The 144,179-nt window shown below is 40.7% G+C and overlaps 2 protein-coding genes and 1 pseudogene across 2 annotated transcripts; 2 read left to right on the forward strand and 1 right to left on the reverse strand.

Moving 5' to 3' along the window:
* Positions 1-18,639: 18,639 nt before the first annotated feature.
* LOC117445009 (uncharacterized) lies at positions 18,640-36,720 on the reverse strand (annotated as a pseudogene).
* Positions 36,721-46,789: 10,069 nt separating this feature from the next.
* On the forward strand, positions 46,790-107,039 carry rgs8 (regulator of G protein signaling 8). Its single transcript, XM_034080919.2, has 5 exons — positions 46,790-46,984; positions 85,563-85,673; positions 88,317-88,378; positions 102,548-102,714; positions 102,875-107,039. Exons 2-5 carry the CDS (start codon positions 85,573-85,575, stop codon positions 103,067-103,069), a joined length of 525 nt encoding a protein of 174 aa, XP_033936810.1. The 5' UTR covers positions 46,790-46,984; positions 85,563-85,572; the 3' UTR covers positions 103,070-107,039.
* Positions 107,040-127,061: 20,022 nt separating this feature from the next.
* LOC117445332 (regulator of G-protein signaling 5-like) lies at positions 127,062-128,843 on the forward strand. Its single transcript, XM_034080916.2, has 5 exons — positions 127,062-127,245; positions 127,483-127,566; positions 127,676-127,737; positions 127,861-128,027; positions 128,152-128,843. Exons 1-5 carry the CDS (start codon positions 127,202-127,204, stop codon positions 128,347-128,349), a joined length of 555 nt encoding a protein of 184 aa, XP_033936807.1. The 5' UTR covers positions 127,062-127,201; the 3' UTR covers positions 128,350-128,843.
* The last annotated feature ends 15,336 nt before the right edge of the window (positions 128,844-144,179 follow it).

The raw sequence follows: 144,179 nt of genomic DNA on the forward strand, positions 1-144,179 counted from the left end.
CACCTTTCCCCCTCCATTGCATCCTTTGCCCTGCTTCTAACAATCGCCCCCCTGCATTTGTCCCTCTCTATACCCTCTAGCTCATCTTTGATCCTCGTGTATCTCCCTAAATGTCTCCCTGTCTATCTTTGCTGCCTCTTTAGCCAACTCTCCCCTCACCCTTTCCTCCCTTCTTCTATCAAGCACATTTTCCCCCTTACTGTGTTTTATGCTTATTCTCTTGATCTCCTCTTTTAACTCCCCCCACCACACTAATATATTATTGTCCCTTGTATCACCCCCCTTCCTTATACATTCTCTCACCCTTTTTCTATACACCTCATCATTCAGTAGTTTCGCATTCAAGCACCACATACCCCCGCCTCTCCCATTCACCTTCAGCCCCATCCTGAGACTAAGAACCATATGATCACTTAACGCTGTGGTCCTATATTCAATCTTTCCAATCTTTTCATTCACGGCTTCCGAGCACAGAGCTAAATCAATCCTGCTCTGCCTAAGTTTATCTTTCACCACTCGTCTCCAAGAAGATTCTCTAACATCCGGATTTCTTTCTCTCCACACATCTATCAACCCATTCTCATTCATTATCTTTTTGAGTGCCACCCTCGAGGAGTCGTTAATAAAACGAGCACCCGCAGGCGCATCGAACCTTCCACACCGCACATTGAAGTCTCCCACAATCAAACAGTTCCCCCCACATTTTCCCTCCAACCCCTCAAAAAAAAACCTTTTCTCCCTCTTTATATTAGGTGCATACACATTTATCAACTTATACGTGTCTCCCATGTATTCATACTGCACCCCAATCATCCTCCCTTCCCCATCATCCTCAACCTTCCTTGCATTCTTCACATCCCCCGACTTGATAAGTATCGCCACCCCTCTAGCATGCTCACCCCCATTATTTGCAAACACTTCGCCCATCCACTCCTTTTTAACCTCATCCACACTCTCCCCATCCCAATGTGTTTCCTGCAGACATATGATGCTGGCCTCACATAGTCTTAGCGCCCGGCTTCTTCTGATCTTACTTTTGAGACCATTACCGTTTAGGGATGAGATAGTTGCCATCAACAGGGATGTTATTATGATGAACGTCCTTTGCATCATTACCTTTAACTGGTTGCTTTCTCCCTCTGTTGAACCCGCTCTCCTTTTCTCCACCTCCCTGTCCTTGTCCGATTTGCGTTAGCCCGGCGTTCTCCGCTGAGGTCGTCTTCTTCTCCTCCTCGCGCCTGTTTCTCCTCGTGCCTCGGCCCCTCTGCTCATCATTAGGGCTCCCGAAGACCATGGCGCCCCCAGGGTCCTCCGACAGCTCTCCCTCCTCCATTCCGGAAGCCTCCGAGATGTCTTCCACCCCCTCAGGACTCCGACACTTCTTTCCCCCGCCGCTGCTCCCGTCGCCACCTCTGCTGCTCCCGTCGGCGCCTCCGCCGCCCTGCCTGGCACTTTTCTTGCTCTTCCCCACGTTTGGTGCTTTCTCTTCCATCACCGAAGCCCCCGAGATGTCCTCCACCACTGGACCTTCATCTTCGCTGCTGATCTCATCATGGGGCTTTTCTTTGCCCCCTCCGCCTCGTCGCCTTCCCCCCCTCATCGTCTTCCTCCTCGTCTTCCTCCTTGTCGTCTTCCTCCTCTCTCTCTTTCTCTCTCCTCTCTCTCTCAGCTCCATACTTGCACTCCATGGCATAGTGCCCTTGCTCATAACACCTGTGGCACTTAAAGTCTGGGCATTCTCTAAAGATGTGACCCGGCTTTATACATAACCTGAACACTGGAACCTGGCCATTGTGCAGGACCCGGAAGTACTCCGCCCCCTTCACCGTGTCGAACTTCGTGGAATACGGTAGGGAGCGGACCTTATTGTTGAATCTCACTCTCAGGAATCTGGTGCTGTCTGCAATGTCCGAGTCTGGCCACACTCTTTTTTTAATGTCCGAGATGGGCTTAACTCCCCACTCCTCAAGCCTATTTAGTATCGTTGTATCCAGCAAATAGACAGGCAGATGCAGGAACGAGACGGTCACATCGGTGCTCATAATGTTTTTTGCATGTACCGCGGCCCCGTTTACTCTCAACCCGTCCATTAGTTTCATTTTCCCCAGGATGGTCCTCATCGTCACTTCATACTGTTCTCCCGTCACTCTGCATCCATCCACTGTCCCACACTGTTTCTGTATTCCTTTAAGCAGGTCCATCATAGACAGTGCACCTTCCACAACTACTTCCACAGTTAATTCCACACTGTACCTCGTTCTCTCCTTCTTCCCCTCTTTTCCTTCCTCTCCCGCTTTCTTGCCTTGTTCTTGCTCTTCTTCTTTGTCTTTGTCCTTCCTTTCGTCCGCCTTGTCACTTGCCCTTCCGCCTTCCATGTTCGGCACCTCCGCAGTCCTGTCCACTCCAGCCGCTGTTGCCATCAAAACACTCGCTGCACCAGATCCCAGCACCAGGGGGGGGGAGCCCGACCGGCAAGGCCGTTTGGGGAGGCCGTGCTTCGGGCCGTACCCCGTTGTTGTGCCTTCAGTTGAAGCCCCTCCGCGGACTGAAGCCAATCCTATGTTCACTCGTTCTCACTCACTCTTCCTGTTAAAGTTGCACTGAACCGTATGGAGATAACTGTGAGCGTGCAGCCTGTTGCTGCTTGTGCGTTGACACCGACGAACTTAGTTATCACACAAGACAACCCGACAAAGAGAGACAGAAAACCCAGAACTTAAATACACCCAGGACTAATCACATAAACACGAGACAGGTGAGGAGGGAGGAGAAAACACATAGGTACCAGGTGAACACAATTGGGTAATCAGAGAGGGAAACAGACAGAAAGCAAACAGGCAGGAAACGGGGGTGAACACTTTACAAAATAAAACAGGAAACCCAAAGATAGAAAAGGACAAGAAACATACCAACACAGACAAATCCTAACACAGAGATTATTCTAGGTGTCTTCCCTGGACCATTAGTCTGCTGGCTGTCGGTGTTCCTTCTATGAGCCCACTCATCACGTTATCACGTCATCACGCAATCACGTCGAGATCACTATTTTGTTGGAGCACCACCCAATGGCGGTGGTGGAAGGTTCACCTCTGCTCCGCGCCGTCCCTTGATGACTGATGAGCTGGTCAAATTTACAAAAGAATGAACTCAAAGCACCAGAATAAAAGTTAAACAATAATCTGTTTTAATGGTAGAAAATAACAATACACAATATAGAGCACTCTGCAATAGTACCAAATACAGAGCGCTCCAGGCTCAATTCCTACCACGTGATATACGTACCACGACAGCCAGTCAGGAAAAGAGCGCCAAATCTAAGAATGTTACAGCGTAAATACAAATTCTGTGGGAGAAGTTGTGTCGGTTGCTCCTCCCTAGCTATTTGTTATTGGCGATTTCACTTCTGGGCGAGCTAGCCAGTGAGTTGGCAGTTCTCCATTGGCCGGTTTCACTTCTGGGCGGGACCCTAGGCAATGAGTCAGCAGTTGTTGATTCCATCTGTTGCTCCATCTCCTGTGTGTGTGTGTGTGTGTGTGTGTGTGTGTGTGTGTGTGTGTGTGTGTGTCTCTGTCTCTGTCTCTGTCTCTGTCTCTGTCTCTGTCTCTGTCTCTGTCTCTGCCCTCAGGCAGATCCCCCAATCAATGCTTTGGAGTCATGACAGAACGCACACTCATTCCCCTAAACATCTTCAACACACACACATGTGTTCAAACCAACTACTCCAAAATGTGGTGGCAATTTAGTACTCATAACATGAAAGAATAAAACAGATAAAAATCAATAAAACACAAACACAGATATAGTTGAGCAGTAATTATAGCCATGTCCAAATAGTAGAACTCTACCAGCATGTTTAACGCACACTCATGTCATCATCCAGCCCCCCACACAAATGTCACATGTTTTTTCCCACTGAAAGCTATACTTGTTATATATTTAAACGTCATCATCTCATGACATCCATAGGATTAGTTAACTAACAAAGGTTAATTGTTCTTATAACCTCAGGCCTTCTTTGAACTTCCTTCCACCCTGAAGTCAGCTCACTTAATCATGAATACATCTATTGATAAATCAGAAGGACCATTGTCTCTCTAACTGTGTGACTCACATCATCCCATGGCTTCTTCAAATATCTGGAAACTGTAATTAAAGTATGTTATATTTGAGAAGGTCCAATACTTGACATAATATTTTCTCCTCTTATTAATGTAAGCTTCCAGATCATACAGACAACTATTACAGACAACCTACTGAGTTCTGCCCTCGAAAGCCCAAAATGACGGGTATTTATTTAACTCAAGGCAGAAATCACAGGTTGTACTGCACCTTACCTACTCGCAAATAGCCAGAAAACCACCTTCTGATTATTAACAAGTCAAGTGGAAGAAAAGACCATTTGCGCTAATCTACAACTTTCTGCTATAACATGTTGCTTTAATACTTCACAATGAATATCTTAAGTGCTTTGACAAAAAATCCATAAAAAAATGTCATCTGTGGAAGCCGTAGTACTGTAAAAAGCACGACCTATCATTTTAGCCGTCCTGCGAAAATAACTGGATGACCTACCTGCCTGTCAGCCTTCCATCTGTGCACATACTTATCTCGTGCCCTCATTGGTAATGTGCGCGTTCGTGTGTGTTGGAGGAGGGGCTCTGTAAGGAAGTGGCAGATTTTTTTACGGCTGTTTATTTTCAAATTCTAGCGCACTCGAGCTGGTTTCTCCAAAATTACCTACCCCACCTTTAATCGAAATATTCTGTTATTTTCAAAAGCTTTTTTAGTCTGATGTTTCGATTCCTTCTAAACAGACCGTTCCAAAAAAGCATACCCAAAATCTAAATATTGGATTGTTCTTTCTTAGTAAGATCCCATTTTCGGACTTCCGGTTATGGCGCGGTGTTGATCAGACGTAGTTCAGTCGTCGCTCTGCCCTAATATTGTAAATTAACTATTTTGAATGCGGGAGGTAAAAGGAAAACGCATTTTACACAATCATAACGGTGTTACTAATGCCTCCACGCAAGAAAACAACTAAAAAGGACAACGTTTTTGAAACTTTATCCGAAGAAGATTGGCCACCGTTGTCTCAACCTGGCCTTACTCCCGGGATGGAACACGAGGCGGGAGAAGAGCTGTCGCAGGATAAATCCTCAGGTGAAATTCTGAGTGCAATCAACAATTTAAAGATAGACCTGAAGGAAGACTTTGCATAAAAATGTAATACGGTGATACACTCAATACAATCTATCAAAGGCAAACTAAAACAATACTCTGGCCGATTAACGGAGGCTGAGGAGCGGCTTGGAGCGGTGGAAGACGATACCTCAGCGCTGAATAAAACAACGAAACATCTGAGACAACAGGTGGAAAGCTTGGAGGCGAAAATGGAAGATCTGGAAAATCGTAGCCGCAGATCTAATGTGCGCCTGATAGGCTTGCCCGAAAACGCTGAAGGGAAGGATGCATGCACCTTTCTGGAAAAATGGATCCCTGAAATTCTGGGTGCCGGTTCGTTTGCAGCACCGCTCGCTATTGAAAGAGCGCACAGAGTTCCATCTGGCAGACCGAAGCCAAACGCACCGCCTCGAGCACTTCTGATTTAAGTTCTTAAACTACAAGGACAAAACCAAAGTGATGTCGGCTGCATATGAAAAGGGTAAAATCCACTTTGACAAACATCATATCATGTTTTTCCATGACGTCGCTAAGGAGACGGATAAAAAGCGCAGGGCCTACGATGGAGTTAAAACGAGGTGCAGAGACATGGGTCTACGGTATGGAATACAATATCCATCCTCTTTCCGAGTGACACATGACGGCAACTCTCACCTCTTCCCCTCTCCTACGGATGTACACACGTTCCTGGAAAAGATCAAGGAGAGGCCCAGAGATTGAACAGTTCTGTGAAAGCACCTGGTGAGATTACCATAAAGAATGGCCTGCAGTATATTACTTGTTACTGTAAAATGACTAAATCTACTATATACACTGTCAAAGTAAAGTTTTGTCTTTGCAGTATTTAGCAGTAATAATATGTATGTAGGCTATACACTGGTATAGCTGTTGAAGAAGTGTGTTTTCTGTTATTGATACTGTTAAGAATTGAAGAAGTGCTGTCCTTGAACGGTTAAATCTAAGTTATGCCTTTACACTCCCAAATTCACATTTTATATAATTTTCATTAGATATAAAACAAATTCATAATCCACATTTTAGATCCTATAACAATGGCAGCTAAACTCGGTGTTTACTTATGAATACATTTTATCTTAAGAGCTTTAAACTTGCTGCCTAGTGAATGAAAACATCGACAAAAAGTGAAATATTTTATAGAAGTGTTTTGTTTTATTCATTCCCTTTGTTAACATTTCTATAATTTGTATGGAAATTAGGGCGGAGCGACACTTTAGGGACTAGTTTGTGGACATTTATTCTGTTCCTCAGTTTGGTGGACCAGATAGCTCCATGATTAGAGTCTTTAGGAGGAAAAGGGATGCTCATCGTTTGAGCAAAGGGAGGGGTGAGGTTCGTTTGGGGAATTTCACATGGGGTGTTTTGTTTTATTTGTTTTATGTCATGGTGTGTTTATTTTCTGTTCATATTGCGGTCAGCAAATGGGGTCATGTTAAGCAGTCTGAAAGGCAGTTTTATTTCAGTCAGGTGTTTATGGAATGTTGTTATTTTCTGTTTCTTCTAAATACTGTTGTATTTTTGTTTAGATAACAGAATATGACTTCCAATACAGAATTTAAGATAACTTCATGGAATGTACGTGGGCTCAATAATTTATCGAAACTCAAGCAAGTGTTAAATAGAGCTAAGAGGTTGAATTCCAAAATACTGCTTTTACAGGAATTGCATTTGCCACAATGTGATATTCATAAGATCCAGAAAAGATGGAATGGTCAGGTCATCGCAGCCTCCTATTCTTCCCATGCTAGAGGGGTGTTAACTCTTATACATAAATCCATTCCTTTTAACATAATTAGGACTATCTCTGACCCAAGAGGCAGATATTCCATCATTCACGGCACCCTTCTTACAGAAACCTTGAATATTGTCAATATATACGGCCCTAATGAGGATGTTCCCTTATTCTTCAAAAACATTTTTCTAACTTTATCCTCCCTCCCAGGCCATTATATCATAGGGGGAGACTTCAATTGTGCACTAGAGCCCAATGTAGACAGATCAAGGGGGACAGACCTGTCTCACATCCAAACAAGGAAAACCCTTAAACAACTGATCCAGGATTTTAATTTGTATGAAGTTTGGAGGTCATTTAAACCAGCTTCCAGAGAATATTCTTGTTTTTCTGCCACTCACCAAACACACTCACATATAGACTATTTCCTGGTTTCTATGGGTCTTATGTCAAGGATTACAAAATGTTGGTATGACAGTAGGGTCCTCTCTGACCATTCACCAATTTTATTATTGTTTAATAACTCTGATCTTGTTATGAATCCACCTAGGTGGCGTTTTCAATCCAGATGGCTACAGGATAGAACATTTGTTGAATTTGTAGGAATACATATTGACCTCTATTTTAGCATGAATACTAACGAAACCTCTCCAACTGTACGCTGGGAAGCGTTTAAGGCAGGGGTGTCAAACTCAAGGCCCGGGGGCCAAATCCGGCCCGCGACTTCATTTGATGCGGCCCGCAAGAGCTTCCAAAGAATATAATACGTTATTATACGGTTACATGCCACTTTACAGACGACATGTCCCACAATGCATTGCGCACTGTGACATGCGCACTGAAGAGAGAATTATTTGCCCTGGACTTCTGCTTTCAGACGTAGTTAATTAATTATTAGTAAGTTATTACCCTATCCGATAATAATCCAATTCAGAGGCAATAATGTAATATAATATATTATTTTGTATAATTATATATATGTATATTTATATAGTTACAACCGGCCCTTTGAGTGCAACCATAATGCTAATGTGGCCCGTGATGAATTTCAGTTTGACACCCCTGGTTTAAGGCATACATTAGGGGCATGATTATTAGCTATTCTAGCTCGCAGAACAAAGCCTTTAAATCCAAATTAAATTCACTGGAGGGTTGTATTAAAGATTTGGAGTATAGGATTGTTACCCAAGATTCCCCAGAACTGCAAGCTAAACTTTTGGTCCTAAGGACTCAATATAGTGAATTATCGAGTAACCAGACAGCTGCTATCTTACTAAGATTAAAACAAAGCTACTACGATCAGGGAGAAAAGGCGGGCAAAATATTGGCTTGGCGTATTAAAAAATTGCAATCTGAAAGGGCTATCAACAGCATTAAAACAAATGGTAAATTAACAAATGACCCTGCAGAAATAAATAGTGCTTTTAAAATGTTTTATGAAAAACTTTATACATCCGAACATGAAGATTCAGGCCAACAGGAACATTTTCTAAGTTCATTAGTTTTCCCCACTATTTCAACTGATTCAAAAGGAAAACTAGACCATATCATAGGAACTGACGAGCTTTCAGAAGCCATAACCAGCATGACGGGGGGAAAGGCGACTGGTCCAGATGGTCTTCCTATAGAAATCTATAAACAATTTAAAGATAAGCTACTACAACCTCTTTTGGATATGCTGTTGGAGTCAAACGAAAAGGAGGACCTACCACCATCTCTTAGAGGGGCACTAATCACTCTGATGCTAAAACCAGGAAAGGACCCCACTGACTGTGCATCGTACAGACCAATCTCACTGCTTAATACAGATAGCAAAATGTTATGCAAGACGTTGTCGAGACGCCTAAACAAACTACTGCCTTCCATGATTAAAGATGATCAAAATGGTTTTATTCAGGGAAGGCAAGCTTTTCATAATGTTAGAAGGGTACTAAATATTCTTTATGAAAAAAGAGGGTCACCTAACATGGCACTGCTGTCCTTAGACGCAGAGAAGGCCTTCGACCGAATTGAGTGGAAGTATTTATTTGAAGTGTTGGAGAGGTTTGGAATAGGCGAAGGCTTTCTCAAATGGATCAGGACGATATATAAGAACCCAACAGCTGAAGTGGTGACAAATAATATTACTTCTACATCCTTCTCATTGTACAGATCTACACGTCAGGGCTGCCCCCTCTCCCCATTGCTGTTTGTGTTAGCAATGGAGCCATTTGCCATGGCTATTAGAGACTCTCCATCTATATCTGGGATCTCAGTAGGTGACTTGGACCATCGAATATCACTTTATGCGGACGATGTTGTTCTTTTTTTATCAAATCTTGAGTATTCTATACCATCTCTGTTAGAACTAATTACGACCTTTGGGGAATTCTCAGGCTACAAAATAAATATGCATAAATCCTCAATACTTTATCTAAATGAACAAGAGAGGCAGCAACCTAGAATACAATCTCCCTTCTTAGCTCATAGAGAAGGATTCACCTATTTAGGAATAAAAATCACACCTGAAATGAATGATCTGGTTCCAGCCAACTATAACCCTGTTGTAGACTCTGTGGTAGAATCGCTTAACAGATGGACCTTAATGCCAATCTCTCTAATCGGTCGTGTTAACATCTTAAAAATGAATACATTACCCAAATTGCTCTATTTGTTTCAATCAATCCCCTTACCCCCATCTGAGTCATTATTTCAAAAATTTAAGAAAATATTTACCAACTTTATCTGGAATAATAGATGCTCTAGGCTCCGTTTTACCCTACTTTACTTGCCTTATGACAGAGGGGGTCTAAAACTGCCCAACCTACGCTGGTAATATTGGGCAGCACAACTGAGAGCAGCCATGTGCTACTTCTCCCCAGAGGAAGCTCCAGCGTGGGTCAAGATTGAAGCATGCTCAGCTCAAGGGTTATCGCTTAGTAGCTATCTTTATTCTTCTGAGCAAAAGAAGCTAGGGAAAAACACAAACAAACTCTTTCTAAGAAATACCATACACATCTGGCATGAGGTCCAAAGATATATAGGGGACACCCCCCCACTGTCAGGTTTCACCCCCATATGGGGCAATAGTCAATTTATACATGGTAGAGAAGATGCTGGTTTTAAGACTTGGGCGAACAAGGGATTAAGCAGGATTACCGATTTGTACAATGATGGAAAATGAATGTCATTTACTGAAATACAAGAAAAGTATGATATTCCTTCTAAGCACTTTAAGTTTTTACAAATAAGACATTTTATCTCTGCATCTCAAAACCGCTCACTTACTCAGCCACCTCTCTCAATGTTGGAAGACATTACAGTTAAACACGTGGTTGGTAGAGGCCAGCTATCGCTGCTCTATAAAATCTTTGTAGACAATCACCTGAATCTTCAGAAGATAAACTTAAAAGCTGGAGGCTTGATTTAAAAGAGGAAGTCTCTGAAAAAGAATGGTCTGAAGTGTGCCTGAAGGCTCAAACACAAACAATCAACACACGGTTTAAGTTGATACAATACAATTGGATTTTAAGAACATATATAACGCCATCAAAACTACATCACTTTAATCTCAATACCCCAGACACCTGCTTTAAATGTAACTATGCTAAAGGATCACTCTTTCACTGTTTATGGGAATGTAATGTGGTCAATAGTTTTTGGAAGGAGGTTCTTAACATAATTAACCAGATAACAAAACTGAAAATCCCTTGTCAGCCAAAGTTGTGCATCCTGGGTATTTATCCAAAATACTTTGTTTCTAAGAAGAGTGAGCGTGCACTTATAGACTTGTGTCTTTTACAAGCTAAGAGGGCAATAGCTATAGAATGGAAAAATGTGAACAAACCTAGTATGAATACATATTTTAAGGATCTGTCAGCATGTGTCGCTTTAGAAAAACTAACATACATTACTAAAGGAAAGCTGGCAGTTTTCGAAAATATCTGGGGGAGCTTCATGGACTTTCTTACAAATAATGTTTGTTATGATTAATAACACCAAAGACCGGGGCGGGAAAGAGGGCAACGGGAATACGATTCTACAGTGTAGTAGCCCACGTCATATTCTTTCAGATTTTTGTTCTGTATCATCTGTATACTGACCTGTGTTTATTTACATGCCTATTCATTTGATTGTATACTGTATCTGCCACCTAGACTGACCATGTATGTGTAATGTTCGTTATTTTATTTTATGTATGTGTAACGTTCATATTTGAAAACTTCATTAAAAATATTGTTAAAAAAAAAAAAGATCCCATTTTCATTACAATTGTGGTCTTACCTTGACTTGAGGATGAAGTCCATTCTATCCTTCTGGACAACAATGTCTATTACTTTTTCGTAAAAGTCCTCCTTATCTTCCTCTAGTTTCAAAAGTGTAGCTCAGGGGTGGGCAACCTTTTTGATATGAATCAATCAATCAATCAATCAATGTTTATTTATATAGCCCAATATCACAAATGTTGCATTTGTCTCAGTGTACTTCACAGTTTGTACAGAATATCAGTATGACAATATGACACCCTCTGTCCTTAGACCCTCACATCGTACAAGGAAAAACTTCCAGAGACAACCCACAGTTTAAAGGGGAAAATGGGAGAAACCTCAGGGAGAGCAACAGAGGAGGGATCCCTCTCCCAGGACGGACAGACGTGCAATAGATGCCGTGTGTAAATTGAAAAGATAATACATTTGCAACATAGGTAGTCCAAATGTTTGGACTAACTGATGACTTATAGAATGTTAACTATGGACTATCAAAATAAAGTGTTACCAAATATTTTGCACACGTATTCCTAGTGTGCCACTGGTTACGGTCCCATGTGCCAGTGGTGGCACGCGTGCCAGGGGTTGCCGACCCCTGGTCTAACTTGTTGTTTGCGTCTACCGTCTCTGCGTAGAATAACAGTAGCAATAAGAACCTGTGGGCTCACGTGCGCCCCCTTCAGTGCTGCAGAGGTTATGGGTGCCTCCCCTGGTGCTTTCTCATTGTCGTTGTATGATGAGACCAGTGAGGCTAAATATCATACGTGAAATAAGTTATTTAGAGACTATGGATGGCGAGGACACATGTAATAAAGGAATCTACAAACATTACATTTGTGACCTACAGTGAGATTGTAACAGGCATGCGCTTAGTGCCCACGCTCCAGCCAATTTCTGTGGGGTGATGCATCTGAGGTGAGGCAGATCTCATCTGGGCCTCACCTTACCCCACAGTAACTGGCTGGAGCGCGCTCACAAAATAAGTGCTCGCGCTAAATTAGTGCCCATGTTCTAGCCAGTTACTGTAGGATTACGTGAGGCAGAGCTCGTCCCTGCCTCACTTCTCATCGCTTCAATGTAGTTTTAGCGGAGCTCGGCAAATGTGTCAATTTTGACTATAAAAAGCGATTGGAATCATACAGAAATCACATTTACAACACAGATCAGTGGAGACATTTTATTATTATTATTTAGTTTTTCTTTAGTTTTTTTCCGTTACATTGGAGTATGACAGGTGAGGCTCTGCCTCCCCTGACTGCACGTCGCTGCCACAAACGTACATTGGAATCTCTAAAGCAGAAATCTGAATCAGATTTATAAAATATATTAATTGACTTCAACTACTATAAAGTACACTTTGTACACTTTGAGTGTACAATATTTTCCGATATAGCATAATAGGTCCACTTTGTTTATTATCATATGAATATATATATATATATATATATATATGAATATATATATATATATATATATATACATATATATATGTATATATACAAATACATATATATATATTAACGCAAAAAAAAATTAACGCCACTAATTATTTTAACGCGATTAACGCATGTGTATTTTTTTTCCTCAGCCGCCCCGTAGTTTCAGAGCGCATCGAGTTTAAAGTACCATCTACAAGCTGATGCTGACAGCTCCGCTCCTGCCGCCCGCTTGTGGCAGACCCTTTATATATACAGTCTATGGGCAGACCACACTTCCACGCTCACCGGCAGGCACCGACTGGCCATCGGGAGGACCGGGAGGGTGTGTGTATGTGTGGCGCGAGTGAGCAAGAGAGAGACCTTACGTGCACTGTTGTTGTTAGCATCGGGTGCTAGCTAGCTGCGCTAACGGATATAAGGAGCTGTTTAAATGAAAACAGAGGAGCGCTCTATCCACACAACTGCGACGAGCACTTGACTTGATGCAGGAAGCAGACAGCGGGACATTGTAGGAGAAGTCAGCACACTCATGATTGCAGCAACATGATTGCAGCGTCCAGGCAGCTCCCGTTCGAGCATATGCCTTGAGTTGCACATAGCTCCAACGATCCAGCACACACGCACACCATTTGTATTGTATGAGAGAGGTTCCAGGTTGAATTGAGGCGAATATCTGTAATGTTCAGAGGTTGTTGTGTTTAATATTCATGAGAATATTTGTCATTGTTCAAATGATAATAAACATTAGCATAACGCATATGTGTCCACTCATATGTTGATAAGAGTATTAAAAACTTGAAAAATATTCCTCTAAGGTACATTTAGAACAGATAAAAAATGTGCGATTAATTTGCGATTAATCGCGATTAACTATGGACAATCATGCGATTAATCGCGATTAAATATTTTAATCGACTGACGGCCCTAATATATATATATATATACATACACATGCGTGATCTTCATGGTTCTATATTTAGTGTGAACGCTGTTTACAGCATTCCACTATAGTACTTCAAAACTTTATTCTTCCCCTTATTATTTCAGCCAATACTTTGGCTCTCCATAACTTCAGCTTATTTTCAGCTACAGAAACCATTCAAATATTAAACTATTCAGCCTGTTCAGGAATCGATGGTAAACCTTCAACCTTTTCAAAATATTTCATACTTTTTGAAATATTCAGTTTTTTAAACTCTTTTTTTTTACATTGAAGTCAATGGGAAGAGCCTTCAAATCAGCCAATACTTTAGCTCTCCATAACTTCAGCTTACTTTCAGCTACAGAAACCATTCAAATATTAAACTATTCAGTCTTTTCAGAAATTGATAAGAAACCTTCAACTTCTTCAAAAATATTTCATACTTTTTGAAATATTCAGCTTTTTAAACTATTTTTTTAACATTGAAGTCAATGGGAGATGCCTTAAAATCCTGTTTTTCTACACTTTGCGCCAAATGCATCTCCTTCCACATAATTTCAGCCAGACCCTTCATTCCAACTTTCAAATGACCACAAGACCTTCAGCTATTCAAACTTGACTTTTACTTTTGATATCTTTTAAACATTCTGAGATATTGAATTTAGTTTGGAGCTTGGTAGAGAGGCATTTTTCAGATTTTTACATTAGAGTGGATGGGAGCAGCTCGTTAACTCTAGAGTGCTTTGATCTCAAAACAGAGTGCAGGACAGCTCAAAATTCTCCCCCAAAAATGTTTTAAACTTGCCATACTTCCCAAACCCTACACTCCTCAGACATATTTTTTCATGGAAAACATAGGAAAACCTCTTCTAGGTTGGAAAATAAAAAAAGATTAAGAAAAAATATTAGACAAAATGCCTCTTCAGGGTATGAAGTGACAAAAAGTCCAGCTAGCTCCCAATTGATTCCCTTGTTAAATTGTTCCAGATCTTTCTTCAGAGCAGGGAGAAGTACACTTTAGACCAGGGGTGTCAAACTCAAGGCCCGGGGGCCAAATCCGGCTCGCGACTTCATTTCATGTGGCCCCTCAAGAGATTGCAAAGAATATAATATGTTTATTATACGGTTACATGCCGATTTACAGAAGCTCGTTGCCCATAAACTACATTTCCCACAATGCATCTCAAATTTGACTTTTTTCTCAGAATTTGACTTTTTTTCTCAGAACAAGTTTTTTTCTCAGAATTTGACTTATTTTCTTCAAAATATTAATTTTCTCTTAGAATTTGCCTTTTTCTCAGAATTAGATTTTTTTTTAAATCATTTTGTAACATTCTCACTGAAGAGACTTGCAATGATTTGCCCTAGACTTCTGCTTTTAGACGTAGTTAATTATGAAGTTATTACCCTATCCACACACACTCCCTCTCACTCACACACACACACACACACACACACACACACACACACACACACACACACACACACACACACACACACACACACACACACACACACACACACACACACACACACACACACACACACACACACACACACACACACACACACACACACACACTCTCTCACACACACTCTATCTCTCTCACACACAGACATTCTCTCTCTCTCTCTCTCTCTCTCCACATAGTGTTTGAACAGGTGGCAAAATGGTCAGATATATAACTCAATGCATGCTTATGGGACGCAGTGCTGCAGTTGGTTGTCTCTGATCTCTGGACACACACACAGGTGTTATGATTGGGTGTTATGAGTAGGTGCTCAGGAACAGAAACAAACACTGACAGACTGGACTTTAACAGACTGTCTCAGCCTATTATTTTCTGTCTGATGGAGACTTCATACTGACTTCAACAGGTTACACATATTTTATACATTATTGGTGACGTATGGTTTTAGTCGAAAAGTTTGCAGTCAAAATATTCTGCTGCTTTCCCAAGCCTTTTTACTTTCTTTTCTCATCTTAATACAAATTCATTCACTACTACTTACATCTGATATTTAACTCCTTCAGCCTATTTTCAGCTGCAGAACCCATTCAACTATTACATTATTCAGGACATCAAGGCTATACATGTTGTTGTTTATACCTTTGTTAAACATTTTCCTTTAAATATTAAGCTTTTTCTGCATTTTTTTAGCTAAAAGCAGCTACCATTCAGCTAATAACATATTCAGATTTTTCTGCATTTTCAGCTAAATTCAGCCATAAATGTTCACAGTTTACAGCATTCGCACGCATTTTCTGCAGGAAATGCATTTTCTAGGTGTTGCTTGTGCTTGTGGTTAACAACATGTTGTTACCAGGTAACAGCCCCATTTGTTTTCGAGGCTAAGGGCTTTGTTCTAAAAGGTCTGATATAACTGTGCTGTGGCTGCTGATGTGTTTTTGGTTTTATAACGGATTTCATTATTATTATTAATATAATATGCTTGCATTTATGTTAATTTCCAGGAACAAAAGCTAAAGAAGTAGGCCTAAACATGTGCTGCATTCTTTGTCCTCCTTGGATAGGCGACCTTGTTATAATGAATTCAGTGCTGTGATTCTCAGCAGGTGGTGTGTAAACCTGATGCTCTAGTTCTGCATGCTTCTGAAATAAGCTTATAAGCAATGTCTGTCCTCATTTATTACCGCTATCCAGCAGTCAGGCAGACAGAAAATAAAATAAAGAGTATCCTTTATAAGTGGTGAAATAATGCGTTTGTCTGATCTAAAATGTATAATACATAATGTAATGAAGGTTCCCAGATGGATAACAGGGGCAGCTAAGAGCTAAGAGCTGGCATACTGTATAATTTGCACATGCTAATGTATTACATCTTGATCATAGCATGACCCTTGGTTTTGTCTGGTGTTTTCTTTAGGTGTCTTATGTAATGAATACTAAAGAGCTTATTTACCACTCAATAGAAGGGCTGGAACTTAAAACTATGTCATTGAAACATTCTCAGTTTAACCTAAGTGTTAATTACCAACCAGTTAATATCAATAAACTACAACAAATTTGTTTTCCTGCTTGTGTTATTGCAGATCATATTGTATGCTCGTTAAATGGAAGGGAAAATATCTGAGTGACAGAAGGGTCCATTTGTTTTAGGGCAAAATTATATTGAGGCTGCATTTATAAGCACACATGTTTGCTGGATGCAATACATTAGTTTTCAGGCAAAACATGCACTTTATATTGTATCTATTATTTGTTTCAATGTGTATTTCTTTTTGTGGACAACAGTGACTGTTCACACACCTATTTTTCTGTGACGTCATGGGTTATATTTTGTGCAATGCTAGTTCGATCAGAAGAGACAGTTTTGATGTAAGAGTACATATTTATTGCCAGCAATACACATGAATGTAAAGGAGTTTTGGCGATTAGGCCCCGTTGCGCAGGAATATCATTCGGGAAGGGAGAACCGATCCGATGAAATCCCAAAAATAATTAAATATAATGAAATGAGATGTACTGGGTTTCTTACCTTACGAGCTAGCTGCGGTGATCTATGGATATAATGAGAGAATTATACGGGGACAGAGAAGACATGTTATTGACTAGCGTAGGACTGACCCCTAGTTTCCACCGGGTCCGTCTGCGGCGCATTACGGGCACGTTGCGGCTGCGCCGCGGCGTCCGCGAGGATCGCGGCCACTCTAGTCAATGGGTGCTATTCTACCAGACGCGCCGCGTTACGGCTCAGAAGCGTCTCGCCGCTGGGCTCCGCTCGAAATAGGATTGAAGTCTATTTTTCTACGCAACGTAGCCGTAAGGTAATGTCGGGCAGGAAGTGTAACTGTGACAGCATCCGGCCCACCCCCCAAATAAACTAATTTGCAGACCCCCCTTCACATCACTACATCGTCTCCACAACGACACGCACAACAAAGTTTTTATATTGGAAGTGGAAAAACACTTGATTTTATATGACACAACGCATCTTTTTTACAAGGACAACACCAGAAAGGACAAGTCCTGGTTTTTAATCGCTGGAATTTGTGGAGTGGAAGGTGAAAACTACTAATTAGCCAACACATTAATGTTAATGAATACTTGTAGGTACAGTACGGAGCCATTCAGTAGTTTCAAATCTTGTGAAAGTCATTTAATAGCTTTTCAGTAAACTTGCATTTCACAAGAAAGTAAGATCTTATTTCCTATATCAACATATGCCTATGTTTATATATATATATATATATATATATATATATTTTCATATATCTATGAACTGTATACATATATCTATGAACTGTATACATATATGTATATATATATATACATATATGTGTACATATGTATACACTTATATACATATATATATATATATATACATATATATATTTTCATATATCTATGAACTGTATACATATATGTATATATATATATATATATACATATATGTGTACATATGTATACACTTATATGTACACATATATGTGTTTACATATATTATATTATTTTTTATTTAATATATATTGTTTTTTTAACTATACTTTAGCTTGTTAATTTCACCTAGGGATCAATACAGTTTTGTGTTAACCTATTATAATGATAATACATTTTTTTATTATAATTGTTTTTTATTCATCTTAATCTGCAAAGTATAGCTGTCCGAAACATTTAAAATTAAGAAAATAATGTTTCCCTCTGGAGGTGTATTGTAGTAGAAATAAAACAGGAAATGGTATTTCTCAAGTATGCACAAGTGCCATTGTACAATAATTAATCTACTACACTTTAATTGAGATTTTTTTTACATAATTGAAAGAAGTTCACTTAGCTATGTGAGTATAGTGCTATAACAACTACACAAAGTACTGTCAATAATGTTTAAATACAGTATGCTGTGGTGGTCCTTTCATTTCTAGTCTGAAGATACATTGTGAGGACAGGCAAGAGTCATTTGTCAGACAAAACAATTTATTTGAAAATAAATAACATAGCATATTAAAAATAAAAAACGCTTTTTTACAAATGCAAATGGTAGTACAATAACTTTTTTGCTTTTTATAATTTTCTGGAATGAAAAAATACCACATTTTTCAATCGATTTGGCGGTTTAATAACTATTGTGTTCCAGTAATCACACCATCCTGTCCTGCCAAGTCACACTGCCCTCAGGAGAGTTGAAGAAGGTGCAAAAAGCCTCCCTCACATTACAGGAATCTCTTGATGGCCCGTTTCCTCCCATGTTTCTCACTGGTGCCATGTGTCTACCCTGCTGCATCTAGCAACCTCTGGTTTTCACTAGGGGCAAGCAGGAAGTTGTGAAGGATGCATCCTGCCACCACTAGCGTGTCTACGTTTTTCGGTAGCAGGTTGATACGGCGATGGAATATTCTCCACCTGAAGACCAGAATGCCGAAAGCATTTTCCACCACCATCCTTGCTCTTGACAGTCTGTAGTTGAAAATCCTCTTTTGATGAGTGAGGTTCTTTCCGGGGTATGGTCTCATGAGGTATGGCTTGAGTGGGAAAGCTGCGTCACCCACCATGACGAATGGCATCTCACCCAGGTGAGCAGCATCAGGTAGAGAGGTGCTGGTTGGAACATGAAGAGTTTTGGTCTCCATTCCTTTCCCCAAATCAGATCCGGCATACGTCCCACCATCACTTGTTCTTCCGAAGTCCCCCACTTGAATGACTCGGAACCTGTAGTCAGCATCAACAAGTGCCATAAGCACTATGGAAAACGTCTTCTTGTAGTTGAAGTACTGACTCCCAGACAGTGGTGGTGCTTGGATGACGATATGCTTTCCGTCTATTGCTCCCAGGCAATTTGGGAAATTCCATTTTTCCCAGAAGCATTGTGTGACCTCCTTCCATGTGTCTTCTGTTGGCCTGGGTAGGAACCTCTCCATCATTATCTTCTCAATGGCTGCATACACCATATGGACAGAGTTTGTCACAGTAGAGCATCCCAGGCGATAGCTGAATGCTAGGCTGATCAGTGAGTCCCGGAAGCCAAGTATCTGTGAAGGGAAAAACAAGCAAAGAAAAATGTGTGAAATCATTGTATTCATCTGAATCTATTCTTTATTTCAGTTGACGTTTGCATGGTGAGGTGGAAGTCACTGAGGGACGCCTTTGTCAAAAACAAACTCTCCCAAGTGGATCTGCGGGTGGAACACATAGGGAATGGAAGTACACAGAGATCATGTCCTTCCTTTTGCCCTATATACAGCCAAGGAGGTATGTATGCAAATATTTTAATTTCTATAATTTTGCATGAAATTAATGAAGTCTTTCACAATAACAACTTTGTAATTTGTCATGATGTATTGCAAAGGGTATGAAAGAGTTTATATTAAACTACATAAATATGTTCCTATTGCATAAATTAATCCCAAGAAAAAAGCTTAAAATGTTTTCCATGCTGTTGTTTCTTTTCATATAGGTCAAAAAGCAGCTTGGGGAATCCTTCTCCAGTTGACATGGAGATATCATTTACACCAGATTCGAGAATTACATCTGCATCTCCAGCACCACTTCATCCAACCCCACCACCTCAAACCCCACCACCTCTGGTACCCACAACCTCTGGGGAGAGGCAAAGGCCCTCTAGGTCCCGTAGCCCCAGGGATCCCATTTCCGCAGCAGCGGCCCAGCGTTCCACACGGGACCAAAGGAGGAGGCCACAGAGCACAGACCTGGGAGAGCAACTGTTGTCTCTATTACAGGAACCTCCAGCCAAAGCACACATGCCAGATTCAGAACTGGAGGAGTCCTACCACTTCGCTCTGAGTCTTGTGCCCATTTTACAAAGACTGGACAAAGACAGGCGACATCAGGCCAAACTTAGTATTTTAAACACCCTCCATAACCTGGAAAACACACAGCACCTACATTGGCAGCCTATTGTTCATCCCCCCATGTCACAGCATTCAATTCACACCTCCAGGCCGGTAGCCTTTCAGCCAAGTGTACCACAACCCCCACAAGGCCCATCAACACCTATAGGGCCACTAACACAAATGCTGTCCTCCCCAGGTTGGCAGGACAGCCAACCTGGGGGCTCATATTATGAAGAGTTGTAGTACTCAAATGGTGTTTGTTGTAAATAGTTTGTTTGTTGAGTTAAGTTACCAATGTTTTTTGGGTGTAATTGTTATAATTAAAACGTTTATTAAACTTGTGGTCAGTGATTTATTGTCTGTGAAATGTGCATCTTACCTCAGTGCAACAGCCAGTCTCTGCTTGGCTTCGATGGCAGATCTGTAATTTGTCGATTGTCTGGTCAGTTCAGGGCCGAGGAGGGACAGAAGTTCATCCATCTGCTCTGCACTCATCCTAAAATATCGATGATGTCGTTGGCTGTCCAGCCTCAGCTCAGCCACAAGGTGATGGGAATCACCTTGTTGTCTCCTTTGCTGGTTGAGGGGGTGCACCCAAAACCGGTTCCTTCTCCTCCCCCCATCCCTCCTCTGTAGTCTTTCCAGTAGGAGAATAAAGGCCAGCGTTCTCCTTCGGTTTACAGGCACTGTGTGTAAATTATATAGAATAAATATGATGATGAATGCATTTTTTTTACCACTAAAATATAGTAACCCATCTTTGATTCATGTTGTTTTTAACTGGACTTACAATTATTATTAATTATGTCTGTAGTCTACAACACAACAAAATAGGAAATAACAACAATACACACGATTTAAACAGACACAAAAATAAACCATTTAACTACTTAGCCTACTTACTTTCTTGTAGAAGTACAAATATCCAGGAAATGTGCCTAAATCAACAAGAACTGCGAGCCGGCATGCACGACGCTCCGCTACCGTAATGCTTCTGAAACGCGCCCGGTAGGGTATGACGCCGGAGGAGGCCGGACCAAAACCGCGGCGCAGCCGTAACGCGCCGCAGCCGTAATGCGCCGCAGCCGTAACGCGCCGCAGGCGGACCCGGTGGAAACTAGGGGTGAGAGTGGGATAATGCATGGATGGACACGTCCTGGCTCACAGGAGCCTCAGACCCTTCCGGTCTAACATGAAAATAAAATGCGTGGATGTCACATCCTGGCTCACAAGCCTGAGACCCTTCCAGTCAAACATGAAAATAAAATGCGTGGATGTCACATCCTGGCTCACAAGCCTGAGACCCTTCCGGTCAAACATGAAAATAAAATGCGTGGATGTCACATCCTGGCTCACACGAGCCTGAGACCCTTCCGGTCAAACACGAAATAAAAATGCGTGGATGATCACGACCTGGCTCACGCGAGCTGGAGACCCTCCGGTCAGAAGATGGTTGACATGGAAGTGGAACGTGACCTGAAATGAAACATGTGACACGACATGACCTGCAAGAGTAAACGTGCCTGTGATCTTTAGATTGAATGATACAATTAGAATTCAGATAAAAACATGAGAATGATATGTGAGCTGATATGCTAATGACACCACCACCAGTTATATGCATATTTACCATGGTTAAACTTGAGAGATCGTGGATTGCCGCACAAGCCGATGCCCGGGCGAAGAGGGAGATGTAGGCAATGTAATGCACGTGAGCTGTTGGCTTGAGTACAGTGATGCATGGATATCATAACCCGGCTTATCGGCAAGCCATGTGAGCATGAATGAATGAAGTGCGGGATGCACAGCATAAAATGACATACGCTTAGGTAAATGCTGAAACGTGATCCATGAACAGGTCTAGCTTAATTAGCAGTTCAGTTACCCCAAGATGAGTCATAGATGCTGATATGCTTGATTACTTGATTGAGTGATTAAGACTGTTTTCTATCATCTGAAAAGAGAACGATGGAGGGACGCTAGTGTTAGATCCAAGGAGCCGTGACTGTGTGACCCTAAAAGTGAAGCACACTAAAGGGAATTCAGTCATTGTTAATTGCATTACTCACACTTTTGCCTTTCCTGCTGTGAAAGGTCAAAATGTATTCTGTGAGAACAGCCATTTGGGATAATGTGTCTCCCTATACGAGTAAAGGGACATTTTAAAAACAGCTTTTCTGACAATACTGTCACACAGGGGTCTGAACGAGAATTGGTAAATGTTGAATTTGTAGTCTAAAAGGTGTATCGATAATTATTTCAGGTAACAGCTCATTTCAAAGAACTATGGTTATTCATGAGAATTCAGGCTTCACATAAACCTTCAAAAGGGTGTGTAGAGTTTATTAAGCTATTAAGAATAAACAAGGAAACAGGTTCATAAAATCAACATCCTAATGTCACACTGTTAAGCAAATAAGCAGCAGTTACACACAGGTCATACACTTATCATTCACTAACCGCTAAGAGCATAAAACACTCTTCAGTTCTCTTGGGTGGATTTGAAGCACTAATGATTTATCTATAATGTATGACCTTCGTCATCATACTTTGAATGACACACTAGTTGACACACACACTTGTACATATTAAACTCCTCAGGGAAATGTTTAATGCTTTTAAGACCAGCAGTAGTAGCTGTGATAGCAGTCATAAGCATTCCTCTAATTAAGTAAGTTTCCCTTTATGGCCTTCACTAAGCTTCATGCCAATCATCAGCTGTTTATTATTGCTGGGATATTTTTGCCTTTTCAACCTAACCAACACCAATCAGGGTTAGTTTGGAGACGTTGTTAGAAGCTCAACAACTTTTAACAAACAAAAAATTATAAATATGTAATGCAAATCTTTGAAAAAACAATGTATGCGGCTAACAAGCTAAACAGTAGCCTACACACATTGTTGGTGAACAGCATCTTGTCAAAACAGGGCTCCAGCACAACCCTAAGTATAAATGTATTTTAGTTTAAAATTGAATTTGTAGGCTGTTGCACCTCTAACTTCCTCTAATTCTCTAATCTATCTTTTCTAATTTTTTCTTAACATCTGTTTGATTACAAAAGTGAACATGCCAGAAGGAACAGAGTAAGGTAAAATTATCAAACTGCAACATATATATAGCTATGGAAAAAGCTTTATTCCATTTTTCACTTTACCTTTACCATATACATTTTCCTTTAAATGCTTATAGTTAAAACGTAAAAAGTGAAAATTGGCGTTGTTTGCTACTCTGGAAACTGGTTTTGTATAGCTGCACATTTTTTTGAGAGAGATTTAATCTAGCGTCTGAGATGTACCTGTGTTCCTGTGTAGAGTGTAGATCCCACTCGCCCAACATATACTATCAGATATAATATTACTTTATTTTGCAGTCTCAACACATTTTGTAGCTAAGACCCAAAGAATTAGAGATTCTCTCTACTTTTGGAATCGATTTGTCAGTTTCCCTGTATATGCATTCAAGGTTCACCATTGAGCTGGAATTGTTATATGAATAAAATGTTACTGTGTCAATGATTTATATCTGTACACAGTTTGCTTTGATCTTAATTCATTAACAACCCGGAAATAGTATCAACTAAGGCTGCGGCCACACGAGGACGAATTCGGTCGTTTGCGTTACTGTTTAGTGTCATATAGACCGTTCGGCCACACGAGGACGACCGAATACGGCACTAAACGACTGAGGAAACGATAACGGGTCCCAAGGTGGATAGAAAGGCATACTCAACTCTCTGGGGGGTCAAACGGCTCCGTGTGTGCGCCCTATCCGAACATTTTCAGATCACTGATAGTGATTGCGCAATAGCCCCGCCTCTCCCCACCTCTTCTGCTCACCTCTGCTTACCCCGCGCCATTGCTGAAGTGTTTCGCCACCAACAACAACAACAATGGCGGATCGCAGAGTTGCTATCGTGCTCCGGACGCTATTGACCATGCTACAGTTGTTTGTGCAACATCTACAGCAATAATGATGAGGCAATAGCCCCGCCTCTCCCCACCTCTGCTGCTCACCCCCGCGTCAAAGTAAACTGCACCCTGAATTTAGATTATTTATCTTTCTCTCGATATGGACCTAAACGCGAGTGAAGTGTAATCTGACAGGACGGAGACACGCAGCTCTGCTCACCTGCAGCTCCTCCCGCTGCAGCAAAACACACACTTCAAGTCAGATCATCACCCTTAGCTATTTTAATTACCTCTCAAACTCCCTAAACTAGTTATAAATATGTTTATTTTTACTGTCGGCCGGGTCACTCATTACTGGATCAGATGCTGCATGAGACAGACACTGACGCTGTCCGAAGAGAGGGAGGAAAAAGAGAGGCTCCGTGTATTTTATTATTATATAATATAGAGTCGTTATTCATTTGTTTTAAAGCTCAATAAATAACAAAGAAGACCTTTGACCGGCACTTTTATAATTTTGTCTGGAAGATTTAAACTTTAATACATGTTGACTGGCGAAAAACTCTGCCCGGTTCCCTCGGCCCCCACCGCGGAGAATAAACAGAAGGGCAACCATGACAACCTTCTTCTTCGCTGCTTTTGTGGAGGAAATTACAGCGCCACGTACAGGCTCCTGCATATGTACTGCAGCTTCTCCAGCGGTTGGAGCTAAACGGAGCGGTCTCGTGTGGACAGACACTATCCGGATAATTATTGCGTGTGGACGGAAGCTTGTTTGCGATTGCGTTTGTGTTAATCCTATGCGTTTAGCCGTTTTCGTCCTCGTGTGGCCTCAGCCTTAAATGCTGATGACCTGCTGGGGTCGTAGGGGGAATCCTCCACTCTTCACACCCCTTTTAAGGAAATAGTGATCAAACACTGTGTGGGCATGCCAGAGATGTTCACAAGTCTTTTTTTGCAAGTCCAAGTCAAGTCTCAAGTCTTTTGTCACGAGTCCAAGTCAAGTCTCAAGTCTTTGTGGGGTGAGACTTGATCAAGTCTCAAGTCTTTGGTCACGAGTCCAAGTCAAGTCTCAAGTCTCTAAAAAAATAAAAGCCTCATGTCTCTTCTGGTTGTAATAAGCCTTCTATTGTCTGCTGCTATCCAGTCTGTTAAGAATACTGCACAGCTATATCTAAGAAATTCAAAGCATTTACTGTGTTATTATCACTCCTATATCTATTAGCATACAGTATCAGTACTGATTAGTTGTTTGTTATATGATCACTTTAAACAGGCTATTGCAATGCAATATGAGGAAAAACATCACACTTTAGCTAAATGCAAACAACTTATAAGCAAAACACTTCAGAATCAGAAATCAGTATCACAAATACTTTATTAATCCCCCGCAGAGAAACTGTTAAAAGTACTTAAAAGCGGGTAATGATTAACGTTACCAACCTTTTTTATGTCATGTCAAGAGTTGGATCTCAACGCCACTCAACTCAAACAAGTGTGACAAGCAATTCACTAATCTTTTCAAATATTCAGTTACAAAGCTAGTAGCAAGCTAAGTTAACATTACATAGCTGATGCTGAGCTAAACATGTTTGCTAACCGTCCATATGCGTTAATGTGACTGACCTCTCCGGGTGAGTTTTCAAGTGCCTGATGAAATTCGACGTTGTTGCGCCAGCATCCTTGATTTTGATATTGCAGACTTTGCAGTGTGCGCTCCTTTTGTTGGTGCCGCCGGCGTTTTGTTCGAAGTTGTTGTAGTTTAACCTAATTACAAGCGGTACAGCCGCCGGTCGCTATTGTGTTACTACGAGGTAGTAACAGAGGCGCGCACGTCTGCGTAATGAGCCCGGCTAAAATAACTGGATGGCTTACCTGCCTGTCAGCCTTCCATCTGGGCACAAACTTATCTCGTGCCCTCATTGGTCATGTGCGCGTTCATGTGTGTTGGAGGAGGGGCTCTGTAAGGAAGTAGCAGCCTCTAGGAGATTATCTCCGGTTGTGTATTTTCAAATTCTAGCGATCTCGAGCCGGTTTCTCTCAAATGTACCTACCCCACCTTTAATACGCCAAAAATAGAAAACACAATGATTGTTCACGAGTCCCAACACACGAGTCCAAGTCGAGTCTGAAGTCTTTTGGTCACGAGTCCAAGTCAAGTCTGAAGTCTCTGTGTATGCGACTTAAGTGCGACTCGAGTCCGAGTCGCAGACTCGAGTCCCCATCTCTGGGGCATGCTCACTTCTGTTACTCAAGTATTGAATCAGGCACCAATTTGACACGTGGGTTTTCAATCTTCACAATATATTACGTCACCACTTTGTGGCCCTACCTAAACAGAATGCAGATTGAAGATCCCACTCGCCAAACATAAAACATCACATATAATATAATATATGCAGTCTCAGCAAAAGTGGTACCCATAGTCTTTAGCCAAGACCCAAATAATTGGTGATCCTCTCTCCTTTGGAATCGATACGTCAGTTTTCTTTCAATGCATACAAGGTTCACTATTGAGCTGGCATTTTGAAGTCAACTAGTGCCCATTCAATGTGAAACCTTTGATTTTGAATGGTATCACCAAGTAAAAACGTATCCAATGTGTTATCTTCAGAGTAACTCTTGTGTCAAGACAACGATACATTACATAAACCATGACGTTATTTCTGTAGTATTTATAAAATTAGCCATGGGCGAGCAGTGTCTACTTTCGAAAAATATAAGATTTGTAATCTTGTGATTACAGGTTATTTGGAGTTCATATAATTGTTCCTACCACACAAACCTGCTATAACGCCAGCATGTTTTGCTGCCGCAGTACCTCTTTTTCACACTTGTTAGATGCCAGTTGGATTATTAAATTTGATTGAACTATTTACTACTTGGCTCTAAAGGCTCAAACAATAGTTTACTCAATATTGATCACTAAAGGAGCACTCTTTAAGTTCATGCAGCTACAGTACCTTTTCTATCTATTTAAAGTTACATGCGTGGTCAGCAGTAGTGGGCCGTTAGGGCCAGCAGGGCATTCTCTCCTGGCCCTGTAACCAATAAAATAAAGTGTGTGTGTATGTTTTTCATGAATATTTAGTTATTTCCAAAACGCCTCACAGTTATTTTAGTTGGCGGGGCCAGCACAACAGATACTGCTAGCCTTTTGTTGAATGACAACCTACAGTATTTGATTGGTAATAAGCATTAGTGACAGATTCATCAACCAATCAGATTTTGATGTTCAATGGCAGTATGCTCCCTGGGCCTAGCAGCATGTCCTGAGCTATCCTAAACTTCTGTCATGAACTTCCTTCGTAGCATGGACTTTATTTACAAATGACAGGTGAGTACATTACTATTTGCATAATTTTAGAGCGACGTGAGAGTGCACAATGACACAAGTTTAATAATAGATTACTTCACTGATCAATGTTGGGACATTTCGTCTGCATTTAACCCACCCTTAGCTTACTGTTGTGATTGTTGATCAGCTGTCGTATTGTTGGGAGACTGTTTGGCATAATGTGTGCGTGCATTATTTGATTATGGCTGCGTTGGCTGGAACAGAGAGGTGTAAAGTGTGTGTACTATGTGCTTTTCAATTGTTTACTGAAGGCCCTGTCTAAAGCCCCACGGTACACCACTGGTGGTCAGTAATGACAGCCAGGGCATTTCCCATGAGAGGGATATGAGTCAACACTACCATGACTCTACAGGTGCGGCCCCTATTATTTATGATTTTTTTTGCTGAGGAAGCTTGTGCATGTTATTCTCACTAAGCACCCTGGGAAGATAACATTTCATATCAACCTCATAACTGGCTTTCAACTTGGTCAAACATACATTTCTTTGATGGATCAGTGTAAACATTTGTAATATTGTTTCTGACCTTTTTTATTTCATATCTGAACGTATGAAATGACATAACATGTCACACATCGATTCCATATTATTACTGGCAGTAGATTTTGGGATTAAGTTAATGGATTGTTTCAGTAGCATAACTTTGTTGCCTCATTCGCACACGCATACACACACACAGACACACACACACACACACACACACACACACACACACACACACACACACACACACACACACACACACACACACACACACACACACACACACACACACACACATACACACACACACACAAAAGGCAGCAAACTACCATGCAAGGCACTCATCTAACCATCATCAGGGTTCACAAACCAAAATGTCAAACTTCTTATTAACACTAGAACCGCCAACATTCCATTACTCCTAGAACCGCTGAGTGGGGTCAACCTGCTGAAGAGTCATGCTAAAGAACTCCTCAGTCTTTCCCTTTTCTCATGGCCCTTGATAAGATCAAGCCATTAAACCTCAACTCTGCTTTTATTATCAACAGTTCCCAATCTATAATGTCCTGAAATAGATACCTTTGCTGAGAGTGAAGAAGCTCTGATGACGCCCTGCACGTCTTCCACAGTCACTCCTTATTATTTTCATGTAAAAAGGCTGCCTGGGATGGAGAAACGTATGCTCGATGATACACCTTGAGCGTGACGCAATTAGCACGTAATGGTTCGACAAATCAGGATCCAGGAAGAAAATGTCACTGTGTCCTTAATGATTTCTATTTCTAAACAGTTTGGATGATTTGATCTTTATTCACTCAACAACCCGGAAATAGTATCAACTAATATGCTGATGACCTGCTGGTGTCGTAGGGGGAATCCTGCAGTCTTTACACCCCTTTTAAGGAAATGGTGATCAAACACTGTGTGGGCATGCTCACTTCCGTTACTCAAGTATCGATTTAGGCACCAATTTGGCATGTCGGTTTTCAATCTTCACAATATTTAACGTCACCACTAGATATTGTGGCCTACATAAACAGAAGGCCCTTAGAAATTAACCTTCCATGACAGGTCAGACTAATTGGGGAGGTTATATGTGAATATGACATGTTGTTATCATGTGGTGTTAGCAGAAGTGATTCACTGGTATGTGAGAGAAGCAAGTGGAAGTGAGCTGTAGCACTTTTGTTTCTGTTAATCATCAGAGCTAGTCCTCCATCTAAAGCAGGCATGGGCAAACTAAGGCCCGCGGGCCATATACGGCCCATTGGGCTTTTGAATCCGGCCCGCCGAATATTGGTACAAAATTGTCCAAATGATAGTAAAGACCGCATTCATTTAGCCTTTTTCCTGCAATACCCGGCATTTCAGTTGATCCCACTAGATGGCGCACTCTAGACACAATTGACCTTTTCTGAAGTCTGGTCTATTCTCTGGCCCCACTCGGCAACCCGGCAAGATCAAAGAACCAAATATTTCACGCTTACATTGGAGGGAGCGAGATTAAGCTGAGCAATAACAGTTCATGGCGAGTATGGCGAATACAAGTTTTAACAAGCAGTAGCGCTGAGCAAAGTGACTAGAACGCGACCACACACACTTATAAAAAACACTTATATAAAGTCAGGCAACACTAACCAGGCTTAGTGTGATTCTGTTTATTTGACCTTACTTTAATAACCATCCGTTCACTGTTTTTGACCATTGTGAAGAGGTAGACGTTTTCCTGTTGTTTTGTATTATTGCAGCTATCGGAATGAATCAATACATGGGCTACATGTGGCCATCACAAGTAAAATCATAACGAAAACTACGCCGGTAAAATATGTGTTTAGAAAATGGCTTATGCCACAATATGATAGCAACAAGTAGTCAAGATAGTCTGATTAGCTAACATCGCAGTAGAATGCCAGAGAAACGTTCATAATTTATGGGGATGGGGGGTATTTATCAGCTGCTTGTGACGCGAGTTAACGGGAGAATAAACTCCTGTTGGACGAGCAGCACTGCAGCGGGCAGTAATGCAGCTGAACCACATTAATAAACAATGCACCACGGCACTCTGGAGAAAGGTATAAGGTTGGAGAAGTAGTTATTTAATTTAATCTGGCTTCGTATAATTAAAGACTGAGGTTACGTACTGTAACCCAGCTTCTATGAGTATAGGCACAGCCCTCTAAGGCTATCGCTATTGGGTAATCCCACTGCACATGTGCAACACTGACAGATTTAATCCACGCCCATCTATGACGTGGGCCCCACCCAGGACCGGACTGGGCCACTACTAGTTTTTTGTGCCATTTTGCTGGATTTATTTGTCAATTTGTACAGCGTTGCTGCCCATAGTGATAGCCGTCTAAATCTACTACCCAAAAATAAACATATGGACATGAGTTACTATTTAAAAACATTTGCAAATCTATTTAGGAACCTATATGAACATATTTTAAGTGGAGGTGGACCTCAAATCCTATAGGGGGGTCCGGGGGCATGCTCCCCCGGTAAGATTTGTTTTAAATGTTGGACTTAAATGCATCAATCTGGTGCATTTTGAGGAGGAAATAAAGAGACTACACCCATATGAAACAGAACTGTATACATTTAAATAATCATAAAATCATGGCCATAATCAATAACATACCATATCCAATATGAAAAAACATTGAAACTTGTTTATTTATTTGTTTTTGGTTCATTTATAGTTGCGAGTGTGTCTGTGCTCCTGAACCAGCCTCACCTGTCTCCCTCCTCTCCCTCCTGCTCCTCTTTGAGGCAGCAGCAAAGACTAGTTTTAGCTCTCAACAAGTTTATCTTACCTTTGTTCACCTAGTTAACATTTTATTTTGTATTATTCATGCATATTTTACTAATCACTCCCCCCTCAAATGGAAATATGTGTTTACATAAATGGTGACCAAACCCTTTGAGACCCACAGAGATAACTTAGACTAAGTTAACTATCTAAACACTCAGAGAGTCCTTTACCTCACCTGAGCTGTAGTTATCAGTCTCTCAGTCTGACAGGAGAGGACTCTCCTCCACCTTGTTGTTGAAAAAGATGCTTATATCCGTTAGCGCAGCTAGCTAGCACCAGATGCTAACAACAACAATACACGTAACTGGTGCCCGCGCTTTATCTCACTTGCTCGCGCCACTTACACACGCTTGAATGACACACAGAGACCAATCGAGGGCATTAGTGTATGTATGATCTGTATGAAAGTGGCCATGTCGGCAGGCCACATCATGTAGACAGCCAGTCACCCTCTGTGAGGCAGAGTCAGACCCACATTTGCGCAGCGTTGCGTTCACAATACATACATAAAAAAAGAGAAATTCCTCAGGCCAGCAGGCCACTTAGCAGGCCAGGCCATCGGGAAACCTCCCGGTCCTCCCGATGGCCAGTCCGGGCCTGACCCCACCTCCGGGCTCACTTCCGTATAAATAGGAAGTAGGCCCTACAATCTGCTCCCACACAAACAGCTTTTCTTCAGCTATTCGCGGAGCCAGTGGGGCCCGAACCTTAGAGGGCTCATAGAAGCTGGGTTACAGTACGTAACCCCAGTCCTATATCGTATAAGGCTTCACCCTCTAAGGCTATCGCTATTGGGTTAAGGGCGAAGCAGGATGTAGTCTACGCCCCACTGGTCCGTCCGTTACCAGAAGCACAAAACACACACCTACTCAGTTAATAACCCATGTCCATTTCGCCATGCGTAATGGAGCATCACATTCCCAGGGAATATAGCATTAAAAAATGAATATTCTCCATCAGGGAACGAAGGTAGGCTAAATAGGCTACCTGTCGTTTAAAAAAGTAGAGACCAACATCTCACTTGATTAAAAACTATCAAAGAGGGGGAAAAAAGGGCAGCTCTCTATGTGCCGACAGGCAGGAGAGCAGTAGCGTGGCGTGGGAAAAAAATTAGGGGAAGCCAATAATACGTCCTTTCTTTTGGGTCGGGGGTGTGGTGGTCAATGTAATAACGTAACCAGATGAGTGATTACAGCATCCGGTATCATTTTACACACATTTGTATCATACAGATGCAGGACTGTTAGCCTGTTATCTAACCGACATGTCCGTACGCACTCTCCAGCCGAAACTAGCATTCATTCACAAACTAAATCCAGTTTGGGCATTAGCCTGTCATCAGATTGTATTTGTTGTTGCTGCTGTAGCGGAAGTTTAGTACAATTATTGTTGATTAAATACTCCAAATCTCCACCCTCCAAGCCAGCCGCCTCTGGCTTCCCTTGGCATGGCCCTGACCAATCACAGATTGACGTGAGCCTCATCTGATTGGTCAATCCTTCAATTTTTGTTCACCAAGGGAAGCCCATTTCGGCTGGCCTCCTCTCGCAACAGAGAGTGCAATCTACTGTTTCACCATAACATCTAGAGGGGCGCTGTTTCACTCTTTGTAAAATACTCAATGAGAATGGGGGAGAGACGGGCCGGCAGCAACACACAACAAAGAATTTCCTAAACTAAACTAAGTGTTTTTATTTATTTATTACAATTATAACTACAATCCGAAAAAACAGGGGAAGCCTGGCTTCCCTTGGCCTCCAGGAGAAAACGCCACTGCAGGAGAGAGACCCCGACATTACTTAATCTGGCAGAATATTCAGTACTGAATGTGTCAGAGAGGAATGGGAGACATCCCTCAAATAAAAACGAATAAAAGAACAGGGGGAAGACCAAGATGCAGCATTGCAAATGTCTTCCACTGACATTCCTCCGTGCAACGCCGTAGAGATTGAAATTCCTCTGGTGGAGTGCGCTTTGATGTTCCCCGGGGGATCCAACCCAGAGAAGAGATACGCCTGTGCCACAGCCTCACACAGCCAGTGTGACAGGCGCTGTGCAGATAGAGGCTGCCCTACTGAGCGCTCTCTACAATGCACAAACTGACGCTGGGACCTGCGTAAAGCCGCCGTGCGTGCAATATAGCATGACAGCACGCGCACGGGACAGAGGAGATGAGATGTGGCTTCTTCCTCTGATGTGTGAGGAGGAGGAAAGAAGCCATCCAAAGTTATCACTCTCGATCTAAAAGAGCGTGTGATCACCTTTGGCATAAAAGCCGGGTTAGGGCGCAAAACAGCTGAGCTGCCATCTCCTTGGATCTGGAGACATGATGGAGCCACCCTTTTAGCTGATGTCAGAGCCAAGAGCAGAGCTAGTTTGGCTGACAAAAACTTCAGGGGAATCTGGTCCAAAGGTTCAAAAGGAGCTTTACTCAGTGCGTGCAGCACTACAGCCAAATCCCATTGAGGCACCAACACGCATGACACAGGTCTGAGTCTCTGTACTCCCTGTAGAAAATGTTTTGTCAGAGGGTGACTAAACACCGAGCTGATCCCAAAACCTACTTGGCAAGATGAAATGGCAGCAGCATATGTTTTGACCGTGCTATAGGCTAATTTCCTGTCCAGCAACAGCTGGAGGAATGACAGCACTTGAGGCAGGGGGCACCTAATGGGGTCCAGGCTTTTCCCTACACACCAACGCTGGAACGCTGTCCATTTGGCTGTGGTAGACGCGGCCCTTGATCCCTGAATGGTACTCACAACATCTTGAGAGAGGCCCAGCCCCTCTAAGTGTTCCCCTTCAGGGGCCATGCCCACACACGTTGGCCTAACACTGGGTGACCGCTGATCAGTGGTGGTTCTACGGGGTGGCAGCTGTCACCTCAGAAAAAGGCCTTGCCACCCCAGCTGCCACCCCATTTGGCAGCTTTGTTTTGAAAGAAAAGTTGTGGCTCATCGGAGATTTATGAGAGAAAATCTCTAATGTCCGAGTGCAAGTGAATGCAGCACAAGACGCGAGCCTTGTAACCCCTCCCCCGGCCCTGGCTCGAGCGTGGAAATATGATTGGCGGCGATTTCATTTGAACGGTGGACAGCTCAAAACGAGAAGCATTTCAGATCCAAGTAGACGGAAGGAATGAGGTATTTGCGGTCAGGTATGGCTGGGGTAGGCTACAGCCATACCAAGTTCATCAACTTTGTTATGAGCTGTTTATGAGCTGCTCATGAATATGGTTCACTGATATTCCATGAACTTTTCATGACAAGTTCATGAACGGTTCACTATCATCTCACTGGGGCGTATCTGGCCGTGCAACACTCACAGTGTCAAATACTGTATGCAGAAGTATTATTTTAAGCAACACATTAAGTTGACGAAACACTCGAGACAAATGTAATTAAAGTCAGATCCACTCGTGTTTTAGACGGGGCAGTGATATCATAAACCTGTTAATGTACGCATTCAAACACTTTTTCTTTTACCAGCTGTATTCACCTTGCAGGTGCAGCTATGTGGCTTTTATCCTGGATAAAGTGTTTAAGTCATGGATGTTTAAAGTTTAACTTCTTCATATGTCTAATATTATAGTTGACTTTTCATTCAGGAAGTATGACGCTGCGCTGTCAGCAGTGTTGGGAAAGTTCACTTTCTACATGAACTAGTTCAGTTCACAGTTCACACATTTTAAAATGAACTAGTTCAGTTCATAGTTCATAATTCAAAATGTTGAACTAAAGTTCATGGTTTCAAAAATGAACTAATTTATAGTTCATAGTTCTTTTTTCAATACGTTGCTGCGAGCTATTATTTGTCTCCTGTACGATGTTAATGGGCCATTTCAATGTTTACAATATCCTCAGAGGGCCGTACAAGTTATTGACCTCTGCTTAAAAAAACTAAAATCACAGCCCATTCATTTCATGCTGTGCAAAGAAAAAGCAACCTCTTAATCCAGATATCTCACCATTACTCGCGTATGCATGCACGTGCAGGGTGTGGCGTGACCACCAAAACAGAAAGATATGGACACAAGATGTGTGCAAATGTATTTAGTTTCCTATCCATGTGAACATGATTTAAGTGGGGGGGGGACCTAACCTCCTCTAGGGGGGTCCGGAGGGCATGCTCCCCTGGGAAGATTTTTTTTTAAATGTTGAAGTTAAAAGCATCAATCTGGTGCACTTTGAGAGCAACATTAGGAGATCTATGGACACATCTCTCAACACCCAAACACAACTGTAAACAGATTTTCTTTTAATTTATGGATATTTGACAAATCACTCCCCTTTCAAACTGTATTCTTCTTTATTAATAACTGTCATATAGTATTTTATACCTGTTTACTTTATTCTCTTATTTTTTTGATAACTATAATGATCATATAAAGATGTGCCTTTACCTCACTGGTTGTAGACAAAGCTTCTTATATTCGTTAGCATAGCTAGCTAACCAGATGCTAATGATAACAACACAGTTATTGACTGTCTGATCAGTATGACAGATGAGCAGATCGCAACTGGGCTTTCAACTAAAGACACAGACACGCAGAAACTGCGGCATGTGTATGGACTTATCGGTACTGCAATTTCTGAAGTGCTGGAGTGGCGTTCTGGTGCTCTCCGTCAGAACTGCACCCCTGTCAGTCGAGACATATACCACGTGATGACACGTTAGGCTCGTGTTGTGTTCAAGGACCCTAACCTTGGCCAGGAAAAACAGGCACTCGCTTGTTTAATTTTTTTGCGGTCTAGATTTCTTTCATTTTTTATTTTTTTGCGTGTGTTTATAAATTACCTCGAGAGCCGTACCAAATTGTCTCGCGGGCCGTATACGGCCCGGAGGCTGGAGGTTCCCCACCCCTGCCGTAGAGTCTCACTCTGAGCGAGTGCTGCTGCAGCTGCTCTCGGCTTCGTCCATACTTCATTCAATGCTCGCCGGTTCCGCGGTTCCACATTGTTTCTTGTGAGGAGTCTGATATATTTAGTATATTTATATTTTAGTGCGACAGCCAGGTGTGACAGGCGCGTACGCGTCACAGGCAGCTTGCTGTTGCCAGATTGGGTGGTTTTCCGCATTATTTTGAAGCCTGTTTACGGTGTGTTTTAACTGGGTTTTCGGCTGAAAGGCATATGAAATCTGGCACACTTTTGAACGCCGTTATAATACAGTGCTGAGAATGAACGCACTTTTGAACGCCGTTATACAGTGCTGATAATGAACGCGTTCTCAATTACGTTCATCTAGCGGAAATACAGTACGTTCAGTTCACGTTCGCCCAAAATATGAACGCGTTCATGAACGATCGTTCATTGAACGCGTTCAGGTACATCACTGGCTGTCAGTATGCTTCTCCATGTTTGTGATTGGTCGAATGCTCCAAATACCACCCCTTTCATGTGAACGTGCACCTAACTAGATAGGACATGGCTGGCTTGAGCGATCCACTTGATAACCCGCGTCGTAGTACCGTTTAGCGAGAGCGCGTATGTTTTGGATTAGGCCAACCGGTTAACTCAAACATATCCAGATTAGGTTGAACCAGCTTCGTAGTACAGGCCCCAGGAACCGAGGGATCAGAGGGACTGGTGGCGTATAATAACACCCTGGGCCAAGGTTTGTGTGTGAACGCGTCCACCCCCAGGGGGGGGTGATCCTGCATTCTCAGGGAGAACCAGAGAGCACATTGCACTTTCCCGCGTGCAGCGAACAGATCCACCTCCGCTCTCCCGAACCTGCTCCACACCTGGGAGACCAGCTCGGGGTGGAGGCTCCAGTCCCCTTGTCGAGGACCTCCTCTGGACATGAGGTCTGCCCCTCTGTTCAACTCGCCGTGAATATACACCGCTCTGACAGAGAGTACGTGTGTGCGTGCCCAGCACAAGAGTCGCCTGGCTGTGTTCAGCAGCTGCGCTGATCGTACACCTCCCTGACGATTTATGTAGGCTGCCGCTGCCTTGTTGTCTGTTCGAATCAACACATGATGATTCCACAGCAACGGGGCGAAGTGCTGGATTACTGCTGCCGCTGAGGACGTTTTTCTTGAAGCCAGCTAGCGTGACGCCTTATGTCGTCTGCCTGTTCTGCCGCAGACTTCATAGCCTCCACCATGGTGTGAAACTGGGGACCGAAGAGTCCGTCCGGACTGATTGGAGCCTCTAGTAAATCCTTTCCTGCACCTTCCGGTATAGCCCCCTGCTGTAGCCAGAGGTACCGGTGGACTTGCGTCGCCCACGCCGCAATCCGCGCCTGCGAGACTGCGACTGACGCGCACAGGGTAAGTGCAGTACTAGCCGCCTTACCTATCTCCTCAGCCTCCACTGAGGACATGGTCTTCGACTGCCCGGACATTTTCCACCATAGAGTTGGACAGCAGTTGTTTTCCGCCGCTGACGCCTGGAACGCAAACTGGTGTATGCGGTCGGTCTGCCGGGCGACAAACCGATCTTTGGGGGCAGCCAACATAGGTTGCCGTCCGGTAACCGTGCTGGCCTGCTTAGCCCCAAAGAACGCCGTGAGGTTCGGCTCTAGAGGAGGCACGGTCGGAAACCCCACATCCGTGAACCCCTCCATTCTCGTGAGGGGAACGTATGTTCCTACCGGAGCCTTCATTGTCCCCGGGTCCGCCGCCGCCCCCTCTTGGTACTTCCTTATGGCCGGGAAGTGTGGCCAAATCTGGTCACTCCTGACCCTGTGCACCCGGGAGAACACCCCGGACATATCATCCGGAGGCGAGCTCTCCTGAGCTAGGGGAACGGAGAGATGTCTCACCTTATAGATAATCTCCGGGAGTTCCATGAGAATCCCGCTAATCGATGGCAGAGCCGTGGTGGCGGAGATAGAGATCACTGGATCATACGCCGGACCTACACCGGGCCCCATATCTGTCCCCTCCGTCCGGAGGGGAGAGATGATGGGGGAATCACCAGGTGATCCCTGAATGGAGGGGACGTAGTCGTCCGACTCGTGCCCGTCATTCGGATCCGGGAAATCAACGGATTTGTCCACGGAGTACACCTCCTGGACGGGCCAATCATCCTCGGCAGTAGTCTGAGGGCCAGAGGGAGACTGGCACAATGTGAGCATGATACCCCGGGAGTGAGAGCAGCGTTCGCATGCTCTATTCCCAGGCAGGACTCACACTGTGAGTGCCTGTCAAAACTCATAATGTAGCCCGACCCGCATGCAAGGTTATCCCTGACGGAACCTTGATTTTCCTGCCCAGTCTCCATTTTACCAGAAAACAAAGCTTTTTAGTAGGAATGTTTGCTTTTAGTAAGTAGCTCTGAAAATAACTTGTTTTGCCTGACAATGCTTCTGCAACGGAGTGCTGAAGAAAAGTGGGAGCAGATTGTAGGGCCTAGGGTACTATTTATACGGAAGTGAGCCCGGAGGTGGGGCCCACGTCTGTCAGTGCTGCACACGTGCAGTGGGATTACCCAATAGCGATAGCCTTAGAGGGCGAAGCCTTATACGATATATAGAACTACCAGACGCAGTCCTCTATTGATGTTGTTGTGAGCGGTGTTGCGGAGAAAATCAGGGACGTAAAACGCTGTGTGGATCATAAGAATGCACGTAAACGCTTACGTCATGACGTAAACGATGACGCAATGACGCAATAATTCACCTCTGAAACTGCATCTGTAACAATGAGTGGACAAAAGAAAAGAAAAGTCAACATTGAGTGCCGAGTGTATAATGAGGAGTGGACAGCTAAATCATTTTTCACCGATCTGCTACTGGCCCGGCCCGTCTGTCAAATTTTAAAACTCATAGTGGCCCCCGAGCCAAAAAGTTTGCCCACCCCTGATCTAAAGTAATCACAAAAATGACAGGATTTGCAACACTGAGCTATCTCTCCCTCTTTCATCCCCTACCCGCTCTTAAATTGTCTAATGCTCTCTGGAGAAGGGCACGGATGGTGTTAATCCCATCAGTTTTCCTGATAAACCAAAAGTTTAGTCCCCTCTACCCAAAAACTTTAAATAATACATACACTCTGTTAACATCAGTACAATTGTTTAAAACCACACAGAGAAATCTGCCATATGTTATGTAGATGTTCAATTTGTTTGTCAATGAAGTTGATTAAAGCCATACATTCCTCAGATTTTCCTGCATGCAGCGCTTTTATTTGATTTCACCGGGTAGCAAGGGGGCTTGATATAGATGTAGCCCAAAAACGAATTTTCTTTGCTTGTATTGCACATATTTTCCAAATCAAAAATGGCATTACAAAATATGAGTGACCTGGGTAGCTATAACCTGAATATATAAAATATTTAGACCTGGGGATTCACTTTTTGGAAAGCCTAGGTTGGCTGAAGGCTGGCGATAGCAGGGTCTAGACCTAACCCTGAAAATGACTGAGCTTACCCTTCTGTTTGCATTTAATTTGAATTTAAATTCACAGAATATTTTTTACTTGCATTGTTGTATAACACTGAACATGTAGCAATGCTAATTTCAATTATTGAACAAATTAGCCCAGGATTATTGAATCTTTTTATTAGTCAAATAATGTGTTAATGTTTGTGTGTAAAAATGATTTGCCACCTGCAATAAACAATATAGCCCTCCCCCCTCCATATATCCCCCAAACAGAATTAACTTGCGCCGTGTCGAAGGTGTTCCAGGTATAATTAAATCATTGCAAATATTTGAGCATTTACATAAGCCGCCTCCTTGTTTAAGCCATGATGGCTTCATTATGTTAACCATAATAATCAAGTTCATAAGGAACAGAGGGGAAACACAGGCACACCAGACAATACTCTGTGTGTGATGGTTCCAGGCTAAAGTGAAAAGATGTTAAGGTCAGCATGCTGATATGCTCACAATGATGCTAGCATGCTTAGCCAGTATAGTATTCGCTATGTTCACAATCTTAGTTTAATTTGTGGACATGCTAAAATGTGCCCATTAGCAGTACAAAATAGTACAGCAAAGTAACACAAAGATTATAAAATAAATTAAAGTTTAAAACTAATGGTGACAGGAGAGGAAAAGTTAGAGTATCAATGTAGTTTCATAAACTGGAAATCACGAATTACTGTGCAAAAACTGTAGTAAGTTAGTTTAGTTATTTCGCAAATGTCTATTATTCAGACCGTGAGCAGTGTCATTTGTATATGTTCGGCCAAACAGAGCAGTTTGAATGTCAAACAATGTGAGAGACTCATTTGTAGATGAGGTAACATTTCGTGATATGTTCGCTTCCGGTAGATTTACGATTTGTCACCCAGAGAGACAACAGCGCTGTCTGACTGGGAAACCTACAATACAAGCAGCTGCAGCGTCATGAAGGTCACACATCCCTGAGCAACAATGTGGGCGAACATTTTTCACCACTCCCTTTGTGGCCTGCTTCCTCGCATTTGAAAGGGCTTTGAATTACGCATAGCATCGGTTTCTGCTCACTGCTGGATGACAGAGAAATATAATTGTGCAAAACGTAGTTGCAAGCATTCTCGGCTCTTTCTGTTTTGAAGTGCATCACCAACAATATTTTACCGTAATTTGTTTTGTTTTGTTTCATTCATTTGATTAATTTGCTTTAAAGGTGGGGTATGTAAGTTTCAGAAACCGGCTCGAGATACACTTTTTGTTATATTCCATGGAATGCTCTTAACATCCCGATAGCAATGAATATCTTAAGTACTTCGACAAAAAATCCATACAAAAATGTCATCTGTGGAAGCCGTAAAACTGTAAAAAGCACGACATTGCCGATTGCCGCCCTGTCTGTCAGCCTTCCATCTCGTGCACGCACAAATGTATCTCGTGCCCTCATTGGGCGTGCCCAGCGCCATCTATATGGCGCTGGGCGTGCCGTCATTGGGCGTGCATTGCGCGTTCATGTGTGTTGGAGGAGGTGCTCTGTAAGGAAGTCTGAAGGAAGGGGCGGATTCTTTTCGGCTGTGTACTTTCAAATGTTAGTGCACTCGAGCCGGCTTCTGAAACATTACCTACCCCACCTTTAAGGCCAGGTGCAATCCTAAATGAAAATGCTGCATATGTTTGTTTATTTTCAAGACTGTGTTTTGCACTTGAATCCCTGGAGAAAAAACCATAATAAATGCTTGGTGTAGTTCGTTGAACCATGGCTGTTGAGGGCATGTTAACCCTCTAGAGACAAGATAAGCATTAGTTCCTAATGTCTACTGTAGTCACTTTGTGAAAATGTGTTAAATGGGCTACCATTTCTGGAATGGAACAAATGTTATCATTGCGAACATGAAAGACAGCACACTGTCTTTACTGTATTCTTTCAAAGTTCACATCGTACAACATCCTGAGAATGCTTCAATATATTTTAAACCAGATGATTGAAAACATTTCAAAACATTTCTCAAAATATGTGTAAACCCACTGATACGTCACATTTTGAATAATAATTATAAACACATTAATGCTAACAAATTATTTCACATAAATTAATTCTACCTTTGGCACCACCAAAAGCTTTATTACTAAAACTAACTAATAAAATCTGACAAATCAGTTCATCCTAAATACATATGTATTATATTTTGAGTGGATTATGCTATATTGGAAAAATATATTGTAGGGCCATACAATATACAAAACATGTCTGTGAAGTCTTTTGCTTAAAATACCATTTTGAGATTTAAATTTCTAGTGGAAAGCTAACCAGCTAGAAATGTTTGGTTCTAAAAACATTCTGAGAATGTTACATTCATTGTTCTAAGAATGTTTTCAGCAGGAAGTTTTCTTTTGGTTCCCAGAACGTTCTTCTGAAAGGTAGGATAACGTTCTCTAAAAACATTCTTAAAATGTTTGGTGATAACCTTCTTAAAATGTTTTTGATAACATTGTTAGAACATTATGCCGTACTATTCTTAAAACGTTTTCAGCAGAAGCTTTTATTTTGGTTCCCAGAATGTTCTTCTGAAAGGTAGGATAACGTTCTCTAAAAACATTCTTAAAATATTTTTGATAACATTGTTTGAACATTATGCCCTACTGTTCTTAAAATGTTTGTTTGTAAAAAATGTTTATGTTGCCATAATCTTCTAACAATGTTATCAAAAACATCTTAAGGTTATCATAAACATCTTAAGAAGATTATCACCAAACATGTCCAGAATGTTTTTAGAGAACGTTATCCTACCTTTCAGAAGAACATTCTGGGAACCAAACTAAAATGTCCCGCTGAAAACATTTCTAGAACAACGAATGGTAACAAACATTTCAAGCTGGGAACTCACACATGCCACCGCAAACATGCAATATCTGCTTACATCTTATCATACATTACGTGTTTGTTTATTTTTTTCAAAAGGAAAATATGGTGACATCAGATTTTTTTTAAAACATCCTTTTCAAACAAATGCAACAAGTTTGTTTTTTAAAGCGCACTAGAAATATATCTGACGTTGACCATGACCGTGTTAATATTTGCCATAACAGGAACGTTTTATAAAAAAAGAATAACATCCTGAAAACATTTTCAGAATGTTGCTTGGAGAATGTTCTTTGTTTGTTATCATGTAACATTGAGGGAACGTTTTATAAAGAACATCTTTAATGTGTTACCCAACAACATCCAAAACACGTCCTTAGAATGTTGCAGGCAAAACATTCCACCTTTGTTAACATATCACATTAAAGGAACGTTTTATAAATAAACTTTCTGTCATCTCAGGCCTCAATAACATCCTCAGAATATCCTCTGAATGTTGCCGTTAAAACGTTATGTCTTAGTTAACCTTAAACCTTATAGGAACATTATTTGAACTAATAAACATCCTAAAAAGGTTATTTGAACATCAGATTAAAACGTTTCTTTAAAACCTTATTAGAACCAATAGGTAACGTTAGCCAAAGTTGTGAGAATGTTCCCCGCTAGCTGGGTAACCAGGAAGTGTTTTAGCACACCACGTGACGCCGCATCTGAACGAATCACGTTGTCAGAAATTGACACCAGCCAATGAGATTTCGTTTCTTGGTTTAAGACCCCTTTGTACTTTCACGATTGGTTGCTGATACAAAGGAAATGACCATATTTGGATCCGATGAGATTGTGCAGGAGAGACACCGGCCCTTTCTCACTTCTCTTATTTTTTATTTCCTCGCTCCTCGGTCTCACCGGAAGTTGATTTGTCTGCGCCATCTTGAGTAGCGTCCCAATGGCCTTATTTTTGCCAGAGGAGCGAGGAGCGATAATGGAGGAGCTATAATCGAGGAACCACCAGACCATCCTTCGATGAAATCCTCAGACACTCGCCCCTCCCCCTTACTGTGTATCGCTCACTGCAGCGCATGCACTGATCTGATGCTTCTTGACATGAGAGCAGTTTCCCAGCGGAGTGAAGAAAATACATGAACCTCACGGGAGTCACTCCTCAGTTTATACCATGTTTTGTTTCAATTAATGTATAATTTAGTTACAAATATGTGATATATCTGAACAACAAAGTGGTCAAAAATCATTGTATTCATTTTTGGGAAACATTTTCATGATCGCTTTACATTTTCATTTATTGTCATTTCCATTCAGTCAGTCATTAAGTGCTATTTAAAATGTTAATTTGCTACATATTGTTATGCTGTGTTTGTTGGGTTAGGGTTAGGGTTAGGGTTAGTCCAAACAATATCCAAACAAAGTGTGCAATCCAATGAATGTTAATCTAACTGGGTTTTGATAGATAACATATCTCTTTTTCTTCTCTCAATTATTATATTTCTATTGTGCACTCGAATCCATATTAATCAAACTATTGTGCGTTTATATATTTTAAGAATGGCGTTTATCTTTTTTGAGAATGAGTTCTAATTTCATTTTATTTATTTGGGTCTACAACAGATGATACAAATGTTTGTGTCAGTAAATGTGTACTAACAGGCAGGGGTGTGTGTGGAAATAACGGGGACAGAGCTGTTGTCAGACAATCAGCTGTGCAACATCATCACAAACGGACGTCGCTTCACGTGACGCTCCGGAGGAAAGGACGTCCCATTGCTCTTAAAACTCATTTCCCTGCTTCTCGTGGTTTCCTTGCGTCTCTCCATGCTTCCCTGGTGGGAGGGACTAGTCACAGGGAAACGACGCAAGTGAGGGACGCAAGGAATCCATTTAACCGAAGTAAGAAAGACCCACAGCTTTCCAACGATATCTCTGATGACATGGTGTACACAGCGGTCGCAGTACTTGATTTTACGTTAGAATGCTAACTTTTTGTGAATTTAGGAGAAATCTACAGACGCAAATAGACAAACTATAGTAAAAATAAACACTTAAATGTGTATTTTGTACGTTTTCCTGCCAAAAGCCTGAAAGAAAACATGTTATAGAATCAAAATAGCACAACATCTCAAAATTGACCAGTGCTTGAAAAACGATGTTTTTGCCTGCCGTGTCTCAGAATACCATCATATCATATAATGAATATGGTTTGTATCATATAATAATTTCAAAATAAAATGCATCCATCCATCCATCTTCTTCTGCTTACCCGAGTCAGGTCGCGGAGGCCCTGGGAACATGCCTGGAAAGGAGCATCAGCCGGACCCTCCTTTCCAGCACCTTAGAGTAAATTTTCCCGGGAATGTTGAGTATTGTGAAACCTCTATAATTGGCACAAACGCATCCGACCCCATCGAGGCCTCCCGTTGGTTGTTGGCCCGTAGGACGTAGAAGTGGAGGTAGTGCCGACGTTGCTTTTTTGGGCTGTGTCCGGCTGGGCTCTGTGGCAAATCTGGCCACCAGACGCTGATGAGTCATCCTTCTGGGCCTGGCTCCAGACGGGGTCACCAGACTTCCTACGGGCCGGTTCACTTCACTCCTTATGTTGTTTTGCATGAGGTCTTCGGTTTACCACTCTAAGACTGGCCCCTCGTCTGAGACCAATTTGCCATGGGAGACCCTACCAGGAATACACGGTTCCAGACAACACAGCCCCCAGGTTCACCCAAACCTTTCCACCACGACAAGTCGATGGTTCCTGGAAAGATTCTAACATTATATAATACTTTCAGATATTCATTTTGTCTTTGAAAACCATTCTGATAGAGGGAGGGTTAATTAATGAAGTTGTCAACAACATTTGCAACACCACCCCACCCTATTAAACTCTGTACATGTGTGTGTGCGTGCCTGAAATTGAGGAGGAGATAGTGTAAGGAGGACAGACTTTCCATGTGTGTGTGCATGTTTGTATGTGTTTTTTTATGTAACACTTGGTTGTCTATTCAGTGGCAATAATTGTCCGTCCTCTGCCAGGCCGCCTCCTCCACACTCTCAGCTTCTTGCAGATCATATCTTCCTTTTCAGATTGCAATAAGATTAATGTTCTGCATTTCCTCTTTATTCCTTGCTATTCTCTTTCCGCATATGCAAAAAAAGTTGCGATTGCAATTCCTGTGTTCTTCGCTTTGTGTATATTCAAATTTAGATTTTATCTCGTAACACTAACACAGATGAGAGGCAAAACAATTATTTGCTCGCTTGCAAAAAGGATATTAATGTTGTTCTTTTTTAATGTCACCTTCTGTGTGATAGTTTGCATGTTTCCACTGTGGATGCCGTGTTACGTAAGGTCTCTCTTTACACTCATGGCAGTGAATCAAATGTTGTCTCTTCTTTTATACCGAAATAAATAACATCATACTGTATATGATTACAAGCGGCCGAGATGGGTTTCCTCCGCCGGGTGGCTGGTGTCTCCCTTAGAGATAAGGTGAGAAGTTCGGTCATCAGGGAGGGACTCGGAGTTGAGCCGCTCCTCCTTCGCGTCGAAAGAAGCCAGTTGAGGTGGTTCGGGCACCTAGTTAGGATGCCACCTGGGCGCCTCCCTAGGGAGGTGTTCCAGGCACGTCCAACTGGGAAGAGACCAAGGGGTAGACCTAGGACCAGGTGGAGGGATTATATCTCTTCGCTGGCCTGGGAGCGCCTTGGGATCCCTCAGTCAGAGCTGGTTGATGTCGCCAGGGAAAAGAAAGTTTGGGGCTCTCTGCTGGAACTGCTACCCCCGCGACCCGACCACGGATAAGCGGGAGAAGATGGATGGATGGATGGATGGATGTATATGATTAAATGTAAAATACTTTGTTTTGCTCAATTATTTACAAATGTTCTAGTCCCTCCTCATTCCTCTTTTTAGGTGTTTTGGGTATAATACATATTCAAATACACCTGTCAATCATCTTCAAATTAGGAAAGGCAAGTTCATTTATATAGCACCTTTCAACACAGGGTAATTCAAAGTGCTTTTAAAAAATAAAAGACATTAAGAAAATGGCATTTAAAAACAGTCAATAAAAAGCAAAGATAATAAAATAAACATTAAAAGAAAAATACATGAATACAAGTTTACAGTGCATTTTAAGATAGGAAAAGAGTAGTGCAGTGTATATAATGTGTCATAAAACAGTGACAAAAAGACACTCCATTTCTGACTTTGAGTAACCATTTCAAAGGCTTTGCACTCTTTGAGTGGATAACACCAAATAATACATTTACACAGCAAAAACCCTGAACAAAGTCTGTGTGAAAGCCATTCAGTTGTGCTAAACTAGCTCTTTTGGTGGAAAAACCAATGTCTTATACAATTCATTTAAATTCCCTGTTGAGGTTTTACTTATATAATATATGTCCCCAGATCTCAACCTTTTTCCACACCGCTGCATCCATCCCCAGCTGTCCTTCTGCACTTCACACTCACGTTTCCATCTCTTCAACCACAACATCACTGAGCGCCGCTTCTACACTTCACAGATGTGCTTGGGTTGTCCTTGGAGATTTCCCTGTGCAAACAAAGCTCTCTTCCCCCTCTGTCTCTCTCTGAATCCACCCCCTCTGCCTCTCGCTCTATCCAACTCTGCTGCTCTCTTCCCCCCGCCAATGAGCATGCTGTGTGTAGCTCCCACTCGCTGGCATCAGAAACACTAGATATCTTCGGTTCCGAGCTGCACAGATACATACACAAACGCACCAGCATTGGCTAGACGAAGGCTGCGTTCTGCCAAACACACCTTGGGGATAGGCTGTGATAAATAAGAAGGGGAGAAATAGTCCAGCATCTCTCGCACACACAAGACTCAAGGTAAAGGATCCATATTAATTTGTTAGATAACAAAGAGTTATGTAATTCTGCTCTAGACACAGAGCTCGCATTATGTGGTTCTTTCCTAAAAGGTTCACAGGTTGATTATTATCTACTGCATTGAATAGAGCTTATGGTTACATCAACGAAAACATTGTTAATGGAATGATGACATCTATGTGGCTGATGAGGAAAACAGTAATCAAACTATTGGAGTAGAGGAATACAAGCTGTATAAGAGTGTTAACCAAAAATCCAGCTAATTTTAATGATGTTTGTGTACACTGGCTGCATGTCCACATGTCTACCTGAGTGATCTCTTTTCCACGCATGCTTTCTGTCCCATTTATTGTGAGACCTATAAGAAATCTGTTCAAACCCTCCCACATCCTCTGCCTTGATGCTGAAAGCGCCAAGGGCTTTTCAGTCTAGCAAATGTCAGTCATCACAGCAATCAAAGTTGGAGCTGGGCTTTGAAGCCTACACAAGTGCCACCTATGATTGAGGTACACCCAAACCCTTCCATAACATTCAGATGTTTGACTTTTGAACCTACCAACCCCTACTTACCCTACCTTTGTATGTCAACCATGTCATAGTAATCTATAGGATTACATGTTAAGATGTTGCAGAGTCATTTTATCCAAAGCAGTACATTAAGTTACCCTTCTGTGTGTTGTGATCCGAGCTTCTGTGCTTTGTTTGCGTATCTAATACGATTGCGTGCAGGAGTACCAGTTTGGCTAGTCATTGCTCTGAATTGCGCTAAATAGGCGGCTACCAATGATCACGCTATCCCGACCCACAACATTTCTGCAGAAGTGTAGCAGGCACCCTTTGGTTCACACAAGTTATCACTTTGCTCTGTCAGCACTGTTGCCATAGTTTGCAATGTAAGGAGGATGTGTTATACCTTTTGACAGAGGGAGGCTAAGTTATCCTCCTGATTGCAGTGTTTGTTCTAAGCTAGCTGGCTACGTGAAATCGTTTTTTATTTTATGTGGTATCTAGATATTCTCACCAATTCTCAAATAAGCCTTTCTCCCACAACATTGTATTTTTATTTTTAAACATTTGCTATACCAATACATTACACCATGAGATGAATTAGAGTTACCACAGACAGCTATTTTAGGCAAAACAAAATAACATATAATGTACTTACAGTTCACTTTTGGACACACGTTCAACATGAACATGTTGTGTTGGTAGGAAGTAAGTTTTACCCATGTGAATACATAAGTATTGCTGTATAAACAAGGCTTAAACATATTTTTATTATACATATTCCAATTGGTTTAGAAAATTCTGCCATTTGTGTTTCACTGATTATCAAAATAATTGGCTTTTTTTCTCAATTGACTAAATTAGTTTATTTATTTTTGCAGCATTGATCTGCATTAATCCAGTGACATTGCTGTGCCAACCCAGTCTCACGGCCTTTCGTGTTATAGTCACAACATTTAATCTATTGATTTGTGTTCACCAACACGATTTTCCCCTTTTTTTCGTGTCACACAGAACGATTTTAAAAGCAATGTATTTCTATTGGTAGTATGTTTCATGCCTGCACCACGTATTTGTGTCCGGTCGGGTCTTGGAAGACCGGAAGCTGTGTGGTTCATAAAAACATTTTCTTACTCAATATCAAGCCACGATTATTGTTTTTATTTCAAATTGTATAATGACTTTTTTTTGCCGTCCGTGAGGAAAATAAAAGGGGCTCAGAGCCTCAGAATACTGAAATCTGTATTGTTTGTAATTTTTTTTCCTTCTAATTTGTTATTCTTTTCTAAATAACACACTGTTATTTACTCAACAATAACACACAATTATCCTTGTTTTTATTGATTTGTTTAATTCTAAAATATCTGGCTTTTTCGCCGTCCGCCAAGAACTGAAGTTCAAAATAAAGTCACTGGAAACAGACGTGCGATACACACCCACTGAACTGATTACCCAAGATCCTCAGCAATGGTTGCAGCTCGGTGATTGGATGTTCTAGCCGCAATGCACGTTGGGATATGGTGTTAAAGCGATATGAAATAACTATCAACAGAATTGCGTTGCCAGGCAACAGCTTGGGATGAAAACAGTATTTCCGGTCTCAAAGTTTGCATAGTAATCTGCAGTACTCATCACCTAAAAACATCAGTTTATCCTTGTTAATTACACAACAGTGATTGGTTTAAATTGTGTACAATGCTTTTGTGTTTTCCCCCTTCGATTCGGAGAAACAAATAGTTTTTTCTGAGTTTAGGATGGCCGAAGACACTATACCCATAATCCTCAACTATCGTTTGGGACTACAGTCCCTTTTCTTGACAAACCCCGTGATTAATCTTCAAGCTGTGTGATTGGATGTTGGAGTGGCAGTGTGCCAAGTTTACGCCGAGCGTCAGACAGCTCTATGAAATGAAATCACGGCAGACTATCCAAAACCGGACTCGAACGGGTCCAGCCCATACTATTTGAGTATAATACCGTGTTTCCAACCAAACATGTCAGTACCTCTGGAGTTACTTTAAAAATATCAGTAGTAATGTAGTAACGTCTCAACTGTATACAATCTCAGTTTCCAACAATGTACTGTAGAAAATCACAGTAACCAACAATGTACTGTAGAAGATCACAGTAACCAACAATATACTGTAGACATTCACAGTAACCAACAATGTACTGTAGATATTCACAGTAACCAACAATGCACTTTAGATAATCACAGTAACCAACAATGTACTGTAGAAGATCACAGTAACCAACAATGTACTGTTGAAGATCACAGTAACCGACAATGTACTGTAGATATTCACAATAACCAACAATGTACTGTAGATAATCACAGTAACCAACAATGTACTGTAGAAGATCACAGTAACCAAAAAAGAAAGAACTAACCGAAAAACCCAATTTATAGAATAGCTCAAATATCTTAAATAAACCAACATATTGTTCTTAATAATCTTGATGCAGTGTAATTACTAGTTTGACTATACTAGATATTTGATATACTTAGTAGATATATATTGTTAAGACCCTATGTCTTAACAAGAACTACAACTGTGGTGCTGATTTGTACCAAGCTGCATAGCGTGGCTCTAGGGAATTGTAGTTTTTAAATATATTAGTGTTTTTCCTAAAATTGGAAGTTATAAATACTGAATTAAGAATACACTGAGGGTTTAAGGGGATGGTAAACACATGTGTGTATCTCTACGGCAAAGTATTCATTTTCACATTTCATGGTGACAAGCCATCCCAGGCGTATAGTTTCAGAGAGCACTTTCAAGGCCCAATATATAGAAGCTTTTTTTTTTGTTTATTTTTTTTTGTTTTATGGAAATACTGACCAAAATGTGTCACCTTCAGAGATTACAATACTACAGAATCTGTTTCATTAGCCAATGCAAGCATACAACGAATGTGTCTTGGCATTGCGCCTTAAAAACGTAACACAGAGGAATAAAAATAGACAAAAGTAAGGTAATAATCATCATTTTTATTATTATTGTGGCGACTCAATTGGCTATAGGCTGTGACGCGTTTTCAAAGAGAAAGTCCATACCAAAGTAATATAGTCTGACAATATTTAATAAACAAAAACGAACTACAAACTTTAGGGACAAAAACGGTCAACAGAAAAAATAGGCTTGTTTGAGATGAGCTGCAGCTTGCCTCGAAAGTAGATGAGAATAGCCGATTGCAGCCGGGGGAGGTCTCAAAAAGCTCGCCTGAAGTCGGACAGCTCGGAGTCGGCTTGACTCCGTTTGCAATGGCGTAAATTGCGTTGGCGTTCTTCGTTGCAGATGAAGTGGATGCAGTAGAAATGGATGCAGTAGAAATCCCACAATTATTAAACCACTACAAATGAATGACTGAAGTGTCTGTTCATTTTAAAACAAATCAATACAAGGGGGGTTGAATCCCACATGTAAAAGACAGAACCACTACTTTTCAAAACTACTTCCATCAGTGGTCTTGACCAGTTTGCATTTATAAAGAATGCACAAATGTGTTTAATCGTTAATGTCAGATATGTACTAAGTAAATACATTTGTTCCTGCTCAAGATTAGATTACACTTTATTGTTATTGCACAGATTACAGGTACTGAGACAACAACATGCAGTTTAGCTTCTAACCAGGAGTAAAGCAGTAAAGTGAAAAGCAATGTACAAAATCTACAGAATAAAATATCGAATGAAAGGAATGATGAATAAACAATGAGGGTAGATATACACTTTAGCCTATGAGCAGTATGAACAGTATTAACAATGTGTATGGACATGCTAAGATATATAAAGTATGAAAACGGTAAGTAGTGCAAGAATAGTATAAAATATATAGATATTAGTTTTATGATGATAAACATTGTGGAACAAAGATGAATGGAAGTGGCGACATAAAACTGACACAAAACAACAAAATACTTTTGCGGAGCCAATTGGAGAGTTTCATCACCAGCACAGGGTAAAAACCACCAATGAGCGCTCAGGTCGATATACCATCGAGTCGTTTCCCGTCAAGCATTTCTCTTCTGCAGCTCGTGGAGAGAAACTGGGGGTGTTTCTCAATGTCGAGGACGCTTCCTTGGTAAGACATCTCTTCCGAGTCAGGTCCATCAGAGGCTAGGCAAGAATCCTTCCTGGCATTCGGAGAACGAAGAATGGAACAGGCTAGCAAGTGTGCGTCATATGAGAGGCCCCGCCTTACATTTTCCGCCAAAGATTTGGTAAATTGGTCCGTGTGCAAAGCATTGTGGGGATTTTAACTCCGCCGAGGATACAAATGTGCAGCATCGAAATGTCCCGCAACGAAGGATGTCGGCCTCGATAGGATTCCAAGCATCCTGGACATTGGAACAGTCCTACGGCGGGACTCGATGACGTAGCATCCTTGAAATAGTGGCTCTGGAGCAGCCTTCCTCGACATTGAGAAACTCAATTTCGAAGAAAGCTGCTGACCAATTGTCAGGGAACAAGAAGTAAGGCAACAGGACACAGGAGTGGTTTAAATAGACTGGGTTTTTTATTTACCCAAAGGTCCACAGAAAACATCATAAATCAATAAGTTCTAATTAGGCCTATAAAAGAGGACAACGGAAAATGGCATCAACTTAACAGGTGTAAACTCAACAAACTGAGCTGCTACAATGAAAAACCAAGGAACATATATAGTGGCTTGGCCAAACCAAGTTGAAACCAAGGGATACTTAATAGTAACATAATACACAAAGGACATCCCCCCCTTTAACATGGAAGCAGGTGGTTTGTCCCAATTGGCTCCTTGCAGTATTTATGAGTCCTCAGTGCTCGGCCAAGCCCTTTGCTGAACCAGGAAATAACCTCCCCCAATGGATATGGTAACTCAAGAGACAAAGAAAGTAATTAATACAAACAATTGTGTCAGTTAATTTATGTAACCGTAGCCAAAGTTTGACAGTCCGACGTACAGGGTCAATTCCTGCATTCATTTTGCATGTTATAATTCACAGAAATCTTGCAAACATTAGATTTCAGTGTGGACATGCAGAGGTTTTCAACGTGTGAGGCGCGCCTCCCCTGGGGGGCGCCAGAGAGCTTCAGGTGAGGCACAGCGTGAGAAAAAAATAACGAGAAACAGTGAAATCTAGCTAGTTAACTTCAGCTAACTTTATGCAACGGCAACATGGATCGATTTTTAGTGAAGTTACCTAAAGTGAAAGAGGAGACAGCGTCTGGCAGAAAAAGTCACTTGCACACTTTTGGCTGTCTGTGGAGACCGAGTTCCCCCCCTCGCCAAAAAGGCTGTAAAAGTGCTCATTCCCTTCACCTCCGCCTACCTGTGTGAGTGCGGGTTTTCCGCATTGACTTTGATCAAAAGCTAGTACCGGTCAAGCAGGGGCGCAGCTTTGTTTTGAAATAAAAGTTGTGGCTCATGTTGGAGATGTGAGTGGTCTGAAACCCACCTCGGCTCCGCGTGTCCTTTTGATGAGCTGGTTTAAATCATAAAAGGAAGGAATTTAAGAGCACCAGGATACAATTTTGAACAATAATCTGTTTTAATGGCAAAAGACACAATACAATTTACAGAGTACTCTGGGCTCAATTCCACTACCGTGCTACACCGAGACGGACAGTCAGAAGGGGCCCCGAGCATCAAAATATCATATTATTTATACACACAAGTGGGGAGGAGTTGTGTGGGTTCCTCCTCCCTAGCTATTTGTTAAAGGTGATTTCACTTATGGGCGAGCTAGCCAGTGAGTTAGCAGTTCTCATTCATTACACTCCGTTCGATGTCTCACTATGGGATGTGCCTCATCGCGGAGCTAACAGAAGCATCAATCTCATTACGCCAATCCTGATTGGCTGATGATCTTGACGTCAGCGTCAGGGAATTCACCCCCTATAAGTAGCCTGCGCCACGACGCATGCGTCATTCAAACACCTCTTCTCGCTTCAGAGCACATCTCTACAGTAGCCGGGAGAGCTTCACTGTCCACAGACTGAACCCAAATACCCATCTCGGTCGACTGGCGCTCGCCGGCTACTCCTTCTGCTTCGCAGGAAGACGGTAGTACTAACGCCAGTTAGTATTAAAATCGACCTCGCCCTTCTCTTCCCCGGAAAGTAAGGTAGGTCCGATTTTTTAAGCTAGCAGCACACCTGTTGCTAGCTCGCTCCCTCTCTACCGACACCACGGTAGCGAGGACGTTTTTTCTTTTCTCTCCTCCACGGAGGGGAAAAGGATTAAAAAGGAGCATACTGCATACTTCACCTCTCGTCAACTGGACTTCATGTTTCTGACGGAGACCTGGGTCCATGCTGGCGAGTATACTCCGTTCTCTGAACTTGTTCCTCCTGACTGTACTTTCTTCAGCTCCACCCGTACCACCGGCCATGGTGGGGGCATAGCATCAGTGTTTAGAGCTAGCCTCCAATGCAGATTGCTTCACCCTGTAACAAGCTACGCTAGCTTTGAGTTACAGCTGTTTGAACTGAATCCGGCCTCGCCTGTGCTCTGCGCTGTTGTATATCGTCCGCCAAAATGCAATAAGGACTTCATAAATGACTTTTCTGACTTTCTGTCCGGGATCATGGTGAAATATGATCGTGTTTTGATCTCCGGAGATTTTAATGTGCATGTGTGTTGCGAGTCAAAACCCCTGGTTAGGGACTTTTTAAATCTCCTCGATTCTTTTGGTCTAGTTCAGTCCGTGGCTGGCCCAACACACGAAAAAGGACACATTTTAGATTTAGTATTATCGTTCGGACTATCTGTATTTGTGGATGAAATCTGTGAAGCAACAGGTATCTCAGACCATTTACCTGTTGTGTTTACAACCTCGATCCCTAGCGCAGGGCTCGAGTCGCGAGCCCCTGCACGTCGTCTGCGTTTAATTAACCCATTGACGGCCTCACAGTTTTCTGATGTTTTTAATGCTTCTCTGATCTGTAAATTAGAGATGAACTGTGCTTTTAGTGCTGATGAGCTTATCTCTATGTTTGACTCGACATGTACACAAATACTTGACTCTGTTGCTCCGTTTACGCTTAGACGCACCAAAGTTCTCCCACAGCCGTGGCTCAGTGACTGTACTCGTGCTCTCAGACGCGCTTGCAGGCGTGCAGAGAGAAAGTGGAAGAAGGATGGACTCCATGTCTCCTTGGAAATCCTTCGTGCTTGCCTTTCTGACTACCAGACGGCAGTCAAAGCAGCCAAGACAGAGCACATTTCTCTGTTAATCTCTAAGAACAGCCACAAACCTCAGGTTCTTTTTAATGTCCTCAACTCGATCATTAATCCCTGTGATGTTTCTCCAATTGTACCATCGACTACTCTCTGTGATAAGTTTCTGTCATTTTTTATTGAAAAAGTATCTGCTCTTAGGCTAGCCCACACTAGTGCTAACCCAGATTCTGCCCCTCTTCTGTGCGCTGCTGTCCTCGACCACTTTGAGCCTGTATCCCTCTCTTCTCTCTCAGATGTTGTCAAGCACCTGCGGCCGACAAACTGCACCTCAGACATCATTCCCTCTCGCCTTCTCAGAGACGTTTTCGATTCAGTTGGAGCAAGTATTTTATTACTTATAAACACCTCTCTCAGCTCAGGATGTGTCCCAGCTGCCTTCAAACATGCTGTGGTCAAGCCACTGCTAAAAAATAAAAATCTCGACCCCTCCATTCTTGCAAATTTTAGGCCCATCTCCCAGCTACCGTTTTTATCTAAAGCGCTGGAGCAAGTAGTCTACGCCCAGCTGCAGTCTTTTCTAACCATGCATGGCATCCATGAAAAGTTTCAGTCTGGTTTCAAACCCATGCATAGTACTGAAACAGCCCTTTTAAGAGTTTTTAATGATCTCCTCCTAGCCGCCGACTCAGGTAGCCCAGCTGTCCTGGTGCTGTTGGACCTGACAGCGGCCTTCGATACCGTGGACCACAGCATTCTGTTGTCGCGGCTCGAACAGTCCGCAGGCATCACAGGCTCTGCTCTGGCATGGTTCAGGTCCTACCTAACAGACCGTAGCCTTTCAGTGCAGCTAGGTGCCTTCTCCTCTGCAAAAGCCCCCCTTACCTGTGGGGTTCCCCAAGGTTCTATTCTGGGCCACATCCTCTTTCTATTAGATATACTGCCCCTAGGTGCAATTCTCTCCAAGCACAACATCCCCTTCCACTGCTACGCTGATGACGTTCAGATATATCTACCTCTCAATGCTAATGCCTACTCCTTACAGCAATTGATGGACTGCTTGGCTGAAATTAAATCCTGGCTGAGCCAAAACTTCCTCACCCTCAACAAGACCCCAACCTCCGGCCTCCCAGGTTGACATTCTTGGCTCCCTGAGTAAAAACATCCTCCCCGCTGTAACGAACCTTGGAGTAACCTTCAATAGCACTTTTAAATTTGATAAACAGGTCAGCAGCGTAGTCAAAACCTGCTTTTTTAAATTACGACTATTGGCTAAGACCAAGTCGTTTTCATCTTTTAAAGACTTAGAGAGGGTAATTAACGCTTTTGTGACATCGCGACTGGACTACTGCAACGCTTTGTATGTGGGCATGGATCAGGCATCCATAAAACGCCTGCAGCTAGTACAGAACGCAGCTGCACGTCTCCTGACTGGCCACAAAAGGCGTGACCACATTACCCCCATTCTGGCCTCACTTCACTGGCTTCCAGTTCGGTTCCGAATAGATTTTAAACTCCTTTTATTTGTTTTTAAGGCCCTAAACGGGCTGGCTCCGGCTTATATAGCTGACTTAATCCAGCGATACACCCCAGCCAGAGCTCTAAGGTCTGCCGACCAAATGCTGCTGGTAGTGCCGAAAACCAGGCTAAAAACTAGAGGGCACCGAGCCTTCGCAGCAGCTGGTCCCAGGCTCTGGAACACTCTTACCTGTGAGGTCGGCCCAGACACTAGGGGCTTTTAAATCCTCTCTAAAAACACACTTTTTCTCTCTGGCCTTTTAAAAGTGAGCAGAGCATGACATTTTTCATTTTGTATTTTAACTGTGTCTGCCTTTATATTTGTTGTTTTTAACTTAAATGCTACAAATTGCAATATGTTCCGTATATTTTGTATTCATGTACAGCACTTTGGCGCGACCGAAAGTTGTTTTAAAATGTGCTTTATAAATAAACTTGATTTGATTTGATTTGATTTTCCACACCAGTCAGTATTCTCCGGGAATAAAAGACCCACACCGTCCTTTTTCTCCGGATTAAGGACAAGGTGGTAATAACTTTTTCTCCCGTCCCACCTGTCGAGAGCGGGCCCTCTCCACGCCACGAGGCGACCAAGATGGACGCCCTTCTCCCTCACACCAGAGGAGTCAGGGACTCAGTGGTTCGACTCTGCAGCTGCGGGTTGAAGATCTCGGGCATAGACACACACCAGGTCTGTTCGTCCTGCCTCGGGCTGGAACACGCCCGAGGCGCGATCGACAACCCCGGCTCATGCGGACATTGTGTCCGCTTCACCGTTAAGAGCCTCCGCCGACGGTTAGCAAGACAAGCTAGCCTGTCGGAACAGGACCCCCCCATGTCCATGGATCCGCCGACCGGCAGTCAAGACATGGGGGCGTCCGCCACAGAGAGTGAACCCCTCTCCGTGTCGGTCTGGGGCTCATTATCCGCTATGGCCACAGAACCGAAATCCCGCGCCCTGGCAGGCCGGGACCCGGTGACGACAAGACACGCTTTACCAAGTTGGGGCTCCCGGTTAGACCTCACCATGGTCTCACCTGTGGAGGATGTCCTCGAGCTGGACTACGAGGAGGACGCCCTGGCGTTCCTCCTGTCCGAATCGGATGAACAGGAAGAGGACACCTTCATTTCACCGGCTCAGGCTGCAAAGCCTGAGGCAAGTGCTGCTCTCCCGGGCGATAGCGCACCAGCTTCGCCCGGTCTGAGCATGGACCTGCAGGCCGTGTGCAAACGCGCTGCGGTCAGACTCAACGTTCCGTGGCCTGAAATGGCCAAGGAGACCTCCAGGTCCCGCTACGAGGGGAAACACCTTCCCCAAGCAGCGGGCATAAAGAGGCAACTCCTCCCGGTCTTCCCGGAAATGTTGGATGAAGTGTCGGTCTCGTGGAGAGACCGGCCCTTCAACAACAAGGTCCCAATCCAGGGTGCCTCCTCCCTAGACTGCGACGGAATGGAGAAGCTCGGCCTGCTCTGCATGCCGCCCATGGAACCGCTGGTAGTGGCTCACCTTCTACCAAAGGTGGGCCCGTCACCAAGCAGGAACCCCACGCTCCCAGCAAAGTCGGACCGTTTTCAGTCAGCAATGACTGAAAAGTCCTACAAAGCTGCAGCATTGTCCGCCAGGGCAAGCGGATCTCTGCGAGGACCTGTCGGGTAACCCGGGGGCAGCCACTCTGGACGAGATGGCAGCGGTCACGGACATTTGTCTCCGTGTCCAACGCTGCGCCGACCAGGCCACGGGCAAGGTAATGGGGATCATGGTGGTGCAGGAAAGAGCGAGATGGCTCAACCTCACCACTCTCCCAGACCGGGAAAAGGAGGATGTGCTGGATATGCCCATCGTTCCCGAGGGAATTTTCGGCTCCGCTCTCGCCTCCATGCAAAGGAGGTGTGAGACGAAAAAGAGGGAGGACGAGGCACTCTACCTCTGCCTCCCTCGAAGGGTCCAGCCGCTGCTTTCGCAGCAGCAGTCCTCTGCCCAGGCTGCCTCGAACTCTGCTTGGTTTAAAGCACCGAAGACGCAGAGGCCGCAGCCCACCCCGAGTCCCCAGCCCAGGCTGGAGACAAGGGCAAGCTGGCCTAGAAATTCTCCGGTTCCGGCTGCAGCTCAGGCTCAGCCAACCCAGAATTTCGGCCAGCAGTTCAGGAAGAAGAAGCAAGCGGCGTGACAGCCCCTCCTTCTTCCCTCCGTGAATGTGTTCCCGCCGCCTCGAGAGATGCCTAAACACCATCTTCAAGTCCGCACAAACACATGTCACACATTGGTTGATCCTTCTGTCATAAAACATTTGCAGCTGACGCATCCAGGCTTCAGGCCGAGGGCGCAGCTCAAAATAATGAAAAGAAAATCAATAAAGCCAATAAACAGCCCGTCAATTGTTCCCCTTATGAGAGCAGCTACGGCATCTCTCAAAAGGCGGATTACTGGCGGGTCTGTGAAGGCACCACCGCCACGCGCAGTGCCGGCTGGGGCTTTAAGGGCACCACCGCCACGCGCATGCGCAGTGCCGGCTGGGGTCGTGAAGGCACCACCGTCACGTGCATGCGCTGTGCTGGCTGGAGCTGTAAAGGCACCGCCGTCACGCGCATGCGCAGTGCCGGCTGGGGCTGTGAAGGCACCGCCGTCACACGCATGCGCAGTGCCGGCTGGAGCTGTAAAGGCACCACCGCCCTAGCCGCAACGTACGGGCTGGCGGAGATATATCAGCTGTTGTGCGGGCAGCCATGGCAGCCCCCACCACGCAGGGACAGATTGTCTCAGGCGGGGGGGGGGGGGGGCGATCCTTCACCCACGCCTAGAGTGCGGGGCACTATGGGCCTGACCCGTGAGTGGTACAATCTGAATACAGAAGGAGATAAACATTATTCAGAGTGCGAGAGCTTCCTCCACCAGGTCTCTTTACGACTGTAAGTGGAGGGTGTTTGAGGAGTGGTGCCTTCAAGAAGGACACATCTCTTTTCAATGTCCTGTCGGGGTGATTTTATCATTTCTACAGGACTTGATCGATAAACACAGAGCTTTCTCCACGATCAAGGTGTACCTGGCTGCTATTGCTGCATGCCATGTGGGCTTTGAGGGTAAGACGGCTAGCCAACATCCTTTGGTCTGCCGTTTTATGAAGGGAGCTCGCAGGCTCCTCCCTGTCTCCAGGTCGCTGGTGCCCTTATGGGACCTGGCAGTGGTTTTAAATGGGCTCAAAATGACCCCATTTGAACCCCTGGAAGGAGCTGACATGAAACATCTGTCACTCAAGACAGTGCTGTTACTGGCCCTGGCATCCGCTAAGCGGGTCAGCGATATTCATGCACTGTCTGTACATCCCTCATGCACTCAGTTCACCCCAGGGCAAACGAGAGTGTTGTTGAAGCCCAGCCCTGCCTTTACACCAAAGGTGGTTGGTTCGTGTACCCCAATTGACATTGAGGCATTTCCTCCGCCGCTGGTTTCCTCCGGGGAGCAGCAGCAGGATCTGTTGTGTCCAGTCCGGGCTTTACACACATATATGGACAGATCAAATGAGCTTCGTCTTAATGACCAACTCTTCGTGTCCTGGCCTAACCCTCACAAGGGCAAGCCCGTTACTAAGCAACGGCTCTCCCACTGGATTGTGGAGGCAATTGCTTTGGCCTATACGAGTCAGAATTTGCAAGCACCTTCGGGTCAGCGGGCTCACTCGACTCGGGGCCTGGTTACATCCTGGGCTTTGTTCAAGGGTGTTTCCATCCAAGACATCTGTGCAGCGGCGAGATGGTCCTCGCCGCTCACTTTTGTCCGCTTTTGCAGGCTAGACGTCTCCGCTCCAAGCGTGGCCCGAGCAATGCTGGGCACCTTGTTGAGTCGGGACTCCACCTGTTAAATTCTGGTTGATCGGTGATTTTCGAGGTAAGCTCGTCTGGCAATACGGGAGCTACAATTTCCCATAGTGAGACATCGAACGGAGTGTTATGAATGAGAACTATAGGTTACTTACGTAATCCCCAGTCCTCAGAGTAACATGAAGTGAGATGTCTCACCAGACGGCCCTCCTTGCTATGGTGAAGCGAGAAGAGGTGCTTATTTTGAATGACGCATGCGTCGTGGCGCAGGCTACTTATAGGGGGTGATTTCCCCTGACGCTGACATCAAGATCACCAGCCAATCAGGATTGGCGTAATGAGATTGATGCTTCTGTTTGCTCCGCGATGAGGCGCATCCCATAGTGAGACATCTCACTTCATGTTACTCTTAGGCTTGGGGTTACGTAAGTGACCTATAGTTTTCCATTGGCCAGTTTCACTTCTGGGCGGACCCAAGACAATGAGTCAGCAGCCGTTGACTCCGTCTGATTCACTCCCTCTCCTTACAGTGTGTGTGTGTGTGTGTGTGTGTGTGTGTGTGTGTGTGTGTGTGTGTGTGTGTGTGTGTGTGTGTGTGTGTGTGTGTGTGTGTGTGTGTGTGTGTTGTGTGTGTGTGTGTGTGTGTGTGTGTGTGTGTGTGTGTGTGTGTGTGTGTGTGTGTGTGTGTGTGTGTGTGTGTGTGTAAATAAGGATGTTTCCTGCCATGCAAACTGCTCCTACTTCATACAGAGTAATTAAGCACACACATATATTTAAGCCAATTACTCCAAAATGTTGTGGCAATATAGCACGCACGACATCCTCTGAACTTCCTCTAACCTCGAAGTCAGCTCACTTAACAGGAATACATGTATTGATAAATGCAGAACGACCATTATCCCATGGCCTCTCTAGGAGTCTTGCAGGATATTAATTATCCAATTAACTAACGTCTGCAAAGGAGCGCACATACATTTTCCCCTATGCAGCTACGCACCAACATTGTTATCGTTTCTTAGCTAATACATGCTGGATATGAACCACTAATCAACAAGACTTTAATTGTATTAGGTCTGAGGAAGCCCCTGTCTTGGAGTTCCTCTGACCTCTTACCAATTCAATTAACATGGGTACATCTGCTGTTAATATGCAAAGACCATTGATAATTAGCAAAGAGACTCCCATGCCTCTTCTACTGACTTTCTGAAAAATACTCATCCACGGGTAATCTTTTTACTCAAGGCAGAAATCACAGGTTATACTGTACCTTACCTACTCACAAATAGCCAAAAAAACACCCTTTTGATTATACATAAAAGTGGAAGAAAAGACTATTGCGCTCATCTACTTTTTTAACACACTTCTTATATATCCAACCCAGTCTCATAAAAAAACGTGTAATAACTACTTTGGTCCACAACGTAGGAAGTAGTATTTCTACGAAAACGCCTCTGAAATTGTAAAATGCCTACGTTTTTTCTCACCATTCATTCCAATGGCTGGCGTCTATGTCACCTGATCTTCACATTTCTCCCTGCAGAAAAAAAAACATGGCCGACATTCGTTTTATTCTCGGTGGAAAATGCCTATTTTAAGGTTAGTGTGGCGATTACAATGCCCTTTGATGTCATTTGATGCGAGAAATATGAGTTGATATTTCAGATTATGTGTGCAGTGGATGTACATGATCTTTAGTTTGCTAGTTATTACGAAGATTACTTCAAGAAATTGTGTCTATACAACGTTTTCATTGTTACCAAGGTGGTTGCTAGGGACGCTGCTATCGATATTATTTCTGTTATGTTGGGTACAATGGTGTTATCTTTATTGCTACCCCCTTCCCCGTCAATGTATAGTGTTGGTCCACAGTGCAAACGTATTAGTTTAACGAAATCCGCATCTAAAATTGTGGCATAGTGTGGTGCCGAGAGATGGGAGTCGGAGGCGGGGTATCAAAGGTACAAGCTAGACTTTTATTTAGCATCTCAAAACACATGTAAACAGCTTCATGCCCGGGAAGCGAAGACCGGCGGAGACAGGAAGTCCGGCTCACAAAAAGGTCCGTGCAGAACAATACCCTAACCCATAGATCCGTGGGTGAATAATGTCAATCACCACAATAGATACGTTATTTTCCCCTGTGCAATTCTCCATTTACTCAACAATAACACATAATTATCCTTGTGTTTATTTATTTGTTTGATTAATAAACACAAGTTGGAGTCCGTCAGGACCGAGGGTCGGAGCAGCTCATTTGCTTTACAGAATATTACACCCGGAAGTAAGTATTCTCTCCGCTTCGCTTGACAAACCCTGTGATAGTCCTCAAGCTCTGTGATTGGAGAGTGTGCAGAGCGTCAAACAGCACTTGAAAAGCTGGAACTTATGTCTGTGACCCCTCCTGTTGTTCATTGATGAGCCTGAAACATGCACTTGTCAATGTTCAGAGGCACATTGTGCAAATATGGCAGAAGCCATCGATCATCTTAAGATAAGATATACTTTATTGATCCCAAGTTGGAAACATTTGCGTTACATCAGCATGTGTATAGTTGTAAATATGCAGTGGTGTTTATTTGTAAATCATTTAGTATAATCACACACATTCTGTGTTTTATATTTAATAATTCTGTGTTCTTTATTTATTGATTGTTCAATACCTGACTAGGTCGGAGATGAAAAACTTTGGTCACAGGTTCCTCAACAGTGCATCACAAGACATCTTTCAATATGTGTACCTCCACCATTAAATTGTCATATGCTGCACATTTCTTATACTATCTACATACATCTTATAAGAGTATAATGCATATGTATAATATCAGTTAAAATAAGTGCTTCAACATAGTTAACATTGCTGGAGGTATGCACAATATTGATAGATGTCTTGTAATGCACTGTTGAGGAACCTGCGACCCAAGTTTTTCATTCATTGCATAACTACACCATAGTTGTGTAGGCCTATATGATATGTCAATACACCTTAGAAAATCTTGAAAGGGATGTGCAAAATAGTCATTATATACAGTCTTTACTTAACTATTAGTAGAGCATAACGAGTAATGAACATACTTTATAGGGATTCTATTAATATCTAATAATACAAATAATGAAATTCAATAACATGCTTTAACCACTAGGTGTCCCTTTATATCAGCTGTGCACCTTTATGGTGTAAATACAGCTTATCTACCAATTGGATCAAATATAAAAGTCCGCCGAATTAGTGTTGATACTGCAAGGAGACGCATTGTGTGAAAAGAAATGTAAGATGTTGTTTAATTGTTGATATATTTATGATCCACGTCACGTTTCCAGTGTTGGCGGCAGTTCTTCATGTTTGTCTAGAAGTCTTCTCATCAGGGCTCTATAAATAGAGAACTACGGCAGATATGTAATATTTAATGCAGCCGAACCGTGTATTACAATGCCGTTATGTGATGACTTTCAAAGAGAAAAGCAAGTACACTCGGAATAAAGTGTTTTCGGTCTGTTTCCGGTATTTGTTAATGACGATGTGCTGTGAGATGTGAGACTGGAATTGTACAGGGGAAAATAACGTTTCTGCACCCTTTTAGATGCGGATTTTGTTAAACTAATACGTTTGCGCTGTGGACCAACACTATACTTTGACGGGGAAGGGGGTAGCAATAAAGATAACACCATTAAACAGTTACACAACATAACAGAAATAATATCGATAGCAGCGTCCCTAGCAACCACCTTGGTAACAATGAAAACGTTGTATAGACACCATTTCCTGAAGTAATCTTCGTAATAACTAGCAAACTAAAGATCATGTACATCCACTGCACACATAATCTGAAATAACAACTCATATTTCTCGCATCAAATGACATCAAAACACATTTTAATGGCCAAAGTAACTTTAAATAGGCATTTTACACCGAGAATAAAACGAAGTTCGGCCATGTTTTTTTTTTTCTGCAGGGAGAAATGTGAAGATCACGTGACATAGACGCCAGCCATTGGAATGAATGGTGAAAAAAAACGTAGGGATCTTACAATTTTTTGGCGTTTTCGTAGAAATACTACGTCCTACGTTGTGGACCAACGTAGTTATTACACGTTTTTTTGTGAGACTGGCTTGATATATCAGGTGACATAATACAATTAATATACCAGACATACGCTGTATTAAGCTTTCTGCTGTAACACTTTACTTCACTCATCGGACATTTATGAGAGAAAATCCCTAATGTCCGAGTACAAGTGAATGCAGCACAAGACGCGAGCCTTGTAACCCCTCCCTAACCCGTTCCCTGGCGCGAGCGAGGAAATGTGATTGGCTGCGATTTCATTTGAACCGGATGGCGCATTTGGACCCAAGTAGACGGAAGGAATGAGGTATTTGCGGTCTACAATGACAGATAAGAGACCATCAGGTTTGGCTGTACTCAGCATTGAATCAAAATGCACTAAAGTGTTAGATCTTAATAGATTTGTCAGGCGTTTTGCTGAACAAAATGGTAATCACCGTATTCAGCTGTTATAGGCATGCCAACTTGATGCTCTGCTCACGGATGACTCGATGAGCATAAACAACTGTTAAGATGATGACCTTACGTGTGTAAATATATTTTTTTCTTTGTGGGGGTCTGCCCCCAAAAAACTGTTTTAAGTCCTGAGAAAGTCAAATAAGACGGTGTGTAAAACTACACTGCCCAGCCAAAAAAAAATAACCACTTTGATTTAACTAGGCCAGTAGGTAAGGGCATTCCACTGGATAATAATACCCCTGCATTATAACAACAACAACAATAATAATAATAATTATAATAGCATAGTAGGGGCGCGGCTGTTCTTCTGTTCTCTGAGGGGAGGCTCAACTTCCCACACTTTGAAAACCCCTGCCCTACTGTATTCAAAGTGTTTTAACATATTGTGTATTATCTAAGAATAGTGATAATGTATTTGCCAAACAGTGCCTTTTGTTGTGTCTCGTCAAATGTGTTAGTTATGTTTATGTATTATGTCTGTCATTTCATGTTTAGTCAGGTTTTCATGTTTATTCATGTCATGTCAGGTCTGTCTATTTATTTCATTCATCTCTAGTTACGTCCCCGTGTTTCATGTTGTGTCTCGTTTTCCATTTCCTGTTTTATTTTGTACTTTCCTCTTGTCTCTCATTTCAGGCCCTGTTACTTCCTCCCTTTTCATCGTCAGCGTCTGCTCCGCCCCTGATTGTTTCCACCTGTTCCCACTCACCTCATGTTTAAATAGTCCTGTCTCCCTCCTGTCCTGTATCAGTTTGTCTTGTTTGTTCCCACGTGTGGTCGTGCCAGGCCTCGTTTCCAGTCTTGTCAGGTTTCGTTATTTTGTTATTTTTGTAGACTTAATTGTATTTTAAGTTCTCTTTTTGTTACGATTAGTTTTTTCGTCCTTGTGAGAGTTTTTTGTTATTCCAGTACTTACTCTGTTAAGAGGGATTTTCTGTTCATTGACATTAAAAAGACAATTTGTGTTACATTCAAGACTGTGTCTCTGGGTCGTGCATTTGGGTTCTCCAGTTAGTGTCGAGGTTGTGACACCTTTTCAACTATAGCACGTCTCTAAAATGGCTTGGCAGAAGAAATGGCTTCATATTCTGTTTTGTTAGCGCCACTGTTTTAAAAATGCAATTTCCATGTTTTTGGATATTAATATCCATTGTTTTATGGATGAAAATATGTAATAACTGTAGGAATTGCAGCTGCTGGTCAGTTAAGCACAGTTTATAAGACATGGAAGATAATTGTACATGGGATATGCAATGGAAGACTACATTTGTGGTAGCCATGGTATGCTCACCCATTTAGCACAAGAAAATACATGTTCTTGATACCGTTCCACAATTAAGGATAGATTGTTAAAATGTATTGTTTGCTGTGTCCCTGCAGTTATTGGTGAGCTTTAAAATGGTGTCAAGAATTTCTGGTAATCTGTAAATTACCAGCATGACATGAAGTATACTATAATAAAGAAATAGTTTTACAGTTACAATACTGATGCTGTAACTTAGAATTATAGCATTTAAAGATAATATTTTACAGTTGAAATACTATTACCGTAAAACAAAAATACAGTGCTTGGAAATTACTGTTTTATTTTACAGCTTATAACACTACTGCTGTAACAAAAAATAAAGTAATTAAATATTACTGTTTCATTTTACAGTTTAAACACTATTACCGTAAACACAAATACCATACTTGGAAGTTACTGTGTTTCATTTTACAGTTTAAACACTATTACCGTAAACACAAATACAGTACTTGGAAGTTACTGTGTTTTATTTTACACTGTTACTAATACAAACTTGTAAATACTGTGATTCCCTTTACAGTATGTAACTGGCAGCAATTGACAAGTTACTTTCTGTAATTAATTGTACAGTAAGTAACTTTTCAATTGCTGCTAGTTACATACTGTGAATGTCACGGTATGCTTCTTGCAGTGCACATGGCAGCTCATTGTTACTTTGTAATTCTACTCCACTACAATTCAGAGGTTAACCTGGTATTTTTACTCCACTACATTTATTTGAGTTACTTTGTAGATTCTGATTAATGATATGAAATATAAACAACCCTTAAAGGTGGGGTAGGTAAGTTTGAGAAACCGGCTCGAGATCGCTAGAATTTGAAAATACACAAATCTGCCACTTCCTTATAGAGCCCCTCCTCCAACACACACGAACGCGCACATGACCAATGAGGGCACGAGAGAAGTTTGTGCCCCGATGGAAGGCTGACAGGCAGGTAGGCCATCCAATCCGTTGTACTTTTTACAGTATTACGGCTTCTACAGATGACATTTTTTCATGGATTTTTTGTCAAAGCACTTAAGATATGCATTGCTATCGGGATGTTAAGAGCGTTCCATGGAATATAACAAAAAGTGTATCTCGAGCCGGTTTCTGAAACGGTTTCCGGTTACCTACCCCACCTTTAAATCAGACTTTAGTTACACCTGAGTAAAATTCAGGCAAAGGTGATTGTCAAATGCCAACAATCAGGAGAGATATTTGATAGTTGGTGCTTGAAAAGACTAAACATTTATCTGCAGATCCCTATAAAGCATATTCATTACTCGTTATTCTCTACTAATAGTTAATTAAAGACTGTATATAATGGCTACGTATTTTGCACTTCCCTTTCAAGATTTCAAGATTTTCTAAGGTTTATTGACATCATATACATAACTATGGTGTATTTATGCAATTAGGAAAAACTTAGGTCGCAGGTTCCTCAACAGTGCATTACAAGACATCTACTGTATCAATATGTGTGTATACCTCCACCATTAAACTGTCATATTCTTCACATTTCTTATACTATCTACATACATCTTATAAGAGTATCATTCATATGTATAATATCAGTTAAAATAAGTGCTTCAACATAGGTAACATTGCAGGAAAGCAATATATTAGACGTTAAGTACTTTGTCAGGCTTAATATGTATCTGTAGATACCCCCAAAGCTTTTTTTTATTCAAAAGAAGACCTTAACCTAAAGTATTCTTTAATGTTTAAATAAAGGTTAATTAGTTTTTCTGTTTTGCACATCCTCCTATTAATATATATGTACATCCAGCTTTAAATTGTTTTATTGTAGAGATCACTTACAGTATTTTCTTGATATTTTATATTCTATATTTCTATCATTGACCTTCTACGTTCCCCCTATTTTGTATGTACTCTTAATATTTTGTTCATCAAATGTAACATATCCAACAAAAAAAATCAATAATGTGCTTTAAACACTAGGTGGTGCGGGTTAAAAAACTCTCAAGTTTAAAGTGTTAACACAACAAATTATACTTTGTATTATTAGTGTAGGACACCTATGTGTGTATAACATCTGAAGATGTGTAGTTTTATTCATGTTTTCATATAATTTTACAGGATATTGCTATATTATTTGACATGTTTTACTTCTACACAGTAATATTTTATTTGTAAAACATCACGGACGGAAAGGTATATAAGTCATTTAATGGTAAGCTATTGAAATTCTGAATCCATAGATGTGTCGCCCATCACCCAAAACCCCTGACTATTCTCTCAAATCAGTATTTACATTATTTAATTCAAAGAAAATCAATAATATCTTTAAAAACTACAAGTCCCTGTCTATCAGCGTGCACTGCTACCTATCTACCAATTGGATCAATTATAAAAGTCTGCCGAATTAGTATTGATACTGCAAGGAGAAACAGAGAAATTGAAGATGTTGTTTAATTGCTGATATACTTATGATTCACGTCACATATTCAGTTTCTGTTGCAGTTCTTCCAGTTTGTCCAAAGGTCTTCTAATCAGGGCTCTATAAATAAAGAACTACGTGTAATATGTAATGCAGCCGAACCGTGTATTACAATGCCGTGATGTGATGACTTCCAAAGAGAAAAGCAGCAGTACACTCGGAATAAACTATTTTCTTTTTTTTGTATAGATGTTTTCGGATTTCATATCGCATAAACACCATATCCCAACGTGCAATGCGGCTAAAACATCCAATCACCGAGCTTCAACCATAGCTGAGGATCTTGGGTAATCAGTTCAGTGGGTGTGTATCGCCTACAGTAGCCTACGTCTGTTTCCGGTGACTTCATTTTTAAATTCAGTTCCTGACGGACCGCAAAAAATTCCGATATTATATAATTAAATAAATAAATAAAAACAAGGATAATTGTGTGTTATTGTTGAGTAAATAACTGTGCTATTTAGAAAATAATAACAAATTAGAAGGAAAAAAAAATACAGATTTCAGTATTCTGAGGCTCTGAGCCCCATTTATTTTCCTCACGGACGGCAAAAAAAAAGTCCGACATAAAAACTAATCGTGGCTTGATATTGAGTAAGAAAATATTTTTATGAACCACACAGCTTCCGGTCTTCCAAGACCCGACCGGACAAAAATACGTGGTGCAGGCACGAAACATACTACCAATAGAAATACATTGCTTTTAAAATCGTTCTGTGTGACACGAAAACAATGGGAAAATCCCAGTCTCACGAAATGCCGTGAGACTGGGTTGGCACAGCAATGTAAGCGAGCACGACTGTAGCTCAACAGCAAAAGTCATACAGTATAACAACACTGTTTAAAATCTCAACCAGAAGTAAGATAAATAGTATATCTCCTCCTGACTACAATGGATGGTTATACATTGTTTGCATTGGTTAAACATGAATGACATTAATCATTTCTCTCTCTCATTCTCCTTATTCCAACACTGCTCCAAACAAGATATTCAGCAGGACCATACAAAAGGCCTGTCACATCAATGATGTTGTGATATGGCCCAAAGAGGATGGCAAGCTCTAATTGTAGCATAGTGTTCTCCAGAAGCTAAAGCAAGTCAGTGGTGCTCACCCCTGCACACATGTGCTTTTAATAGTCAAGTCCAGCCAGTGCCAGGCAGATTTACTTGAGTATAATCTGACAACGCTCTAAATCAAATGCTTGGTCAAAGTTTGGGAAGCATTGCTTGCCCTCCATTTACCACAAAATGTACTGAGTGCAGATTATGCTTTAAGCACAGTTGGTTTGAGATTTGTCTGAGCTGAAGGCAAATATGCATACAGTTTTTTATACAGTACATTTAAATAGGCGCACAATGTTGTGACAGAAACCATGAAGATAAGATTGGGTTAGTAAAGATGCTGTTCTAGCTCACATTGACAAACCCAACGTCATGCTGCCCTCAAGGCAACAAACAGAAACACTGCATCATACAGTACCAGTATCTTTACTTAACCCACTTTTGTATTGATTTTACAGTAGCAAAGGTTGTAGCAGATAGCATGAAGATAGCACGTGCGACTTTTTTGTTGGTACCACCTCAAAGAAATATCTAAGCAAGCAGAGTTTACACTTACTGGTGGAGTTAAATATGACAAACAAATGATTGGACAGAGACAATCCTCACTTACATGATTTGTAAATAGCCACGCTTACGTCAATAGCGATTGCAATATTTGTATTCACTCGATCCAAATGTTTTGGGTCTGCAAGACTACAGTGTGGAATTGACGAAAGTATTCAGCAAGTGTCCCTTTGAAAAATATCTCCTGGCAATCGCATGTGCCAATCAGCTTATCATGCCGCTTAAACATACATTCTAAACATGTTGCAGCTGAGGAGTTTTGAGACAATTGTGCTAAAAGGCATGACAGAATGAATGCTATTGTGATCTGTTCATACTCAATTATCTGAACATGATCTGTGCATGCTTAATTTGTAATTACTTAATAACACATTTGCTCGGGCCGTAATATGCACCCCAACTCATGTACTGTCTTACTACCCAATGGTTTATTTGCAGTCATAGGTGGTTAGCAGGCTAGCCAACTAAGAAGCAACGCTCTAAAGTAACAAGTTAGCTTAAACATTATATTCTGTATTAAACTAATCACAATTGGGAGAATCATGTGCAATCAGGAAATCGACTTGCTTGTCAATCTTTGGATAGAGGTGTATAATATTTTAAATGAACACTGTACTAGTCTGTATTTTTTACAGATTCCACCGACACTTAGGCTACTTTTTAATGACTGGTGCAAGCAACATTCGATGAAAATAATAAGGAGCATAAGTCTGAAAAAATATCAGGCAATTGGTGGATTCAATACTGGGTTCCAACCTAATAAAAGCTTGTACATGTTTGTCAATGCAGGGACAGAACAAATTAGGCAACAACACAAACCTGCAGTCAAGATTAAGAAAAAACCCAAATGAACACGAGAGCACCTCGGTTGGAGGGGAAAACATTCAGAACATAGTGATAATTTTATAGAGGATTGGCAATGTTTTCAGTGTTACAACACAAGCTGCAGTGATATATAATGCACCATGTGCCTGCCAGGCTTGCACAGTACATTTCTATTCTTTAGGAGATTAAATTATAAGCTGGTGAACAGGCAGCAGATTAGGTTGATACAAAATAAATAGATAGAGCAGGGCTTGCGCGGCAGGGAAGTGACATTCATTTTAACGTACATCATCGTACCATTCTGACTATAAAAAATAGATGAAAATAGTATCAGGGTTTTATGTGCTGAAAAGTCCCTGGGAAGCTTTATCCCAGATTGACCTATCAGACTGTTGGTGAGCAATGTGCTCAGGTGTCCTCACAGGAGGCCTCAGAGGAGAGAAGGACATCTGACTTTAATAGGACATGATGCATAACAGGGAACATGATTCACCATCAAGGTGCCTCAGGTCTTCTGGGACGGGTCTGCTATCAGTTCCGAGAGTAAAAACAAAACATGGAGAGGCAGCATTTAGCTATTATGCCCCGACAATCTGGAACAAACTACCCAAATCATGCATGTCTGCAGAAACTCTTACTATTTTTAAATCAAGACTGAAAACATATCTCTTTGCCGCTGCTTTTAATTGAGCTGCTCATATTCGCACTACAGTATGCCATATGTATTACCTGTGGTGTTTATTTTATTATTTTATTATCTTTGCTCTTAATGCCTGTTGTAAAATGCCATTATATAATGTGTTTTTACGGTATTTATTCCTAAAAAGTATTTTAATTTGTTTTGTAAAGCACTTTGAATTGTTGCTTGCTGAAAAGTGCTATATAAATAAACTTGCCTTGCCTTGTTCAAAGTCTTCAGTCCAATATACTGTTTCCTTGTAATGTGTCCCAATTATGTTAATTGAGGTGGATATAATTGAACAAACACATTCAAGCTTATACATACCAAGAGCTTATTATTAATTGAATTGTTATTATTGAGTGGTTTTGTTACATATTCTTACACTTATACTAATATATGAAAAAAAATGGTTTATTTCATTCAAAAAAAGCAGTTATGAAACACAATTTCACCCAGGATAAATACAACATTTCTGATTCCTTTTACTTTTGGTTAAGGATAATACTAAACATTAAAAGCAGTTTCTAAATATACCACTGCAGAACATATGATGAACAGTCAGCATTTTTTTCAAGGACACAAGTGAACAGATGTCTGATGGCCCCTACACACGGCGGCGTACGCTTCAACGATTCTGCCCATTCACTTTGAATGGGGTGACGTCATGCTTCGCCAAACTGCATTGTGGGAGCAAAGCGTAGCTTTTCTCGCGGTGCTCGCTGCTAAAGTAGAGCAATGTTCTACTTTTGAAGCTTCGACGGAAGCGTGAGCCAATCGAATCATATGCCAGTACAAGCTCTAGTCAATCAAACCGCTGATTGTGTGTCCGGAGCGGGAGATTCAGGTGATTGGTTGTTGGTCTAGCTTCAGACATGCGCGCTGGCAAGCAACAACGCACGCCGCCGTGTGTAGGGGCCGTGACACTCAACAGTAACAAAAGACAACACAGAGGCAGCAATATCATGAGCAGAATTTGCATCAAAATGACATTCTGCTTTATAAATCCCTTTATCCAGACGCCCTCTTAATCACCTGGTTACATATCAATGCTGTTTTGTGTTTCACTTCTTGTTCTCAGTAAAATGAACAGCGGAGGAGTGTAATTCTACTGATTGTGCCATGTCTGTTGGGTTCTATAACAATGTCAGACCTGCTGTATGTGTGTGTCTATTACTCCCAGCTGTGGCTATAAATGGCACCTGTTCATTTATTCATCACAAGTACCTGCCATTGGTGCGGTGGTGACAACTCGATCATTATTACTGCGTATGCAAGAGATAATCAGTGATTCAGCTTGAAGTTGGGAAGTAGGCCATTGTTATTCATGTTATAAGCATCCTCTACATCTTTTACCATAATCCTGTTGACAGAAAATAAATAACCTGACAAACAAACCGAGCAGAAAACCTAGCCTTCCTTAGTGGTGATATAAAATGATGTCTCCAATGTTAATACAAATAATGAGAACATTTACCTCATTAAACCATACATGTTTGTTTGGGAAATGCATTTGTTGTGTACTGCGAACAGCAGTAACCACTGGCACAGGGAAAACACACACATATGTAATCTTATCCCTTTTCTGTTGATGTGTCAGAAAAGGTTCATCATTTTCCTTTTTACCAATGTTCACTATTATGTTTTGTCCTTGAATGTTCAACAACACGTAGGCACAAGGAGACGAGTCAAAGAAAAGCACAGCTGCAGGCCTTTCTGGATCAGTGTGGCAGCTAGCGGGTCTTTGGGCCATAGTGATAGTTCTGTTCTGAAATCTAACTTAGCAGAACCGGCCATAGCAAGTGCTCAGAGGACAGAAATAAACCCAAAATCAGCCACGATTCCTCCTTCTGTTGTTTCTAAAGGTGGTAACACGTCAGATGGTCTGACATTCTGCGGGCAATCGGGCTGGCGCTCGGGCAGTGTGCACAAAAATACACACATGCAAAAACACAAAAGTGCAATACCAAGGTTGTGCTCTTATGACTCAGGTCAATTCTGACAGCTTGGCTGCAGAGAGAAAGCCTGGAACTGCCAAGACTGAACTGCACTGCAGTCACCCTTGATAACTTGTCATCTGAGTCACAGCGCATCCTAACTAGCCTGACAACAAGCTAAAACTGTGTCTTGGAATGATTGTGCAGTGAAAGCTAGATTTTGGATGTGATGACTTCTTGAAACATTTGAGAACCTATTAAATCTGTTCAGTGTAACTTATTATTCGTTTCAATCTTTTTTGCTATGTATGCCTTGTGGTTCCAAAAAACAGTATAGCAAAAATTAAAAACTCAAGGTTTTCAAAACCTTAGTCTGAAAATGCACGTCATCATATTGGCTAACATTGACTTCTTACTCTATACTCTCCATAACTTAAAAGCTTTTGTTGACTGTAGCACTGGATGCTATAGGATATGTGTATATGCAAATGTTGTGATTTTTCTACCACTGCCAACATGTTTTTAAATGCCTATTATTAGCCCCGGGGAAACTGCTGATCATCTTAAGGCCCTGACACACCAAGCAGACACCAGAGAACTCAACGAAGCCGACGCCGACTGTTGCGTCGCCGTGTCCTCCTGCGTCTTGGCCATGTGTCGCACGGGAACACACCGCAAAGACTTCAGCGCATGAATGGCAATAACTCTCCTTACCAGCAGGCGGCGGTAGTGTGTATTCGTCATTCAAAAGAGGCAACAACCGGAAGACAGAGAAGAAGAACAGACTGCATGATATAAACAAACAACAAATAGCGTGTGCGTCCATCGAAAACATGTTTCGTGCGGCACTGGAGCTATCAGCCATAAGAGGGGTTAGCGATAAGAAACAATAACAATGTGCCTACATAACTGTCAGTTGCAGCCCTAGCATTAGTATTGGTTATAGTAACAGCTACAACATTAAAATACTTCTAGGCAGATTGAGGAGGATAATGGGAGAATCAACAGAGGGGCAGAAACATCCATCTGAATAATAATAATAACTTTATTTGTATCGCACCTTTCATACAGGGGATTGCAGTTCAAATTGCTTTACATCAGTAAGAAATAAGATATCAAATCAGTGTAAAATAAGCAGCAAGAGCAAAGCATAAAGTGGGATAAAATAATGCAGATATATATATATATATATATATATAGTAATCCCAACAGGCCACCTTGTTTATGGTTTGATTCAGTTTTACATTACATTTAACTTTGACGATTCCGAACACTACAAAATATAATCAAGACATATTTTATCATGTATTATAGTAGAAAGTACAAATAGTTTGAGTAGTGTTTAGTAGAAATATCCCTTACAATAAAGGCAGTATAGTATGCCCGTGTGTCATCTCCAATAAATAGCTTCAACCATCCTTTAAACTCAGGGTTTGATTCCCACTCCTTTCTGTACTTTTGTGAATACAGTTTAGACGGTGAGATGATGACCTACATGTATGTTTAGCTTGTCACAGAGAGGCACACACAGAGTGGACGAGGTGATTAAGTGACTGAAGCTGTCTCGACGCGGGAGAGTGTGGCTGTCTCCTCTCTGCTCTGACTGCAGCTGAGCTGCTGCAGGAGGCAACTGTGAGTCTGCGCGCCTGTCAGTACTATGGGAGGGCTGAGGGGCTCACGGCAGCTCGTTAACTGCAGAACAATACGTGAGTCTCCAAACACCAGAAAAGTCCCTAATAACACCATTACAAGTCGTTAGATCAGTCGTTAGTTGCTTTTGACAAAAATAAGTAGCCGGAGGGTTTGGAAAGCCGCCAAATTGAATGACAAAGTCGCCAAGTTGGCAACACTGGTCTGTGTGTGACTTCTTAAATCGTTTGTTTACATCCCTCACTTCCGTTTCGCTTCTGATTCGCTAGCTGAACAGCCAATCAGAGTGATTGCTTGGTCCGACTGCAGTCCAAATAAGGCGTGTCACGGCAGACGGTGCGGGACACACCAACCTGCAGGGGCGGACTGGGACTATAAATTAGCCCGGGACTCTCGACCGGCCCACTTCGGTACCGCCGGCCCACCGCGGTACCGCAAGTAAATACCGCTAGTAAATACCGCTAGTAAATTGTCGGGGGGACTGGGGGGGTAGACAATTTACTAGCGGTAGACATTAAGGGTAAATAATGTCTACCTCCGGGCCGGTGGACTTGTATTATCACTGGCCCCACCATTGTAACCACTGGCCCGGAGCATTCGTCCAAAAAAAAAATCGACTAATAATGAAGAAAATTAACACATTTGTTGCAATAGTGATGTATGCACTAACTACATTACTACTTGTACTACAACATTTTAATCATCAGTTCTTCCTCATTTTCCTCAATTGTTCATATTTGGTTTATTAAAATAATGATATTGTGGTCATTGTTAAAAAATGTCTGCTATTATTATTATTTGTATAATGCACTTTCTGCCTTCCTGTCATTAGGAGTTAGACATGTAATGGATATGTAATAGATTTGATTAGAACCTTCATTATCCTAAACTGCTGGGACATTTTGCCAATACCTTTATATTGTCTACTCTTCACTTACTTGTCAGCATAGGTGGGCATTGATGTAGAGAGCCGACAGAAGACCTTGTTTATATTGGCATCATATGGAGAGGTGCAGCCAGTGACGCGTCATAAAACCAGGAAGTAAGCTGCTGGTTCCCTCGACAAGGGTTTTGGAAAATAGCTGGAAATAAGGTCTGTGGAAAACAAACCCGTTTGATAAATGCACGTTTTGTTCAGCCGGATAATCTCCACATGTCTACCCTACTTTTATAATTTTCGAATCATAAATCTAATCGATAGATTATAAAGGGGTTTTAGGACGCGTCACTGCACCACTAGAAGCCAACTCCATCGATCAAGCTGGCTGAAACGTTCTCTCCCTCTTCTTCTCATGCTCCCTGTCATTCTCCTTTAACTCCTCCGTGACTTTCTTTTATTTGAAGATTGTTTTTTGCCCGGCGCTTGGCCGGTTACCGCTGGTATTAAAAACATTTGGCGAATGGTTAGGTGGCGCGATAGTCTGTAGTGAAGCAGCGCGCTCCCGCTCACCGGAGCCTGCTGTTCACCCAACAACAACGACAACCGACTCACGGAACGCTATATTGTAGCGTTGATAAACGAAACAATTTAACTAAATTGCTAGTCAAAATACCAATACCACAGGACCATTTTTATATTTTTAGTGGCCCGAGCGGGCAAGTGGAAAGTACGTTATGCTGGCCCGGGGTGTCTAAATAGTGCTTCCGGGCCAGCGGGCCATTTAATGTCGAGCCCTGCCGGTTACCGGCCGGCCCACATCGTCCGACCGGCCCACTTCAGTACCGGTGTTCCGGTTTAACTGGTTCCCCGATCAACTGGTTGACAGATGTGGAGGCGTGGCCTTCGACTGAAATACACATTTCGATCGCTTCTTCTGTCGTTTACATAAATCCTTTGATATATTTGGCTGGATAGGAACACTTTGATGCACATTCAGTACCAGTGTGTGAGGTTGAGGTTACGATGGCGATATCCGGACGCGAACAGCGAGGACTACAAAAAGAAAAACGAGTTGACATGGGGATGTCTGTTCAAAACATTGCGAGCTCCAATAAATCATTTAAACCAGCTATTGTTGGCAGACTTATTACTGAATATCGTTCTTAATGTGATACCAAGTCCATCTGAGACCTGTGTACACCTTCAGACAGCCTCCAAGTGAAGCACACGTTCTTTACTCACAGTTTGAAAGCAGCGTGGAGAAGTCTTCAGCTGTGTTAAACTGTGATCCTCTCAGGTAAACTGTGATTCGCCCATGGGAAAATGGGATCCGCCCAGATTAAACTGTGTTACATCTTCTGTGGCTATCTACCAGCGATCATGTTTAATATGAAAGACACACACATACATCCCTTATAAAAACGGCATTCTGCAGCACTCATCCAGATCAAATGTGACTGTTAACTCGTTTTGCAAAGATAGCAGCAGAAATGTCATTGCTGCATGTGCAGGGATATTTAGACTTTAAAATGCTGATGGGTCATTAATCTTGGTCTCGGCAAACAATATTTGGAATCTTCTATTCAAACTACATAATATTCAGTGTCCATCGACATGAAAATAAAAAAAGTTCATGCTGGACTCAAACCCGAGTCCCAACAGCAAAAACCACTCCAGCCCTGCACGTTATGAGTGCACCACGGATCAACACGACATATCGAACCACCACACTACAATATTTTAGATTAACCTTGTTAAAAAGTTCCAGAAAAATGCAACCCGACCATCATTTATAATGTGAGCGAATGTATGTACACTTTAAGCCATAATATACATATTATAATATAGTATACTGACTGAGATCTGTATCAAGCCTCATTAAGACCCACCGAGATCAGATATCCTAGTTTATACAAGTATAAACGGGTATCAAATCGACTCGACATCATATTAATAACGATATATGATACAAATGTAAGACTGACAACAAGAATAGTTTGTAAAGGATTTATTGACGTTAGAATTATTAACAAAGCACTTATATACTAACAAAGGAATGGCTTATCTAAAGCCAGTTGAGTAGCACTTTAAATGTTTTGGCTCTATGAAACCTGATGTACTGATTCTGTTTTCTTCAAGTGTGTATCTTCTTGGTCTTATGCACTTATTGTAAGTCGCTTTAGATAAACGTGTCAGGTAAATTCAATGTCATGTAATGTAATTGACGTGAGTGTTTTGAACACTGTTATTTTATTTTTGATTCTCTGGGAGGTATCGTGTTGATACGTGGCGCATTCATAACGTGCAGGGCTGGAGTGATTTTTGCTGTTGGGACTCGGGTTTGAGTCCAGCATGAACTTTGTTGTTATTTTCATGTCGATGGACACTGCATATTATGTAGTTTGAATAGAAGATTCCTAATATTGTTTGCCGAGACCAAGATTAATGACCCATCAGCATTTTAAAGTCTAAATATCCCTGCACATGCAGCAATGACATTTCTGCTGCTATCTTTGCAAAACGAGTTAACAGTCACATTTGATCTGGATGAGTGCTGCAGAATGCCGTTTTTATAAGGGATGTATGTGTGTGTCTTTCATATTAAACATGATCGCTGGTAGATAGCCACAGAAGATGTAACACAGTTTAATCTGGGCGGATCCCATTTTCCCATGGGCGAATCACAGTTTACCTGAGAGGATCACAGTTTAACACAGCTGAAGACTTCTCCACGCTGCTTTCAAACTGTGAGTAAACACCGTGTGCTTCACTGGGAGGCTGTCTGAAGGTGTACACATGTCTCAGATGGACTTGGTATCACATTAGGAACGATATTCAGTGATAATTCGGGCAACAATATCTGGTTTTAAGGATTTATTCGAGCGGATCACAGTTTAACACAGCTGAAGACTTCTCCACGCTGCTTTCAAACTGTGAGTAAAGAACGTGTGCTTCACTTGGAGGCTGTCTGAAGGTGTACACAGGTCTCAGGTGGACTTGGTATCACATTAAGAACGATATTCAGTAATAAGTCTGCCAACAATAGCTGGTTTAAATGATTTATTGGAGCTCGCAATGTTTTGAACAGACATCCCCATGTCAACTCGTTTTTCAATCAATCAATCAATGTTTATTTATATAGCCCAATATCACAAATGTTACATTTGTCTCAGTGGTCTTCACAGTGTGTACAGAATATCAGTATGACAATACGACACCCTCTGTCCTTAGACCCTCACATCGTACAAGGAAAAACTTCCGAAGAAAACCCAGTTTAAAGGGAAAAATGGGAGAAACCTCAGGGAGAGCAACAGAGGAGGGATCCCTCTCCCAGGACGGACAGACGTGCAATAGATGCCGTGTGTAAATTGAAAAGATAATACATTTGCAACATAGGTAGTCCAAATGTTTGGAAATGCATGTGTGTATAATAGGAAGATGAATCCACGAGGATATCCATCCAGGACCTATGATCCAGGACCACAGCCACGACTCAAGATCCAGCGCTCGCGATCCAGGACACAGGACCGCAGGATCATCCATGACTCCGGATCCCAGCGTATATAGACACCAAAATGAAAGACATTTGGGGAAGCTGGGTTAATCGGAACATGAGTGTACACGGGTATAGACAGAGAGAAGGAAGAAGTAAGATGTCCCCCGACAAACTAAGCCTATATCAGCAAAACTAGGGGCTGAATCTAATCAGCCCTAACTATAAGCTTTATCAAAAAGGAAGGTCTTAAGCGCACTCTTTTCTTTTTGTAGTCCTCGCTGTTCGCGTCCGGATATCGCCATCGTAACCACAACCTCACACACTGGTACTGAATGTGCATCAAAGTGTTCCTATCCAGCCAAATATACCAAAATATTCATGTAAACGACAGAAGAAGCGATCGAAATGTGTATTTCAGTCGAAGGCCACGCCTCCACATCTGTCAACCAGTTGATCGGGGAACCAGTTAAACCGGAACACCGGCCCATCGGGATTCGTCCCGAACGTCCCGATGGCCAGTCCGCCCCTGCCAACCTGACTACGGCACAACGAATGCCCGACAGCCTCTGACGGCCTCTTGACTCCCAAAATCGGGTTGGTGTGTCAGGGCCTTTAGGCCTATGTAGTTCATTTGTTTGACCCCCACAAAAAGGCTGTGCAGTGTCATACAAGCAAATCAACAGACACAGCTATGTGGTTCTGCAGAGATGAGACAAGCAAATAATTATGTTCAATGTGTGAAGAAGTCGGGGAGGGGGGGTTGACAGTGAGTGAGTTCATTAATTAACACGTGCATGAATTAGAATTGATAAAAGGATCTGTGAGAGACTGCTGCTCATAAGTGAGGCTGTGGAGGAAAGTTGGATTGTGAGGAACAAGAAATGGACATTTTAGACAGAACACTAAAGACCTATTGGCTGTATAGCCGAAAGTTAGAAGAAAATATTTATACCACACTCAAATGTCTGTATGTTGAATATGAAACCATTCACTTTGCATCTCTCCTATTATGTTTTTAAAACGTCTTTCTTTCTATTGTTATCATTATTTTATTTATTTGTTGGAAGTAGATAAGTAGCCAAATGTTAATAGCATTTCTGTTTTGTGTTTTGTACATTTCAATAACTTCTATGGGATAAAGTTTGGCAAGTACATAGAGGATGTTATCCAGATTAAATACATGACGAATATACCCGATTTACAAAGTTGTCAGAATATCATTGCTATTTTTACAAGCGCAAAGTGGGAATGGGTCAGGGATTTGTTCTGAACTAAAATGTTCTTTTAACATGAAAGAGGACATGATACACATTCCGCCTGTGACGTCATTGTCAAGTAATGTGTCCAACGAAGCATACGTATCAATACTGTCAATCTATTGGAATCATGCTTGTGCAACCACTTTTGGCAAAAATAGCTGTAGAACTGCTGGGTTTCTTCTGTCAGCATCCAGAAATGAGGACATTGAGGGTAATCTGAAAACCTGCATTGCACCAAGTTAGGTAACATCAAAGAAGATGTTCATACATGCACACACACGCGACTTCCACAATGTACATTTGTACTTCCTCTATTTACCAACCCAAACAGGCATCTGGGGGTCTAGTGGATGTTGATTGTACTATTACATTCATAAGGCGTACTTTTAGGTCCAGTGTGTGTGTGTGTGTGTGTGTGTGTGTGTGTGTGTGTGTGTGTGTGTGTGTGTGTGTGTGTGTGTGTGTGTGTGTGTGTGTGTGTGTGTGTGTGTGTGTGTGTGTGTGTGTGCGTGCGTGCGTGCGTGCGTGCGCATATCTGAGTGTGTGTGTGTGTGTGTGTGTGTGTGTGTGTGTGTGTGTGTGTGTGTATATCTGAGCACTGTTCCTGTTTTAGCCCTTTTCCTCCAGGAGCAGGCCTTGCTGCATGGCTGAATAGAACATGCACTGCTTTCTCCTGACTACATGGATTTGTCAGGGTTTTTTATAAATAGCTCAGTGGCAGCACGTGTCAGCACCCCACTGCAAGATACAGATTTGACAAGAGAGATGAGGAAAGAGGGCATAACAGGCGCATGGAGAGGTCGGTTGTCGTGTTATTCGCAGTTTGGCCCACTTCAGAGCACATTCTGACCCAATTACAATTTATGTAACTGTATATTTTTGAATGCTGGTTTCCAGTTCAAATATTAGAGTACGAAAGCTGCTGTCTATTTCCATGTGTTTGTGTAGCATTTGGGATCCCACATGCACTATTTGCAGTCTGAATCTAATTATCGAATAACATTGTCCACACAATGGCACAGATTGAACAAAAATAAGATTAAAAATAATAATTCAGTGACTCGGTGTTCGTGTTTGTTATTTTGAAATCAATGGGAAAGATGTTTTCGCATTTCTTGTAATTTGTCTTCTGCAAAAGTTTGATTAACAATGCAAAGCAGTTGTAAAGAAAATGTCATCACCTAGAAAAGAATGTGTGACATGATTAAAAGCAGCAGGAGCACTACCAAATGGATGTTGTGCTGAGTTGATTTTGTTTATTAAAGTTTTCCAACAACTAACATTAGCTAACTAAAGACAAGAATACCATGATATTTGCTGAAATAAAATCAGATTTCCCTAAAGATGATGTATTTTATTAATTTTAGTAATGATCTTTTTTTCATCACCAACCAATTATTCCCATTGCACTCATGGGTTATTAAGGTCCTTGTCAATTTCTTTAGCAAATCCTTGCAGAGGAAGAACGCACTACATTTTATTTTTTTATGACGTATTTTGTGGTGTATAATCATCAGCAATGTGTCTAGTAAGAGTTATGTGTTGGCATTACTGTCATCATAACAATACTCTTTTACAAGCTTCAACAAGTATATAAAAGAGTCTGACGTAAGACTTGCCCCTTGCTGGTGAACTTAACATGTATAGACTATACATAGACTGCTGTACTTGAAATATCCCTGCTCATTATTTTTTCAATCCACTCTGAAAATAACCCTTTATTAACAATTGAAGTGCACCTTGAGAATATGACTAACATAGATGACACGCAAACTACCCTTCCAGTCCAGTGCATTTTATATATATAGCATCTGAAACATAACAAGGGTTTATCTGGGGCAGACAGCTTAACAGCCACAGTGCATTCAAAACAAGCTGCAGATTTTTTATTTAGAAGATGGTTCTGAATTAGCATTTAAAAAATTAACGACACTAAAAACCCAATTAACCTCACTTGATCGTGGCAGTTTTAATTGATGTGTTTTTTTGAACTTGTGTTAATTATGCAAAAACAAATTAACCCTCTGCTACTTTTCTACAGTCCGAACTCCAATTTTAAGTAGGCAATATCAGAAACGTGATTAATTGTCGCAAAACAACACAAATGCATGTGCCATCTTCCATTCATATATACACAGATCCCTGTATTTCTATCATCGTGAGGACACCCACTGACATGGCATTTCCTAGCCTTAACCATAACAACTAAAATGCCTAACACCAACCTGAAAACGTATTAACACCTTAAAACAAAGTGTATACCCCTTAAATAGGCCTTGGAAGTGGGGACGGGCAACATTTTCTAATTTCCCAAAAATTGCCTCACTGTGGTTACAAATATGCTCTGGTCCTCACAATTTTGCAAAACAAGACTGTACACACATTTGTAAATATGGTAACACTTTATATTAAGGTACCCAAATTAACCATCAACTATTGTTCATTAACATGCATATTAGCAGTATATTGGCTCTTTATTAGTCATTATAAAACACTTATTAATGCATTATTCTGCATGACCATATTCTACAAGTTATAAGCCGTTAGTTGAGAGTTTTTCCTCAATAACCCTCTAATTAGTGCTTATTTATTGCAAGTAAAGAAGTTGTTGTACATGAGTTTTGGTCTTAATATGCGCTGCTCAATATGGGCTTAATAAGGCAGTAGTACTACAAGAATAGTAATTCTCCCATAAAAACACTTAACAAATATGATCTCTTCTTATGACATGGTTAAACCGTACACCCCAGCGCGTGCACTTCGCTCTGCATCAGCCAAACGACTCGCTGCACCCTCACTGCGAGGGGGACCCAAGTTCCCATCAGCAAAAACACGTGGGTTTGCTATCCTGGCTCCTAAATGGTGGAATGAGCTCCCCATTGACATCAGGACGGCAGAAAGCTTACACACCTTCCGGCGCAGACTGAAAACTCATCTCTTTCGACTCCACTTAGAGCGATAGAATGACTAACAAAGAACTGCTAACAGAGCACTTATATACTAATAAAGGACTGGCTTATCTAAAGCCAGTTGAGTAGCACTTGAACTGATTGGCTCTATGAAACCTGATGTACTTATATGATTCTGTTTTCCTCAAGGTTGTGTCTTCCTGGTCGAATGTACTTATTGTAAGTCGCTTTGGATAAAAGCGTCAGCTAAATGCAATGTAATGTAATGTAATGTAATGTGCTATAAGTGCTAATTGTGTCTAAATAACTAAAAATTAGGTATTTCTATCTAAGAACATGTTCCCTATTTTAAAGTGAAGTCTTGTTTATAACCAATAAGCTAGTAGTTTGACTATAATTAGGTATTTATATCTATGAATATATTCCCTATTTTAAAGTGAAGTCTTGTTCATAACCAATAAACTATCAGTTTGACTCTAATTGACCTGAACAGGTTCCCTATTCTAAAGTTGCCTCCTCTTCACACTTTGTAAATACATTATAGCACACAACCACTGAAGTAGGCACACGTTTTATTAATGAACCACTAAAGAGAGGTTCTCACACATACCAACACATGTCAAGTTTCTCCAAGGCTGAGAACACATATGCAGCCTGTACTTTTTAATAAAACAGATTTATTTTAACAGAGTTTAACTATACAAAAATAAGTTACAAGGCACAGGCACTCAATGATCTCATACATGCAAGTGTAACATACACAGATTAACACATACGACCGCTAAGTGTAAACAAGGTAAATATAGCTAATACTAGCTGTGCAATAAGCATGTGTACAACCAATATGGCTAACGCTAGCATGTATGCTAACGCTAGCGCGAATGCTAACGCTGATGCTAGCGTGAATGCTAACGCATTTTCTCATTGTGTTTAAACCGTTTAAACATCTCCAAATGTCATCACATAAACACAATACATGTTACATAGAAATACCTAATTTTGAGTTATTTAGACACAATTAACACTTTCATGTATTGTTACATAAGAATAGATCATATTTGTTAAGTGTTATTATGGGAGAATTACTATTCTTGTGGTACTACTGCCTTATTAGGCCCATATTGAGCAGAGCATATTAAGACCACAACTCATGTAGGCTACAACAACTTCCTTACTTGCAATAAATAAGCCCTAATTGTTATTGAGGAAAAACTCTCAACTAATGGCTTATTACTTGTAGAATATGGTCATGTAGAATAAGGCATTAATAAGTGTTTTATAATGACTAATAAAGAGCCAATATACTGCTTATATGCATGTTAATTAACAACTAGTTGATGGTTAATTTCTGTACCATAATATAAAGTGTTACCGTAAATATTAATATAACTCAAAACAACCTGTTTGGAGAACATAAATGCATTTTATGAAGTCTTGCCATTCATGTGGTGGAGTCCATTAACTCAAGCAAATAGCTTTCATGTGTGAGCAGTTCCCTAAGCTCCAAAATGCAGCTCCAAGCATCAACACAATCCACCAATCGCCTCTGCTACTGCACTGAGTGTCATTGTCATTGTCCATTAGATTGCTCACAAGTCTCTTGAATAACATACTGGTGATTGTACAGTACACCATTATTCTTGCACTTTTCGAAATATCCTTTATTCTCATACTTATTCGACTTCAATACAACTTGATGAATTGTATATTCATTGAAATAATTCTGAGGCCAATCTTGAACGTTGATATACAGATTAATTCAGGTTCTACTGATACTGTATCTTATGACTGCCTGTGTTTTTAATGCCTGTCTTTTTATTTTTGTTGAATGTATAATTGTTGTTGTATTACTATGTTTGTTTTTCTTATTGTGCTGTAGGTCTCTCAAAAACGATGTTGAGCTCATTGAGATGCTTGAATAAAAGTTATATGTAAAAGCCAAGCATCATCTAAATGTAGCATTGCTAGAAATATGCAACATTACACATCAGGTATCTTATTAAGTAGAACACTTGCAAATAATTGTGTGTTTTCTCTTTTAGGATCAGCACCATGAAGACAAGACTAGGCTGCCTGTCACACAAGTCTGACTCCTACAGTGATTTCTCCGAGTTCCTCCCTCCTGCCAACGAGACTACCGCCAGGTGCCTGAAGTGAGTCTTCCAAAAATGTTCAAATGAAAACTCAAGTTTCTGTTGTGTTGGAAACACTTTGTCGACACCAGACTTGGCTTTCATAGTTTCATTGGTGGTTCATTTTTTTGCCTTCTTCTTAAGTCCTAATTCAAATTTGAGCATTCCTATTGTCAGTGGTGAGCCGTGACTTTTATACCTAGGCCCTCTGACCACCCCCTTCCCTCGAAAAGAAAAATAAGAGTCACAGCGTATACTTCAGCGTAATATCAAAACTACGTCCGGGGTGCAAAACGCATCAATGACAGCGACCCTCTATCACACAAAACAACGCCATTTATATAGACACCTATCATGACAGTGCACCCACAACCAAAATAATTCAAAATGAATTAAGTTGGCACGGTGGCCCACATCGAAAATTACTTAGGCCTACATTTGATGATCAAATCCCTTAAACACAAAGTCCATCCTCCTGTCCTTTTGGATGAAGTACTTGATAGCAGGCATCTGATCCTTTGCCACTCCAATTCATTGTAACTTAATCTTGAAAATGACTCGGTTAATAATTTCGCAACGATGTCATCACTATCACTGACATGAGCCATCATGAACAAATGTATGCTAATCATAAATATATCGATCATAAATCTATCGATTAGATTTATGATTCGAAAATTATAAAAGTAGGGTAGACATGTGGATATTATCCGGGTGAACAAATCGTGCATAGTTTATCTAACTAATGTTGTGAATCGAGTGGCCCATGGTGGTGGTGGTGGTGGTGGGGTTATGGTATGGGCAGGCGTATGTTATGGACGACGAACACAGGCCACTCGATTCACAACATTACCCTAACCCTACCCCTACCCCTCACACCAGATACTGACTGGTTTTCGGACCTCCCCAATAAAGCAAAAATGCGCGTTTCAGAGTGGCCTTTTATTGTGGCCATTCTAAGGCACACCTGTGCAATAATCATGCTGTCTAATCAGCATCTTGATATGCCACACCTGTGAGGTGAGATGGATTATCTCGGCAAAGGAGAAGTGCTCACTATCACAGATTTGTTCAGATTTGTGAACAATATTTGAGAGAAATGGTTATTTTGTGTATATAGAAAATGTTTTAGATCTTTGAGTTCATCTCATGAAAAATGGGAGCAAAAACAAAAGTGTTGCGTTTATATTTTTGTTCAGTTTAGATTGATTTTAGCTATCTCTTAGTGGAGGAAAACAATTGTTACATCACTTACGCGACTCTGGGATTTGTAGTCTTTCTAGTTGCGTATTTTTCATAGTCTTATATTTCAACAGTTTTACGACAAACTGTGGCTTTTTTGACAAATTGACAAACATAATATGTGTAATTCATGGCACAATTCAAACGGGATGGAAAGATACGTTTTCTCTCTCCATTGACTTCAATACATTATTTTTCAGAAATAAGGTCCCATGGACCGGAAGTAGATGGGCGTGACTTCGCCACTCTATAACACACATTCATCAACTTCACAGCGGGCGGAACTTTTCATAAAGTCCGCGAAAATAAAGCCCACCCGTTTAGAGGGAAGATATGATTGGTCCATTTTACTGTGATTTGACATTACTCTCTCGTTGAGTTACTGTGGATGGCCCTCTGTGCATTTACAGCAGGACCACCAATCAGCTCCTGTCTTCACAGTAACTCGCAGAGAGGGCTAAAAGGAGCTTCTTTCATTTAACCCTTCACATTCCAACATAAACTGAACCGGCAGATTCGAAGGATTTATTTCTTTGGAAACGTTATTTTAAATACAATTAAATCAAGTTATTTTTGGTAAAACTAATGTAGAATATAACTACAAAAATATTTAAAAAAAATATATATATTTTGTAATGTTTTCAAATAATATTTTTTAGAATATCTTGGACCCACAGTGACGGCTCGCCACTGCCTATTGTATTTTTGTACGTTATCTTTATTCAAAATCAGCAATTGTTTTAATTTCAGACTGTTAAAATGGCATCAAAATCAAAAAGGTAAAAGAAAATTACTTATCTCCGTGTGATTAAATTGCTTTAGGCTTAAGTTGCCGTGCTATGACCAATATGATAAATTAAGCACCATAGTCAGACATGAGTAAGAAATACCTCTTTGGCAAATATTTCAACATTTACAAATGGAAAATAACTTTAAACTACATGCTGTTTAAAAAATGTGTTTCCTTTAATTTCTTTGCCGTTAATATCCAAAGTCAACCTGCTTAAACATAAAACCACACCATAAACCTTATGTGTTATGTATGTTGGTATTTAGCTTCAGATTTAGTTTCAGAAATAGCCTCATGTCTCCATCTACTAATATGTATGGGGTAAAATATGGGTTTGTGATCGGTTTGTGTTTAATCTTCTAGAGAAGGTTTTTTCCTATCATGTTAACATTTCATAAAATAGCATTAACATCTCCTCTACATCCGCCATCATTCTTCAAATGGAACCACATTTTACAATTACTTGACTGCCTTGAGCGGAAGAACTGCTGTGAGCAGGAAATTAATCATACATCAAACTTGGCTGCCTTTTAATAATACATACAGTACCATCATGTGTTAAAAATGCATTAACAAACAGTGGGTGGTTGGCATCTTTCTCAGGCAGTTCCCTTTGTCTTTCCTTCCACCAGAGTTTCAACGGATGAGGTTGTTCGATGGTCAGAATCGTTTGATCATCTCCTCTCACACAAATGTAAGTGGACTTGTTCTATTTTTCACCACTGCCCAAGTCACATAATCCTGGCAATAAGAAAATGGTAGCCACCTAAATGTAGCAGTAACATTACCCTCTGCTGTTTCTTTAATAGTTTCAAATATTTCACTCAATTTTCCCTTGCCAAGCCCATTTTATTTCAGGGTCTCATTGTGCAGCGAGGACCCCTACCGAGTAATGAAACACACACCCTTGTCTTTTACTTTTTCAATGGACCAAATACACACTGGCACAGACTCACTCACACACATCAATATGCACAAACAAATGAAATCTACTTTTTTCTATAAATATGCTTGTGTTTTACTAAACCCCAAAAGTGTAAGAAGAAAATCATTCCTTCAGAGGTAAGACACACTACATATAAGAATACAGATACACTATTTCACAGATAGGTGTACTGGGAAACTAAGTACTGACTACTTACTAAAAGAAACATAACAAGTATTGGTCTTTTGGGTGTTGGCATAATTACAATGCCCCCTATGGATAGTGACAAGCTTCTTTTGAAAACAGACTACTGTAGGCAGCAATGCAAACTGTAGGCAGCAATGCAAGCCTTTTTTAAATGCCTTGTAGGATGTCCCAGAGCCCAATCATAAAACTGAAACCTAAATATGTTTTATTTACATTAATATTAAACAGAGAGAAGCAGCACATATTCACATTACAGGAGCTGGAACCAGAAGATGTTTGTTTTGTGTGCTTGACGAATGGCCTTTAACAATAAATCCTTTATCAAAATCCATTTTCTTTGGGTTGTTTGATCAAAAATATTTGTAATTTTTCTGCTCATCAAGTTGGGATTTTCTTTTGTCTACTCTTCCAGTTGAGATTGTTCATGTATTAGCCACAGATGCAGAAGCAACCTGGTCTCACCAGAATGCGTGACTCCACCATGACTCCTTAACACCGCATTGCGTGGTGGAGTCACGTACTCTGCTACATTTACGTGTCTGCACCACGCAAAACATCCCAATGTAAAGTGAATGAGGCTCCTTTGTCGTGGTGCACACAACGTCCCGCAGTGAGCTTTTATTCTATAAAACGTTTTTTAAAATCTACTTTATAGCTTGTAGTAACTCACGGGAGGTTTCTTTTATTTTATTAATATTCATAATCATTTTTAATTTTTCGTCAGAATGTAAAAATTACATTAGTTACGAATTTTTGTTCTCAAAAAACAGTGCATTGTGTGTAATACAACTGTGATTTTTATTAAATTAGTTAGTTTTTAAGGAAGGCCAGGGGCCTCATTTATAAAGGGATATACGCTAAAAAGATGGCGTACGCCAGTTTCTACGCAATGTTTGCGATTTATAAAATACTAACTTGACGGGAAATGTGCGGTCCTCCACGCAAACTCTAACCCATGCGTACGCACTAAGCACAAAAACGGGAGAGACGACAAACTGCGACACCGTTGGCAGAAGGAAGAATGGAGAGAAATGTGTGGAAATAATACCATAAATAAAATGTTACCTCTCATTTATCATATATGAAGAATTCCTTTTCAAACATTGATTAAAGCCAATCTCAAAATGATTTAACAAACGCCTGTTTGAGAATCCTCAGTGCACACAAAAACATAACTTGGAGAAATAAATAAATACGGATATGCTCATGAAAACCACCTCGAATGTGTTGTGTTAATGTTATGAAATGTTTTCTCATAAATGATGCGCTAAGCAGGAGGACAGAATTACGTCTAAACTGACGCCGTTTTGCATTTCTATAGGTTGTAGATACCAGCATGGTTTTATATACTATCATGTTTTATGCCGTTTGCCAAGACTTGATAAGTCGCTCGTAAAACACAGGAGGTATGGAAGCTAAGAACACCATATGTGGTAAATTGTACAGCTAATATAACACAACACATTAGTTGTATTTCATTTAACTGGTGGATATAGGGTTGCTGCGGGGGGTTGAGACGCACGGGCTGCAGTGGAGACGCTGCGCACTGCTGATCGAAAGCTGGAACACAAACCACCAAATACAAAAACATAATTCAGATCCAGCCGTCATGACTCCACACCGGGGGGATTCCCTGTTCACTTCTTACAGCAGGGGTAGGCAAGTAAGTTTGGCCTTGGGCCAATTTTTTGCTGAGCCACAAGATGGCGGGCCAGAACATAATCAAAGCCTAATTCAAGGAATTGATTTTGGTAAGAGGGCACAGCGCCCATGTTCCCCGGTTCAGAAAAAACTCTGATATCGCTGATAACCCTCCCCATCAACACTCTGATGCGTAGTCAGATCCGCTGATTGGTTCACTGATGATATAGGTGCCCAATCCAGAGTCTCTGGCTAGACCCGCCCAAAGGGAGGCTCGTCCTCTCTAGCCCCATTTCAGTCCCAAAGCCAGGGCTATTATCTGTATTTTAACAGACTTATCTTTTAAATTGAGGTGTTTATTGTTCTCTTCAAAGTAATTTTTTCTCTGAAATTTTAGGGAGGATGGTCCTCCCTTTCCTCAATGGACGAGCCTCCACTGAGTAAAGTAGAGTTATTAACTAGGTAGCAGTGTTATTTAACATACTTTTATTCTGATAAGTATTGTCAAGTTCTCTGATTTGTTGGCATTTATTTGAGTGTTTGCCCACATTTGAGAGGCTTGAGGGGCAACAGAGGATGCATGGACAACTCGAATCCTTTTTCCTTTTCTTTATTTCTACTTTTCAAGGACACATTAGGATTTTTTCAGGTTGAAAACCTTTAAAAAAATATCAAAGGACAAAATAAATCAATTACAGCATGTTTTGCTTTGCAATTTAATATAGGCTATTATAACCTAAATGAATCAGTAACCAAGTGTTTTACTCAAACTCAATGTATTTAATAGTTAAATAAGTACTTTAATTGACCTGGTTCCCCACAACCACACATTTGCCATATGTGACCGGCTCTATCGAAATCAGTCGGAAGTCGCAACGGCTCATTTCAAAATAAACGTGGATTTGCGTAAAAAAATAGTTTTTCAGGGTTCGGGTGTTTTGTTTGATTTTAAATAAACAAAGTCTTGGCTTTCAGAATATGGAACTTTTATTTCCAAAGTCACACGATAAATACATGTTTGAAGCTTGTAAAGGGAAGATGACAGCTCTCCCTCGCCACTCTGCTCTTCCACAGCGCCGCTTCCCCTCCCTCCGCTGACATTATGAATGTAAGCGGATATGTCGGGACAGAATTTATTTTATCGGACAAATTTGAAACTTACCATGTTTCAATAATAATAATAAGAATGGTGTAGCAAAGTTTCTGTTAGCAGGTAATCACCGGACTATGACCGGATATGCTGATGTTTAAAACTCAGTTAATGGGAGTCATTGTTATATTGCTTCAGTTTATAATCGTTACAGATCGAAAAGTTCAGATTCATTTTTCAATAAATGATTCCACAAACAACAAACAGCATACTTATTACATTCAAACAAACTACTTGTAGTAGATGAAGTACATTATTCAAAAGTGTACATTAACTTTGGATAATAACACGGGAGAAATGGATCCTCTCTTTTCCCCTCTCTCTCTCCTGACAGCCCGTCAGTTTCTCATGCAGCGTGCTAAACAGTGGGCGGGGATTCAGGTGATTATGCAGCAGCTGATCTGATCTCTCTCTCTCGGGTCCGGTTATACTTCACTCGCGTTTATGTCCATATAGATCAGATCCAGTTCTGCTGATCGGCCTTTATAGAGAGCACCGATCAAACTATTAAGAGTGAATATCGGCCGATAATGATCGGCGGCCGATCGATCGGAGCATCCCTAATTATTACCAGACATTTTGACCAGCAGGTTTTGAATTTACCGGGTTTTAATTAATTTTACCAGATAAAAACCGGTGATTACCTGCTAACGGAAACCCTGATGTGCGACTCTCGGTCTTATGTTGTTAAAAAAAAAAAAAAAAAAATCTCAAAATAATATTTTATTTTTGATTCTCAAAATTACAGGCCAAATATTATTGCTGGCGGGCCAACAATGGCCCGCGGGCCGCCTGTTGCCGACCCATGTCTTACAGTTTCTCATTAAGGGGGTGTCTCCTGTCCCCGGTACAAACACACTGCCTGAGGAAGGCTATGTGTATTGTTTTTGTCATTAACCTTTTTCGGCCATTTATTTATTTATTTTGCTGACGATCCGACCTCCATGCTGCTACTCTGTTCAAACTGCATCCACCAAACAATATGATTTATCTCGACCACCCCAAAATAACCAAAATCTGACACGATGTGAGATGTCTTTTTTAGCTGTTCTGTCGTCATTTCCTGCGATCTTCTTCATAAAGTCAGTCAGAATGAATGAATGAATGGGTGTTTCTTTGACTATTTATAGGCAAATATGGGCGTTACGTGACGCCCGCAAAAGCTGCACCGCATTTCGAGTCGGTTGTGATTTATAAAGGGAAACTGGCGTAGGAAGTGCTGTACGCACTTTCCTCGCCGGTGCGCATTGGTGAATCGGAAAATGTCGGAACATTTCTGTACCTATTTTTTGGATTTCTACTACGTAAGCAACCTTCCCACGTGAATCCTACGCACGGCGTTATAAATGAGGCCCCAGAGCTTCAGCTGTGTCAAATAGATTGTTCCCTTTAGTTAACGTTATTTAAAAGATAATTATATTCCTATTTGATCATGCCCCCTTTATTGCATTACGAGCGTCCATTCCCATTGGATAACGGAGGATTTTACACCCGGAAGTAATTATTCTCCTTACTGTCGATTGATTTTACAGTGATATCTGCACTACTCATCAACTCAAAAACACCAAATTATCCTTGTTAATTACACAACATTGATTGGTTTAAATTGTGTACAATGCTTTTGTATTTTTCCCCTTCGATTCAGAGAAACAAATATTTTTTCTGAGTTTTTGGATGGCAGAAGACCCTACACTACCCAGAATCCTCAGCTATTGTCTGGGACTACACCATGTGCTTAGCTTGACAAACCCAGTGATCAGTCCTCAAGCTCTGTGATTGGATGTTGGAGTGGCAGTGCGAAGAGTCAAAAAGCACTTTGAAATGGAATGAAACCCATCGACGGCACACTATTCAAAACAGGAATTGAACGTCGCAGGCTCCTCCAACAGTGCAACACAATAAAACAGATACATAGAAAAATAGTGAAATAGTGCAATAAGAGTCTATATACAAGTGATTGGAATATGATATATTAGATACATAATTTCCAAGTAGCAGCCAGATGAATGTTATGGATGTTGTTTCTAAGTTCAGGTGTTTAATAGTCTTATGGCCTGTGGGATGAAACTGTCCCTGAGTCTGGTGGTTTTAGTCCGAATGCTGCGGTACCGCCTGCCAGACGGCAGCCGACAGAACAGTTTGTGGCTGGGGTGATGGGGGTCTTTTATAATCCTGAGGGCTTTCTTTAAGGTTAACCTGGTATTTTTACTCCGCTACATTTATTTTAGTTACATTACAGATTTGGATTAATGATGTGAAATATAAACAACCCTTAAATCAGACTTTAGTTACATCTGAGTCAAATTCAGTGAAGGTGATTGTCAAGTGCCAACAATCAGGAGAGATATTTGATAGTTGGTGCTTGAGAAGACTAAATATTTATCTGCAGATCCGTATAAAGCATATTCACAACTACGGTGTAGTTATGCAATGAATGAAAACCTTGGGTCACAGGTTCCTCAACAGTGCATTACAAGACATCTATCAATATATGTGTATACTTCCACCATTAAACTGTCGTATTCTGCACATGTATTATTCTATCTACATACATCTTATAAGAGTATAATAAATATGTATAATATCGGTTAAAATAAGTGCTTCAACATAGTTAACATTGCAGGAAAGTTGATTGTCAAGTTCCAAAACAAGCCATGCAATATATTAGACGTTGAGTACGTTGTCAGGCTTAATATGTATCTGTAGATAGATACCCCCAAAGCTTTTTTCTTATTTAAAAGAAGACCTTAACCTAAAGTATTCGTTAATGTTTAAATAAAGCCTTATTGGTTTGTCTGTTTTGCAGATCCTCCTATCAGGCACTAAACTGTTTTATTGTAGATATTATTTACAGTATCTTCTTGATATTTGTTATTCTATATTTATATCATTGACCTTCTACTTTCCAACTATTGTGTATGTACTCTTAATATTTAAATGTTTTCATCAAATATAACACATTCAAAAGTGCTTTACAAAAATGAAAGACATTAAGAAAAAGGCATTTTAAAACAGTTATTAAAAAGCAACACAATCTTCCTGCATTGCAATTACTCTAAACGTGTAATAACGTGCTTTAACCAGTAGGAGGTGCGGGTTAAAAAGCTGTCAAGTTTACAGTGTTAACAAAATAAAATATGCTGGTTTATTCTGGTTTATATTCTGGTTTAGTTTACGACGGATATGTTGTTATTGTTTTGATATTTGTAACACAAAAGCGATGGAAAAAACCCACAGCAACACAGAAAAGATGGTCTTAACATGACCCATCGGTCTAGTAGTTAATAAAAAACAATAATATCAAAACAAATTATTACTACTAACTTTATTGTGAAATTAAAACAGAACGGTAAAAGAATAGTTTCCGGTCTATTCTGATGCCCGATCTCTGTAGATAAATAAAGAACTACGACAGATGTGTAATATTTAATGCAACCAAACCATTTATTACAATGCATTCATGTGATGACTTTCAAAGAGTAAAGCAAGCACTGCTGAATAAAGTATGATTTTATCTTATCTTTTTTTTTTCATATGGAATGCAGTTGGAGGTCAACCAATCACAGAGCTTGAGGACTGAACACGGGGTTTGTCAAGCTAAGCACATGGTGTAGTCATGGATGTATAATAAGAACTGGATACAGTGTGGGAGGCGGGGCCTCATTCATTACTATGAGAGTTGCTCATTGGCGCATGATGATAAAATGGCCCAACTTTTGAGAGAGCGAAACGTCACAGATTACCCGGCATGCCTGAGAAGTACCCGTATGTGCGCTCATAGCGCATGCGCAACTTTATCCATGCCCCCCATAATGCTCGTTCACATCAAGCACGTCAATTTGCGTACACGTAACAGCACCGCACGTTCATGACAGCATGGTAATGGATTGTTATTATGATGGATTTGATATTAACGAGGCGGCAGTTAACAGCTAGCGGCTAGCTAGTAATTATGCTAATTTACACATCAATCGTTATGTACTTTTATATTACGCTGTACTGGCTGTAACCATAGGCTGTAACAGGATCTAGTGATATCCAAGCAACAGAGCTTAATTTAGCATGAAATAATTATTGCACTGTATATATATATTAATGCTGTCAAAATTATCGCGTTAACGGCGGTACATAATTTTTTCAATTAATTGCGTTAAAATATTTAACGCATTTAACGCATGTGCAGAATGGCCCGCCCCATACATTCCACCAGTGGCAGCGCAGGCTACAGCCATACCATGAAATGGCTTAGCCCCACCATGACAAATGATGTTAAAGTAAGCAAAATAAAGTCCGCCAGCTCGCACTGAGTAAATTGAACAGACAGATTGATTTCAGTAGCCACTTGTCTGGAAATACCGAAGACTAGAAACGGTTTAGAAAACTTTTGTCACGTAGTGATCGTCTTCTCAATAGAACATCTTTGATAATGTCTTCTGGCCAATCAGAATCATTTATCTTTCCATTCCCACAACAATATACATAAAGAAATGGCATATTTTGGACATAGTTCGAATGGTGATTAATCATGATTAATTAATTTTTAAGCTGTGATTAATCTGATTAAAAATTGTAATCGTTTGACAGCTCTAATATATATATGTATATGTATATATATATGTATGTATATATATATATATATGTATATATATATATTAGGGCTGTCAGTCGATTAAAATATTTAATCGCGATTAATCGCATGATTGTCCATAGTTAATCGCGATTAATCGCAAATTAATCGCACATTTTTGATCTGTTCTAAATGTACCTTAGAGGAATTTTTTTCAAGTTTTTAATACTCTTATCAACATATGAGTGGACAAATATGCTTTATGCTAATGTTTATTGTCATTTGAACAATGACAAATATTCTCATGAATATTAAACACAACAACCTCTCTCATTCAATACAAATGGGGTGTGTGTGTGTGTGTGTGTGTGTGTGTGTGTGTGTGTGTGTGTGTGTGTGTGTGTGTGTGTGTGTGTGTGTGTGTGTGTGTGTGTGTGTGTGTGTGTGTGTGTGTGTGTGTGTGTGTGTGTGTGTGTGTGTGTGTGTGTGTGTGTGTGTGTGTGTGTGTGTGTGTGTGTGTGTGTGTGTGTGTGTGTGTGTGTGTGTTGGATCGTTGGAGCTATGTGCAACTCAGGGCATATGCAGGGACGTTAATCTATTTCGGTAATATTAACTTTATTTAATACAACATTTACGGTACAAGATTTAATCATACAGCCCATGTATTATAATATTTTACAAATGATGAATTACAGCAAACATGTGCAATATATCTGTTATTACAGCTCCGTGGGCAGTAAGGCGATATGGGTCCGTTCTTATTGTGCATCCATGGGTAAAGGTAAACGCATGTAGTGCTGAACACGTAAGATGAACGTGCAGGGTGGTGCGGTCCTGTGGGTTAGATGCGCGTTCATAATGCAGAGGGAAATAACGCTCAGAATAACGTTATTAGCACATTTTTACAACTTGAGGAACAAATGTTTTTAGGGCTATACAAGTGTTCATACTGGGTAGTTTAGTTTAAAAAAAAAATATCCAACGATTTACAGACCACTCTTTCCCCATGTAAGTCAATGGGAAAAAGTGTTTCCGGGACTGGCAACCAAACTGAAGTGTAGTACCGCTGTTTGGCCACCACAAATATGTTCATCTGAGTCCGGCGCACTTCCTGGGGGCTTGGGTGTAGTCCCAAACGATAGCTGAGGATTCTGGGTAGTGTAGTGTCATCCAAAAACTCAGAAAAAACATTTGTTTCTCCGAATCGAAGGGGAAAAATACAAAAGCATTGTACACAATTTAAACCAATCAATGTTGTGTAATTAACAAGGATCATTTGGTGTTTTTGAGTTGATGAGTAGTGCAGATATCACTGTAAAATCAATCGACAGTAAGGAGAATACTTACTTCCGGGTGTAAAATCCTCTGTTATCCAATGGGAATGGACGCTCGTAATACAATAAAGGGGACATGATCAAATAGGAATATAATTATCTTTTAAATAAAGTTAACTAAATGGAACAATCTATTTGACACAGCTGAAGCTCTGGGACCTCATTTATAACGCCGTGCGTAGGATTCACGTGGGAAGGTTGCTTACGTAGTAGAAATCCAAAAAATAGGTACAGAAATGTTCCGACATTTTCTGATTCACAAAACATTGCGTAGCGGCGTAGGACATGCGTGCGGCACGTCCTACGCCGGTTTCCCTTTATAAATCACAATCGACTCGAAATGCGGTGCAGCTTTTGCAGACTTCACGTAACGCCCATTTTGCCTATAAATAGTCAAAGAAATAATAATAATAATTCCTTACATTTATTATAGCGCTTTTCCAGATGCTCAAAGCGCTTTACAAATACACATTACACATATTTGTTATACATGCAATGGTCACTGTGGACAATACCCACAGGAGCAAGTTCAGGTGAAGTGTCTTGCCCAAGGACACAATGTTATATAAATGCCCATTCATTCATTCATTTTGACTGACTTTATGAAGAAGATAGCAGGAAATGACGACAGAACAGCTAAAAAAGACATCTCACACCGTGTCAGATTTTGGTTATTTTGGGGAGGTCGAGATAAATCATATTGTTTGGTGGATGCAGTTTAAACCAGAGTAGCAGCATGGAGGTCGGATCGTCACCAAAATAAATAAATAAGTGGTCCAAAAAAGGTTAATGACAAAATAAATACACATAGCCTTCCTCAGGCAGTGTGTTTGTACCGGGGACAAGAGACACCCCCTTGATGAGAAACTAAGAAATGATCAGGCAATCCCACCGGAGTGGAGTCATGACGACTGGATCTGAATTATTTGTTTGTATTTGGTGGTTTGTGTCCCAGCTGTCGATCAGCAACTATATATCCATAATCCAGTTAAAGGAAATACAACTAATGTGTTGTGTTATATTAGCTGTACAATTTACCACATATCGTGTTCTTAGTTTCCATACCTCCTGTGTTTTACGAGCGACTTATCAAGTCTTGGCAAACGGCATAAAACACGATTAAACGTGATAGTATATAAAACCATGCTCGTATCTACAACTTATAGAAATGCAAAACGGCATCAGTTTAGATGTAATTCTGTCCTCCTGCTTAATGCATAATTTGAGAAAACATTTCATAATATTAACATACTTGAGGTGGTTTTAAATAACATATCCGTATTTATTTATTTCTCCAAGTTATGTTTTTGTGTGCACTGAGGAGTCTGAATTCTTCATATGATAAATGAGAGATAACATTTTATTAATGGTATTATTTCCACACATTTCTCTCCATTCTTCCTTCTGCTAACGGTGTCGCAGTTTGTCGTCTCTCCCGTTTTTGTGCTTAGTGTGTACGCATGGGTTAGAGTTTGCGTGGAGGACCGCACATTTTCCCGTCAAGTTAGTATTTTATAAATCGCAAACATTGCGTAGAAACTGGCGTAAGGCATTTTTTGAGCGTATATCCCTTTATAAATGAGGCCCCTGGCCTTCCTTAACTTAACTAATTTAATAAAAATCACAGTTGTATTACACACAATGCACTGTTTTTTGAGAACAAAAATGTGTAACTAATGTAATTTTTACATTCTGACGAAAAATAAAAATTATTATGAATACAAATAAAATAAAAGAAGCCTCCCGTGAGTTACTACAAGTTATAAAGTAGATTTTAAAAACGTTTTATAGAATAAAAGCTCACTGCGGGACGTTGTAGAAATGCGTGTGTGCACCACGACAAAGGAGCCTCATTCACTTTACATTGGGGTTTTTTGCGTGATACAGACACGTAAATGTAGCAGAGTGTGTGACTCCACCACGCAATACGGTGTTAAGGAGTCGTGGTGGAGTCACGCATTCTGGTGAGACCAGGTTGGAAGATGCAACTGTGAAGTCCTTGCTTCCCAGTGTAGTTGTCTCCATCCACATTTTTTCTTTGCCTTTTAATGCAAATTCCTATAGTGATTGATGTCACATGAAATAATGGGATATTTGCATCCCAACTGTATTCACTTTTAACTGACAAAACAACAACTATGCATATTTCCTGCACAATGTCTTTGTTTTTCTGATGCCAAACATACTAGTTTTTTCCGCCACCAGAGTTAAGTTATAATGCTTTGGCCTAAGCATGCAAAACATTGATAACTATTGCCTCTCATCGAAGTGATAATAGTGATTATATGTAACACTGTGTAAGGGATTAGAGATATACACTGAGAAGAACTGTGTGCACTCGCATTAACATTATTCATTTTGTTCAGATCGAGGTTGTGACATAACATAACTAATGGATCCTTTACGTCACCTACGAAAATAAATGTTGTTTGTAACCAAGCCAAGAACACAGCCCTCCCCAGGCGAAGACACTGTGATTCACTTTCCTGTTTCAATTGACCAAGCATTTTTCAGCTGACTAAAACATGTACAGTACATGCACCAACCTAAATTAGAAGGAATGGTAGAGCAAAGATTAACACAGTACTGAATGTTCCCTTGCTTGGATATTGCATTAAGCTAGGTTCTTATTCAATTTATAAGGATGGTGTGTGTGTTACAACTATACCAGACTGCAGTCTAGTGTCATTCTTCAGTGTGTAAAGCTGATTATGTATTTGCTGGTGGTCAGACTTGTGCACGCTGTCAGATGTAATGTGTCTAGTGAGAACAAGAACACTCTGTGAGGGCTTTGCTTTTTAAGCTTATGTCATAGAGATGCAGTGTGTACTGTAGCCAAGCCTGTTATGCAGAGTGAAAAATAACAAAAATCTAAGCATTTAAAAAATGCTGCATAGCCGGAGTGATTTAAGCTATGCAACAATGTAGGTTTTAAATAAAAACATGGTGGGTCCCAGTGTGATTACATCTGAGTCTCCAGTGATTGACTCAGTCCCAGCTGCTGTGCATTGTGGGTAATACTCCCAACTGGGTCCTTACAGTTCATTTAGTTCCCTTGCTGCACTGACTTAGATTTTCTAAGGTAGATTACTTGCTTACATTTGTGTTAACATTATTGTGAACTGCTCCGGATTTTTGCCTTAATCAGTCTTCACTAGTGAGCCCCATTCTAAAATACTGTCGTGTTTTGTGAAATGTTGTGGTGTTTCCTGAAATGCTGTGGCGTTTTCTGAAATGCTGTGGTGTTTCCTGAAATGCTGTTTTGACTCAACCCAGTCTCACGGCATTTCGTGTTCACCAACACGATTTTTAATCTATTGATTCGTGTTCTATTGATTTATTTTCCTCACAGATGGCAACAAAAGTCCGAAATTATACGATTTCAAATAAAAGCAATAACTGTGGCTTGATATTGAATAAGAACATGTTTTTATGAACCACACAGCTTCCGGTCTTCCTCGACCCGACCGGAGAAAAAGACGTGCTGCAGGCAGTAGAAATACATTGCTTTTAAAATCGTGCTGTGCAACACGAAAAAAAGGGGCAAATCGTGTTGGTGAACACAACACGATTAACACGTGATTAAAAATCGTGTTGGTGAACACGAAATGCCGTGAGACTGGATTGTTTGACTTGCACTTCAGGGCCATCATGCCGTACTTCTCTTGCACCATATTTCCGTGTGCAAGTCTCTTGTTAGCTGTCATCGGTTTCTCTCTCTCAGCCAACACTTCCAAACAAATCATAACCTTTACCATAACCTCAGTCTAAAGTGTGAACCACTTTACAAGCAACCATACCTTGAACCCTTTTCTTTTACACATAAAAGCTACCTTAATACTTACCATGTTGTGTGTTGTTTTCCTTTTGGGTTTGATGTAGTTTAAAATAATTATGATATTGGTTAATGTTTTTAAAAGTGTGTCCCCACTTCTTTTAACATTGATTGAGTCATCATTTGCAACTATTCCATGAAAAAAACAAGCAATTAAGCAACTCTGATAAAATTGGTATAACTGCGGTTTAACAATCACTGCTTCAATAATACCCTTGTGTAGGGATTTTGCGTAGTATTGTTTTAAAAAGGCTGAGCTGCCCATTTTCTTATTTGTGTGTTGACTAGATTGGCACCAAAAGTTAGATTATCAAACAATATTGCAATTTTGAGCCCAATCAATATTTGTAGGGAATCTTTAAACATCTGACCACTTTTTCACAAACAACTGCATTTTAATAAAAATAAATGCTACATTTAATCTTTGATTGGCTGATAAGATTATAATTAAATTGAAGTTTGCATTCTCAGTGGAGGTCTGTGCTTCCTGGGATCGTTTCACACAGTGTTTTACTAAGGTGGGAATCCTTTAAACGCTTTAAAAAACAAAAAAAAGCACATAAAGATTGGACACTAAAAGCTTGTGTCCGTTGCCTCACGTATGCTTTCCTTTAGTTTTAACATGTTTGTTGGGGTGGTTTTGTAAAGGCAGCCTAAAGTGTGTGTATGTTTGTGTAACCCTGTGCCCATTTAAACCCTTCATGTTGTTTTGTTTATATGCATGATAATGTGTGTTAGTCCTTCTAATTTCAGTAATTTTTATGGAATATGCAATTGGACCATCTCCTCTCTGTACAGCTTTATTAAGTAAGCAGCAGATGAGAAGGATGGAAATGACATGTCAACATGACACAGGCACATAGAAAAACATGCCCTTGTTATCATCAATGGGGAGCATATTAACTGATCACTTATCTTGACAGCACAAAAAAGATCTCTGTGGGAGTATTTTGCTCTCATTTGTTTGTGTTCCAATCATGAAAGCTGTTTCCCGCTCCTGGGAACAAGAGTGTGTACGCACTAGAAAAACATCAACATAGAATGAAGGTTATTATCACATAATCAAGCTACACTACTGTATGTTAAAAAGACAAAAAACATCTAGCATCCTGCTTTACCGAAATAGGTGTTACGCAGCAGTATTAATCATGTGTTTGTTGTCTTTACCTCCTCCCGTCATCGTCTGATTCATTTGTTTTTCCAGATGGCCTGGCTGCCTTCCGGACATTTCTCAAGTCAGAGTTCAGTGACGAGAATATCGAGTTTTGGATGGCCTGCGAGGAGTACAAGAAACTCAAAAGCTCTACCAAGCTTGTGTCCAAAGCAAACAAGATCCTCCATGAGTTCATTGACAACCAGGCACCCAGAGAGGTGTGTGACTGTGACTGAGCTTATGTGTTGCTTCCTTTATTGAAAGATGCTTGGGAAAGGACCTTTTTTCCAATAATAATCATTATAAATTGTAGAAATTGTACTATGATTGTGATATCCTGCTATAATAAGATACATGATGCTTTCCCTATCCCTGCAGATAAACATTGACTACCGCACCAGGGAAAAGACCAAGCAGACTCTTAAGGTTCCATCCTCAACTAGCCTCAATGAAGTCCAATCCAAAGTCTACAGTCTCATGGAAAAAGACTCGTACCCAAGGTTCCTCAGGTCCAAGATGTACCAGGATATAGTGAACCGGGCGCACGCACAAGGCCAGCGAAGATCTGTTTGACCAAATATGATGAAAACCACAGACCACATTAAATTGGACCAACACTGTATATCAATTGTAAACCCTTTGACGTCATCTCTAAATACTGTGAATCTGCAAGGATGGTGGTGACATGCTTGAGTTTTTCCTTGCATGCAATCCCTCTAGTAAAGATGTGTCTTGGTGGGCTGCACTGCACAGAGGGGATTTGATCATGATAGGTTAACTGTTTACCTCTATTTAGCGCTGGGCGATATGTTATAAATACCATATCATTAAAATGTATACTTGTCCAATTGGCATTTACAATGAAACTAAATATGACTACTAAAGAGAGAGCAAACAACGACTGAAACGTCCTAACCAATTATTGATCTTGTAAAATATGTATTTTGAGTTAAAGCTACTAAATGACTTGCTTAAGAATGAAAACTGTAAAATATGGTGTAAAGCTCAAACAATTTCCGAGCTCGAGAATAAAACACAGTATCAGTTAACTGTAAAACTGTATAACCACTTAATTTGACGAACCAAAAATCTGCTCAAAGATTGTCAGAGACAACATTTTATTTTTGACCTTGTAGGTAGTTCTTAATTTTGGTCTGACTTATAAAAACGTATATACAACGTATTGTTTAGGTGACAGTTTCTTGAAGCAAATTTGTATTTTTTGATATTGCACTAAATGAATAACATTTTATTTGATACTATACTTATTATACCAGTACAATTTGCTAGCTCCATTGCTTGATACACTTGTTTGAATTGATTGGGTACCACCCACCTAATGATAAAAGCATTAGGTGGGTGGTACCCAATCAACACAGTTGACCAAGAGATGATTTAATTCCATCGTTAACACAATAGAAAGTTTAGATGAATACCCTCACATTGTTTTTCGCCCAGCTCTACCTCCACTTACCTTCAGTTCTTTGTGAAATAGACACCGTTGTATGCAGGACTTGACCTGTAGTGGTAGTTTGTGTGTTGACAACAGGCAATGAACACTTAATATCTGAAACTGTACCAAACTAGATTGCATTTAGATATTGATATAGTTACATAATACCTGTGTATGGTAAACTCTTGCAGGTGTTTTCTGTGAAATGTAATGTGGAGTCCAATAAAGTATTGGGTTAGCTTTTGCTTTCAATGCATGCAATAGAGGAGATGCAAATTGGCTATCATCCATGTTGTACTACCTATTTGACCAATGTTTTTTTTTTGGTATTGTAACTTAATAAAAAAGGAGCTAATTAACTAACAAATGGTTGCTAGGGACGCTGCTATCGATATTATTTATGTTATGTGGTGTAACTGTTTAATGGTGTTATCTTTATTGCTACCCACTTCCCTGTCAATTTATAGTGTTGGTCCACAGCGCAAACGTATTAGTTTAACAACATCCGCATCTAAAATTGTGGCATAGATCTACGTTATTTTCCCCTGTCCAATTCTCCATTTACTCAACAATAACACATAATTATCCCTGTGTTTATTTATTTGTTTGATTAATAAACACAAGTTGGAGTCCGTCAGGACCGGGGGTCGGAGCAGCTCATTTGCTTTAGAGAATATTACACCCGGAAGTAAGTATTCTCTCCGCTTCGCTTCACAAACCCTGTGATAGTCCTCAAGCTCTGTGATTGGATGTTTGAGTGTGCTCCGAGGGTTATGCCGAGCGTCGGACAGCACTTGAAATGGGATGGAACCACGGCAGACTGTCCAAAACTGGATTTGAACGGGTCCACCCCGTCCCCAGAACTACACATGCTGGCTATTGTGTTTCGCAACATGTTCTCTATCCATGGCACGTCTCCACTGGGAATTGTAGTTTTACAAGACGTTTTCGTATTTCCCATAATAAGAAGTTGCCAGTATTAAACTGCACATCCCTGGAGGTTTAGGGGATAGGAACACTGTTATAAAACATATAATTAATAAATGGGTGAAAATTGCTTGTGCCCATAATGGGCAGCATTAATATACCCACATGCCAGCTAAGGTCAGAAGAGCTTCATTTAACAGCTGGTCTTATGTCTGTGACCCCTCCTGTTGTTAATTGATAAGCCTGAAACATGCACTTGTCAAGGTTCAGAGGCACATTTAGCAAATATGGCAGTAGCCATCGTTCATCTTAAGATAAGATATACTTTGTTGATCCCAAGTTGGAAACATTTACGTTACATCAGCATGTGTAACAGTTGTAACTCATTTAGTATAATCACACAAATTATGTGTTTTATATTTAATAATTCTGTGTTCTTTATTTATTGATTGTTCAATACCTGACAAGGTCGGAGATGAAAAACTTGAGTCGCAGGTTCCTCAACAGTGCATTACAAGACATCTATCAATATATGTGTACCTCCACCATTAAACTGTCATATTCTGCACATTTCTTATACTATCTACATACATCTTATAAGAGTATAATACATTATGTATAATATCAGTTCAAATAAGTGCTTCAACATAGATAACATTGCTGGAGGTATGCACACATATTTATAGATGTCTTGTAATGCACTGTTGAGGAACCTGCGACCCAAGTTTTTAATTCAATGCATAACTACACCGTTTGTGAATATGATATGTCAATAAACCTTAGAAAATCTTGAAATCTTGAAAGGGATGTGCAAAATAGTCATTATATACAGTCTTTAATTAGCTATTAGTAGAGAATAACGATTAATGAATATACTTTATAGGGATCCTATTAATATCTAATAATAAAAATAATGAGATTCAATAACATGCTCTAACCACCCTTTATATCAGCTGTGCACCATTATGGTGTAAATACAGCCTATGTACCAATTGGATCAAATATAAAAGTCAGCCGAATTAGTGTTGATACTGCAAGGAGACGTATTGTGTGAAAAGAAATGTAAGATGTTGTTTAATTGCTGATATATTTATGATCCACGTCACGTTTTCAGTTTTGGCGGCAGTTACTCATGTTTGTCTGGAAGTCTTCTCATCAGGGCTCTATAAATAGAGAGCTACGGAAGATATGTAATATTTAATGCAGCCAAACCGTGTATTACAATGCCATTATGTGATGACTTTCAAAGAGAAAAGCAAGCACGCTCGGAATAAAGTATTATTTTATTTTTTTTAAATGTTTTCGGTCTGTTTCCGGTATTTGTTTATGACGATGTGATGTGAGATGTGAGACTGGGTTGGAGAATTGCACAGGGGAAAATAACGTATCTATGCCACAATTTTAGATGCGGATTTTGTTAAACTAATACGTTTGCGCTGTGGACCAACACTATACATTGACGTGGAAGGGGGTAGCAATAAAGATAACACCATTAAACAGTTACGCAACATAACAGAAATAATATCGATAGCAGCGTCCCTAGCAAGCAACCACCTTGGTAACAATGAAAACGTTGAATGGACACAATTTCCTGAAGTAATCTTCGTAATAACTAGCAAACTAAAGATCATGTACATCCACTGCACACATAACCTGAAATAACGACTCATATTTCTCGCATCAAATGACATCAAAACGCATTTTAATGGCCAAACTAACCTTAACATAGTCATTTTCCACAGAGAATAAAACAAATGTCGGCCATGTTTTTTTTTTCTGCAGGGAGAAATTTGAAGATCACGTGACATAGACGCCAGCCATTGGAATGAATGGTGAAAAAAAACGTAGAGGCGTTTTTGTAGAAATACTACGTCCCAAGTTGTGGACCAACGTAGTTATTACACGTTTTTTTGTGAGACTGTGTTGGTATGTCAGTAACATGTGTTTGAATTGTGCTCCCTCATCGTTTGCACTCCTTTTTAGGTTGTTTGAAAAGATTTTAGGGGAGATATTTTGTTTATTGCATGTGTACTTTAAAGGCAAAACAGTTGGAAATACACAACTGGCTGAACAACATATCGCCCTATATGGTATGTTACTGTGTTCCACATGAATGCATCCTCCCCCCCCTATATTTTGCAATTAAAAACAAATCTGCATCTATGTTGGTGTGCACTGTGTGACTTCAGTCTCAATACCAAAAGTCTATGAGATTTATGAAAAATGCAGTGCCATTTTATAAACCTTCCATTTTATTTATTTTAGAAGAGATTAAAGATTTTAATATCTGGTTCCTAGCTACTATTATGTTTGAATAATTAACAGTGAATACATGAAATGCATTTTTTTAAATCTGGCTGATTTATGACAATAAGATAAATGAAGCTCAGCGCAAGTTCTTTCAGGAAGACTGGCTATATATACATTCACGCCGCAGCTGCATATAATCAGCTCATCATGGGCGTTCTCTTTAACCTATTACATTTCACCTCATTCTCCAGCAGCCAATACCGTGCTGCAGCCAAACTTTAAAATGGTTCTCCCCTCTCCTGCAGTCAGCTGTGATTTCAGGTTTTCATGTTGCCGCCCGCCTCCTCCCCATCCACCTCCTTTCATCATATCCAGTGAGAGCTAATCCAAAGACCTCATCACACCTCCTCTTCATCCCATCTCCTCATCAAATCCAGATCTTCAGCATCATCACCTGTGTCTAGACCCCGGGGGGGTTCCCTATATGCTCACGGCTGCATTTCCCCCTTTAGATATACGATTTCAGGATTGGGGTCTAATCGCCAAAGATTTATCATACGACGTGTCAATAAATGTTCTTTTAACCAAATTAAGTCTCTCCTGATTGAAATGCTATTGAAACCGACCCTGCTAAACATTTAAACCTTACCTTTCTACACATCTTACGTTAGATGTGGCAGCTGTTTTTAACAATGAGGAATCAAACAAAGAAAATAATGAAAAACTAAATATTTGTACATTTATCACTAGGTTCTTAATCGGGCACTATAGCTTATTTTGCCCTCCTGCTGCTCGCCAGTTTTTCTGTTCTCTCTCTTCATCTCTATTTTTTTAATCAATAGTAAACATAATACCCATGGTGCAGCGCTGCCATGACTATAGATCAGGGGGACGATGTGCAGGGCAGTTGATTACTGGCTGTGTACAGCTCTGAAACAAACAACAGAAGCTGGACGGGAAAAACAACAAAACACATCTGACTGTCTGTGTTACAACATGTTGTATTTGATCAGAGGCTAACCAGTCTCACAAGACTGTGATGTTGTAAAATAACACTCCATTGATCAATATGTTTTCATTGGATTCAATTAAAAGGTGAAATATAAGAGAGCTTGCATGCAAAAATACACCCAAAGGGAAGTCCGTTACAGTTAGCAGTTATAATTAGAATTTGCAGTAATCATACCTGAATATTTAGAAAATAATATTCACCCACTATTCCTGATTCTTTCATAAAAGATCTCTTCTTTTTTTGAGAAAAACGTTTTTTGATGCATGGTCCTTGTTAAATAAAGATTACATTCATAATAATTCAACAATTGTAGGGTGGTCATTTGACACTCATAACAACATTCTTTATTTGGGCATATTATTAGTAAAGAGCAGTATTAACGTAATAGCCAGATTCAAATAATACCGTGCCTGTTTGGTATCTTGCCTCCAAAATGTTGGACCAAGCTCCTCACTGTTTTGAGTACATATCTTCATGGTTGATTGAACCTATTGTACATTCATTTCAATAAAACTATCAGCTAAATGTAATTATAATATACCCTCAGGTACTTACTTAATTACATTTTCATAGGACTGGATTGTCTAATAGGGTGTTACCTCACAATCAACAGTCTCTGAGAATAACAGTACTTGGTGTTCTCGGCTATTGACACAACCGATTGTTTATTATGATCTCCGAGGCAGCAGGCACATTCATTTGTATGTGATGTTGACAAGAGTCAAATATCAGTCCTGTTGTTGTCAGCGGCAGACGTTGCACCACCTCACCACTGGGGTACAGCAGACAAAACAAAGCCAAGCAGTGTTGAGTTAATCATTATCAGTGGTTATCCAGGGCATGCTGTACTTGTAAAGGACCACTTACAATTCTCAGACATTTACCAGCTGGAGGGGGTTTTGTTGGAGATGATAGCATTTATATGTTATTCATGACCATGAAATGTGTTTCTATTCTGCCAGATAACCCTGTTACTCTCTCACACCTTTCTCCAATACACACTTCACATCACACACTTCAATGGCTTCAGTCATCTTTAAGGTTCAAAAGAAGAGCACATGTGAGAGAACTGATGCACACAACACATGTTCAACCAGAAAACTGAAGGCACTGGTGTGAATGCATTTCACTCCAATACCTCCAACATGTGACGAATACATGTGGAGAGCATCTACAGGCATGGACCTGTGGCACATGTGCTTGCTGTGGTAGACACCCATTAATTCAATCATTGTTTAAAATCCTACAATGTCTCGTGATTTTCCCAATGGCATTTGTAAAAAGGTTGAGTCCCTAGTTACCAGTGTTGGTGGAACGCTCTACTAAATACTGTATGTAAATATTTACCCAATAAATTATGAATTTGTCTATGTCATAATGTTAAAAAAATGAGGTGGTAATAACCCAGAAGTCAGCTCATAGACCGATGAGGCAGTAGCATATTGCTAAGAAGAAACAAGGTACTCACATGTTTACAACCACTGGGTTATCTTTTGAAGATAACACTTGGTCATTCATAATACCATGTGTTTAATTAGCAGTAGAGAACATTGTTTTGTATGTTGGTCGAGAACATTGCCGTACCAGTTTAATGTTATGATTTAATTTAAAAAGGAAATGAAAAAGGGATTACCAAAGATAATGCTCAATCCTCAAAAGGTGACAGCACAGTGGAACTGGTTGCTGGTTGTCCACAAATGTAATCTTTCAAGTTTATTTGGGTTTATTAGGCCTGCTGGTCTTTCTTGTGTGTTTGTGTTTATAAGGACATATAGGTTTAATTTTGGGCTGCGTTTTGTGATTTTTGGGGATTGTCTGTTTCCATTGTGTTTGTTTCTTCGTGAAAAATGTAGAATTGTGATCTGTTTCAGTGTGATTTATGCACAATTTCTTGTGATATTTTGGGTGATTTATTTAATGTTTGTTTCAATAAAAACATTTCAGAAAAAAAGGTTGATGAATTATTTACAGTAGTTTTTTCAGACCCACTCGAGCTGACCCAATGCTGACCTTGTGCATATATGAATTATGTTGACAATATATTGGTACAAATTGATCTAGTACACAGTATTTGGTCCCGTGAGTATGACTACACACATCTTCTTACATAACCAAACAGACCAAATGGAGTGCAAACTTCAACAGAACATCAAAATAAAATAATAAAAACTCCAGATGATGTTTGAACATAACATTATGTAGTTAAAAGCAGCACAGCAATGAACACCAGTAATGAAAAACACATCACAGATTATCACATTTAATCTCAGGAGAGTTTGCATAATGTAGGCTCGGCTGACCTCTGTCTAAACAGCCTCCTGGGAGTAGTTACGGATCACAGTGTTGCTGATGGGAGAACATACTCCAGTGGTTATTGTTTAACATCCACAGTGAGCATCTGGCACAGCCCGCCGCATGATGCCCCCCCCACTCCCCGGAGGACTATCAGACAGATGAGCAACCTGAGGCTCTTCCATGCACACTGCCAGACTCACTCCCTCTGAGACCAAACAGTAACACTTCACAAATATTGGAAGGCTATGGAAAATTAGGTTTTATCAAAGTTGATCATAAAACTACATACATGTTATACATGATATGTATTTTTTTATAAAATAAATGGCAGAGATTTGATTTTCCTAAATGAAAATAATTTGTAATTCCATTACAAAAAATGAGGCCTTCTTTCCTCACATTCTGTAGGCAGACCACATCTTGCGAACTTAAGCCAAGGTGGTTTCAAATAAAAAATCAAGAGGGAAAAAATGTATTTCTGATGAGACTCTTCAAAATGACACAGCCATGTGATCTGTTGCCCTCATGGTGCAACGTGTGGAGAACACATGTGACATTTTAACTCTAAGGATTTAGCCTCATTTAAAGGTGATACTGTTTCTTGGCATGTCACGTTTTCAGTAAAGGCAGCAATTCAATTATGTCACCTGTCATCTGTGTTTTATAGGACAGCATATCTATAGAGCTGCGTGGCCGATTTTACATTTTTAAATGAATAGTTTTTAGGTTTTGGGACATTTCCAAATTACATTTATTTTAGAAAGTTAAATAATAGAATGATAACGGTGGTATAAACCTTTTTTTAATTCTATTGTATCCCTTCAAAATGTGAGAGAGTTAAAACAAAATGCAGATGTTTACTTTTTCAGGATTGAAATTGGTCAAACGCTTTGCAGATGGAATTTCATAATCCAGACCAAAATTCTTTATGAACTAAGGATGACCAAAGTCTTTGAATAAATGTCTTTGTCAATAGAGACATATTTGGCTATAGATCACAACAAATTATGAATACTGGAGAAACATCCAGACAATGTAACCTCAATCATCCATCCTTTTCTTTTCGATCTCCATTTGCGACATTTCTAATAATTTTCCGATCCATCGTCAAGAATTTCCCAACGCTTCACCTTTCTGATTGAATGTTTCCAGTCAGTCATTACTTTTAATGGGCTCTCAGCTGTCCTACTCTAGTCTGCACTGAGTCACCGCTCTGAGGGACCTTGAGAAAAAAACAAACAAACAGAAAAGCCGATGCAATGCCGGGAAACATTACAGACATCTTCCTGTGGCATTGACCTGAACATTATGTTGGGTTTTTCCTAATTCAGCTTCTCTCCTTCAACACATACAGTACAGGCCATTGACACAAACAGCCATAAACACAGGGTTATTGCTTAAATATGTTTTTATCTGCTATATTTTTGAAAACTTTCTCGCAAAAACAGACAAACAAGCCTTTAGGATTTTGTGCAAATGTTGTAATCCTTGAGTATTACTCACTGCTCAGTCTGTCAGTTCACTATACATTTGCACATAAAAAAGATGTTTAGTTCACTTTCAGTGTGTGTGAAATGAAGCTTAGCGCAAGTTCAATAAGGAAGACCTAACACGAGTCACTTTCCCCTCACTCGATGGCTCCCTTCCCCCTCATTAAATATGAGGGCGTCACCCTTCAGCAGCCAATAGCTGCACATGCTAAATTCCTTAAATGCCTGCTCTTCCTCCCTGTCAGTTGTCATTTGCAGATGACCGCAAACAGTAGCAGTACTACAATACTCCTCCTCGTGAGAAAAAGAAAAAAAAAGCACAAGAAAAACTAGCTCAAGATGTCCAACTCGGACAATTCAGATCACGAACCTGGTATGGAAATCTTCGAACCCGGTTCGGCTCCCCACAGCGGCCTATCACCAGAGGCAGACTTCCTCATCGCCCGGCTCCTGCAGCAGGGCATCCCCACAGCCCCAGGCCTCACTCTCTCGCAGCTCCGAGAGCTCTCGGATCAGGTCTCCAGCACAGCTCCCCAGTCCGGGGCAGCAGCTCCAGTCAGCTCCCCAGAGAGCAGGGCGAGGACGCGGCCGCAGCCGCGGAGGTAAACAAAAAAAGGGCAGGAAGTCGAGCCCTCCAGGATCCCGTCCACCTCCAAAATCCACCCCTTCCCAGGCTCGCCAGTCCGGGAGCGTCACTAACACACCCCTCATGGAGAGTAGCGTGGCCGGCTCCCTGCAATCCCTGGCTAGCTCCATGATAGCTATCGATGCTCGCCTCCAGGCCCTGGAAGACTCCGTCACAGGAGCTTCGACTTCCGTGGCACTCAGGTCAGGTACTAGTGTTAACGAAAAAAATGTCACTCACCCACACAGGGTCGGGTTGTAACCATAGACTGTAGGTTGTAACGGAATAGATGTAACGGCGTTACGTAATCAGAAATACAAAAAATCAAGTATATTCAGCGGGCGTTACATTTGAAAAACGAGTAATCTGAGTCAGTTACTTTACCTGAAGTGAATACTTATTGGAATTATTGGTTGAGAAGTTTCCTCACAAAATGTAATATTCATTACCGGCAGAACCGTGTGCACACTGCACAGCGCTGCAGCGTGTCTGTGAGCGAGAGATGCAGCGTGTCTGTGAGGCCCCGCCACCGCACGCAGATGAGAGAGAGAGAGTTCTCTTTCAAAATATATTGAAAGGTAGAAACGGAGATGGTTAGATAAAACGTGGAAGATAACGTTTATGTAGCATTTATTTATTGTCGAAATGATGACATTTATAACGGGATCAAATCAAAGTGAATGGCCTGCTGAATGCATAGGGCAAGTGACTGGAAAAAAGTTATTACATCGTTTCAGATAATAAATAATAATGATAATTCATTCTACTTAGCGGCGCCTTTCAAAGCACCCAAGGACACCTTACAACGCATAACATATTCCAAGGAAAGGTTTTAAGACTGTACAAGAATGCAGTATGGGTGAGTTTTATGTGTGGTGCAGATGAGAGCTGTCCAGAATGACCGTAAGATGTTGTGTTGTGCTCTTGATAAAACAGTAAAATACATGTCTCCCGTTCACCAAAACATACCCATCTGTTATGGAAAAGAAAGTATTCCAAAGAAAAAAGAAGAAGAAGGAAAGAAAAGAAAAAAGAAGAAGAAGGAAAGAAAAGAGGAAAGAGAAGAAAGGAACTTGTAAGTATTCTAAAAGTAATCTGCCACCGGTACTGGCGGGGACTGTTGTTAGCTTCTGATGCGCAGAAGAAAAATCTGGCCCACCCTATATTTGTACAGGCCCACCCTAAAGTACATTTCTGCCTACGCTACTGTTTTTTTTTTTTTTGCGAGCAACGTGACCAACAACCAATCACATGAATCTCTTGCCCCCGACATACAAAGCAATAGCAATGTTAAAACGAAGTAAGCTGGAGGAAAAAAAAAAAAAAAATCTCCAACAGGCGAAAACCTACCAGTTTCACCCACTGTCTCTGCCACCTCCCTCCATGCCTCGCTCCTCTGGTTTGTATCCCGGTAGATGAACAGAGACCGATCATTCAGCACCGGGTGATTCACTACCGCTATAATGAATTTTCCCTCCATTTTTTGGAATATGAGGTAATGACCTGCGTAGTCTCTCCCAGCATACACGCGGTTTGACTGGCTAGCGCTTGTACTGGCAGATTTGCATACACGGGATTTCATTGGCTGACGCTTCTGCCGAGGCGCCAAAAAATTGAACATTGCTCAACTTTTGAAGCGAGCAACGCCAGCAACGCTCCACGTCGCTTCCCAAAATACAGTCCTGCTAAAAGTGACGTCACCCTATTCAAAGTGAATGGGCAGAAGCGTTGGAAGCTTTAACGCGCGCCAATGTGTGGACGGGCCGTCACAGTAGCTCTGCGCCAGAAACCTCGTGGAGGAAGAAAAAAAAAAGAAAAAATTGGAATATCACCCCTCCACTCCCATTATCATCCCTCAGCTAGCAGCTGCGCTATCTACTCACCCAGATTCCGTGTTTGTTGACTATCTCCTGTCAGGGCTCTCTCAAGGCTTCAGGGTAGGGGTCCTCCCATCTCCCACAGTGACTTTCGTAGCAAGAAACTTACAGTCAGCCGCTAAAGAACCCAACATAGTTTCCCAGCTCATCGACAAAGAACTTCTCAAAGGATATATAATCGGCCCTTTTAGCTCCTCCCCCTTCTCAGTGTTCCGTTCAAATCCCATCGGAATAAGCCACACGTAAATAAAAGGCTGATTTTCGATCTGTCCGCTCCCCGCTCTGGCCATTCGGCAGCGTCAATAGCATCATCCCTCCAGATCAGTTCTCCCTTAACCATGCCTCAGTGGATAATGCAATAAAGATGATCAAGTTCACAGGGAACGGAGCTCGGCTCTCCAAAGCGGACATTACCGATGCCTTCAAAATCATCCCCATTCATCCGTCTCAGTGGAATTCGTTCGGTATTAAGTGGGAGTCCAAACTCTATTTTCGCAGAAGCAGCCCCTGCATCTTCAATTCCTTCTCGGAAGCGCTCTGCTGGATCCTGCTGAACATCGTCAGAATCCCCTCCGTCCTTCACCTACTGGACGACTCCTCCCCATAGACCCGCCACAGGACAGCTCAGGGATCTCACTGGCCAAGCTTAAACACTGCTTCAGGAGTTAGGTGTCCCTCTCTCCAAAGAGAAAATGTTAGGTCCCGACACACGCTTAGAGTTCTTAGGCATCATCCTCGACTCCATAGACTCCTGTCCTAATTCCGCGGGCCCCGCCCACAGGGAATAATGTCTCGTCTCACGCTGCAACTACATGTAACGGGCTTCATCTCCGGCACACAGGTATTTCATTCCCAGGCCTTGCTCAAACGTATCAGTGTAAAATGTATTTCCTGCAGTCAGGCGTGGACTCGGGCCACCGTACACCCCCGTGGCAGTTAGAAAACAAAGAAAATAAAGAAAGAGTAAAGAAGGAAAAGAAAGAGATATCCTGTGAAGTCAGGCATGGACTCAGGCCACCGTACACTCCGGTGTCAGTTACAAAACAAAGGAAAGAAAGAAAAAAAGAGAAAAGAGTAAAGAAAAAGATATATATATATATATATAGCCTGCGAAGTCAGGCGTGGCGGAAGGCCACCGTACACTTCGGTGTCGTGGACGTTGGGCCACCGTTACAAAACGAAACCGCTCGCTCCTCGGCGTAGTCAAGCCCTGCTGGCCAGGCATGCGACCCGCAGGTCGTTTTCAGGTAAGACCGGCACTGATTTCGGCAGTCAGAGTCTCAGCATGACCCGTAAGCACTGATGCAGATTAAGCAGAGCCAGCGCAGAGTATCGGACTATGCCATTGAGTTCAGGACCCTTGCAGCAGATAGTGGCTGGAATTCTTCAGCTCTGCTCGACGCCTTTTGGTCTGGTCTTTCGGATTCCATTAAAGACCAGTTAATACCTTTGGACCTCCCAGAAGACTTGGATTATGTCATTGCACTGGCAGTTCGAATAGACAATAGACTGACCGAAAGACAAAAAGAAAGGTTCAAGAATGTGGCACGTCTGCCTCGACACCAAGGGGACACACCAAGCCATCATCCCGCCTGGAGACCTCCTGCCAATACTCCTCCTGAGAGAAGAGTGCTCCCTAGTGTCTCAGAGGAGCCCATGCAGTTGGGTCGGGCAAAGTTGACTCCGGAGGAACGTCTTCGGCGCATTCAGGAGGGCAGGTGTTTTTACTGTGGGGAGCAGGGGCACCTCCTGGCTTCTTGTTCAGCAAAAGATCAGGCTCATCAGGGACGAGGAGGACCCTGGTGAGCCGACTGTCATCTGGATTCCCTCCTCGTACGTTGACACAGGTACAAGTAAAAGTAGACAGACATGTTTTAACTCAGGGGGTTCTCATAGACTCTGGTGCAGATGAAAGTGTAATGGATTGGGGGTTGGCCAAGAAGTGGAACTGTGTGGTAATTCCTTTGAAGCAACCGTTAAAGGCCTCTGCTCTGGATGGTCGGTTATTGTTTACCGTTACCCACTGTACTATGCCCATTGAAATAACCATAACTGCAACACATACTGAACACATGACTTTCCATTTATTTGACTCTGCTCAGCATCCACTTATTCTTGGTTACCCACACATAGACTGGAGATCTGGGAGAGTTAAGGGATGGGGAGAGGACTGCAAGCATTTCTGCTTGAGAGACAATAAGACTGACAACACTCCCCATGCTAGAAGGATTGAGACCCAAGCTGTTGTTCAGATTGCATGTACAGAAATTACTGAGGCTATCCAAGTATAGGAGCAAGATTTCCCTGACAAGTCCAAGGTGCCCAGTTGCTATTGGGACCTAAAGGAGGTTTTTAGTAAAGCCCAAGCCACTGACCTGCCACCACATAGGCCTTATGACTGTGCTATAAACTTGGTACCTGGCTCCCCCATTCCCAAGGGTCGCCTCTACTCTCTTTCCGGACCCGAAAGGGAGGCCATGAACAATTATATTGAGACCTCCTTTTAGGCCGGACTCATTCGCCCTTCCTCGTCACCGGCGGGAGCGGGCTTCTTTTTCGTAGACAAAAAGGATGGATCACTTCGGCGCTGTATAGACTACAGCCCTCTGAACGCAATCACCATCAAAAACAGGTACCCTCTCCCACTCATCTCCTCCGCCTTTGAACTTTTGCAAGACGCCAACATTTTCACCAAACTGGATTTAAGGAATGCTTATCATTTGGTGAGAATCAGGGAGGGGGACGAATGGAAGACTGGATTTAACACACCTAGTGGACACTATGAGTACCTAGTGATGCCTTTTGGCTTGACAAACGCACCGGCAGTGTTTCAGGCCCTCATAGATGAGGTGTTGGGGGACTTCCTGAATAAGTTTGTGTTTGTATATCTTGATGACATTTTGATTTTTTCTCCTGACAACATAACCCACCAGCAGCATGTCCGTCAAGTCCTCGACCGCCTGCTACAGAACCAACTTTATGTTAAAGCAGAGAAGTGCGAGTTCCATGTCCAAACCACATCGTTCCTGGGTTTCATCATTGCCATCATTGTCAAATAAAGATGGACCCTGCCAAGGTCAGTGCCGTGGCCGAGTGGCCAGTTCTTGTCAACAGGAAAAAACTACAGCAATTCCTGGCGTTTGCACATTTTTATAGACGTTTCATCAGACATGTCAGTTCTATTGCTTCCCCGCTACATGTACTTACCTCTCCTCATGTCCCTTTTGAATGGAACTCCAAAGCTGCTAACGCTTTTCAAGCTCTAAAGGAGATGTTCACCTCTGCTCCCATCCTCACCATCCCAGATCCACTTCGACAGTTCGTGGTAGAGGTGGATGCCTCTAACCTCGGTGTGGGGGCAGTTCTCTCTCAGCGGGCTGCAAAGGATAATAAGCTCCATCCCTGCGCTTTTCTCTCCCGTAAGTTGTCCCCAGCGGAAAGGAACTACGACGTGGGCAATCGTGAACTACTGGCAGTGAAACAAGCCTTGGAGGAGTGGAGACATTGGCTAGAGGGGGCCGCTCAGCCGTTCCTGGTATGGACAGACCATAAGAACCTCGAATACATAAAAAAGGCTAAGAGACTGAATTCACGCCAGGCACTTTTTTCAGTCGTTTTGATTTTACCTTGTCATTTAGACCTGGCTCCCAGAACACCAAGCCAGATGCCTTGTCCCGTCTGTTTGACCCTGAGCCTGCTGCCAAGGAACCAGAACCCATCCTACCACCGAACCGTGTGGTAGGAGCGGTAACTTGGCAGATAGAAAAAGAGGTGCAGCAAGCAAATGTTGGGAGCCCAGCACCTAGTGAGTATCCGCCTAATAGGCTGTTTGTTCCAGTGCCCTTAATAATAATAATAATAATAATAATCCTTATGTATTATAGCGCTTTATCAAAGACTCTCAAAGCGCTTTACAAATACACATTACACATACAGATCATACATGTAATGGTCATCTACTGTGGACAATACCCACAGGAGCAAATTCGGGTGAAGTGTCTTGCCCAAGGACACAAAGTTCTGACGCAGTGGGGCGGGAGCAGGTTTCGAACTGGAGTTCCCCAAAGCCCCCTTGATCTGATGATCAAACGCACAGACCACTGCGCAACCCGTCCCTATAACACTCCAAGATCATTCACTGGGCTCACACGTCCTTGCTCACTTGTCATCCTGGGGTTAGAGGAACCATGTTCGCACTTAAGCAGCGTTTCTGGTAGCCGTCCATGGCTAAAGATGTTGGTGAATATGTGAATGCCTGTCCTGTTTGTGCTCGCAGCAAAACTTCTTCCAGGTCTCGGGTGGGGTTGCTGCAGCCGTTGCCCATTCCTTTTGGGTCCTGTGAACACATAGTCATCATCAATAGAAATAAAAGGAGCAAGATGTTCAACAGTAAACCTCATTCTGAGAAGGTTGATTGTGCAAACCTATATTGCTTCATATCCCTAATAAACCTAAAGTATACGTTATAAAGTCACGTTTTTTACTTTTGCCAAGGAGAAAAAGCTTTTGGTTTGGTTTGTTTATTTATCAGTAGGGTTACAGAATAACTACTAGCCCCATTTCAGGAAACTTGGTGGAACGTTGTAACATCGGTTAAGTACCCATATCATTAAGGAATGGATAATCACATGACCTATACAATTATTTATTTTTTGATTGATGCAGATGGTATTGCAATTATTTTAGCAATTTGTACTTGCTCAAATATTGGAATTTCCACAATACTGGTCAACCGTCTTGAAAGATGGATTCCATGGATCCCTCAGATTGTTGTGCTATAACCGCTTCCAACTGACTCATTTTCAAAAGTTTGAAATGCATTATAATTCACAAGTGGGATTTCTGTATTATGATCAAACAACAATATATTTTTGTAGCAAACACTGTTGGCTTCTAGTTAAAAAATAAAAGCATGAACCTACTTAAGATGTTTATTTATTTGGACACTAACATTTTGTGATATGTACCAACCCAGTCTCACGGCATTTCGTGTTCACCAACACGATTTGCCCCTTTTTTTCGTGTTGCACAGCACGATTTTAAAAGCAATGTATTTCTATTGGTAATATGTTTCGTGCCTGCAGCACGTCTTTTTCTCCGGTCGGGTCGTGGAAGACCGGAAGCTGTGTGGTTCATAAAAACATGTTCTTACTCAATATCAAGCCACAGTTATTGCTTTTATTTTAATTCGTATAATTTCGGATTTTTGTTCTATGAGGAAAATAAATGGGGCTCAGAGCCTCAGGATACTGAAATCTGTATTTTTTAAATCTTTTTTTCCTACTAATTTGTTATTCTTTTCAAAATAACACACTGTTATTTACTCACCAATAACACACAATTATCCTTGCTTTTATTTATTGGTTTAATTCCATAATCTCGGGTTTTTTTGGCGTCCGTCAGGAACTGAATTTCAAAATAAATATAACCGGAAACAGACGTAGGCATTTCGAGCGATTACCCAAGATCCTCAGCTATGGTTTTAAACTCGCTGATTGGATGTGTTAGCCGCAATGCATGCTGGGATTTGGTGTTTATATTATATGAAATCCGGAAAACATTTTAAAAGAATAAAAGAATACTTAATTCCGAGTGCTCTTGCTTTTCTCTTTGAAAGTCATCACATAACGGCATTGTAATACACGGTTCGGCTGCATTACATATTACAGATCTGCCATAGTTCTTTATTTAGAGAGCCCTGATGAGAAGACCTTTGGAAAAACTGGAAGAAATGCCGCCGAAACTGACTACTTGACGTGGATCATAAATATATCAACAATTAAACAACATCTTCAATACGTCTCCTTGCAGTATCAACACTAATTCGGCTGACTTTTACATTTGATCTAATTCATAGATAGGTTATATTTACACCATAACGGTGCACAGCTGATATAAAAGGACTGTAGTTTTTAAAGATATTACTGATTTTCTTTTAATGTAATAATGTAAATACTGAGTCTGAAATAGTATAGCAATATGCTGTAAAATTATGTGAAAGCATGCATAAAACTATACATCTTCAGATGTTGTACATACACACTAATAATACAAAGTTATTATGGCTGTGTGTACCTTGTGTGCACCTCCTAGTGGTTAAAGCACGTTATTGAATTATTGTTTGTATGTGTTATATTTGATTAAAAAAATATTAAGAGTACATACTTTCATAGGGGGAAAGTATAAATATAGAAATATAGAATATAAAAAATCAAGAAGATACTATAAGTGATCTCTACAATAAAACAGTTTTGTGCAGGATGTACAAAGATATTAATAGGAGGAGGTGCAAAACAGAAAAACGGATTAACCTTTATTTAAACATTAAATAACAGATTAAGGTCTTCTTTTAAATAAGAAAAAAACTTTGGGGGTATCTATCTACAGATAAATATTAAGCCCGACAAAGTACTTAACGTCTAATATTGCTTTCCTGCAATGTTAACTATGTTGAAGCACTTATTTTAACTGATATTATACATATGAATTATACTCTTATGTATGTAGATAGAATAAGAAATGTGCAGAATATGACAGTTTAATGGTGGAGGTACACACATATTGATAGATGTCTTGTAATGCACTGTTGAGGAACCTGTGACCCAAGTTTTTCATTAATTGCATAACTACACCGTAGTTGTGTATGATATGTCAATAAACCTTTGAAAATCTTGAAAGGCATGTGCAAAATAGCCATAATATACAGTCTTTAATTAACTATTCGTAGAGAATAACGAGTAATGAATATACTTTATTACTTGTTTCCATTCATGTCAATTGCAGATACATGTTTAGTCTTCTCAAGCACCAACTATCAAATATCTCTCCTGATTGTTGGCACTTGACAATCACCTTACCTGAATTTTACTCAGGTCACGTGTAACTAAAGTCTGATTTAAGGGTTGTTTATATTTCACATAATTAATCAGAATCTGCAAAGTAACTCAAATAAATGCAGTGGAGTAAAAATACCAGGTTAACCTCTGAATTGTAGTGGAGTAGAATTACAAAGTAGCAATGAGCTGTCATGTGGGTATATATTAATGCTGCGCATTATGGACACAAGCGATTTTCACCCATTTATTAATTATATGTTTTACATTTGATAACACCAATGTGTTTAATACTGGCAACTTCTAATTGTGGGAAAAACGAAAACGTTCAGTAGAGACGTCCCATAGAACATTTTTCGAAACACAACAGCCAGCATGTGTAGTTCTGGGGGGATGTTCGATTCCAGTTTTGGATAGTCTGACGTGGTTTCGTTCCATTTCACACAGCTGTTTGACGCTCTGCGTAACCTTATGGGGACTGTAGTCCTAAACGATAGCTGGGGATTATGGGTAGTGTAGTGTCTTCGGCCATCCTAAACTCAGAAATGTTGACAATCGCAATGATGCTCGACATGTCCCTTATAGGCCTACGTCTGTTTCCGGTTATTTTTATTTTGAAATTCAGTTCCTGACGGACACCAAAAAAGCCCGAGATTATGGAATTAAACCAATAAATAAAAGCAAGGATAATTGTGTGTTATTGGTGAGTAAATAACAGTGTGTTATTTTGAGAAGAATAACAAATTAGAAGGAACAAATATTTTAAAATACAGATTTCCGTATTCTGAGGCTCTGAGCCCCATTTATTGTCTGAGCCCAATTTCTTTTCCTCACAGACGGCAACAAAAGTCCGAAATTATACGATTTAAAATAAAAGCAATAATTGTGGCTTGATATTGAGTAAGAACATGTTTTTATGAACCACACAGCTTCCGGTCTTCCACGACCCGACCGGAGAAAAAGACGTGCTGCAGGCAGTAGAAATACATTGCTTTTAAAATCGTGCTGTGCAACACGAAAAAAGGGGCACATCGTGTTGGTGAACACGAATCAATAGATTAAAAATCGTGTTGGTGAACACGAAATGCCGTGAGACTGGGTTGTTTGTACATATGGATATCAACAGGGTAGGGTTAGCGTTGTGCACTTACCGGAAATAAAGATTGCCAGTGTTAGCTAGGGTAAGAGTTAGCGTTAGGGCTGGCAAGCAACAGATGGTTTTAGCCATTTTGGAAATCACAGTAACACAGAATACCACACAAAAATTACTATTATGGACTCTTCGTGTTTTTATGTTGTTTGGTGCAGTTCTGTTTCCAACACGGAAATAAAAGTGTATCAAGGACGTCATCGGATGTATTCATAATTTCCTCTATGGCAACAATACACCATGAGGGGCTCATAACATCATCCCCTGAAGATAGAAGGCTACCAACCCTGCTTTCTCATATCTGCAGCAGAACCCAGATAGAGGCGAACTGTGAAAGGAGCACGCTGAGCTGAAGATGAAATGTCCCTCCATCACAGCTGAGCCCACGTGAAACAGAAAGGTCTTCACCAGACTCAAGTTTGAAAGGGATTGAAAAAGGACTTCAAATTTGAGGTAGTGTGAGGTAAAAAGGCTTAGTAAATAATATGACTGGAATTATGGGTCGAGGTAAAAGGGGGGGACATGAGACGTAGGTGTCCTGAACTGGCCTCGGCCTTCATTCTGTCACAGAGGTGATGGAGCGAACTATGAATATGATTTGACCTTTTGTTTGAAACTCATTCATACAGGTAAATGTCACTTTTTGTTTATAAGGATTGCTTGGTGATGCATTTCCTTGGTGCCATTCATTATTGTGACGTCCACACTCAAGATACATTGCGTTCAGTGTTTTATTTTCAGAGTTCTCACAAAAAGGCCATTTGGAAACTTTGAGAAAAAAAAAAAAAAAAGAAATCCAAAATGAACCAACCTTTTGACAAAAAAATAGAAGTTTGTGAAGTTATTTTATTTAGTACTGTTTTCTGGTCCTCTATCATTAATACAGGAAAACATTTCCAGCAGTTTTCTCCCAATATACCGCTAATATAGGCCATTGAGTAGCTGTTGGTGTATGAAGATTGTCATTTCAATAAATACCTTACAATACTCCGTTTCTGTTGACACATTGGAGTAAGCATACCGAGCACATCAATCTGTCAAGGGTAAAACAGTATTATATTTGTTTGTAAACATAGATAACATAAAATCAATCTTTCTAGTACAGAAAATAGTCATAGATGCACAAGGGTTTTCTCAGAAAGCCTCCATACTTTTCAACCTCGAAACTTAGTGTGACAATTCATAAGACAGGGTTTGTCATTCATGGCAATTCACTGAAAGAAAAATTCATGAATTTAAAAGAAAATACAGTTAAAACCGAACCATTTGTGGGACATCAGTGTGAATGTATGCATGATAGTCGAGTGGCAACAAACAGCATCACCAGACGATGTCTGATCCAACAATGGAGCACTCTGTTGCTGAGATCTCAGATAGGGATTTAGCCAGTAGAGTTTTTCTGAGAATAGGAAATGAAAGCCCTCTTTCAGAGCTTTATCTCACATATCACTTTAGTCTGTAATAATGACTAAAGCTACAAACGGATCAATGGAGAAGTCTCATGTTTCTCAGAACAGGTTATCATCCAGTGGGTGGATAGTACAAGGGTAAGAGTGTTAAATAGGTATAATAAAAATAGTGTTGGTGTGTATAGTGATGTAAGGAGTTAAATAACGTTAATGTTGTGTAAGCGTGTTGTACTGTTGTGTCAGCTAGCATCAAGGACAGTGAATCCCCTTTCAGAAAAGTCCCTCGCGTCACAATACATGTATGATGTGTTTTCCTTTCCTTGCTTTTTTTCCTCCTGTTTCCGGTTGTCCTTTTTCAACAGGGCTGACAAATGCGCTGAAGTGTGCTGATATCACCGTATGAGTAGGTGAGTGGGTGGCCGGGATTCCCCTCGGCATCTCAGGCTAACCTTTTGTTGTTTTTCTTCCAGTAGTAAAAATGGTGCAATTAAATCTTTCCCCACACAATGAAACTGGACAGGTTAGGTAATGCCTGTGCGTTTATCTTCCTCTACAGCCGCAGCCGTCCAATTTACATAGCTGACTCAAACTGACCAGTGCTACTTTGTCATGGTACACTGTGAGATCTCGCTAAATGTGTTTGGGGACACAGGAAATGCCCTTTGCACATACTCCCTTTATACCAAGTGTTATCTTATTCGGAAATGTTATATTTAGTCATATTTATAAGTCCTTTTTGGTCAGTTCCGTTCAGTGGTGAAAAAATACTCAAATATTTTACTTAAGTAAAAATTGTTAAACCACAATGTAAAAATCCAGTCCTACATACAACATTTTGGTAAAATATATAATAAATGAACATAAAGGTAAAATACAAGTAAAAGAACAAATTCTACCCTGGCCCATTCAGAGAAAAATAATAATAATATATTTACATATATACTGTATATTGTGTGTATTCATGCTATAGTGTGTCCAATAGTATCCAATATATTTCAATTGTAATCTGTAATAGTACATAATACATAATACATTATTTATTGATTATGAATTGGTGTATTAATCCAAAACCTGAATAATAACGTAATTAAAGCTGTCAAATAAATGTATGTGAAAAAAAGAATTGTCTCTGAATTGGAGTGGAGTAGAAGTAAATTAAAATAAACTAGTCAAGCTGGGCGTTTGGCTGCTACCGGCACCATCCATTTGTTCAACTCACGTGACACAATGTCATTGTGACATGAGTGAAGGTGGGTTTGTGATTCGGCTACAGACTGCCGCCGCGTAGTAATAAAGTTGAGCGCACATGCCCAGTGTGACCATATGGTTAATCCGGCCTTGCTAAAAGAAACATGGTGCAAATGACCAAAGCTATACATCATATTATAAATATCTATCTAATGTTGAGTAAAAAAATAAATTAAAATGCCATTAAAATAATCAACCCAATATATCTGGATTCCACTACAAAACGTATTGCCTGTGTATTCAAAACTTGAGATTGAGTTTATTCTTCTGTGCTCTGCTGTCAAGATACCATTACAACCATGACCATGGGTAAGAACATGTGCACTGCATCCTGACCCAGTTCCCAGTAACTGCCCTCCTGCTGTAGAAACTGACCTGCACCTGTGTGTATTATTCTGCTGCCAAAAAGAAAAAGAAAAAAAGTAGACCAAACAAAGACACAATTTGTTCTCCTTTTCAAGTTGCAGTGCCTAAAACCTCGTACCCAACCCAGTAAACCTAACCCTAGGGTATCATGTAGCCTTTAATACATATATAATAATATAGGAAGTTCTTTCTTACTTGTGTTGGCGTGTGATTATGTTGGTCTTAGCTGTGGTGCGCTCTTACGGTTTATTTCAAATTTAAAAACAGTTCCCTGTTTTAGTATGTACCAACAAAAATGTTTTAGCATTATACCTTCTCTCTTAAGAGAAGACACAAACTGACATCCCTGAATCTCCAACAGCTGCTTAAAGCAAAAATAATGTTATCTAATATTTCTTAGAAAAACCACTGACATTTGATAATAAGTGCTTTTTATAGAGATGTCCTTTTATCACACTATTGGGTCTCAATTCCCAGAAGTGCCAATGGCAATATTCTGGCATAACGGGTTCAATACAATGTCTCTACTGTTTTTGGTTGGAGGTCCTTTATTGTTCTTATCTGGGTCTTGTTGTACCATTGAAGAAAACATAAAATAATTCATAAAAGCAAAACATTTTACGAATTATTTCTGATCATTCAACTCAACTTCACTACTTTGGAAATATGTCAGACAACACTACACAGTTCAAATAATGTGTAAGTTATTACCATCCTTCTGTCAAATATTGCTTTACTTTTTCTACTGCTACTCTAATTAGAATTATATGATGATAAAATCCTAGATAAGCAAAACCGCAGCTCGCCATATGGGAGATGTTTCAGCTTTATTGTGCCAAGCATTTGTCTGTACCTCCCGCTTGATTACAGTAATGTAATCAAACAGAGTCAATAACACATTTCCTTCCGATCAGTCCCTGGAGTGAGCACCTTTATCAGGTCCATAAAGAGGCAGGGTATTATTGTGTGTGTCCACTGAAAAGGTTTACGCATTTCTTCAATTATGTCTTATTTGTGTAAAACAGAACCAGGAAATGTAAACAAAGGCACAAACAAGCTGACAGGAAACGATTTGACCACACAGGGTGTGCTTAGCATATATTCTTGCAAGGATATATCATACAGATTGTTTGGATTGAAACCTGTATGTATACAGGGGAAACTCAGAGTTGTTGTTTATGATAAAAAACTACTTTAAAGCTAAAAAAAGAATAATAAAATATGAAATATAGCAAATAAATTATATCATAGCCACTTTAAATTGGAGTCATTGTTTTATTGAGGAAAATGTTCAGCAACATTTAATTGTATGTGTAAAATATATATAAAAGGTGGATATGTTTTTGTCACATCAACACACTGGCACAAATGTTCCTGTGTGTAAATAAGTTGTTTTGAAAGAATAGGGTGGAAAGAAAACACTTAAAGCTTAACCGCTGTGTTTTCAGGGACATCCAAGAAAAACAGTGTACTGTTCATCAGTGGCTTTTATCAACTCACAGTAATTCCCCAGCCTTGTCCTTGCATATCCTCCCCCACTTTCTCACTTCTGCGTCTCTCTCTTTATCTCTCTTTCCCTCTACCTATCAGTGATTGGCTGAGAGGCTTTGTGATATGTACGAAGCAAGGGAGGTAGGACTATAAAGCCTCTGCTGTGGCTCTGTTCCGACACACAGACAACCTTGCTCCCTACTGAGCTTCTCTAAACGGATATTTAACTGCCATCTCAACGACATATCACCTCTACTACCTCCAACCTGCTGCTACAAAATGTGCAAAGGACTATCATCACTGCCTGCAAGCTGCTTAGAAAGGTACATGAAGCTACACGCATGGTGGATGTTTGGGGATATGAAAAACACTGTCTTTGTGTATCTGTGTGAGAACCTTTAAGACGCTAAAAGAGTGCTGGTCTGAGCTTATGTTTATTGTAGGCTTTGTACTCAGTGTGGATAAATGCAGTGCTGAATTTTACTGAAGAATAATGGCGTGTCAGTATGCAATCAATGTAGTGTGAAATATAAAACTAACCTTTTTTTTTTTTCTAACAGGGCTATGGAGCTAAAAGAAAGACTGAGAAGCATTTTGCTGAAATCGCATTGGAATAAATCCTGCAGCAAAATGGGGCAAAACAAGTAAGCATCACATTTACTGTACTGCTTATTAGTAGCTATTCATTTGAAATGTATTGTGAGCTTGAATACAAATATTGGTTTATACTAATCTTGCTTCTTTTGTGTTCAGGCCAACCCTGGAGGAATGCCTTGGGTGGAAGCAGTCCTTTGAAAAACTCTTGTCAAGCAAATGTAAGTATAAATAAAAAATCTGATACATCTGCACACCAAAGAACATACGCAAATACATGTCACATGCAGCCCCTGCAGTAAAATTATGTGCTTTAACTAATCAAATATCCTCTCTTTCTTCAGATGGACTGTGTGCCTTCACAGCTTTCCTAGTGTCTGAGTTTAGCGAGGAGAACATTTCCTTCTACTTTGCGTGTGAAGACTACAGAAATACCAAGTCTCCTGCCAAACTGTCAGCCAAAGCCCAGAAGATCTACGATGAATTCATCGGCTTTGATGCTCCACGAGAGGTAAGAAAGCATCCATCTCAAACGAGTAAAATATTAATCCTTATAGATGATGGGACCCAAGAAACAAATGTATTCCCGTAGCCTCTAAGTAACTAATCATGATGTCTCCTTGTCTCTTTTATAGATTAACATTGACCATGAAACTCGTGACATCACCAGAGCAAACATCCAGGAGCCGTCAACCGATGCCTTCGACCCGGCCCAGCATAAGATCTACATGCTGATGGCTAAAGACTGCTACCCTCGCTTCCTCCGCTCACAAGCCTACGGGGATTTAGTTTGCCAAGCCAAACCCAGCGCCACGGCAACCAAGAAGCCCTGAACTCTCTCCATTATACGATGGAGTGTTCATAGTTGATCGCCCTCAATGGTTGAGAAGGCAAAGCTAAACGTTAGGTGCTGCACCATGAAGCTGGTCTCTGGTACAGAAACGTCGGATTGTGCCAGGAGCGGCAGTAAATAGCCGTGTTCGGTAGATGCCCGAAGGTTGAAGAGAAAGGGAAAACGGTGGATCCCTTGAGTGAACTGTTGTGTGAACACAGATGAAGTTTGGACGTTACAATTCAATAACGGTACAACAGACTGAGTGCCAATCAAACAGGAAGAAAGGAATAAAGCACTTTTATTTGCCATGAACAGATGTGTGTGGCTGTGGTGTGCAATGTTTCTCAGTTAAAGTCTTACACTCTTTGTGAACAGGCTTGTATGGTCCTTTATGATTTTGTATTTATTTTAATGTATTTGCCTGTAATATATCTCTTGTTTTTTTACCCAACACAATGAAAAACAGAGATTTAATTTATATAATATAATATTTATTTAATTATACGTTGTATTTATTTGTACGTACTTAAATAAATTATTGGAACAACATGCTCAAATGGGTTGTACTTATTGAAAAATAACATGTGGTGATAACACATTTATTATGACACTCTATGGGAATTATAGGAGTCACACATACTTGGTCAATTGACTTACATGGAGATCAAAGGTCAAGTGGAGTACTGTATTTACACACCTAAAAAAAAAGTCTGCATGTTTAATCATTCAAATTACCTGATATAAAAAGGACAATGGTATATTTGCACTCTAGCATTTTGCAGCTAATGTTGTGCACAACTGTTAATCACCAAGGGAACCACTCATAAAGAACACAGACAATGACAGCAGCCGCCTGCTCTGAGCTTTTGTCCCATATCATACGAATGAGAAAGAGTCCTCTAGCAAACAGGAAGCACAAAGAGATTATGCGACGGGATTAACGTAATAGATAGAGCAATACATGTTATTATCACTTTAGCAACTGTTTGCACACGCTCGACGACTTCAGGTAATAAATGACAGCCAAACCACTATCTGTCTGGAGAACGACTTACACTGTGGGCTAACCAAGCATGCAGGAAACACATAAAGGATGATGTGAAGCCCTCTGGTCATAATGCATTAATTACAGAAGTTATGCTATTATCTAATTTGTTCTCATTAAAATGTACATGTATGATTGCTTTGATAAAGTACATTTTGCCAGCAGGTAGTACAACATGTGGCTGGATGTCTGCTCTGCATATTCAGATGTCATCCGTGTAGAGTGGCTCCAGTTTGAGGTGGACAACAGCTGGTCCAAAGGCCTGATGAATATAAACATCTCATAATGCTGACACCAACTCCATAGTGACCCTTTGACATTTGTATCCAGATCTAAGCATAACAACGGCCATCTGTAATACAGGTTGTACTACTTGTACTTGTAAATGTTGACGCATTGTGAATAATGTGGTATCAGTTTTTAGTAGTAGGTGAATACTAGGAAGACATACTCTAAGCTTGCAATGATTATGTATCTAATTGTTGAGCCAACTTACAAAAATGAATGGCCAACTGTTTTTATAATACCTTAATCGTCAAGTCATTTTTCATTAAAAAATGGCAGAATATGCTGTTTTCAGCCTCTTTATTATGGAGATATCCTACTTTTCCACTTATTATATAATATAATCAAATAATATTTGGGTATCAAATTAACAAAACAACATTATTTTAGACATCACCTTTGCATTTGATTAACTTGGATGGACCCAGTAAACTTTTTTCAGATGGGTCCAAAAGAGTTAGTAAATACATCTAGAAACTTATCAAAGGATACATTCAAAATGAGAAATATTTGTAGCTGCATTCCTACTCAAAATAGCATTCAACTGTGGGTGCATGTTACATAAAGCAAAACATTTAGCAATTAAATAATATTGTGTTTCTTCTGAAAGTTAGTGAAGACTTCACAAGCGCATAAAGTGAATATTGAGGTTGGATCCATCAAGCAGATAGATATGATAGATAGATTGGGGCGGTGGTGGCGAAGTCGATAGGGACTTGGCTTGGCAACTGGAAGGTCACCAGTTCAAGTCCCGGCAAGACCAAGTGCTACCGAGGTGTCCTTGAGCAAGGCACCGGGCGCTGTTCAAAATGGCAGCCCACTGCTCCTAACACTAGGATGGGTCAAATGCAGAGAAACAATTTCCCCACGGGGATTAATAAAGTATATCAAATCAAATAAAAAAAAAAAAATGAATGATTTCTGGTGTTGCCTCACATTTGAGTATTTCTGCAACATTATTAAGGCAACATTTAATATTTCATGTCTAGTTTTTGGCCAACAAAATCTAGATGTCAACAGATTGTGTTTATGTATATAAATGCTGCCTGCAAGTAGCTGCCTAAATTGGGCCTTTATTTACAGAATGTGAGGTAATGGTTGTACCCCTGCACTGACCACGCGTAGTATTTTCACCACTGATTGGGTGGTTGTTTTTAAAGGTTAAAACCCTTTAGATTGCTGACCCATTTACTGTATATAAACACAACATGTTAATATACTCCAATACACTCCTTGCTTAAGGAAAAGACAGGATTGTAGATTTAGTTTGTAAATTGACTAGTTTGGGATTAAAGTAGGAAACAAACCCCCTATCTCCTAGTTGAATATCCTGTATTTGTTTAATCCAAACATTCTATCATGCATCCCACCCCATGTGGACTCACTTTGTCTTTATACTTCGTCACCAGACCTTCTGCTTTGCATGTATTAACTACATAATTACCGACATCGAGGACACTGCAATCACTGATTAAATTCTACATTAAATACATTTCAGAGGTAAACCGGTTATATCATGGCAGATGTTATATAACAGTTGATAAAATACATGCCTTTAACCAAAAATGGGAGCAGAGGACAGTTATACAATTGTAAAATGTTTACCTACATTTATGATGGAGCGCTATCAAAATATGCTCCAAGCCAGCATTTAGACTACCTTTACTTCACAGGGTAGGACACATTTTGTCCCAGGATACATAACTGAATAACAGATTCAATTCTCGTTTATTTCCAACTTTAGAGAAGGAAAAGGCCTCATGTCTTTAAAAAAAATCATGTTTCATAACATAAGGCTGCCTGGCACAACTGATAGATATGTTTCCCTAATTACTCTCTCTGTATTGTTGGTGGTCACAGCTGTACTTCCTACACCAGTACTGTTTGGTATAATCATGAATCGACACTTACATCTAGTGGTTTGAGTTGTAATCACTAAGTTTTACCTGGACATTTGTAAATTAATTCAGTACACAGTAGAACCATTAACTCTTGTCAGTGGTTCTGAAATATGGGGTCAAGATAAAATACATTAACATAAAAAAGTTGAGCAAATCCCTGTTCCTTAAAACTCATACCCACACCAAGTCCATATCCTGTGATAAAGAGTCTAAAGTAAATATTAGTTTAAAAAAATACGTGTATATATTATATTTGCAAACGGATAAAGAAATGATTACACACACTAAATGGGCAAATAACCAATAGTGTATCACGTTATTAGGTAACCAACAGATACAGAAGACAAAGCTTTCTAATTATTACATAATTAAAAAAGGATGGCCATACAAAGGATAATGCATGCCTTTTGTATGAATTGCAATCAAATTCAAATAATTATTATTTATTTATTTTAATATTGAGCAAGGTTTGCAAACCTTATTATTTGGAATAGTTTTTCCAAAAAATCTGCAAGAAAGAATTACATATAATATATAATAATATCTATATTTTCCAGGGTGATAGAGAAGAACTGACAGCCTGAGTTTATTTCACTGCACCGGGGGGCAGTGAAACGCTGTAAATAAACCTGGTAATGGCCTTTATAATATATTTTCTCTTTTGTTTCTCAAACTTGTGACATGAATAAACATCTTTACAAAGATTGAACTGACCTTATTGAAGACGTAAAGACACTTAAAAGAATAAAACAAAAGGTTCAGCAAAAACTAATCAATTTCTCTCCTAAATTAAGAACATTTAAGTATTATGTTGATATTATGGGGGCATGTTCTAGCCCTCTTTTTAAATCACTGTATTGTTATTTGTATTTATTTTCTTAGTACCTTGTTACATTATTAATGTATATCTTTAATAACCGTTTGACCTAAGGGCAAATATAAAGCATGTTTAGTTTTTGTTGTACTGTGTAAAAAAAACATGTGTTTTGTATTTCGATCAAAGTATATTCATGGACAAAAAGTTAAATGAATATGTCAGTTACAGCCGGGATGTTAACACAACCAACGCACTGCAGAGCACATACTGTATGTTCATCATAAGAGAACATCGTCTTCATCACATATAGTGGTATGAAATCCTGTGACCCTGAGTTTTAAATAAGTTCCTAGGACAGACAGTTTTCTGAACCCCTTTAGTGTCCGTTAGCAGATCTGGAGGAGATGACCCAATGTTAACATTCCTCAGTGTCTCCCCCAGGAGTGGACATGTGTGGTGCATCTCTCCAACTCCAGACGCAATTGTGGTCATGATCTCCAAAGAGTGGGGGGGCTTTCTCTTCCTGTCATATGTCCCTCTCAACCCCTTGTTCATGCCTGCAGTATAAAAACTGCTTCATTTTAATATTATCATAACAGAGTAGAAATTAAGAAGCTGGCTGTGAGAGGCGGTTCAGTTGGAGAGCAAACAGAGAGGAGGAGAGGATTCATGCTAAACATATTGAGATGATAGGTGGGCGAGAACAGAGACAGCCGGGAGGAAGGAATGCGACAGCGCATTACACTCCAAGCGTGGGAAATCTCCTGGTGTGGGTCCCCAGTGAAAAAGGAAAAAACTCTGCATGTGACACTCAGTTCCTCAGGGTTCACATCCTCTGTCCTCCCGGGATCACACTCAGGCCTGGAACAAACAACGGCTCCACAGACTCAATATCTGCTGCATCTTTCATTTCCCCTAGTTCCCCATAATTTGATCATTTGACTCAGTGACTGCATTGCTGTGAGGGGTCCGAGTTGCAGATTGGATTCTGTATTTTGATTTATTATTGCAGTGAAGTCTCCTAGATAGTGTAATGACACTGTGAGAAGGAACAAATCATTGTTCTTATATACATGTTTTATTCAGGGATTTGTATACTCCCTTGGACTGTACTCAATTACTAATAGTCTAGGAAGGGCCATGAGATTTTGAGATACCCCTACCCAAGGTAAAACAAAACACAACAATGATTTTTGGTTGTTCTTTAGAAAACGAGTCAAATTAGACCACGCCGAATATCGGAAAGGTGACAAGAATGTTACGGCCTATAGAATTGTGGACCCCAAAGCAAAAGACTGGAGAGAGATGGTCAATAAACAAAAAGCTTTATTCAAGCAGAAAACAAAACATACGGCAGTGGAGTCAGGAAGTTGGCTGGCAAAAATCCAAACAATAATCCAAACAACGAGGAGAGCAGCGAGACACACCGGAGGGTCGAAACACAGAGGAATTATCTGGCAGGGAAGTGGCATGAGGACCGGGCTTTTATATCTACAGGTGAAGAGGTGAGTGGAAACAGGTGTGCCTCGTCTGCTACTGGGAGGAGCCAGCCAACTCCCTGTCACATGCCAGCCCTGCAGAGGAACACAGAGAAGAGAGGGGTGAGACAGGAAATAGCACACAAAAGCACACAACAAAAATACCAACTAAACAGAATCATAACAAAGAAAGCCCATAACTTGAGAATGACCACTCTTTTCCTCATCAGATTTGCTGAGCTATGAACCAGGTGGCTGTCCTACATCACCAAATAGTCAGACAAGTATTTAACTACATAAATACTGAATTATGGTCCTGTAAACTTAGCTTTAGTTTAGACGGAAATTATACTTTTTGGTGATAGGAACAAAGGACTCCATCACTTTTCTCTCATTTATCAGAAAAACAGAAATCCCTAAAAAATATACCATTACTGAATTGTCTAGGGTGCTATTGAACAACACTAACCAGTAGTTGTATGGAAATATCTGGTACAGTTCTATTGCAAATGAGATTTCTTTAGACATAGGCCTACCTCTTCTCTGATACAGTCAAACTCTGAATGGGGGAGAAGTGGCATAATAGCCTATAAGTTAAGAATGCTCACTCTGATGGTCATTATATTTGGATAGGGAAATACCAGGTGGTATCCTTGCTTTTATTTATTGGTTTAATTCCATAATCTCGGGCTTTTTTGGCGTCCGTCAGGAACTGAATTTCAAAATAAATATAACCGGAAACAGACGTAGGCATTTCGAGCGATTACCCAAGATCCTCAGCCATGGTTTTAAGCTCGCTTATAGAGACGCGAAGTCACACCCATCTACTTCCGTTCCATGGGACCCCGGAAGTGAAAAATTATACATTGAATTCAATGGAGAGAGAAAACGTATCTTTTGATCCCGTTTGAATTGTGCCACGAATGACACATATGATGTTTGTCAATCTTAAACAATCATTTCCATGTAAAAAAAGTCACAGTTTGTCGTAAAACTGTTGAGATATAAGACTATGAAAAATACGCAACGAGAAAGACTACAAATCCCAAATCCCATTCTGGGTCACGTAAATGATGTCATAGGCGATAATGCTCCAAGACTGGTTGCGACTCGCAATTAAAGCAAAGAAGAAGAAGAAGATCTCATAACTGATTTATTCCCTCTAATAAATATAAGAGATTGCTCCAATAAATTCACTTTTACAAGATGCCTGTGTGCTTTGTACCAGGTTGGAATCACAAAAGTGATCATACCACTTGCTCGTTCTATCGCTTCCCGTCTGATGAAAGGACCAGGAGTCGTTGGACCAAACATATCAGGTAATATACATGTTTTGCATATGTAGCAGTGGCCGCAGAATAATTATATTAATTTAACAGTTTGATTTAAACCGCTAAGTCCGACAACGCCACCCTGGGAATTTCACCCAGGGAAATGTGACAAGTTTTAAGTCACTAGGACACACAGGTTCGGTTACTCATAGAACAAGAGACGTGGTTCAATTATCAAAATAGAACAGTTTATTTATACAATAGTAAAAAATACAATTTATAAAAACCGTCACACAGGGCTATATCCAAAAGGGAGAGAACGATCAAGGGGGGCTGAGGCTTACCAGTGGGGGAGAGGGTCAACGAATGAGTAGAGGGATCCCACAATAAACAAACTTAAGTCACCCCGGTCACACGTGTTCCACACTCACACAATCACACGGAGAAAAGATCCAAAAACTCGGGGGAAGCACAGCACATGGAAAGGGGGAAGCCACCACCTCGGACACCAATACCACCACCTTCAGCTCTCAGTAACTAAAAGAGGAGAACAAGGGAAAACACAATAAGTAGGGGACAAAAACACAGAATGACTCAAAATGAAATAAACCAAAATTAGCCGCAGCCATACGGGCAATCATGCGGCATAAACAAAACTATGCAAAAAAGCAAAGAAAGAAAACCTAAACCAAAATCATATAAACAAACAATGAATTGAGCAAAGATATATCGACACTAATTAAGTATAGAATAAACCAAAAGAAAACAAAGAAAAATAGGAATAAACAAATCAACTATTAATGAAAAGGAACAAAAGTAAACAAAATAGTTTGAATTGGTGAAGGAAAGAATAACTAAACAGAAGGAGTTAGCCCAGCAGTCCAGTCACTAAAATCCCACTAAGGGGAGCGGAACTATAGTGCAGAGTAGGCCACGCTAAACCGGCCCAAACACAGTAGCCAAAAGCGAACAATCTAAGTAGTGTCCAGTAGCACAGGATCAGTAGGGCAGGTGATGATACTGCCGTAGGCAATGCCAAACCGGACCAGACAATCTACTAGCACTTAGCACCACACAGGATCAGCAGTATGGGTGATGACCCTGCGTCAGAAACCCGTCTCTTTTCGGTGCAGCAAAACAGCAGCGGTTCTTTAAAGCCTTAGCTTGGCCCTAGATTAACAATAAATACACAAGTATAATATTAATGTTCAGGAAAGGTGTGGTGAATGGACTGAACAAATCGCTGTACATAACGATCAGGCAGAGAGGAGAGAGTTTCATGCTCTCTATGTTACAGCTACTTGACGGGCATTGCCAGGAAGACCCTCCGCTATACAAAACAAAACGTGACTACACGTAAGTATGATAGAGAATTGTGAAACTTTACCTGAAGCCAGCTATTCCCCTACAACAGGGGTGTCAAACTCAAGGCCCGGGGGCCACATTCGGCCCGCGACTTCATTTTATGTGGCCCCACAAGAGCTTGCAAAGAATAGAATATGTTTATTATACGGTTACATGCTGCAGAAGCACGTTGCCCTTAAACTACATGTCCCACAATGCATCTCAAATATGACTTTTTTCTCCGAATTTGCCTTTTTTTCTTCAAAATATGCATTTTTTCATAGAATTCCTTTTTCTCAGAATTAGATTTTTATTTCAAAATGTCACTTCTATTTATTTTTTCTCCAGAATTTGGCTTTTCTTTTTAAATCATTTTGGGACATACGCACCGAAAAGACTTCTGCTTTCAGACGTAGTTAATTATGAAGTTATTACCCTATCCGATGATAATCCAATGCAGAGGCAATGATGTACATTATTTTATATATATGATATATTTATATATGTATTTTTATATAGTCTTCAAAGTTACAACCGGCCCTTTGAGTGCAACCATAATGCTGATGTGGCCCGCGATGAAATTGAGTTCGACACCCCTGCCCTACAACATACCTACGCCGGTGGCGGAAGCAAAACACGGCAAAAACGGAAGTGGGTAGGTCTGGGCACCAGCAAACAAGAGGCCGCCAGCTAGAAGCCTCTGCCCCTTTATAGGCTGCCCCCTGGCGGTGATAGGCTAAAAAGAATATGCCTTACAACACTATTTACTGCTCATCCTGCTACACATAGAACATAGTCAAGTTAGCTACATAGCTAGTAGCGAGCACGTTAGTTAGCATTACATTACTTAGCCTTGTCATTTGTATTAGCCTTAACATGAAGTAAACCCAAATGTTAAACAGTAAGAGTAGTCATGATGGTAAGTATTTTGTGAAACATTTGAAGAGTAGTCTTTCACCCCCTCCACCAGGTGCTAAGGGGGCGGGAGGTAGGCTAACGGCACATTAACATCGGCGATCTTTTCTACTTAATGCTATCTGCTCAAATGGTTAACATTGAACATTAAAATATCAGGCAGTTCAGGGAGAGTCGAAGGAAGGCAGGCAGGCAGGCAACTTTGCATGACATTCTTCTGGACGTGTTTCATTGTGATGATAGTGAGGGTGAGTCAATCTGTTTGTTGTAAAGACAGTAGTTGAGTGATTACTGATAGAAAATTATTAAAAGAGATAATTATTCAAAGTGTTGTTACTTTAAGGTGTTGTTACTGAGCTTTTTCTCTTTTATTTTCTTTACCTCACCTGTAACTGCTGAGACCCTGAGGAACATGCACACTGGATTGACCTGCTCTGGCAACCTGATTTCCACTGTACGTAATAGTATTTGGTTATGGTATATTATTTATATACATCAAAGGCACAATGCACCCCCCAGAGACACACATGTATTCAGTGTGATATTTTGCATAGGTCATGTGAAATCATCTTTACATACTAGAAAACTGTAGGAGCGGCAACTTGTTTTGAAATAGAATTTTTAATATCCGATAATAAAGTTGATCTGTTTTCTTTATTCTTCTCTCTTCCCAGCTCCATCCATCATCATGCTCTGTTCCTGCAGGTCCTGCTTGCTAATCAATGCTCATATGTCTTTACACAATTACAAATAAAGTCAAGGTATTGTATGACATGAAGTTGTGCTTCATTCGGAGTCAATAATAAATTCATTCTGCCTTCATCCATTCTGCCTTCAACTGCACAATCATTGTGGAATGCACTGACATCCATGTAGCTGCCCCTCAGTAAGATGAACCAAGCAAAGAGGGTCAACATCATGCCCAAGGACATCCAGCTGGCCCGCCGCATCCGCGGAGAGAGGGCTTAGACTGACCTGAGACCAGCACACCCAAACACAACAGCTCTTTTAAGAGCCACCTACAGTTTCAAAGAGTTGCAATCCTACGTTATTATAATTATTAAACTGGTTCATGTATCACTTAGTTTACTGAACCGTGATGAATGAAAGAAATTAGTGAGGTAGTGGTTTACTGAAGTTACAAAGACATTAATATATGAGTAACAGGTCAGTGTAAACACAAGCTTCTGTTAATTATGGATCATTCAAACTATTTATATAAAAATATGTAATAAAGTTCTAAAACAAGCATTCGGTATCTTCCTTGATAGCTTTTGGAGAAGGTTGTTTTTAAGTTTACTAAAATCTATTGTTTCAACTGTTTCACTTTATAAAAAGGGAACAGGTGAGTAGAGCATCATTGAGTTTCTTATTCTGTCAGTAAATTATCTAAATGAAATGTTTATCATTATTTTATTCAACCCTAAACAAATTGATTGTACCTTTTAATAATGACCTTACATGGTCGGCAAAGTTAAATTAACTTCAGAAAATCAAATCTGTTCTGAGAAAAAACTAATACATGTTTAAAGATAGGAACTTCCCATCCCACTGAAAAACAGTCCGTCGAGATTTAAAGGCGTAGTTGTAATTCAGTCCAACGTTTCATTTGGATTCATTTGACAACAGTCAACTATTTTCATAAATAATATATATATTTTTCAAAGTCAACTTTATTGTCAATCTTACTCAGTTTGTGTTTATAGACAGAGAGATCAAAAAGACGTTTAAATAAAAGTATACAATTTACAGATATGTATACAAATATATATATCCTATATACACCATCATGTATAATGATGGTGTATGATGTAGAAGGAAGTGTGGTAGATAACAAGTAAATATAGAGTTACATACAGATCCATGTTACAGCAAAAGATGGAATAACTAAGAAGCACGCAGCAGTATAATAATAATTACATGCAACAATTAAATAACTGCTCAGCATCTCCACCACAATCCCAGTCTGCTGTGTCCTGTTTCCCTCCCTCTGCATAACACCCCATCACACATATGAAACACAACGCAGAGTCCGAGGGTGTTAAGAGTATGTTTATTTAAATGTCCTCCTCTCTACTGGCCAACACAGGGAGCATATGCTGGGTGTAGAATTTTTCCAGGAGGAGGGGATTTCCATGCCATGCAGGGTCTTTGGGGATGAGGATGATGATCGCCTCCTTCTGGTCCACACAACAAAGTAGCAGAGACTCCGGTCTGTGATGTGCAGCTGCCCTTGGACCTGATGCCAGTATGGGTGATATATGACCCACCCTCCTCACGGAGACAGCAGGATGGTAACTGGACTGCCTCCGCGATGGTCATGTTCATGTCACCAAAATCCTTGAATCTACACACAGCAAATAAACTCAAATGACACAACGAGATGTAAAAGGAGATCACACATACAGTATAGACTATACTGTATAGTCGATATAAAACTGGCCGCTTCAATCTGAAGAGCAACTAAAACAAAACACGGGAGTGTACCTTGTTCTTGTGAACACTAATGTTATCCACAGCATACACAGAGACCACGAAGTTCTTAAGGAGAAAACTAGTTACTAAAACAAAACACGTTAGTGTACCTTGTTAGCTAATGTTAGCTAGCTGACATTGACGTTACACATTGCACTCATATTATTCACCGAAACCTTGTAAAGCCGGTCCCGCATGATGGCCCTTACAGAACCGACTAACTCCCCTTTCGTGTATGTACAGCTCTCAACGTGCCCAGACTTGTAGTGATGTTCACCTCGTTTTATACTTTTATTCTCATTCTGAAAGAATGAGGTGAAATTTGCTAACGTGACGGCCGTCTTTGTGATGGTGACGCGTATTGTGCGAGACCAAAGACCTGTAGTTCACTGAGCGGTTTCACACAAAAAAATGTGTAACTTCACAGTTTTACGACACATTTTTATTTTTTTGACTTGCAAAATATGCATTTAACTTGACAAACATCTATGTGTCATTGGTGGCACAATTCAAACGGGATCAAAAGGTAACTTTTCTCTCTCCATTGACTTCAATGTATAATTTTCCGCTTCCGGGGTCCCATGGAGGCTCCCGGAAAGGGAGGGACTTCGCCTCTCTATTGGATGTTTTAGCCGCAATGCATGCTGGGATTTGGTGTTTATTAGGGCCTGAGCACGTAGTGCAAAGACCTATTGAAATCGTCAGTATTATTATTCTTCTTTTACCGGTTCTGCACTTTCGACCTGTTTTTGAGGGGGTTACGACACTATTCATGTAGCGACATTTGGCAACGCCGCCAGGACCGGTGAAAATGTTAACATTCTGGATTCGATGGGAGAACATTTTTCAACTTGCTCTCTAGCGCCACCTGTGTAAATTCAGTGTTTCGAAACATTTACAAAGTCGCAGCGTAAGTCTGACGGACCTGACATTTTGCACACTTATCCGGGTGGAGCAGCTCTACATATTATCCTCTCATATCCCGAAGCTCCGCCTACTTTGATTTTTTTGTAATTAGCATAATGTGAAAAACATTGAAATATTAACTTAAAGGAGACCTATCATGCTATATTTAAATGATATAGTGTATGACCATATCTATATAAGGTATATTTATACATTTTATTTTACAAAATACCAAACAGATCATTTTTTAGCCATGCCTCGTTTTGCTCATTTTCGCTCTATTCCAAGCCTGTCTTTGAAAATTCTGAGCAGCAGCTGACCACGCCCCCCTGCAGAGCCGGCGAGAGTCACGTTACCATGCTTGCTGTGATTACGAGTGTGGAATAAACATGTCATCTCAGAGCAATGCATGTGTTCAAGCATATTATCAATTTGATCCAGAGACTGACTCTGAAGCAGCGGAGGTTTTGGTGGAGGTGCAAAAATCTCGGTTGCAGCAGGACGTTTCTGAATGGTTAGTTGACAAGCTGTTGTCCCTATTTATTTTACTCTGTTTGCTACTTATTCCGTTCATATTTTGGCTAATTAGCAAGAATGCAATGTGTACAGTTTATAACTTAGAGCTTGTAACGCAAAAACATCGATACATATATATATTTATAAAGGGAGACATTCATATTTTCAGCATATATACAATGGCCTCATTGCGTTTATTAATAGTTTACAGTCCTTTTCTTCCAACATCGTGCAACAACCGTTGGAAAGTTCAATAACTTAGGGTGATAAAAAGTATAACTCCAACAACAACTCAGTTGTCAGCAATGTGTGCATTTTCATGTGTTTTTAAAAGCTCAGTTATTGACTTCTTTCTACAGGTGTACATGTGCAAATTGCGCCATGATGCCTTCTGAACGGAGAATGTGTGCTGCATGGAGATACCACAGGTAACATTTTTGATAGCTTCACTAAGTTGTCTGCTTAGAGAATACATTTTTCACATGTCATTCAATATATGTTTATCACACTAGGTGTCAAGACGGATGCAGGAACTTGAGGACTCTGTAACCTGTATGGTGGACCATCCTGGATTGGAGCCTGTGTGCCTAAATGTGTTCTCCCTGCAGAATGCATTGAATATTTACAGAGCTGAACATGGTGGACTACAGTTGAGGCAAATAGAGCAGTGAGTGGTTTGTTTGTTTTGACTGAAATTGTAAAACGAATGCTAATATTGTTCATGGAAATAAATACTGGTGTATATGGCTTTATGCAATCTTTCATTGTACATGTACTATTATATTATATACTACACAGCAATGGCATAACACACCCATCTGTACGACAACAAAAGTCCACACACAACCTTATGCTTTTGAAATCAGAATATTCTTTACCCATCCAAACATGAATATTCACGACACATTTGATATCAACTCGGAACTTTATTGTCAAAATCAACGGTTCTTTGAACCCATAAAAAAAAAAAAAAACTAAATGTACTTGTATTTTGTATAAATGACACTAAATATTTTTTTTTATGATTTCAGGCGTCACAGATATCTAGCCTACAGAAGCTTTGTGAGCTGGTGCTGGGGCTTCCTTGGACGCAGGATCAGAGTGGTGATTCCGGCCTGCGTTGTCCTCAGGATACGCAGGGAGTTTCCTGATCCGCGAAATGTCTATGTTGGGTTCAGACAGCAGCCAAATTGAACCGTGTAGCATACCCGGCGATGACCTCCTCCCTGTCAGGTCGCTCATAATGGTGCAGGGTCCACAAAGACTTGGTCGAAGATGAGGTCCATCAAGTTGGCCACGTAGCCTGTGCAATGTTAAAAAAAGCACAACAAAAAAAGTGGTTTAGATTAGTATATGCATGTACAAAACTGAAAGTTCTTTCTAATTTGTTTATTTTATATTTGTAAATAGTTGTATAATAAATATTTTAAACACTTACGGAATGTGGGGTCAATCTTTACTGGTTTTGCTCTGCATTCTCCCTTCCTGGCCTTTGGGAACTGCAGTTTATACAGAGGGTTTCCAGTGGATGTAGTGGCTTGTGCACGCTCAGCGTTTTCATTGTAGTGCAGGGCTGCCAGGTACAGTCTTTCATTTCCGCCATGAGAAAAAAAAATGTAAATAATAGCAAAGGATCTACAAATTGTCACTAATTAGTAAGTATGTGAGGTGCTGGCCTGTAAAGAAGAAAACGTAGTTAGAACAAAATCATCTCAATTTAGTATTCAGGATGAGAAAATACTATTTGGATAAATATAGTCTGAAATCCCAAAAGATGGGGGCTAAAACTCTCTATTTAGCAAAGCTCTTTGCTTAGCCTTTTTCAATCTGAGTTAGTTTTGAACCGTAACGTGCATGCTGTGTTTCTGACTCAATACAGATGATGTGTTGGAGAGGGGCTGAGCTCAGTAGACTGACTGTAATGAGTGCTAGCCACTAATTAGCCTGTTGCTAGAGGTAAGGCCTCGTCAACAACAACAGACCAACGGGGGCTCCGTTTTACTCGTGGTGTGTGTCCCCCCTCGCATACATACACAGTGTTGTATCCTAACACACCCCCATTTATATTCATGTGCGCAAACAAGTAAACACACAAAAGCTTTTACGTATAATGCTGCAAAAAACGGCATGTCTCATTAGCGTAGCGTAGCTTACAGATCGATGATATCTGATCGTTCTTACAGACTACAATCACAAAAGCTTTTACATATAACGCTGGAGAAAACGGCACTTACCTACAGAAGATTACGTTTGTTATTATAACTTACTCAATATGATTTTAGAGGATACAAAATACTAATAAATAGGAGAATAAATACTTGTGTTATCGGCTAGGGCGTGGCTTTACAGCCTTCACACAGATCGCCTTTACGGCAGTATGTCTGAACATGTTAGCAAATGCCTGATAATTAAAATAAAAGACAAAGCAAAGACTGCGGAGCGTACAAAATGAAATAAAATGTTACAAAAACATATAAACACCTAACCGATTACTATTTGGGTTTGAGGTGACATTGATACGGCGAAGCTACATGCTACATATACAAGCTAGAGATAGCTTTATCAGGAAAAACACAGCTAAATAAAAACTTACAGCTTCAAAATTGGATGTGTCCTCACTGGCCTGGTCCCGGATGGTTGGTATTGATCCCGGGTTTAGCATTAGTTTGGAGGCATATCCGTGTTGGACTTGAGACAAGTTCATAACATGTCCGTGGTAAAATGTTTGGAACACACCAACAGAAATCTGCCGGGGTCTTCTGGCACATGTCCCTTGAAAATGAAGTCTAGCCACAGATTATTTTCTTTTTCCACTGATGGAATTGCATGCAGTCCCCTGTCCCGAGTCTTGCAGCCAACAACAGCACAACGTTTA

The sequence above is a fragment of the Pseudochaenichthys georgianus genome, chromosome 4 (genome assembly GCF_902827115.2).
Source record: "Pseudochaenichthys georgianus chromosome 4, fPseGeo1.2, whole genome shotgun sequence".
Classification (NCBI taxonomy): Eukaryota; Metazoa; Chordata; class Actinopteri; order Perciformes; family Channichthyidae; genus Pseudochaenichthys; species Pseudochaenichthys georgianus.

Coding starts and splice junctions, on each gene's coding strand:
- rgs8 (XM_034080919.2), top strand. CDS start 85,573: ATGAAGACAAGACTAGGCTGCCTGTCACACAAGTCTGACTCCTACAGT. Junction 88,379..102,547: donor TCATCTCCTCTCACACAAAT/GTAAGTGGACTT, acceptor TTGTTTTTCCAG/ATGGCCTGGCTGCCTTCCGG. Junction 102,715..102,874: donor ACAACCAGGCACCCAGAGAG/GTGTGTGACTGT, acceptor CTATCCCTGCAG/ATAAACATTGACTACCGCAC.
- LOC117445332 (XM_034080916.2), top strand. CDS start 127,202: ATGTGCAAAGGACTATCATCACTGCCTGCAAGCTGCTTAGAAAG. Junction 127,567..127,675: donor AGCAAAATGGGGCAAAACAA/GTAAGCATCACA, acceptor TTTTGTGTTCAG/GCCAACCCTGGAGGAATGCC. Junction 127,738..127,860: donor AAAACTCTTGTCAAGCAAAT/GTAAGTATAAAT, acceptor CTCTTTCTTCAG/ATGGACTGTGTGCCTTCACA.